Raw genomic sequence first — 140,781 nt, 5'->3', positions numbered from 1 at the left:
TGCAGGCACGAAAACGTCAAATCTAAGTTGGAAGCTCTACGTCTGAAGATGCACCAACACGTGGCCGGGGACCTGAGTGAGGGTCCGACCCTTCGTAGCGGTAACTCCTCTGTGCAGTGTAGTTAGCTGGGTGGTCACCACCCTCGGCTGTATCTGGCAAAGGGGCAGTTACCCCTTTGTGTATTTACGTGTTACAATAAATGTGTTGCCTCTCACGCATAACGTGTGCGACTCTGTTGGCCTCACTACACTTGCATCGCCTTTCTACTGTTCGCCTTTTGTCATTGTTGGTGAGACAAGGCCATGCAGGAGGCAAATGAGTTTGAAATACAATGCGTTCATCATCATTATTAGTATGAGAATGTTTGTTTGGATGTTTTTCCACAAGTTATATGTTGTGGTTAATGCGGACTTGATTCCTTGCAAAGGGTAATGAAGCCTATTCTGATTGTTTCATCAAAGTTTTCATTTTGTGAAACATAATCGACAAACTACTCACCCTCTCACTCACTCACCCACCCACGTACTCACTCACCCACCGACTCACTCATTCAGTCACTCGTCCACTCATTCATACACTCACGCTCCTGCTTACCCACCCACTTACTCACCAACTTATCCACCTACTCACGTACTGACTCACTCACCCACCCACTCATTCACTCACTTACTCACCCACTCCCTCACCCACTCAGTCCCCACTCGCTCACCCACTCACCTACTAATTCACTCACTCACCCACTCATTCACTCAATCATTCACACACCCACGCACCTATTCACCCACCCACTCACTCACCCACTCACTCACTTTCTGACTTACCCACTCACTCACCCACTCACTCACCCACTCAATCACTCACACACCCACGTACTCACCTACTCACCCATCCACTCACCACTCACTCAAAGACAAAGATCCCCGTATAGCCTTAACAGACTGTTGGGGCAAGTGCTGTTAGTGAACACCTATCAACGCCGGTACGACACACGAGGAGATGGGTGGCCAGCACCATGCCCGGCCGCCTTTGTCTCCCCAGTGGTGATGTGTTCACACCTCACCAGGTACTTATTTGAGGCTGAGTCGACCTAGGGGATGCCCAGGTACCAGCTCAGATAATCGCGCCGTGATTGGTGGCCGTGAGCGGGAATCGAACTCGGGTGTTTTTCCAGGTTCGTAGCGCTAACCGCTGCACCACCGCTCCCGTACCCCCACTCACCCCTCCCCCACTCCCCCCTCCCCCACTCTACTCCCCCCACTCACCCCTCCCCCCGCTCACCCCTCCCCCACTCACCCCTCCCCCACTCACCCCTCCCCCCACTCACCCCTCCCCCCACTCACCCCTCCCCCCACTCACCCCACTCCCCCCACTCACCCCTCCCCCACTCACCCCTCCCCCCACTCACCCCTCCCCCACTCACCCCTCCCCCCACTCACCCCACTCCCCCCACTCACCCCTCCCCCCACTCACCCCTCCCCCCCTCCCCCCACTCCCCCCACTCACCCCTCCCCCCACTCACCCCTCCCCCCACTCACCCCTCCCCCCACTCACCCCTCCCCCCACTCACCCCTCCCCCCACTCACCCCTCCCCCACTCACCCCTCCCCCCACTCACCCCTCCCCCCACTCACCCCTCCCCCCACTCCCCCCACTCACCCCACTCCCCCCACTCACCCCTCCCCCCCCTCCCCCCACTCCCCCCACTCACCCCTCCCCCACTCCCCCCACTCCCCCCACTCACCCCTCCCCCACTCCCCCCACTCACCCATCGAGGCCCTGCGCTCAAATCGCCGCGGACCCTGGAGTGAGAATTCACTTCCGCCTCAACGCCTTCACCTCGATTCACGCCGAGTCTCACGGTCTCACGGCGAGTCTCACGGGTGTCTCACGGTGAGTCTCACGCCGAGTCTCACGGTGAGTCTCACGGACTCACGGCGAGTCTCACGGTGAGTCTCACGGGTGTCACGGTGAGTCTCACGGTGAGTCTCACGGTGAGTCTCTGAGTCTCACGGTGAGTCTCATCTCACGGCGAGTCTCACAGTGAGTCTCACGGTGAGTCTCATCTCACGGCGAGTCTCACGGTGAGTCTCTGAGTCTCACGGTCTCACGCCGAGTCTCACGCCGAGTCTCACGCCGAGTCTCACGGGTGAGTCTCACGGTGAGTCTCTGAGTCTCACGGTGAGTCTCTGAGTCTCACGGTCTCACGCCGAGTCTCACGCCGAGTCTCACTGGTGTCACGGCGAGTCTCACGCTGAGTCTCTGAGTCTCACGGTGAGTCTCTGAGTCTCACGGTGAGTCTCTGAGTCTCACGGTCTCACGCCGAGTCTCACGCCGAGTCTCACGGGTGAGTCTCACGGTGAGTCTGAGTCTCACGGGTGTCACGGCGAGTCTCACGCTGAGTCTCGTCTCAGGGTGGGTCTCGCGGCGAGGCTCACGGTGAGTCTCACGGTAATTCCTTCGTTATTCACAGATTTGCTATTCGTGATTTTGGCTGTATCTGCGAATCATATCTAGAACTCAATACGACTGCTGCATCTCGAGAGAAAGAAGTGGTGAGAGACAAAGTGATTAGATGTATAATAAAAAACATTTATTACCATTAACGTAATGATAATACATCCAAAGTTCATTACACTGACACTTCGTATTCCGAATCTTCGCCTTTTGGTAGTAGTATTGCACAGAACGGCACCCGGCTGAAATCGGAAGGCACAGCTCCAAATCCAGAGCAATCGAGGGTCACCGGCACGGCCGCTGGCAACCGGGCAATGTTACTCACCGCAGAGAACCGCAGGAGACACGACCGCCGCCACGACGCGATAGCCGGCGCCACAAAATGTGGCACACTGCAACCCTCCCAGGCGCGGCCCTTTTAAATTCCGATTCCGTTCCGATGGCGCCCAGAACGCGTACTGATGATGTGCAAGTACGTCATCGAAACGGAATTATAAAATACAACCAATGGTGTATAAGTATGAAACATAATAATGGGTATTTTGTAGCTTTCGTGACTGCAGGAATTACTCTTTGGTTCTTTCGGTAAAGTCACGTATATAAAGATAAAATAATAAATTAAATAATAGCATAGTATGCTATTATTTACCGAAAGAACCAAAGAATAAGAATGGGTGTTTTACCCTTTCTGGCAATAAACAAAGAGATGTGTTAAGACGTTCAAACACCAAATGGATGATACCTTTTGCAAGGCATCACGTCTGCATTAACTCCACACGCTACTTGTGGTGAACATGCAAACAAACATGGCTCTGATACTAATCTACGCATTGTCTTTGAAACTGACTGGCCTACACCAGAGACAACGGCCTTCTTCATGCCCTAGTCTCACCAGCAGTGTCAGACCAGATAACGCCAAAAGTCTTTGTACCGACGTACGTCATCTGAATGGAATCGGAACTAAAACTGATGACGTACGCTGCACGGCATGTTTGCGTTTGATGTCTGTCATTGGAACTGAATCGGAATTAAAGCTGATGACGTAGGCTGCACGGCATGTTTGCGTTTGACGTACGTCATGGGAACGGAATCGGAACTAAAGCTGATGATGTAGGCTGCACGGCATGTTTGCGTTTGATGTCTGTCATGGGAACGGGAAAGGGTTAAGAAACGTGCCGGACTGTTTTTTTTTTCTTCGGTGTCATGGTGCGCCACTCGCCCGTCTGATTCATTGCGTTTGAATTTCGGCAGCCACTGCCACCGCCACCACCGGCTTGCGATGTCCAACGCCGGCTCCTCCGCCGTTGCCGCCGCCACCGTTTCCGCCGCCGGGCAACCTCCGGCGAAGAAGACGAAGTTCACAGGTGCCCACCGCTACCGCACCAAGTTCAACGCCGATTGGACGAGCCGCTACCCGTTCATCAGCGCCGTGAGGGGCGAGCCGTGCCTCTACCGCTGCGGCGTCTGCGCCAAGGTGCTTTCCTGCGCCCACCAGGGCGAGACGGACGTCAGGAGGCATGTGGGCAGCGACAGCCACGCCAAGATGGTGATCTCGCGGGGCGGGCAAGGCGGCGGCAGTGGTCATGGCCTTCCGGAGACCGCGTTCGTGACGCCCGTCTCGTCGGACCTCAAGGAAGAGGTGAGAGGGAAGGGAGGGCGGGAGGGATGTCGTAGGAAGTTAAAAAAAGGGTCGGAGGACCGATGTTTCGCGTGGTTTTTGCTGCAAGTTCGTGTGGTTAATGCGCACTGCTCAACCCCTGAGCTGTGAATGCTCTGATAGTTACATTTCCTTTGTGCTGTTCGCCTTTTGGCGGTCTCTGGTCTGACACCGGTGGTGAGACAAGGCCATAAAGAAGGCTGCTGTCTCTGGTGTAGGCCCATCAGTTTCAAAGACAATGCGTGCATTATTATTATAGGAGCGTGTTTTGCCACGAGTTACGTGGTGAATGCAGACTTGATGCCTCGCAATAGGTGTGTCAATTTGGTGTCTGAACATCTGAACACCCTCTCTATCATTGGATGAAAGAGTAAAAGCTATTCTTATTTTTGTCATGATGATACTGGCAAAAGGGTCCCAAAGATATAACTGCGCTAGCCGAGCGATAGGTGCTCTGATACTTGTGTAGTGTTGTATATATTGACGAATACACTTCTTATGAGGCAACACGATATTTTATTGTCTCTACTACACGGTCCCTAACACAAAGGGTGTATCGGTCCCTTTAGCCGATACCTGGGGAGGTATGGCCCCCGGACTATACGGGACCTATCACTGGGTAACCCGTTCCCTATAGTCCTCCGGCTGGGACCTAGGGGAGGCTATCTGACCCGACCTCCTGGTTCGTGGGTCCTGACCACTGGCTTCACTGAGCTCCGGCCCTTAGAAGGACAGCGGAGCTTGGGGTCCAGGGTCCTATTCTCCAGCCCGATCTTCAGTCTTCAGCGTGTAGATAACTGAGCCAGAGCTCTGAGAGCTGTGGATTCGTCTAATTACGAACGAGTCAGGTTCCAAAGGTCTGTTCGTGAGTCGATTTGTTTGTGAGTCCAACTTTACTCCTGTCGATTTCAAACATTGTACAGCATGTACACTATGTACGGGGAATGGCTTTAAAAGTTGTATAATATCCTGTAGTTGTTGATGCCACTGGTTCTTCACGTTCTGTAGATGTAAGATGCCACTGGTTCTTCATGTTCTGTAGATGTAGATGCCACTGGTTCTTCATGTTTTGTAGATGTAGATGCCACTGGTTCTTCACGTTCTGCAGATGTAGATGCCACCACCGCCATCTAATACGCGGCGGTTGAACTTACGACTCTCGGTCCGAACAGGCAACTGGACACATGACACCGGATTGTTCATTCTTCTGAAAGTTCGTAATTCGAATGTCCCTAAGTAGAGGGAGTCTCTGTATCACCAAAAAAAAAACCGGACGTAAAATATTTAGAGAATGCCATCTCCATCGCAGCCCCAAGAAGAGGAGATGCTGTCTTGTTGCGAGGAGGAGGAGGTGCCGCTGCCGCTGGAGGCGACCGGCGACGGCAGCGGCTTCCCGGCGTGGCTGGAGACGCAGGGCGTGAGCGCCGAGGTAGCCCGCGCCCTCGACTCGGAGCTGGGCATCCGCGACTACGGCCTCCTGCGCGCCTGCGTGGACGACGGGAGCGTGCGAGCGGAGCTGCTGGCCGCCGCTCGCCACCGCCTGCCCTTCGGGTTCTACGCGGCGCTGAGGCGCGCCGTGAAGGCCCTGCGACAGCCCGACGATGAAGACGGAGCAGGAGGAGGAGTGGAAGGAGGAGCGGAACGAGGGCGAGCAGGAATCGCGGGAGGAGGAGCGGGAGGAGAAAGAGTGGAAGGAGGAGTGGAAGGAGGAGCGGGAGGAGACGCCGCAGGGGCGACGCTGCTGGGAGGCCTCGTGGAGGCGCTCCTCGCGCTCTTTGGCGGCCTCAGCCGCGAGCTGCTACTCTCCGCGGAGCGCCTGGGGGCGCTGTACGGCCATCGGTGCGCCCCGGATGGCGGCGCTGTGAGCCCCGGGGGCGGCTGCGACGTGGAGTGGCACACGGAGCACGGTGAGTTAATGCTCGATTGCATACATATAGTAGTGTGTAGTAGTGACTAGTGTAGTGTATAGTAGTGACGAGTGTAGTGTATAGTAGTGTAGTGCATAGTCGTGAGTAGTATAGTGTATAGTAGTGTAGTGTATAGTATATGTATGTTGAACTTTTTTTGCACCATACGTAGCCAACCCTACCTGAGCGGAGGTGCGGGGGGAAGGACAACAAACCAAACACAAAACAGTTCTGTAAAGAAGTGAGTTTGTCAATCTAGATGATGATTTAAAAGTTGCATAAGCCTGGTCATCAATCGCTGTACATGACAAACAAAAAAATGTAGTTTTGTAAATGTGGTTTTCCCGTTTCCGGAGAATAGAAAAGTCTTGCGTATGGACTAGCGCAGGGCGAGGGGTGGTGAGTAGCGCAGACAGTCAGATGTAGGCAACTCCGGACCTCAGGAACTTTCCTCGTCATCACTCGAAGTCACGCCGCAAGCCCTTTTGGACCCAAGCGCTTAACCGTAAACAATGTGAATTCAACCCCAATGAAGCCTGCAGAGCTGAATGGAGTTCAAAAAAACTCGTAAACAAACATATCTTGTGAAATACCCAACACAGAAGATGATCTGTAGGGGCAAGTGCTGTTAGCGAGCACCTATGAAGGTTGGCACTGTGGCACACAAGGGCGGTAAGTGACCAATACCATGCCAGACCGCCTTTGTCTCCCAGTTGTCGATGTTTACACACCGCACTGGGTACTCATTTGAGGCAGAGTCGACCTAGGGGAGGCCCAGGAATGGTTCAGATAATCGCTATCGCCGGTGTTGGCCATGAGCGGGAATCGAGCTCGGGTCGCCGGGTTCATAGCGCAGTCATGCTCACAGCGACCAACACTACTGCTCACCGCAATCAGTCACTTGGATCACACGCAAGCAGAATCATCACCACAATCAGTCGCTTGGATCACACACACGCAGAATCATCGCTGCAATCAGTCGCTTGGCTCACACGCACGCAGAATCATCACCACAATCAGTCAGTTGGCTCACACTGACGCAGAATCATCACCGCAATCAGCCGCTTGGTTCACACGCACGCAGATTCATCACCACAATCAGTCACTTGGCTCACACCCACGCAGAATCATCACAATCAGTCAGTTGGCTCACACGCACGCAGAATCATCACCGCAATCAGTCACTTGGCTCACACGCACGCAGAATCATCACCGCAATCAGCCGCTTGGTTCACACGCACGCAGATTCATCACCACAATCAGTCGCTTGGATCACACGCACGCAGAATCATCCCCACAATCAGTCACTTGGCTCTCGCTCACGCAGAATCATCTCCGCAATTAGCGGCCGTCCATAAATGACGTCAAGCATCTGGGGGGGGGGGAGGGGGTCAGACATTTGTGACAATGTGTGACGAGGGAGGGGGGGGGGGTGAGAAATGTGACGTCACATCAAAATGCGCAACTTTAAATAAATATAGACAACATGTTCTATTTAATTAGATAGACTTTTTAATACATGTTTTCTCCTACAACATCAGAGTACGCACTACAATGACAATAGTTTAAAGCGATTTGAAGCATGTTTTTTTTTTGGGGGGGGGGAGCTTTGTGACGTCATATTTCAGGGGTGGTTTGACTTTTTGTGACGCCGTGTGACGAGGGGGGGGGGTAAAAAATCCTCCAAAATCGCGTGACGTCATTTATGGACGGCCCCTTAGTCAGAATCATCAGTGCGGAGAGAGAGAGACCACTCAGTTGATGCCGTGCATCCGGCTTTTGTTGCAGAGGAGGTGGGGGAGGCTCCGACGCATGAAATCTTGGAGGCCGATCCCAGGTGGGAGACGATGGCGGTGAAGATGGAGGCGAGCGGAGGTATTTTATTACGCGCTTTTATTGAACTCGCTCTGTCTGTTGTTGTCATTCTCGTATCCGCAAATCTTGTAACTAAATTTTTACCCACTTCCCAATGTGGTATCGACTGCAAACTTGGTATACTTATGTCATTCTGATGACAAAACTATATTCTATCATAAAAAAGTATATATATATTTTAAACATTCTTTTTTAAATGTTATGTTTCGCCTGGGGTCTAATTGTCCACGCTCAACTCACGTTGGCTGTAAATCATCACGGCCCCTTACGTTATGGCAAGCCTCGGGGCCACTTCCTGGAGTCGTGGAGTTCTGCCATTACTCGTACGGTACATTTCATGTAAGCGTGTTTTTAAAAAGTATTTTTTAAATATTACTTATTTTTCTATTGTTCAATCCTCCTGCTAATTTTTGTTCATACAGCGCTTGAAACACAACAGATCAGTTATCTATAACTGCATTTAGACTTTTTTCAAGCGGTTTGATGGCATCCGGGGTCAGCGGATGGATTCCATTTTGCACGTCCCTGAAGACGAACGTTGATCTGTGCGATGCGGGCGATGGATTGCACTTCACCGCAGTCACAATCAGGCGTTTCCTCAACCCCACACTTTATAGAGACGGTAGCCGCACCAGACCCCACCTCCGATGTGTAGATCTAACACGGTTGAGTGCAGTTCCTGGTGGGATATGTGAATGGATGTGCCGAGGTGCCGAGGTGCCGAGGTGACATCACCCTCGCCAGGTGTGCAGGAGGTCGTGGGTTCGATCCCGAGCCCGACGCCAGTATATTTGGGGAGCAGCGGCTCATGCACGGTTAGGGAGCAGCGGCCCAGGCAGGCCCAAGGAGCAGCAGCTCACGAGTAGCTCAGACAGGCAGCTGGGTCAAGTAGCTCAGGCAGGCAGGAAGACCACTCAGGCAGGTAGACGGCTCGGGCATACAGGCAGGCATGGTCCAGCGGTTGCAGAGATTCGTGTTGAAGTGTCCGCAGCGAGCTTCAAGCAGTGGACGAGGGTGAGCTGCTCGGAGCCGCCGCTCGACATTACGAGCGAGGAGAGCCACACGACGGGTGCGCGCGGTTCACAACAGCGGGGCAGCGGTGACGATGACGACGACGACACTCGCAACGTTGATTTCGCGGGAGCCGGTGTGCCCCGCTGCCTGACTAACGCAGTGCGCAGGCAGTCCCCGTTGAACGCGGGAGGAGATAAGTTCCTGGAAAGTGATGCGTTGAGTGAACAAGAAAGGCGTGGAGCGATCAGCCCAGTTTCCACGTAAATAATTTGACGGTAGAGTTTGGCGAGATATGGTGTTTTACGCACACCGCGCAGTGGGACAGCGGGAGAAATTACTGAGGGTACGTCGCCGCGTTACTATATCGCTGTGCCGCTCAGCCGCCGCGGTATAACGGTGTGTGTACCGCGTTGTCACGGTGTGTGTACCGCGTTGTGGCGGTGTGTGTACCGTGTTGTAGCGGTGCATGTACCGCGTTGTAGCGGTGCGTGTACCGCGTTGTGACGGTGCGTGTACTGCGTTGTAGCGGTGTGTGTACCGCGTTGTCACGGTGTGTGTACCGCGTTGTGACGGTGTGTGTACCGTGTTGTGGCGGTGTGTGTACCGCGTTGTAGCGGTGTGTGTACAGCGTTGTGACGGTGTGTGTACCGCGTTGTAGCGGTGTGTGTACCGCGTTGTGACGGTGTGTGTACCGCGTTGTGACGGTGTGTGTACAGCGTTGTCGCGGTGTGTGTACCGCGTTGTGGCGGTGTGTGTACCGCGTTGTAACGGTGTCTGTACCGCGTTGTAACGGTGTGTGTACCGCGTTGTAACGGTGTGTGTACCGCGTTGTGGCGGTGTGTGTACAGCGTTGTGACGGTGTGTGTACAGCGTTGTGACGGTGTGTGTGTACCGCGTTGTAACGGTGTGTGTACCGCGTTGTAACGGTGTGTGTACCGCGTTGTAACGGTGTGTGTACCGCGTTGTGGCGGTGTGTGTACAGCGTTGTCGCGGTGTGTGTACCGCGTTGTGACGGTGTGTGTACCGCGTTGTGGCGGTGTGTGTACCGCGTTGTGGCGGTGTGTGTACCGCGTTGTAACGGTGTACCACATTGTGACGGTGTACCGCGTTGTGACTGTGTGTGTACCACGGTATAACGGTGTGTGTGCCGTGTTATAAGTGTTCTGCGTTCCGATAAAAGTGTTCCCTAATGGAAGAATCTCTTTATAGCGAAAAACACGTTCAAGTGTGAGCACAGCCACGCGTTAAGCAAGGACTTTGTTCATCTCGTCAAACTTGTGCGGCCCAACAAACGCTCGCATTTACGCACGAATTTCATACATTGCGCAGTTAACCAATAATTTAAGTGCATTGCACCACACAAGAACGGATTTGTTAGCGTGCATAAACAAGTGAGCTTATCATCGTCGTTGTTATGTTGGATTTCTTCTCTCCTCTCCCCAGACCTGCATCCCTGGATGCTTTCTGCTTCTGCGCAGCGGCTGCCTCCCAAACGGGAAGAGAAGCCGCGAGGTAAAACGCTTAGCGAGGTGGACCCGTGGGAGACCCTGGGGATACAGTCGATTATACGCAGTCGATCGTCGATTATCCGGAGGATAATCACCAATCATTATTTATAACAGTTTAATTTAGCACATTCTTGTACAACGTTATGTTAGTAGACGTTGTGTGTGGTTTTTTTTGTGTTTTTAATTTGTTTGCGATGTCAAATTTGTCGTAAATAAACGTACAAATAGACACAAATTAACATCCTACTGTTAAAAGTTGCTTCATTTACTGCACCCTACCTACCACTCCAATCACGAAGAGTCTGCATCACGGTGTGATGTAGTAAGTAGTACTTCTCCGCTCTTGCGTGTTTGACGATCGCCGGACTGATGCGGACACCGAATTGCACGGCGCACTTTTCGCCGCATGGCGAAAAGTCACGCAAAATGTGTATATACGTGCAGTACTTTCACTGTTTAAGTTGTACGTACGGTTGTGTTTAATGTACCGTATTTACAATATTTGACACTGGAATCAAGCGCATAGCAACTTTTTTGTCACATGCACACACACGGTGGTGCCAATGGCCGGACTGGTTACAGCCCGGGACCACCGGATAATCGATACTATGTCTGCGTATATGTGTAGTATTCTTGAATGAGACCGACACTTCGTAGAGGCCACACGCTTTTATTCCGATAACACTAGTCCTCAGGACTCACTGGGGGAACAGTCCCACACACACGACCTAGGGAGGTACAGCCTCCGGCTCTATTCTCATTTCTCTCCTTCCCTAGCCTCCAGCTACTCTGTTACTCTCTTCCCTAGCCTACAGCTACTCAGCTACTCTCTTCCCTAGCCTACAGCTACTCAGCCCACTCAGTTCCAGCGGGGCGGCATCCTCGAGGCTTGGGGGTCCAGGATCTCCGGCTCTCCTCCTTCAGCTTCTCCTCCGATCGACCCCTCCGCTCTCCGGGAGCCGTCTTATATATCCCCTCTCTCTGAGGGGCGGGGGTGTCTCGGGCCCTGGCTCTCGCCAGCCCCCTCCCCTCAGAGCCGTTCCAACCACCTCTCGTCCCTGTCGATCCGGGCCGGTCCAGACCGGTACGTACCTCTCCCCTAGCTTGTGTGACCTGTGTGACCTGTGTCAACCTTGGTGTCAACCTTGACCACCACATCACCCCCCCCTATACAGCACGCAGCCGTCCCGGCTGCATCACTATCCACATCCCAACCCTAACTCGCGAACCAGGAATTCTGAACACGACAAGAACAATGCGTGAGCCTCAACACAACAATAACAACAACAGAACAACAACAACACAACTATCCCCGATAATTTACCCCAACCCCCCTGTACACAAGAACACCGCGGACACACCACACCAACGAACAAGGTGACTCGAACACCCAGGCCCCGTGAGGAGGCAGTGTATCTGCGACAGGTCTCAGGAGAACCTGAGACCCTTCGAACGAGTCCGTGTGGCGGGTCCATCGCCAGAAGCCAGCGTTCCTTGCGGAGGGTCAGGAGGGGCCAGATGACGGGCGTCCGGCACGTTTCGAGGCCCCGGGGACACAGCCCGCGAGCCGTCTTCCTGCTGGACAGGCGGCCGGCTCGCTTCCCACTCCTCTGGCGAGACCACCCTAGGTGGACTCACACCTGCAGCATCCGAAAGAGTGGCAGGGGGTTTTGGAACAACAAGGGGGTCACGAGGCCCCTCCCCCAACCTGCCGGACACGTCACGCGGCCGGCCCCTGCGAGATGAAGGTGTGTGAGTGCGTGGTGCGACATAGGGCTTCAGGCGCGAGGGGTGCACGTACCAAGAACGCCGTCCGCACGCGACCCTAACACACTGGTCCCGAACGACCCGAACAATGTCGACCGGCCCCCGCCAGGGCCGCAGCAATTTCGATGACGTCGACAGCGGCACCTGCGGGCAGTGCAGCCACGCCTTATCCCCTACCGCCCATCTATACACCGTAACCCGGCGATCATACAGACGCTCATTGGCCCGTTGCCTTGCCCTGGAATTTTCCTGCGCGGCCACCCTCGCCTCGACCAACTTCCGAATATTGAACTGAGCGTGTTCGGACAGTTTCGAGCGAGAAGCCGCAGACTGGACCCGCAATTGCACCTCCACGGGGGGGTCGACTTCCCTGCCGTACATTAAGTAGAAGGGCGAATAGCCCGTGGCCGCGTGAGGCGCTAACCTATATGCGGCCAGAACTCCGGGAATCTTCAGGTCCCAATCCAACTGTGTGTCGTCTACCTGATGACACAACATAGAGGTAATGGTCCGGTGTAGACGTTCGACCATACCATCGGTCTGCGGGTGGTAGGGGGAAGTCCGGACCTTCTGTGTGCACAAAAGGTCACAAACCTCCCGCAGAAGATTGGACGAAAAGTTCTTTCCCTGATCGGTTAGCAGCCGTTCCGGGGCACCCTTATCCAGGACGTAGCCCTGGAGAAACGCCTCCGCAATGGCTGCTGCCGACTGGTTGGGGAGGGGCCAGGCCATAGGCCAACGGGTGAAATATTCAACCCCAACCAGCAGGTACTTATTTCCCCGAGCGGTGACAGGGAAGGGACCCAGAATGTCAAGAGCCACCAACTCATTAACCCGGGACACCTGAATGGACTGAAGGGGTGGGCAAGCCGCCCTAGCCGGGTGTTTCCGCCGCGCACACTGTGTGCAACTATTCAAAAGGTCGGCGACATCGCGCGCCATTCCCGGCCAAAAAAAATCCAATTGCAGTGTAGCGAGCGTTTTGTGAATACCCAAATGCAGGATGCGTTCGTGCGCCGCCCACACGGCCCTGCCCCGCAGAGCGGTGGGGACGACGATTCTGTAACGCCCCGAGCTGGCGTCCCATGACATGAGGAGACCCTCCCGCAACCTGACAGTACCTACCCTTTCCTGACAATCTCCCCCTCTCTCCGCACGACGGCGTAACCTGAGGAGGGAATTGTCTTCCATCTGGAACCGTCCCCATTCGTCCAGAGGCAGATCGAGGAGTGAGTCGCGAGCGACCAACACCTGCGAGTCCCCCTCGGCGACAGGTTCCCTATCGACCACCCCTGCTGCCGCTGCCAAGGGAGAAGCCGGAGCGGTACTCGTGGCCGATTTGCATCTCCCCGAGCCCATAAAACACGCGCACCCATCACCCGGAGGAAGGCGTGACAAGCCATCCGCGTTCAAATGTTGTGTCCCCTTCCGGTACACCACCGTGAACGTGTAGTCCTGTAGGACCTCAAGCCAACGTGACAGCTGGCCGGACGGCTGGTCTATTTTCAACGCATACTGTAGCGCGGCGTGATCGGAACGAACCGTAAAATGCCTACCGTACAGGTACGGTCGATATTGTTGAACAAACACGACAATAGCGAGCAGTTCACGGCGGGTGACGCAATAACGTTGCTCTGCCGGAGACAGGACTCTACTGCCATAGGCAACGACCCGTTCGACCCCGTTGACAACCTGCGAAAGCACTGCGCCGATGCCGGTATTGCTGGCATCGGTGTCCAGGATGAAGGGCAACGTGAAATCGGGATAGCACAAGGGAGGAGCTCGGACAAGGGCATCGCGAAGCGCCCTGAACGCCCTGTCTTCCTCTTCCCCCCAATGGAATTTAGCCCCCTTAGCCGTCAGAGCATGAAGGGGTTTGGCGATCGTCGCAAACCCCTCAACAAACCGGCGGTAATAGGACGCAAAGCCTATAAAGCTGCGGACTTCCCCCACAGACGTGGGCGTGGGCCACGACCTTACACAGTCAGTTTTAGCAGGATCGGTGGCTATACCCGTAGAACTGACAACGTGGCCGAGGTACCGCACCGATTCACGCAACAGGAAACATTTCTGAGGCTTAAATTTAAGGTTAGCCGATCGCACTCTGAGAAATACAGCCCGCAGTCTGTCCAGATGTTCCTCAAACGTACGGCTGAAAATAATCACGTCGTCCAGATATATAAGACAAGAGTCCCACTGCAGGCCAGCGAGGACCAGTTCCATCAATCTCTGGAACGTCGCTGGAGCTGAGTGCAATCCCATGGGCAACCGGTTGAACTGATAAAGGCCCTGTGGCGTACGGAACGCGGTCTTAGGTTTGGAAGCGTCATCCAAGGGCAGTTGCCAAAACCCCGACAAAAGGTCCAAGGTTGAAAAATACCGTGCCCCCGCCAAGGCATCGAGCGACTCGTCCATGCGAGGGAGTGGATACGCGTCCGCCAGCGAAACCTTGTTAAGCTTCCGAAAATCCACACAAAACCTCAAACTGCCATCATGTTTTTTAACAAGCACAATGGGCGCACCCCATGGGCTGTTGGAGGGAGCCACAATGTCTGCGGCAAGCATGTCATTCACTGCCAACCGGACATGTTCCTTCTCTGCCGGACTTAATCGGAACGGATTTTGCCGAATGGGAGCGGAATCCCCCGTATCAATGTGGTGTTTCAATAGATTAGTGCACCCAACATCGAATTTGTGTTTGCTAAAAACATCGGGAAAATCACGAAGCAACATGCGCAGCTTGAATCTTTATGACTCTGAAAGATTTTCAGCCCCTGAACAGAGAGAATCCATCCATGCCTCATCGACACCCACCTGCGTCCCGGACGCCGGCGCCTCACCGACATGAGCTGCAACGGAGTCAGTGTGCAGCGGCAGCGACGCATGTGCAATGACAGCCCCTCGGTGCACGACCTTCGTCCGCAACCCCGCATTCAGCACCTGAATGAAGGGCTGTTCATCTCTAGGCACAAGCTGTTGTATATGTTGGGTATGAAAATTTGTTATGTTGTATGCGTGCGTGGGTGAAATTATTATGTTGTATGTGTGGGTTATGAATATTCAGTGGAAATAATAATAATTAATGAAATTTGGCCAAATGTGTAATTATCCGGAAATATGTTAATTATGTAATTACGCACATTTTAATTATGCCAATTCGAGAGGTAATCGTATTAATTATGCGAGTGGGTGTAATTATGATAACGCAAGTCGTTATGATAACCAGACCCCGGTTCACCCCGTTATCGCTTTAACATTTACTGAGTATGTATTAGTGTGTTTATTAAGGTCACCAAGTTCAAATCTCAACGCAGAAGCAGATCTTATGCATAGATTTCAGGAAAGAATCACACAACCACTTCTGTATTGATCAATTTATTACTAATTCAACCTTAACTATGATATAGTATGCGAACTCTCAATCCCGGAACGTCAATACGGCATCAATACAGTATCATCAACGATTGTCTGATTTCACTTTGACAACTGCACATGGATCCCGCATAACGCGATGGTTGTTAGTGAGAGAGAGAGTCGTTAAAACATGCAAATACTATGCTAAGAAAACCTTAACGTTAATGAATGATTATACTCAATATTGTTCACGCAGTACCGCACTCCTTATTGATCATACGCAACCCTTATCACGTTGTTAACACCTTGGGTCACGGGACAGTTGAATATTCTGTAGAGGATGCGAGTACGTGCGGCGATTATGACTGAAAGATACTTGAAAGATTATACGGCGAAAAAAAACACAATCAAAACAGTTACTATTCTTAAAGGCACCAATCTCAACAGATACATCGGCAGGTTATCTGACAGCAGAACGGCTCGGAGTAAGGGCCTGCGACGGTGCTCCTTTTCCGAAGATCGTTATCTTATACCAAGTTTACTAATTGGGGACCAGATCACCTGATAAGGATCCGGTGGGCCACCACTCCCCACGTGAGCGTGGCTCGGCGGAAGGAGGTGCCAAGAATCAGTTCGTATTGATGGATCTGTTGGGAATTTATGCGATTAAGAGTACAGCCCACTAAATATTAAAGATAAAAATTAAGAATACTCTTATACGACGGATGGCCACCACTCGGTCTCGTTGTGATGCTTTCCAGCCACGGATGGCTTATGGGTTCGAGTGTGTTTGAGTGGTAAGAGTTGTCTTGAATAGTCAGTGTTCGGAGTCGATTCTTTAGGTCAAACAGACGCCTGGTGGTCGTGTGGTGAGGGGGCGGTGCGCGTCATACGTATCCATCGCTCCCCTGTCGGATGGCTGTTGATACGCTGTCGTAGTTCGGAACCCGGTCGGTAGGTGGCGCCCACAACTCGCTCGTAGCGTGCAGCGCTGGATCGTCGCCAAGTCGCGACGCTCACCACCGGCGGCAGCGGAGATCTCCGGCGGCAGCAGAGATTGACGAGCTGAAGATGAGTCGAGCCGACCCGCTGGTCGCAGCTCGCTCCTGAGTCGACCCTCCCGGTCGAGCTCGCTCCTGGGTCGACCCGCTGGTCGCCCTCGCTCCTGAGTCGACTCTCTGGTCGCACTCCTGAGTGGACCCGCTCTGGTCGCACTCGTTCCTGAGTCGACCCTCCCGGTCGAGCTTCTGAGTGGACCCTCCCGTCGCACTCCTGCTGAGTCGACCCTCCCGGTCGAGCTTCTGAGTGGACCCTCCCGTCGCACTGGTTTCCAATGTTCAGGATCCGTTCCTTTATGCTGAAAAATCCCCCTGGATCCCGCCCACAAGGCGGGGCTTCCGATTTTTGCTGTGTCAGGATCTGTCCGTAGGCAGGTGTGTCCATGTGTGTGTCCGTATGTCCTTGTGTGCATCACTGACGGTATATTCCGTTGTCAACTCCCTCCATAAAACCCACGAGCAAACAACCAGATGTTACAAATTGTCTCGAAGTCGTCTCTCTGTCTGGGTGCAATTTATCTCTTGTCTGGCCTTCTTCATGAACCCAAAACACAGACGTTACAAATCGTCTCATAGGCGTCTTTGTTCGTGTTGCACAACCTGGAGGGGGGGCAACACTCTCTCCGACCCGGCGCACAAAGAAATGGTTAAAAGTTTTAAGTTAACATTTGTCCCTTACTATTTCACAGTTATGATTCTGTATGTAACCTACGGTCTGTCGTTTCCCATCGTGGTTCCCGACCCACGTGTAGGTGTTTCCCCGAGCGTACACACACTCCTATCCAGCGCTGCGGGGATACAAAGACGGCCGGGATCTCCCTTTCTCTCCGACCCTGGGTTTAACATCGTTTTTTTTATTATGTATTATATTCGACCTGGTTGTGATTCATCCCGTTATACTGGCTTTTCATAAGTTTTACTTTGTCTTTTCAGGCATATACTTATTACTATTAATTTATTTCCGATATCTTAGGCTAAGGGGTAAGTTCTTGATCCTAGGAATTCGTATTCCTTGGTGCCTGGATGGTTATATAAGCGGAATATAGTTTACGGTGAATAGCGTTAACATTGATGTTATGTGCGATATTATGTATTGTGATGTCTTTAACTTAACTTGTTTGTCAGGGCTTTACTGACACGAAGTTGCATTCCATAGCCTGCAGTCTTTGCCCCACCCTATCTCTGCTCGCCGTTGTTGTTGCCTGCCGTTAATTCAAGGCCTCATTAATTTCCGTCACCCCTGAGTAGGTGAGGGCGGTTGAACCTTGGAGTCAGTTCTGGTTTTTGTCTGCCTGCTTCTTCTTGTGTCCCCTGACCCCGGGAGTTATTATTCTACTTTATGGCCTGTCGAAGCCCCACTCGCTGTTGCTGGGCTGGTGTTGTTCCCGGCTTTTTGCTTACGTTTGCAGTTCGCCGTGCTCTTGATTTCCTTCCCTCTTCAACCTTATATTGACTATTCGCTCCTGTCTGGGTGCGATTCAATTTTGACTTAGGAAGGTTCTGATTGTCATATGCTTCGGGTCGAATTGTATAGAAAGTATTGAAGTATGGAAATAACATTTCATATTGACTTAATGATGGTGATGGTTCAGTAGGCGTAACTTGTGACCTGGTTTAATTGGAGTGGGTGTGAATATCAATAACTTTAGCCTACTCTGTTGTTGAATTTCGAATTTTGACGTTACTTTAAAACCATGCAGGATGATTGGGCTTTTGCCTTAACTATGTCTGGCTGACACTCCCACTGTCTCTGCCGCCTGCACGGGTGACATGTGCCCGTTCATCAGGCCTTATCTTTCCTTGAAGCAAGGTTGCAAATTCTGCCATCCTAGCCCTCCTCCAGTTCATTACTTAACAACACCTGGTGTTTTGCAGTTTGCTGCGCTTGGTGTGTTTCAATCATTAAAAAAAACAAGTAAAAAGATAATATATAAAAATCATCAAATATTATTAATCTCAATTATGGAAGAAGGGCTAGGATACAACAAAGCGTTTGTCCACCCACCAGGTCCAACCCTCGCTCGGTCGTATTTGAAGGAGACAACAAAACCCCCGACGTAGCGTCTGCCTCCAGTGGTTTGCGTAACTGAAGCGGTATCAGCATCTGCGCACCCGGCGGAATCCGCACGGTTTCAGACGCCATAGCCGGAACAGTCGTGCAAGCTGTGCACAGCCGGTTTGGTGAGGGCAGAAACGCCATCCGGCGGCCCGAAGGAAGCTCGATGTAGCCTTTGTCAATCAAAATTTTGATGGGCATCCTCTCCAAGAAATCCGTACCCAACAGACAGGGAACGGCCAAGGCATCGGAAACCAAAATGGGACCAGATAATTTAATGTCGCCAATACAAATTTGTGCAGTTATTTGGCCAATAATCCCCAGGGAACCCCCATTTGCCGCAAAGCAAGGGACGGAGAACGGGGTGAGTGCCTGACATCTCTTTGGTAACACGTTGTATATGAGGTCGGAGATTATAGTAGCCGAAGCCCCCGTATCGACCAACAATCGAAATTGAATTCCCTCAATATCCCCGAGAATAACCGACGAGCCCGTCGCCGCGGCCACGACCCTGTGGGCCAACTCGGACCACTGAACCGCGCGAAGTGGCCCCCAAACATCAGCCCCATTCCGCTCCCCACCCCTCAACACAACGCGATTTACTGGCGCGCCGATTCGCGGTGTATGAGATGCGGGCAGGGACCGTGTGCGTGAGGTGTCGCGACATGCCTGGGGGTCTTGTGGAGCGGCCGGCGGACGGGCGGACGATGGTGGATGACCCGAAGCCCGGCGCCGGGGTGCTGGGCAACCCGATGCCAGGTGACCCAGCTGGCCACAGTTATAGCACGTGACGCCAGCCCACGCCCGCGGGGATCCGTGTCTCCCCCGGGTTTCCCCTTGGCGAGGCCGGTCGGCCCCCCTCCAACTGGCGGCCCGCTGTGACGCGAAGGCCTGGGCATCCGGGACCTCGTCAACTCTTGCAGCGGCGCACGCAGCCACCTGCCCATCCCGCTGGAGGAGCAACTCTGTGTGCAGGTAATGTGCCGCCCCCAGCGAGGAAAGGTTAGCTTCATCTTTGACGTGGATGGCAATCCTCAGTTCCCGAGCCAGCAGCAGCAACTTCTCCAGCACGATGGAGTCCAGGCCCACATCGTCCATTCGAGGATAGGCTGCTTGAGCCAACACCATCAGTGCACTCTGATAGGCAAGAGGTGTCTCGTCCGCCTCCCTCCTCCGACTGGCGAAACGATGTCTAGTTTCGGATGGAGGTCCATACACTAAGGCCATCCGATCGAGGGCCTCCTGCAAAGTGGAGCGTTGCCTCCGTGGAATAAGGAGGAACGTGGCCAAGGCCACGTCGTCCAAGGCGGAAGGCAGGGCTCGGAGAGCGATGTCAGCAGACCACCCAGCCGTCTCGGCATTTGCCACGAAACGGCGTGAAAAAGCAGCCCAGTCCCCCCCCTTTGCCGTGAAAACCTGAAGCGAAGGCAAGCGCTGTTGCAGCGCCGGGATGTAGTCCCCCCTCGAAGACAGCGGCGTCCCAAGTGCAGTATATGAAGCGTCTTCCGGCGGCAGAATATCAGACCGAATCGGCGGGCACCTACCCGAAAACTCTGCTTCTCCCGATGTAAGGCCGCAGATGGCGGATGTGACGCGGGCCACCTCTGCCCCCTGACCTCCTGGGCGGTTGACGTCATGTCCCCCGGAAGCGGTGACCCCCCCGGCGGAAGTGACGTCATCCCCGGCGGCCGCATCCCCGGCGGAAGTGACGTCTCCCCCTCCGGAGGTGACGTCAAAGTTTTGCGCGGGAATGGCGCGTTTCTCGGCGGGAACCCGTCCCATCCTCCGGCCTGGTACTCCACCCGGCGCTCCCGCTCCCCCCAGCGTGAGCTCGTCGAGGATGGAGGCAGCGGCATGGAGGAGATCGAACAGCCGGGCATGGGCTGACTGGATCGCCCATCCCGACGTCGGCGGACTCCTGGAGGGCCCCGGAGAACCCGAGCCCGCCCCCGCAGACCCGTCCCCCGGAAATGGCGCTCCCGCCTCCGGCTCAGCGTCTCCCTCGACGTCCTTCTCCTGGCCCCTGGTGAGCGCTTTCTGTCTTGTCTCCATGTCGGCGAGGTTCTTTGGCCGCTTCTAACACCAGTTGTAGTATTCTTGAATGAGACCGACACTTCGTAGAGGCCACACGCTTTTATTCCGATAACACTAGTCCTCAGGACTCACTGGGGGAACAGTCCCACACACACAACCTAGGGAGGTACAGCCTCCGGCTCTATTCTCATTTCTCTCCTTCCCTAGCCTCCAGCTACTCTGTTACTCTCTTCCCTAGCCTACAGCTACTCAGCTACTCTCTTCCCTAGCCTACAGCTACTCAGCCCACTCAGTTCCAGCGGGGCGGCATCCTCGAGGCTTGGGGGTCCAGGATCTCCGGCTCTCCTCCTTCAGCTTCTCCTCCGATCGACCCCTCCGCTCTCCGGGAGCCGTCTTATATATCCCCTCTCTCTGAGGGGCGGGGGTGTCTCGGGCCCTGGCTCTCGCCAGCCCCCTCCCCTCAGAGCCGTTCCAACCACCTCTCGTCCCTGTCGATCCGGGCCGGTCCAGACCGGTACGTACCTCTCCCCTAGCTTGTGTGACCTGTGTGACCTGTGTCAACCTTGGTGTCAACCTTGACCACCACATATGTATATGACTGTGTGTAATATATGTGTGTATAAAACGCAGCAAGTTGGCACGGTGGGGAGCACAGGTGGAGCGTCTGCGAGACGTCTCAGTCAGTCAACCCATGGCATCACCTGGGTCTGTCCCGTGACCTCCTGCCGGCAGTGGGGAGCCTTTCAACACTTCACGCGATAGCCTCAAAAGTGCACCGCGACTGGCATAAACCCCTAGATTTGAAGCTTTCATGGCTGCAGGAATCCATACTCTTTGGTTGTTTCAGTAAAGTCACGTAGGTAGAAAATAAAATAAATCACGACGTTTCGATTGCACCTGATGATGATTGCTTGTGTTGCAATCGAAACATCGTGATTTTTAAAATTTTCTACCCACGTGACTTTACCGAAAGAACCAAAGAGTATGGCACAAGCACCGTGGCGACGTCGCCGCCACTTAGCGGTGAACGGTGGCCGCCGTTATATCTGTGCCGGATAATTATCGATGATCAGCTGTAATCGATGACTGTGATCGGGGAAGGTGACTACGACGGAGCACGCATCTGCCAGGGTGCCGCGCGCCGGCACTTTAACGCCACCACCCCTTCCCGGCGCGTCTCACCCTCAGACGTGGCCGAGGATTTTCGGGCGGAAGAAGGGGGCCTTCCGCGCGACGGAGAAGATGCGGATGGTCGAGAGCTGCGCACCCCCTGGGTGGACGTCGTCCACGCGGAAGGAGACAACCTCCTGGGTGACAGAGAAGACCTCCAGGCCTATGGAAGGGACCTCCAGTCTGCTGGTCTCAGCGCTAGGCCGGGGGCGGTGACTGTGGCCACGCGGAGAGACGTGGCGGTGGCTGCGACGGCCCCAGGCGTCGAGGCCAAGGTGGAGCTGCAGGATCCGAGCAGCGACGGTGAGGATCTGACCCCTGGCGCGGCCAAGCGATGGATGAACTGCGACGTCGTTTTCGGTGCGACCGCCGCCCGATCGCACTCGATCTGAATTGAGACTTAAAAACCACAATTTTGTTTTATTTTAATCTTGATTTTAAGCTTTATGGGACTGCAGGAATCCATACTCTTTGGTTCTTTCGGTAAAGTCACGTAGGTATAAAATCAAATATATCACGATGTTTCGGGCGCAACACAAGCGTCCGTTTGAAATGGGTGTAGCTCAAGGGTCATAAGATGTAAGGCCACACTGAGCTGTATTCGCTCTTTTGTCAGAAGCGACCCTGGCCATCGCAAAGATGATAGCTCAACGAAGTGGGCTTATGATCATGATCGTTTATAGCAGCAGCAAAATACTCTAAACGCGTGATGTTGATTATCTATGGGTGTCTGCGGTTCTCTATGCTGAGTCTCTTGAGTGTAGAAACCCACGTTGAGAGTGTTCGGTTGCTGCTATACATCTCCACGTGATGACGATGATAAGCCCACTTCCTTGAGCTATCATTTTGTGATGGCCAGGTCGCTTCTTTAGATCTGGTAAAATAAAACATAAAAAAAATCTTTCATAGTTTAGCTCGGACAGATACACATGCCGGAACCGCTCGCGCTGACACGGTTAAACCCTCCAACTCCTCTTCCCCCTACCCCCGGGGGAACTCGGCTGTTTGCGGCAGGGTCTGCGATCGCCGCCTTCCCGTGCCCCGTGTGTGGGCAGCAGCCGGCACCGGCCGGTGACCCGGGGAGGCCTCGGTTCGACTCTCGGAGCCACGCGCCGATCCGGCGTCGTCCCTCAGCCGCGACGCGACGCCACCATCGCCGCTGCGCCCGGTGCGGTGTCGCGGCCGCGGCCGTCGGCGGCTCCGCGGGGGAGTGGCACTGCCTGCTGTGCGGTGGGGTCTCCGTGCCGGGGCTCGGGCAGCACCACCAGCGGGGGCAGGGCGCGGGAGAGCGGCCGCACCCTCTCGAGCCCCGTCGTCACCGTGACGAGGACGATGACAACGACGACGGCAGAGACGCCGGAGGAGCGGAGGAGCGAGCCTGCCAGTGCAACCGCTCATGCTGCCGGTGTGGGAGGACGTTTGAGCTGCCCGGGCTCCTCCGGCGCAACCAGGAGTGCACGCACTGCGGCGATCTCAGCTAGCGTGGGGGCAGGGGGTGGGGAGGGAGGAGCCGGGGGAGCTGGGAGGAGCTGGGGGAGCAGGGAGGAGTAGGGGGGAGCGAGTGGGGGAAGTAGAGATGAGCGGGGGGGGGGGCAGAACGGGGGAGGGAAGAGTGCAGGCGGAGGGGGGATGGACAAAGTGGGAGTGATTTTGTTTTTTTTCATTGGCCCTAGAGAGATAGCGAGTTGGCGGCCGCCAAATCGACGTTTGGATGGGCGATCCGCTCCCTTCACTTTCGGCAGTCGTACCCGCAGTGGGCCGTTGCTGCGTTGTTCAGCCCTACTGGTCACGAAACGCTCGCTCCGGCCGCCAACGCCAGCTGGCTGAATACGGACATTTGGAGCGTGGGCTTTCACGACAAATAAACGTGCCAATTCGTGACTAGTTTACCATTGTAGATGTTGTGGGTTTCCTCTCCAACATGCAACCGGTTTAAATGCTGGACTAGTCAACTAATTGTCACGTTTTGTTGACGTGACAAACCCTTGCTGATTAGCTGTGTCGAGTGATGGTGGTTGGTTGAGCGACACATTTGCATTCACGTGATCTCACCCAAACTAACCTCCATTACGGTTTGGAGCGCGTCTGCGTTTCACCAAACGTAGAGGTGATGCGCGCATTGGGAGATGGGGAGGAGAAGCAGGCAGTTGGTTAATTTTAGAGGGGATGGTTTGCAGGTCTTGGGTTCGATGCCAACTCTTGACGTCCTGCTATATATTTGGAGTCTGCGCGTCTCAACTCTCCCTGTGGTCGCGTGGATTTTTCTCCGGGTCCTCCGATTTTTATCTCCGTATTTTTTAATCGACATCGCGCGTTCGGAATATTTGGCTGCTATTAATTTCCACATGATAACCCACTTCGTTGATATGTATGGTGACCTTTTTTGCCAGTATCAAAAATGATGAAAATTAAGGATAGGTTTTACCCTCTCTGCCAATAAAACAGGAGTTGTTAAGATGTTCAAACACCAAAGAGATGATACCTTTTGCAAGGCATCAAGTCTGCATTGACCACACGTAACTTCGGACAAAACATGCAAATTAACATGCTCTGATAATAATGTTATGCATTGTCTTTGTGAGGCCGATTGGCCGACACCAGAGCCTTATTTATGGTCTTGTCTCGCTACCAGTCAGGGGCGTCCACCCATCCATACAGGCGAACTAATGGCGGTCGCCTGGGGCGCCAAGTTAAATGCGGTTGCCATATTGGAGGGTGAAAAAATACAAATTAAAATAACGAAGATGTCATCATTTCGACTCCCCCTGCACATACGGAGGGAATCGTAATTCATTTCTTAATGGTTCTCAGAATTTATTAACGCACGATCTTTGATTCACGGCAAAAATTCTGTAAATCGCGGTGTCATCGACATGTCAACAAAGGTGCTAAATATATGACGGTATTAAAGGAATTTCAGTATATCGTGTTTATAATACACCGAATATCATGGGCGTCCACATGAATTTAAGTAGGATAGCTTTAAACATGTTATAATATTCATCTACTGTGTAATCCAGTGTCATGTCACCTGTAGTTACGTCATGTTCTGTGGTGAACAACACGTTTTAACACTGGATTTATACTTAAGATGATTATTACAACACAGGCTATACAATCGTGACAATCCTTGACATTTGTATTAAAATTCATCAGTCGGCCGAACAATTGTGTGGGTGGGCGGGCGAGTGAGCGGGTGGATGTGTGTGAGTGTGTAGGTCGGCTGGTGGGTGGGTGCGTACTTGGGCGGGCGGGCAGTTTGTAATTCCGTGTACAGTGATACCTCGGTTCACGAACTTAATTCGTGAACCGAATTGGTCGTGAACCGAGGCACATTTTCCCATAGGGTTCATTGTAAATCCGGTTAATCCGTTCTGACCTTTTTTTTTGGTTTTTGAAGCACAAAAATATGAAACATATGACAATACACATTACTGTAGTACTGGACAGTATAGTAATGTATAAAGAGAGAACACTAACCTTGTTTGAGATGACTTCTGGCATGGAGGAAGGCAGGTGGGAGGCGGGTGGGAGACAGTAAGCACTCAAACGGGTGAACTGTACAATACAGTAAGTACAGTATTGTACAGTACAGTAGTACAGTACAGTACTGTATGTGCTAAAAAGCACACCAAAAATCAAAAAGTCACTGAAAGTGTCTTCACAGTACTCACAGTACAGTACAGTACTTCTTTCTGTGTCTCTGCTTCTCTCCGCGATCTTCCTACAGGAAGTCACGACCATGTGACAGCCTGGAATTAGCATAAAAATGGGCGCGGCTCCTGTTCGTGAACCGAAGCGGAGTTCGTGAACCGAAGCATATTTTTATGAAATTTTCTGGTCGTGAACCGAGTTGTTCGTGAACCGAAGCATTCGTGAACCGAGGTATCACTGTACTTATTTTAGTCGCGTACACGACAACAGTGAGTGTGTGTGAGTGTGACACGTACTGGCCCGTAAATGTTGATAACTTGTTATGTATGAAAATGATTTTAGATCCCAGATCGGAGACAAACATAGCCTAAAGACACACAAACAGGAAGAGTCAGACAGAGACAGACAGAGTCAGACAGACAGTAAGTTAATCAGACATAAAGACAGACACAGTAACAATTATAACTTCCCGACCCCTTCTATGCCGAAGATCCTGGGCATCCTCGGAAATTTAAGTAGGAAACTGTCGCTTTAAACCTATTATAATATTCATCTACATCAAGGCCGTAGCCATGGAATCAACATTGGGGGGGACCAAATCTTCCAGGGTGTCTGGGGGTTCCAACCCAAATAAAAAAATTGCTATACTATGTAAATAAAAACAACAATTTTCTTAACCTTGGCCACTATCTGGACTTGTCTTCATATAAATCAATGCATATATTTCTGTTCTTTAAGAATCCCTAATCTCTGCCATTACATACAATGAAACAAGAAAAGGTAAAACACAAAAAAACAGAGCAATGTAATACAATACACTATTAGACATTCTCTCTCTGGCTATTTGTTCTCTCTGCATGTGTCCTCTCTTTGGAGGTTTCACACTTAAATTCTAACTTAGCAATCTTTGAGATACGTAATCAACCAGGCTATGCGTTAATTGTGTGTTGACCGACTCTCTGTGTTGTATTACATCACATTTCGATATTTTGCGAGGTTATTTAATTTTAGTGTGCCTTTCTCCTAATTTACAAGCTTGCGTGCCGTGCCACGTCGTCATCTTACTCGCGCAGCAGCAGCACTTTGCCGTCCACTCATTGATATGCTAATTTTCTCTGCCCCCTCCCTCTCTCCGTCCCTGCCCCCCTCTCTATATTTAAGGGACCGTCACAGAAACGACCCCTCTCTTTGTGCCGATATGTGTCCTCTCTCTGTGTGTCCTTGTGATGTCTGTCTGCTTGTATGTCTGTCTATAGTTTTCTAGTTAGATTTTTTGTTGCTATTTCTTTTTTTTGCCTGATGATTGCTTGTGTTGCAATCGAAACGTCGTAATATGCTTTTGTTTTAATTTATTATTTTATCTTTAGACATGACTTAACCGAAAGAACCAAAGAATAATTCCTGCAGTCACGAAAGCTCCATAATTAAGATTCAGCTCTACATAGTTTTCGACCTTGTGATTGCCCAGGAAGCCACGAACCACTGCGACAAAGTTGTTCCAAGCCGCTTTCTCCTTACTAGTGAGCTTATTGGGGAATTCATTGCATTCCAGGATCTTCTTTATCTGTGGTCCGACGAAGACACCGGCTTTGACCTTTGCCTCAGACAGCTTAGGGAAGAAGTCTTGAAGGTATTCTTTGGTTCTTTCGGTAGTCACGTATAAAGAAAAAATAATAAAGAAAATAATAACATACGACGTTTCGATTGCAACACAAGCAATCATCATCAGGTATAATGAAATAGCGACATAAAATCTAACCAGAAAAAATTATAGACAGACATATAAGCAGACAGATATCACCAAGATACACACAGCGGGCAACACAGGTACAGAGAGGGGTGATCGTCTCTGTGGGGTGGCCTTAAATAGACAGAGGGGGGCGGAGGCAGCGAGAGGGAGGGGTTAGAGACAAAATTTACATGTCAATGAGTACAACAAAAAGGAGTGAGCAGGCTTAGGGGGAGAAAGAGACACACTAAAATTAAATAACCTAGCAAAGTATCGAAATGTTATGTCTGTCTATAATTTTTTCTGGTTAGATTTTATGTCGCTATTTCATTATACCTGATGATGATTGCTTGTGTTGCAATCGAAACGTCGTATGTTATTATTTAATTTATTATTTTTTCTTTATACGTGACTTTACCGAAAGAACCAAAGAATAATTCCTGCAGTCACGAAAGCTCCAAAGTTAAGTCTTGAAGGTACTTGAAGGCTGCTAACTCCTTATCTACAGCTCTGACAAATTGTTTCATAAGGCCCAATTTGATGTGCAGTGGTGGCATCGGCACCTTCTGGGAGTCCACCAGTGGCTCCGACTTGACATTGTTCCTTCCCACAGAGAACTCGGTCCACTGTGACCAGTCCTGCCTGTGGTAGTGCGCCTTGGTGTCCCTGCTGTCCCAAAGGCAAAGATAGCAAGGGAACTTGGTAAAACCGCCTTGGAGACCCATCAGGAATGCCACCATTTTAACCTCCCAGCCGTACTCATCATACTTGAAGGCATCCAGAAAGGTCTTGATGCTGCTGTAATCATCTTTGAGTTGCACCGAGTGAGCCAGGGGAAGAGATGGGTACTTGTTTCCATTATCGAGCAGCACGGCTTTGAGGCTCCTGGATGAGCTGTCAATGAAGAGGCGCCACTCATTCTGGTTACATGCGATTCCGATTGCCTCAAACAGACTGGTCACATTGTGGCAGAAGCAGAGCCCATCTTGGCGGGTGAAGAAGCTGCAAAAAGGTTGGTGACGTTTCCTCTGATCTGCGACTTGCACACTTTTATCCAACAAGTTCCACTGCTTGAGCCTAGACGTCAAAAGCTCGGCATTGGACTTGGTGAGACCAAGATCTCTGATCAAGTCGTTGAGGTATTTTTGGTTGGGGTAGTATGGGTTTCTCTCTTCAGCTCCACCTCTGAAACTGTCATCTGGATCTACGTCTTCCTCGCTCTGACTTGCTGGCTGTCTTCTAAAGACGGATGCTTTCTCTCCGGAGGAGTGGGTACAGGGAGCTCATGGCAATGTGGTTACCGGGGTGATGGATGAAGGAAGGTCCGGATACATGATAGCCGGTGCATTCTTGCCACTTCGACGTTTGGAAGGGTCCACCATGCAAAAGTAGTAGTTGCTTGAGTGGTCAGTGGGTTCCCGCCAAATTCTTGGGATAGCGAACTTCATGGCTCTCTTTTCCCCTCTGTACCATCCTACAAAAATACATTTCACCCATGACTAATGTGTAAGAGATTCTCGCAAAGTTTTTCATATGATATTTTTTCAATAACATTGTAAAACATTTTAAAATTAAAAACTTTTTACAATTTTAATTTTTTTAACAAATTGTTTAACATTAAATTCCGAGAAACAATTGTCCATTTTACCTTCTAGAGTTTTTTTTTATTGCTCGTAGGTGAAATGAGGTGCCCAAGTTTTATCTTGATCCCCGACAGGCATGCCAAAATATGCCTTGTAGGCCTCACACATCTTAGCAGATGCTTCCACAGAGTACTTTTTCGCTCTTGTCTTGATAAATTGGCCGCAGACATAGCAAAATACGTCTGCCGGATGCTTGCAGCCTCTTAATGCCATCTCAGAAAAATGCAGATATGTATCCACTTAGGCAGCTGAAACTAAACTGAACTGGTGGGTTTAAGGCCCTTGTATTTATAGTATGTATATTACTGGAAAGTTCTAGAATGTTCTAGAAGTTACTCCAAGTTTACTCAGCACTGAATCTATCTGGAATGTTCTGGAAAATAGGTCAATTTCAAAATATCACTGTTCTGGTCACAAAAGCAAAGTTTGTGGGGAATCTTGATTTGAAGCTTTCGTGACTGCAGGAATCCATACTCTTTGGTTCTTTCGGTAAAGTCACGTAGGTAGAGAAATAATAGATCACGACGTTTCGATCGCAACACAAGCAATCGTCATCAGGTGGGACAACCACAGCAAGAAAAAACTGCTGAAGTAGGCGAGAAATCTGCCGTTACGACATCTGTCCAGTGGCTGGACGAAGTACCACGTGAAACAAGTGGAATGACAGGGGCGGTAGTGGTCACCATGGGGCGGCAGCAGCAGTACCAACTGTTGGAAAGTTATCACTAAAGGCCTACGAAACAAGTGCCTGGGGCCTACAAGAAGCTTAATCGGGCCCTGAACCTCGCTGTTGGCCTCCACAGCACTGAATTACAGCCGCCCAGCTAAATTATAACGGGTACTCCAATGTTACAATCAGACTCTTGTATTTATACTGGAGGAATCCGATGAGCTATAAAGCTCTTTGTTCAGATGTCCAGTAGGGGGCACGGGGTCAGAACATAACAACAACACAATACTCACAAGCACGATAGGAGTGCAAAGTATAGGAAAGGTAAACAAATAACTTAAAAAAACACAAACTAAAGTAATAAACTATTTTTTTTTCTTAGCAGGTTAGGACCCACTGAGCTGTGTAGCTTCTCTTTTAGAAGCGACCTGGCCTTTACAAATGATAGTTCAACAAAAGTGACTGATATCATCATGTGGAAATGTGTAGCAGCGCGATAATCAAAACTCGAAAGAGTTGACACTTTCAGAAACAGGCACCAAAACAAATGCACGACCAAACCCACGATAAAATTTACGTCTTCACTTTATTTGCAATTACGTCCGTATCCGAGGACTTAAAAAAAGTTTGTCCGCCATTCCACAGGACATCTCTGGAGCAGGATGAATAAAAAAAACTTCATCAGTCCCCAGGTAATGTTTAAGAGGTCACTTGAAAGGGCTCTTAATGAGGTCTGTGATGTCTCGTTTTCACGGGCCGTTGGCTCACGCACAGTGACGCACTTGCTGTGCGAGACTTCTGAATGGATGCTTCGTCACGTGATGAGTATGCCTAGATAAAAAAACTATAACTTTATCTGGAAAAACTAAATCAAGTCACTCGTTTATGATCAAATGAGCATTGTCTCTCCATAAACCATCATCATGCAAACTCCGGTCATAATCGTAGCAGCGGCTTTTCACTAACCATCGAACAAAGATGATCAACCGCACTTTCAGATGCGCTGCTTCTGCGGCCTTCTGGAATGCTCTTCGTTCCGATATTGGGCCGCCACTGGGAGCTATGCAACTTTTACTGGTTGGAACCTCCTGGTTTTTTCTAAGAATATGGAACCTCCTGGTTACACCAGCCCACAGGGGATTATTGTGTCCGTCCGTCGTGCAGGGAGGGGCTGGGTGGGGAGTGTTGTATGTCTTTTTAAAAAAAATTCATAATAAAAATTAAATGAAGATTGAAAAAATGCGCCATTATCGAAAATTATGCTAAATTATGTAATTATGCTAATTAGGCGGCTAATTTCATTAATTTCTGCGAATGTATGTGCTTATGCTAATGTGGGCAGTTGTGATAATTAGGCTTAGCTTCGTTGTCTAGGGTTGTATTATATCAATCGGGATAATGCAATTATTCATGCTATAGCATTTACTGATTATGCCTAAGTGTGTTTATGTCAGGTCTCCAAATTCAAATCTCAACGCAGGATATAGTTCTTATAAATAAGATTATTAAGCATGAACTCAGGAAGGAAGCACTCTTCTGTGTTAAACAATTTTAATTTTAAACAAAAACATAACACTCTAATATGCGAACTCTCATGCTTGGAATTATCCACAGTATCATCGGGGAATTTTCCCTCGGTGAGCAGTACATTTAACCATCAATGATTGCGTTGTTTCACTGGGCAACCGAACAGTTGATTCATTCCTCCGAGTAACGCGAGCATATACGGCGATAGGGAAAGTCCTTAAAACATGCATGCAACGATATTCATACGAAAGGCAATACAAGCAAATTATTATATGCCGAAGGCAAAGGTATACGTCAATAGATTCATCGGCAAGATTATATAATTAACGAAATGTCTTGGGACAATGGGGTGCGGTGGTGTGTGTCTGCTGACGCAGATACTTAATTTTTGGCTAAGCCTCAATTAATTCTTGGGCAAGATTCGGTGTTCAAAAGAAAGGTTTAACACAATATTCTCCCTTTGAGAGTGTAGATTCGTAACGAAGGTTTCAAAAGTTTAGTTTGCATCGATTAATCTATTGGTAATTTTAAGCGATTAAAAAATAAAATAAAAAGTATATATAACGACTGATGTACTTCTAAACGACCGTATTTTTTTTATCACTCAATGAGCACCAATGTCTTCACGATCAGCTAATGGTTCATGTGTGTATTGTCTCCTTGATAAATGCTTTGTATTAAGCAGACGCCGGGCGCTGCGTCGTGAGCTTGTGAGGGTTGGGGAGGGGCATACGAACAGCGGCTTCTCTCTCTCGCTGTCGCCCGGGCGGGTTTGTTGTTAAATGACGAGTCGACGCGACGCTCGCCGTTGGCGGTGCGCGATGATTCCGTCGTCAGACAGCGCGCACAGCTCGTCCGCTGCTGGATGTCCTGGTTCCCAGCTGGTGCAGGTCGGTGTGTGTGTTCGAACACACGGCGCTCTCGCTGGCGCGGACACTCTTGCTCGATAGCGCGGCTGGTGCTGTGATGCTGGCTTGGTCGATGTTTGGCGCTTTCCGCCTCTTCTCGAGGACGATGCTGGAATTCTCGTCAGCTCAACTCGAACTGCAGTGGCACGTGGGAGTTGGTACCCAGAGCAGAATGACTTTCGAGCGATACTACTTCTGTTGGTGCTGAACTCGCACTGGGTAACACATTGCTACTCAGCGAGCCTCACCATCCTGGTTGATTGCAGTCTTCTTCTTCTGCTGGATTCTCCTTCTGCTGGCAAGCTTCTGAAATGTATGGGCCGAGTCTCTGATTATATCTGAAAAAAATCTCTCCCCTTGGCACGCCTTCTTACAAAGGACCGGAACCATTCTTTGTGTTAGCTCCCCCCCCTGTGGAAACAGCTGCCGGTGTGTCCGTGTGTGTGTTCTGATTTTATTGGTAATATAAGTTCATCAATGGAAGCAGCTGTCCCAGATTGCCCCCACGTGCGTCCTTTCAGCCCCCTTCCCCCTCTCTTTTATGGGGAGATGTTTTTTGCCTGTGTGCAAATCTTGCTATCACGTGCTGTGGGAAGACAAAGGCGGTTGGGAGGCTCTTTTCCTATGGAGTATATTACATCTTGGTTAGGTCTGATGGACTTAATTCGCCTTTCATTCTCCTGGACGACCCTTGGTCTAATACTTCATAATTATTATTTGGTTTGTGTTTATTCAAGATTTGTGATTTAGCATTGTTATTACCACGTATATTCATAGGGTTTTACTAACCTTCGTTCCACAGCCTGCATTCTGGGTTGCTGTTTGTTCTCGAGTTAGTTTTGGTCAGGTCGCGTAGATAAAGATAAAAATAAATGCCATTAGTATTAAAATAATGAATGGGAAATAATAATCCACTGATGTAGATTGTAGCCTGGTTCTTAATTGGAGTGTGAGGATCGATAATGTTCACTTAATCTTTGTCGCCAAGTTTTGAACTTTTACCGTTGTTAGAAGAAACATGAAAAAAGTTAACCAAAAAAACGTCTGTTTCGTTATCCTTTGTCGGGGGGGGCGGGACTTGTGTGTTGTTCTGATTTTATGACTGGCTCCTTCCGTCGTGGGAGGGGAGGGCGTCACATTCGTCTTTGGAAGTTTTATTGCCACCACATGTTGCTGGGAGACAAAGGCGGTAGGGAGGCTCTTTGTTCCGAAAGGCAGCTGTGGTGATGGTGGTTGTTACAATTTTGTCTTTGCCTCGTGCTACCCCGCGGTTGATTAAAAAACATATATATTGGCCGAATTATTCTTAACATGAATTTTGGAAAAAGGCTCATATATACAACAGGTTGGAGGAGCTGGGTGGGGAGGGGCTGGGTGGGGAAGGTGGGGAGGGGCTGGGTGGGGAGGGGCTGGGTGGGGAGGGTGGGGCTGTGTAGGGGGTGGGAGGGGTGAGGCTGGGTGGGGAGGGGCTGGTCACCCCGTGGTGCCCTTATAAAACTCAACGTTTTACCTACTCATGCCGGCTTGTGCCCGCCCTCACAGTCGGGCATATTTGCGGAATACACCACGCCGCCGTTGACCCTGGCCATTGACCGAGCAACCCAACGTTCCTACCAGCTCCCTCCGCAGGAATGTGTTAAGTCATAATCGAGATTGACAAACTTGTTTCTTGAGAACTGCTTGTTGTTGTTGTTGTTGTGTTTGATTTGTTGTTCTTCTCCCCGCACCTACAATCAGCTATGGTCAGCTATGTACGGCGGTGCAAAAGAGACATTTAACACACATACAGTACATTATGCATTACAACGGAACGGGATGCACACGAAGGTTGAGGATAGTCGGCGCTACCGGTCCGGTCATTTCACGCCAGCTTCTCGTCTCCGTCAGTGGGGTGGGCGAGGGGAGGGAGCGGTCGCTTCCCAGGCACAGCGAGCGTCTCGGGCGCTACTCCCGTTTCCACGTCGTCGTTGCCGGCTTCTCCGCGGCCGCTCCTCCGTCTCCGCGGCCGCTCCGACGCTCCGACGGCTTCGCAGTAACCCCTCTCCCCCCTTGCTCCTCCAGCCGCCCCCTTGCGCAGGTGGCGCTCCTCGTGTCTGGCCAGCGCCGCCTCCGAGTAGAACGCAACGGGACAGAGCGCGCACGCGTGGCGTTCCCTGCCGCGCGTGTGCTTCCGTTCGTGGTGCCGCCGCAGGTGGCTCTTGCACGAGAACAGCGACCCGCACGTGTCACAGCGGTGCGATCGCTCACCTGCGTGCCGTCGCTCGCCTGCGTGCGCCCGCTCATGCCGCCGGAGGGTGGCCGCGTGGGCGAACGCCCTCCCGCAGTGAGCGCACACGAATGGCCGCTCACCCGTGTGCGTCCGCTCGTGCGCGAGGAGGTGCGAGGGCCGGCGAAAGCAGGCGCCGCAGTGGGCGCACCGGTAGGGGTGCCCGCCGGGGTCGGCCGCATGGACCCGGGTGTGCGCCGACAGGTCGTCGGCGTGGGCGAATGCCTTGCCGCACACGGGGCAGCCGTGCGGGCGCGAGGTCGCGTGGACGCGCGAGTGGCGCCGCAGGTGGGCGGCGCGCGAGAACGCCTTGCCGCACGTAGGGCAATCGTGGAGCCTCGCCCGGGGGGGCGCCTCCGCAGGGCCTCCTCCGTTATCCGTCCCTTCGTGCGCCTCCGTCGTCCTCTTCGGTGCGTGTCTCGTCTGGCGGTTATTCGAGACGGACTCACCTTCTGCTGCTGTGGCTTTCCTCTGGCGGTCAGTAGAGACAGGCCCCCTCTCCGCTGCAGCACGTGTCGCACGGCGGTTATTAGGGACGGGCCCCCTCTCCGCTGCAGCACGTGTCGCACAGCAGTTATTAGGGACGGGCCCCCTCTCCGCTGCAGCACGTGTCGCACGGCGGTTATTAGAGACGGGCCCACTCTCCGCTGCAGCACGTGTCGCACGGCGGTTACGAGGGACGGGTCCACTTGGTGCCGTGCGTCTCGAGACGGTCGATAGCGCCGACGGCTCCCAATTTGCCGAACTCTCCTCCTCATCGTCGTCATGGTGGGTCCGTAGGTGCCTCTCCAGGTCGCTCTTGAGCCTCGTGCTATACGCGCAGAGGTCGCACTGCAGGGCCTTCTTACGGTGGCGGCGGTGGCTCGAGTGTTGCCACGTGTGGACCTGGAGCCCACGCTCCCGGCTGAACTCCCTGGCGCACACGGAGCAGCGGTGCTTTCCCCGTTCGGCCGTCTCGCCCGCTCCGTTCGACTCTGGTGGCAAAGCAGAAGCCGGGCAGCGTCGTTGTGACATCAGTGACGTGCGAGCGCGCTATCTTAATGAGCCAGTGGTTCTTCTTAACCTGGGGTGCATCTTGTACCCTGGGGGTGTGTGATGCCCTTTCTGGGCAAGAGACATGGCCAGATTTTTCTTTATTCGAAGGCCAATCATCGAAAACACAAATTAAGCACGGGGCACATTAAGTTACAACTTACTTGTGTTTCAAATAACCGCTGAGATTTTGTGATCCGTAACCACTCTTGGTTAAAACTAGTAATTGTATTGTGCATATCGAATTGGATATAAAACCGATTGATTCAACCGGATAGCCAGAACCCAACTGTTTTAAGCCCCTCTTGAAACAAGCCCAAACATAATCGGTTTACAGTTGAGTTTTGGGTCAACCCAAACCAAAAGCCACTCCAGTCCCGCTGCCTGGAGGCCGCAAATGGAACGTCGATTTGAAGAGCTGTGCCCCACAGCCTCTGTGCCAGACTCGTTCCCTCCCCGGTGATTCCCCCCTCCCGCAAACCTCCCTCCCACCCTCCCATCCTCCCTCCCACCCTCCCGCAAACCTCCCTCCCACTCTCCCACCCTCCCTTCCTCCCCTCCCTCTCTCCCTGCCTACCTACCTACCTACCTTCATCCACGTGCTCCATCATCTCATCCACGTGCTCCATCATCACCTCCACCTCCACCACATCTGGGAACGCCCGCTTCGCAACTGAACCTCCGGCCCGCAGGTCCTCTCCTCCGTCGTCTCGAAGGTCCTCTTTTTTTATTTGGACGCCCTCCTCTTTAACCCGGGGGAGGTCCAGCACGCTGCCGTCGAGACGCTGCCCCCCCTCTGTACAAATTTCTTCCACCTTAATGCTCGGAGCCTGCCCCGTCGTCCGAGGGCTGCGTCCGTCGATACGGATGTCAAAGTGGAGATCCTCCTGCTTAACGCGCGGCTCGTTTCCACCGCTCACGAAGACCTCCTGTTTAATGGGCGGCTTCTCGCCGCCGACCACGGTGTTCACTGCGTCAGCCTCGAGGAGGTCCTCCTCCTCCTCCTTTTTGATGCGAAGCTGCTCCGGCGGTCGCCTCGTTTCCACCGTGAGCTCCGAAACTTTCCTACCAAGGGCATCCCCGTCGGCCCGGACGTCCTCCTGCTTGACGCCGAGGTCACCGCTCGGCCACGCGTCGCCGTCCCGGCGAGCGCAAAGGTCGTCCGCTTTCGCCCGAAGGTCACCATTGCCATTCTGCGGCTCACCTCCTCCTCCTCCGCCACCCCAGGTGTCCTCCAATTTGATGTGGGGGTCCTCCCCTTCAACAGGGAGGTCCTCTGCTTTAATGTCGACCATGAGGACCTCTCCTCCACCAGAGCTGACGTTCTCTCCGTCGGCCCGAAGCTCCTCCCTTCTTGTCCAAAGCTCCTCCCCTCTCATCTGAAGCTCCTCCCCTTTCATCCAAAGCTCCTCCACTTGCACCAAAGGGCCCCCTCGACCGAGCAAATCCTCCCCTCCCGCAGCTAAGAAGGAAAATCTGGAAAAAAGTTACGACGATGTTTATTATTTACTGTCAGAATTATGAAATATTTTACTAATGATATTGAATTTAAAAATGTAGTTACGTAAGCTACCCAGATGAAATCCACAACCGGTTATTTTTTTGGGTTAGATCGCATAAATATAAATGTGTGTCGTTAAACCCGCCACCACCCGACACAGCCAATTAGTTAAGGCGTTTGTCACACAATCAAAACGTGGCCAATAAGTTGCTAGTACAGCACTAACTGGTTGTGTGTTGGAGAGTAAATCCAGAAGTCTCCCACAGCTAAGATGACAAATCGGAATGATCATATCTCATCTTAGCATAGATTTATACAGCGCCTTGACCAAAGGCGCTTTTCAGAGAGAATTAAGAATGGTGTAAGAACGTGTGCGTGTGTGCGAATGTGATGGTGGTGGGAGATGTGATGAATAAAATGTGGTGTGCGAATCTCTAATGATGCGTGAATTTGGTGAAAGTTAAATTCATGACAGTGGATGATGATGAATGGATCGAATGGTTGAGGTTTAATAAGTGATAGCCATATAGAGAATAATTATTTTGACAGTCAATGATGACGAATAGATTGAATGAATGGGGTTAATGAGTGATAGCCATATAATGAGAACATGAAGAGGGAAGAGTAGTGGTGGTGGTGTTGGTTATGAGGGGGGAGATCTCTGGACGTCGTGGGGGTGAGCTAGGGAACTAGAAAAAGCACACCAATCACTGCCCCACAGACCTCCAGGCCATGCTTCCACCCCCATATAAAAAATGCTTCGCCACCCAAGTACAGTGACTCCTCTACTTACGAACATTCGACTTACAAACTTTCAGAGATACGAACAAACATGTCCTTATGTCGAGTTGCCTGCACGGACCGAGAGCCATGAGTTCAACTGCCGCGCAATAGACGGCGGTGGCATCTACATCTGCAGAACATGAAGAGGCAGTGGCATCTAAATCTAAGGAAGATTTTCCAACTTTTAAAGCCATTCCCCCTGTTGAGTGTACATGCCGTACAACACGTTTGTAATTGACAGGAGTCAAGTTGGACTTCCAACAAATTGACTTACGAACAGCACACCGGTGTGTTGGAGAATAAACCTGCAACACCTACAATTGTAAACTAGCAACGAATTGTCACGTTTTATTTATGTGACAAACCTTACTAATTGGCTGTCGGGTGGTGGCGGCGGGTTTAACGACACTTTGTATATTTACGCACTCTAACCCAAAAACCTCTTATGGATAATATTGGTCACAAAAGCCGTGTTAAACTGTGTTAAACTGATCATAGAACTCATCCGAAGTTGCTTCAAAATCATTGTTTACACACTGCTGCACAGGGGTGTCATGCTCGAACCCGTTCTCGCAACCACAACCCTGGCGCTAACCCATAGCCCGAACTGGGTTCATGGGTTCCAGCGTGGGTGAGAGCACGGGTTTGAGCATGGGTTCGTCTGTCCCTACCCCTGAGCGTATGTGTGTATGTATGTTGAACTTATTTCACACTGTACATAACCAACCATAGCTAATCGGAGCGTGCGGGGGAAGGACAACAAATTAAACACAAAAAGCTGTTCTTCATAAATTACTTTTCAATGTAGTATAGTGGTGTAGTGTTTAGTAGTGTAGTAGAGTAATCCCTCGCCACTTCGCGGTTCAAGTTTCGCGGCCTCAGTGCATCGCGGATTTTTCAAAAATATTTATCGAAAAAAAAAATTCTAAAATACCGCCATATCGGCAGCCGTATTGCGGAAAGCAGCGTTGTTTCATCGTGATGCGCGAGAGAAATGGTTTCCCAGGTTGCCAGACAAAAAGAGAAACTCTCTCAGAGGCTTTGTACATACCCACGGGCACTCAGACAAGGCACGTGATTGGTTCCCGGCGCGAGATCGACGAATGAGAGCACGAGTGGATGTATCCCGTGAGCTGATTGGCTGCGCATCATCGTTGTCATCGTCGTCGTCGTCATTACTGGAGTCAAGTCTCAAGATACTACTGTCATTGGTGAGTGTAGAACACCATAATACGTATCGTATGAGAGAGAGTGTATAATATTAAGGTTTTATAATTAAATAGATTTAAGTAAAATATATATATAAAGTATAAATATACATATTTTAAACATTCTGGTACCCACACACACATATACGGAAATTCCTAGGGGGCCAATCCTACTTCGCGGATTTTTACCTATTGTGAGGGGTTCCGGTCCCCATTAACCGCGATAAACGAGGGATCACTGTATATACCAAAATAAACAGAGATCCCACCAACTGACTAGCTACTAAAACCAACAATATCATCACTAAATCGACTTCTCTAATCGATCAGACCAAGAAGAGCTGCCTAAAACCTTTGGCTGCTAGACCACCCAGATTTTATGGCCTTCCAAAAATCCACAAAGAAGGTACCTCGCTCCGTCTTATCGTCTCCACGATTAACTCACTTACCTACAAACTGGCCCGATTTCTGTCTGAGACTCTGCTTCCTTTCACTGGCAAGTCCACCTCAGCTGTACTTAACTCAGTTCACTTGGTTTATCTAATCAAGGACATCTCACTCTCTCCGGATGATTTGCTTGTCAGTTTCGATGTAGTTTCTCTGTTCACCAATGTACCTGTGTAATAACCTTCCAGGAGACGGCTTCGGAATCAGTCCTTTTTATTTCCACTCCACCATACACTTTCCTTACTCACTCTCCGTTGCTGGCAGACAACGGAGAGAGAGGACAGACTCCGCACGAAGTTCCCTCCGCGCACGTGGCAACCCGAGGCCCCCTCCGCACGTGACCCTGCTTCTGTTATTTTCAGTCTGCTCGCGATCGTTCCCTCTCGCTCACTCTTAAGACCTTCGTCACGTGGTTCCCCCAGCCAATCATGTATGGACAGCTCTCACCATTCTCGATGGTTCCCTGTCAATCCCGGGACCACGCCCCTCATCCGGCTCCCCATTAGCTGGGGCCCCGAATGGCTAGGCCAATCACTTCCGATGACCTGTCGTGATGACGCATGGGCCATGGTCCCAATCTCAACCCTTATTGGCTACGAGCAGGACCGGCAAGCCAATCCCCACGTGAACCCTCTATGGCTGTTATTACACCTGTACTTGACACCATTGCAATCGTTGAACACTTGGTCCAACAGGGACTGAATGCAGATGTACCAACTTTGGTAAGGCACTGTCTTACCAACACATACTTCACCTGGAATGGTACATTCTACAGACAAGATGAGGGTACCCCAATGGGTTCTCCCTTATCGCTAGTGGTAGCGAATGTTTTCATGGAATATTTTGAGACAGATGCCATCCAGACATCCACCCTACGTCCTTCCTTGTAGAAGAGATACGTAGATGACACGTTTGTCATCTGGCCACATGGTCTGCCAGCACTGAACCAATTTCTCAACCACATCAATTCCATACACCCGTCTATCAAATTCACTATGGAAGTGGAAAAGGATGGGAAGCTACCATTCCTGGATGTAGTGATCGAGAAGAGACCTGATGGCTCGTTGGGACATTCGGTCTACAGGAAAGCCACCCACACGGATGCCTATCTAAAGCCTGATTCCCACCACCATCCAGCCCAGAAGAATTCAACGACCAGCACCACCTAGCTAGTGAGTTGGAGCACGTACACCAAGCCCTCAGGATGAACGGATACTCGGACCGTACTGGAGTGAGTGAGTGGTTGTAGTGAGTGAGTGGTTGTACTGAGTGGTTGTAGTGAGTGGTTGTAGTGAGTGGTTGGAGTGAGTGGTTGTACTGAGTGGTTGTACTGAGCGAGTGGTTGTAGTGAGTGAGTGGTTGTAGTGAGTGAGTGGTTGTAGTGAGTGGTGGTTGTACTGAGTGAGTGGTTGTAGTGAGTGAGTGGTTGTACTGAGTGGTTGTAGTGAGTGAGTGGTTGTACTGAGTGAGTGATTGTAGTGAGTGAGTGGTTGTACTGAGTGGTGGTTGTAGTGAGTGGTTGTAGTGAGTGAGTGGTTGTAGCGAGTGAGTGGTTGTACTGAGTGAGTGGTTGTAGTGAGTGAGTGGTTGTAGTGAGTGATTGTAGTGAGTGGTTGTAGCGAGTGAGTGGTTGTAGTGAATGAGTGGTTGTAGTGAGTGAGTGGTTGTACTGAGCGAGGGGTTGTAGTGAGTGAGTGGTTGTACTGAGTGGTTGTAGTGAGCGAGTGGTTGTACTGAGCGAGTGGTTGTAGTGAGTGAGTGGTTGTACTGAGTGGTTGTAGTGAGTGGTGGTTGTAGTGAGTGAGTGGTTGTACTGAGTGGTTGTACTGAGTGAGTGGTTGTACTGAGTGGTTGTACTGAGTGGTTGTAGTGAGTGGTTGTAGTGAGCGAGTGGTTGCACTGAGTGGTTGTAGTGAGCGAGTGGTTGCACTGAGTGAGTGGTTGTAGTGAGTGAGTGGTTGTAGTGAGTGGTTGTAGTAAGTGGTTGTAGCGAGTGAGTGGTTGTAGTGAGTGAGTGGTTGTAGTGAGTGAGTGGTTGTACTGAGTGAGTGGTTGTGCTGAGTGGTTGTACTGAGTGGTTGTACTGGGTGGTTGTAGTGAGTGAGTGGTTGTACTGAATGAGTGGTTGTAGTGAGTGAGTGGTTGTACTGAGTGGTTGTACTGAGTGGTTGTACTGAGTGAGTGGTTGTACTGGGTGGTTGTACTGAGTGAGTGGTTGTAGTGAGTGAGTGGTTGTACTGAGTGGTTGTAGTGAGTGAGTGGTTGTAGTGAGTGAGTGGTTGTACTGAGCGAGTGGTTGTACTGAGTGAGTGGTTGTAGTGAGTGAGTGGTTGTACTGAGCGAGTGGTTGTACTGAGTGGTTGTAGTGAGTGGTTGTAGTGAGTGAGTGGTTGTAGTGAGTGAATGGTTGTACTGAGCGAGTGGTTGTAGCGAGTGGTGGTTGTAGTGAGTGGTTGTACTGGGTGAGTGGTTGTACTGAGTGGTTGTACTGAGTGAGTGGTTGTACTGAGTGGTTGTAGTGAGTGGTTGTAGTGAGTGAGTGGTTGTAGTGAGTGGTTGTACTGAGTGAGTGGTTGTAGTGAGTGGTTGTACTGAGTGGTTGTAGTGAGTGAGTGGTTGTAGTGAGTGAGTGGTTGTAGTGAGTGGTTGTACTGAGTGGTTGTAGTGAGTGAGTGGTTGTAGTGAGTGGTTGTACTGAGTGAGTGGTTGCAGTGAGTGAGTGGTTGTAGTGAGTGAGTGGTTGTAGTGAGTGAGTGGTTGTACTGAGTGGTTGTAGTGAGTGAGTGGTTGCAGTGAGTGAGTGGTTGCAGTGAGTGAGTGGTTGCAGTGAGTGAGTGGTTGTAGTGAGTGAGTGGTTGTAGTGAGTGGTTGTAGTGAGTGAGTGGTTGTAGTGAGTGGTTGTACTGAGCGAGTGATTGTAATGAGTGGTTGTAGTGAGTGAGTGGTTGTAGTGAGTGGTTGTACTGAGTGGTTGTACTGAGTGAGTGGTTGTAGTGAGTGGTTGGAGTGAGTGGTTGTAGTGAGTGAGTGGTTGTAGTGAGTGAGTGGCTGTAGTGAGTGAGTGGCTGTAGTGAGTGAGTGGCTGTAGTGAGTGAGTGGTTGTACTGAGCGAGTGGTTGTAGCTACGAACCTGGCGACCGGAGTAATGGGGGTGGGGGTCTCGCGCTGGGGGGGGGGGGAGTCACGTGGTGAGTCGGCAACCCCGAAGCGACGCGGAGCGGCTTGGTGCAGGCTAAGCCGCCTCACTCGGATGCAGCGAGCCGCACACAAAGGCAAAGCTCCCCCGTGTAGCCTCTAGCAGGCTGCGGTGGCAAGTGCTGTGCGTAGCGAGTCGCAGCGCCTATGAAGTTGGCAAAAGGGCAATTGTTTCTTGCTGTGGTTGTCCCACCTGATGACGGACGCTTGTGTTGCGCCCGAAACGTAATTTAATTTCTACCTACGTGACTTTACCGAAAGAACCAAAGAGTATGGATCCCTGCAGGCACGAAAACGTCAAATCTAAGTTGGAAGCTCTACGTCTGAAGATGCACCAACACGTGGCCGGGGACCCGAGTGAGGGTCCGACCCTTCGTAGCGGTAACTCCTCTGTGCAGTGTAGTTAGCTGGGTGGTCACCACCCTCGGCTGTATCTGGCAAAGGGGCAGTTACCCCTTTGTGTATTTACGTGTTAAAATAAATGTGTTGCCTCTCACGCATAACGTGTGCGACTCTGTTGGCCTCACTACACTTGCATCGCCTTTCTACTGTTCGCCTTTTGTCATTGTTGGTGAGACAAGGCCATGCAGGAGGCAAATGAGTTTGAAATACAATGCGTTCATCATCATTATTAGTATGAGAATGTTTGTTTGGATGTTTTTCCACAAGTTATATGTTGTGGTTAATGCGGACTTGATTCCTTGCAAAGGGTAATGAAGCCTATTCTGATTGTTTCATCAAAGTTTTCATTTTGTGAAACATAATCGACAAACTACTCACCCTCTCACTCACTCACTCACCCACTCACTCACCCACCCACGTACTCACTCACCCACCGACTCACTCATTCAGTCACTCGTCCACTCATTCATACACTCACGCTCCTGCTTACCCACCCACTTACTCACCAACTTATCCACCTACTCACGTACTGACTCACTCACCCACCCACTCATTCACTCACTTACTCACCCACTCCCTCACCCACTCAGTCCCCACTCGCTCACCCACTCACCTACTAATTCACTCACTCACCCACTCATTCACTCAATCATTCACACACCCACGCACCTATTCACCCACTCACTCACCCACTCACTCACTTTCTGACTTACCCACTCACTCACTCACCCACTCAATCACTCACACACCCACGTACTCACCTACTCACCCATCCACTCACCACTCACTCAAAGACAAAGATCCCCGTATAGCCTTAACAGACTGTTGGGGCAAGTGCTGTTAGTGAACACCTATCAACGCCGGTACGACACACGAGGAGATGGGTGGCCAGCACCATGCCCGGCCGCCTTTGTCTCCCCAGTGGTGATGTTTTCACACCTCACCAGATACTCATTTGAGGCTCAGTCGACCTAGGGGAGGCCCAAGTACCAGCTCAGATAATCGCGCCGTGATTGGTAGCCGTGAGCGGGAATCGAACTCGGGTATTTTTCCGGGTTCGTAGCGCTAACCGCGGCACCACCGCTCCCCTCCCCCCACTCACCCCTCCCCCACTCACCCCTCCCCCACTCCACTCCCCCCACTCACCCCTCCCCCCACTCACCCCTCCCCCCACTCACTCCACTCCCCCCTCCCCCACTCACCCCTCCCCCCACTCACCCCTCCCCCCACTCACCCCTCCCCCCACTCCCCCCACTCCCCCCACTCACCCCTCCCCCACTCCCCCCACTCACCCCTCCCCCCACTCACCCCTCCTTCCACTCACCCCTCCCCCACTCACCCCTCCCCCACTCCCCCCACTCCCCCCCACTCACCCCTCCCCCACTCCCCCCACTCACCCCTCCCCCCACTCACCCCTCCCCCCACTCACCCCTCCCCCCACTCACCCCTCCCCCACTCCCCCCCACTCACCCCTCCCCCACTCACCCCTCCCCCACTCACCCCTCCCCCACTCACCCCTCCCCCCACTCCCCCCACTCACCCCTCCCCCCACTCACCCCTCCCCCCACTCCCCCCACTCACCCCTCCCCCCACTCCCCCCACTCACCCATCGAGGCCCTGCGCTCAAATCGCCGCGGACCCTGGAGTGAGAATTCACTTCCGCCTCAACGCTTTCACCTCGACTCACGCCGAGTCTCACGGTCTCACGGCGAGTCTCACGCCGAGTCTCACGGTCTCACGCCGAGTCTCACTGTGAGTCTCACGGTCTCACAGCGAGTCTCACGCCGAGTCTCACGGTCTCACGCCGAGTCTCACTGTGAGTCTCATCTCACGGTGAGTCTCTGAGTCTCACGGACTCACGGCGAGTCTCACGGCGAGTCTCACGGGTGTCACGGTGAGTCTCACGGTGGGTCTCACAGTGAGTCTCTGAGTCTCACGGTGAGTCTCATCTCACGGCGAGTCTCACGGTGAGTCTCTGAGTCTCACGGTCTCACGCCGAGTCTCACGCCGAGTCTCACGGGTGAGTCTCACGGTGAGTCTGAGTCTCACGGGTGTCACGGCGAGTCTCACGCTGAGTCTCATCTCACCGTGAGTCTCACGCCGAGGCTCACGGTGAGTCTCTGAGTCTCACGGTCTCAATGCGAGTCTCACGGTCTCACGGTGAGTCTCACGCTGAGTCTCGTCTCAGGGTGGGTCTCGCGGCGAGGCTCACGGTGTGTCTCACGGTAATTCCTTCGTTATTCACAGATTTGCTATTCGTGATTTTGGCTGTATCTGCGAATCATATCTAGAACTCAATACGACTGCTGCATCTCGATAGAAAGAAGTGGTGAGAGACAACGTGACACATTTTTACTGATTGGCCGTGTCGGGTGGTGGAGGGTTACGACACATTTATAAATAACGCGATCTAAACCCAAAAACGTTGATTATGAATAACATTGGTCGCGAAAGCCTACGTGTTAAACTGATTAGATTTATTAAAAAAAAACATTTATTACCATTAACGTAATGATAATACATCCAAAGTTCATTACACTGACACTTCGTATCCCGAATCTTCGCCTTTTGGTAGTAGTATTGCACAGAACGGCACCCGGCTGAAATCGGAAGGCACAGCTCCAAATCCAGAGCAATCGAGGGTCACCGGCACGGCCGCTGGCAACCGCGCAATGTTCCTCACCGCAGAAAACCGCAGAAGACGCGACCGCCGCCACGACGCGATAGCCGGCGCCACAAACTGTGGCACACTGCAACCCTCCCAGGCGCGGCCCTTTTAAATTCCGATTCCGTTCCGATGGCGCCCAGAACGCGTACTGATGATGTGCAAGTACGTCATTGAAACGGAATTATAAAATACAACCAATGGTGTATAAGTATGAAACATAATAATGGGTATTTTGTAGCTTTCGTGACTGCAGGAATTACTCTTTGGTTCTTTCGGTAAAGTCACGTATATAAAGATAAAATAATAAATTAAAAAATAGCATAGTATGCTATTATTTACCGAAAGAACCAAAGAATAAGAATGGGTGTTTTACCCTTTCTGGCAATAAACAAAGAGATGTGTTAAGACGTTCAAACACCAAATGGATGATACCTTTTGCAAGGCATCACGTCTGCATTAACTCCACACGCTACTTGTGGTGAACATGCAAACAAACATGGCTCTGATATTAATCTACGCATTGTCTTTGAAACTGACTGGCCTACACCAGAGACAACGGCCTTCTTCATGCCCTAGTCTCACCAGCAGTGTCAGACCAGATAACGCCAAAAGTCTTTGTACCGACGTACGTCATCTGAATGGAATCGGAACTAAAACTGATGACGTACGCTGCACGGCATGTTTGCGTTTGATGTCTGTCATTGGAACTGAATCGGAATTAAAGCTGATGACGTAGGCTGCACGGCATGTTTGCGTTTGACGTACGTCATGGGAACGGAATCGGAACTAAAGCTGATGATGTAGGCTGCACGGCATGTTTGCGTTTGATGTCTGTCATGGGAACGGGAAAGGGTTAAGAAACGTGCCGGACTGTTTTTTTTTTCTTCGGTGTCATGGTGCGCCACTCGCCCGTCTGATTCATCGCGTTTGAATTTCGGCAGCCACTGCCACCGCCACCACCGGCTTGCGATGTCCAACGCCGGCTCCTCCGCCGTTGCCGCCGCCGCCGTTTCCGCCGCCGGGCAACCTCCGGCGAAGAAGACGAAGTTCACAGGTGCCCACCGCTACCGCACCAAGTTCAACGCCGATTGGACGAGCCGCTACCCGTTCATCAGCGCCGTGAGGGGCGAGCCGTGCCTCTACCGCTGCGGCGTCTGCGCCAAGGTGCTTTCCTGCGCCCACCAGGGCGAGACGGACGTCAGGAGGCATGTGGGCAGCGACAGCCACGCCAAGATGGTGATCTCGCGGGGCGGGCAAGGCGGCGGCAGTGGTCATGGCCTTCCGGAGACCGCGTTCGTGACGCCCGTCTCGTCGGACCTCAAGGAAGAGGTGAGAGGGAAGGGAGGGCGGGAGGGATGTCGTAGGAAGTTAAAAAAAGGGTCGGAGGACCGATGTTTCGCGTGGTTTTTGCTGCAAGTTCGTGTGGTTAATGCGCACTGCTCAACCCCTGAGCTGTGAATGCTCTGATAGTTACATTTCCTTTGTGCTGTTCGCCTTTTGGCGGTCTCTGGTCTGACACCGGTGGTGAGACAAGGCCATAAAGAAGGCTGCTGTCTCTGGTGTAGGCCCATCAGTTTCAAAGACAATGCGTGCATTATTATTATAGGAGCGTGTTTTGCCACGAGTTACGTGGTGAATGCAGACTTAATGCCTCGCAATAGGTGTGTCAATTTGGTGTCTGAACATCTGAACACCCTCTCTATCATTGGATGAAAGAGTAAAAGCTATTCTTATTTTTGTCATGATGATACTGGCAAAAGGGTCCCAAAGATATAACTGCGCTAGCCGAGCGATAGGTGCTCTGATACTTGTGTAGTGTTGTATATATTGACGAATACACTTCTTATGAGGCAACACGATATTTTATTGTCTCTACTACACGGTCCCTAACACAAAGGGTGTATCGGTCCCTTTAGCCGATACCTGGGGAGGTATGGCCCCCGGACTATACGGGACCTATCACTGGGTAACCCGTTCCCTATAGTCCTCCGGCTGGGACCTAGGGGAGGCTATCTGACCCGACCTCCTGGTTCGTGGGTCCTGACCACTGGCCTCACTGAGCTCCGGCCCTTAGAAGGACAGCGGAGCTTGGGGTCCAGGGTCCTATTCTCCAGCCCGATCTTCAGTCTTCAGCGTGTAGATAACTGAGCCAGAGCTCTGAGAGCTGTGGATTCGTCTAATTACGAACGAGTCAGGTTCCAAAGGTCTGTTCGTGAGTTGATTTGTTTGTGAGTCCAACTTTACTCCTGTCGATTTCAAACATTGTACAGCATGTACACTATGTACGGGGAATGGCTTTAAAAGTTGTATAATATCCTGTAGTTGTTGATGCCACTGGTTCTTCACGTTCTGTAGATGTAAGATGCCACTGGTTCTTCATGTTCTGTAGATGTAGATGCCACTGGTTCTTCATGTTTTGTAGATGTAGATGCCACTGGTTCTTCACGTTCTGCAGATGTAGATGCCACCACCGCCATCTAATACGCGGCGGTTGAACTTACGACTCTCGGTCCGAACAGGCAACTGGACACATGACACCGGATTGTTCATTCTTCTGAAAGTTCGTAATTCGAATGTCCCTAAGTAGAGGGAGTCTCTGTATCACCAAAAAAAAAACCGGACGTAAAATATTTAGAGAATGCCATCTCCATCGCAGCCCCAAGAAGAGGAGATGCTGTCTTGTTGCGAGGAAGAGGAGGTGCCGCTGCCGCTGGAGGCGACCGGCGACGGCAGCGGCTTCCCGGCGTGGCTGGAGACGCAGGGCGTGAGCGCCGAGGTAGCCCGCGCCCTCGACTCGGAGCTGGGCATCCGCGACTACGGCCTCCTGCGTGCCTGCGTGGACGACGGGAGCGTGCGAGCGGAGCTGCTGGCCGCCGCTCGCCACCGCCTGCCCTTCGGGTTCTACGCGGCGCTGAGGCGCGCCGTGAAGGCCCTGCGACAGCCCGACGATGAAGACGGAGCAGGAGGAGGAGTGGAAGGAGGAGCGGAACGAGGGCGAGCAGGAATCGCGGGAGGAGGAGCGGGATGAGAAAGAGTGGAAGGAGGAGTGGAAGGAGGAGCGGGAGGAGACGCCGCAGGGGCGACGCTGCTGGGAGGCCTCGTGGAGGCGCTCCTCGCGCTCTTTGGCGGCCTCAGCCGCGAGCTGCTACTCTCCGCGGAGCGCCTGGGGGCGCTGTACGGCCATCGGTGCGCCCCGGATGGCGGCGCTGTGAGCCCCGGGGGCGGCTGCGACGTGGAGTGGCACACGAAGCACGGTGAGTTAATGCTCGATTGCATACATATAGTAGTGTGTAGTAGTGACTAGTGTAGTGTATAGTAGTGACGAGTGTAGTGTATAGTAGTGTAGTGCATAGTCGTGAGTAGTATAGTGTATAGTAGTGTAGTGTATAGTATATGTATGTTGAACTTTTTTTGCACCATACGTAGCCAACCCTACCTGAGCGGAGGTGCGGGGGGAAGGACAACAAACCAAACACAAAACAGTTCTGTAAAGAAGTGAGTTTGTCAATCTAGATGATGATTTAAAAGTTGCATAAGCCTGGTCATCAATCGCTGTACATGACAAACAAAAAAATGTAGTTTTGTAAATGTGGTTTTCCCGTTTCCGGAGAATAGAAAAGTCTTGCGTATGGACTAGCGCAGGGCGAGGGGTGGTGAGTAGCGCAGACAGTCAGATGTAGGCAACTCCGGACCTCAGGAACTTTCCTCGTCATCACTCGAAGTCACGCCGCAAGCCCTTTTGGACCCAAGCGCTTAACCGTAAACAATGTGAATTCAACCCCAATGAAGCCTGCAGAGCTGAATGGAGTTCAAAAAAACTCGTAAACAAACATATCTTGTGAAATACCCAACACAGAAGATGATCTGTAGGGGCAAGTGCTGTTAGCGAGCACCTATGAAGGTTGGCACTGTGGCACACAAGGGCGGTAAGTGACCAATACCATGCCAGACCGCCTTTGTCTCCCAGTTGTCGATGTTTACACACCGCACTGGGTACTCATTTGAGGCAGAGTCGACCTAGGGGAGGCCCAGGAATGGTTCAGATAATCGCTATCGCCGGTGTTGGCCATGAGCGGGAATCGAGCTCGGGTCGCCGGGTTCATAGCGCAGTCATGCTCACAGCGACCAACACTACTGCTCACCGCAATCAGTCACTTGGATCACACGCAAGCAGAATCATCACCACAATCAGTCGCTTGGATCACACACACGCAGAATCATCGCTGCAATCAGTCGCTTGGCTCACACGCACGCAGAATCATCACCACAATCAGTCAGTTGGCTCACACTGACGCAGAATCATCACCGCAATCAGCCGCTTGGTTCACACGCACGCAGATTCATCACCACAATCAGTCACTTGGCTCACACGCACGCAGAATCATCACAATCAGTCAGTTGGCTCACACGCACGCAGAATCATCACCGCAATCAGTCACTTGGCTCACACGCACGCAGAATCATCACCGCAATCAGCCGCTTGGTTCACACGCACGCAGATTCATCACCACAATCAGTCGCTTGGATCACACGCACGCAGAATCATCCCCACAATCAGTCACTTGGCTCTCGCTCACGCAGAATCATCTCCGCAATTAGCGGCCGTCCATAAATGACGTCAAGCATCTGGGGGGGGGGGAGGGGGTCAGACATTTGTGACAATGTGTGACGAGGGAGGGGGGGGGGTGAGAAATGTGACGTCACATCAAAATGCGCAACTTTAAATAAATATAGACAACATGTTCTATTTAATTAAATATACTTTTTAATACATGTTTTCTCCTACAACATCAGAGTACGCACTACAATGACAATAGTTTAAAGCGATTTGAAGCATGTTTTTTTTTTGGGGGGGGGGAGCTTTGTGACGTCATATTTCAGGGGTGGTTTGACTTTTTGTGACGCCGTGTGACGAGGGGGGGGGTAAAAAATCCTCCAAAATCGCGTGACGTCATTTATGGACGGCCCCTTAGTCAGAATCATCAGTGCGGAGAGAGAGAGACCACTCAGTTGATGCCGTGCATCCGGCTTTTGTTGCAGAGGAGGTGGGGGAGGCTCCGACGCATGAAATCTTGGAGGCCGATCCCAGGTGGGAGACGATGGCGGTGAAGATGGAGGCGAGCGGAGGTATTTTATTACGCGCTTTTATTGAACTCGCTCTGTCTGTTGTTGTCATTGTCGTATCCGCAAATCTTGTAACTAAATTTTTACCCACTTCCCAATGTGGTATCGACTGCAAACTTGGTATACTTATGTCATTCTGATGACAAAACTATATTCTATCATAAAAAAAGTATATATATATTTTAAACATTCTTTTTTAAATGTTATGTTTCGCCTGGGGTCTAATTGTCCACGCTCAACTCACGTTGGCTGTAAATCATCACGGCCCCTTACGTTATGGCAAGCCTCGGGGCCACTTCCTGGAGTCGTGGAGTTCTGCCATTACTCGTACGGTACATTTCATGTAAGCGTGTTTTTAAAAAGTATTTTTTAAATATTACTTATTTTTCTATTGTTCAATCCTCCTGCTAATTGTTGTTCATACAGCGCTTGAAACACAACAGATCAGTTATCTATAACTGCATTTAGACTTTTTTCAAGCGGTTTGATGGCATCCGGGGTCAGCGGATGGATTCCATTTTGCACGTCCCTGAAGACGAACGTTGATCTGTGCGATGCGGGCGATGGATTGCACTTCACCGCAGTCACAATCAGGCGTTTCCTCAACCCCACACTTTATAGAGACGGTAGCCGCACCAGACCCCACCTCCGATGTGTAGATCTAACACGGTTGAGTGCAGTTCCTGGTGGGATATGTGAATGGATGTGCCGAGGTGCCGAGGTGCCGAGGTGACATCACCCTCGCCAGGTGTGCAGGAGGTCGTGGGTTCGATCCCGAGCCCGACGCCAGTATATTTGGGGAGCAGCGGCTCATGCACGGTTAGGGTGCAGCGGCCCAGGCAGGCCCAAGGAGCAGCAGCTCACGAGTAGCTCAGGCAGGCAGGAAGACCACTCAGGCAGGTAGACGGCTCAGGCATACAGGCAGGCATGGTCCAGCGGTTGCAGAGATTCGTGTTGAAGTGTCCGCAGCGAGCTTCAAGCAGTGGACGAGGGCGAGCTGCTCGGAGCCGCCGCTCGACATTACGAGCGAGGAGAGCCACACGACGGGTGCGCGCGGTTCACAACAGCGGGGCAGCGGTGACGATGACGACGACGACGACACTCGCAACGTTGATTTCGCGGGAGCCGGTGTGCCCCGCTGCCTGACTAACGCAGTGCGCAGGCAGTCCCCGTTGAACGCGGGAGGAGATAAGTTCCTGGAAAGTGATGCGTTGAGCGAACAAGAAAGGCGTGGAGCGATCAGCCCAGTTTCCACGTAAATAATTTGACGGTAGAGTTTGGCGAGATATGGTGTTTTACGCACACCGCGCAGTGGGACAGCGGGAGAAATTACTGAGGGTACGTCGCCGCGTTACTATATCGCTGTGCCGCTCAGCCGCCGCGGTATAACGGTGTGTGTACCGCGTTGTCACGGTGTGTGTACCGCGTTGTCACGGTGTGTGTACCGCGTTGTGGCGGTGTGTGTACCGTGTTGTAGCGGTGCATGTACCGCGTTGTAGCGGTGCGTGTACCGCGTTGTGACGGTGCGTGTACTGCGTTGTAGCGGTGTGTGTACCGCGTTGTAACGGTGTACCACATTGTGACGGTGTACCGCGTTGTGACTGTGTGTGTACCACGGTATAACGGTGTGTGTGCCGTGTTATAAGTGTTCTGCGTTCCGATAAAAGTGTTCCCTAATGGAAGAATCTCTTTATAGCGAAAAACACGTTCAAGTGTCAGCACAGCCACGCGTTAAGCAAGGACTTTGTTCATCTCGTCAAACTTGTGCGGCCCAACAAACGCTCGCATTTACGCACGAATTTCATACATTGCGCAGTTAACCAATAATTTAAGTGCATTGCACCACACAAGAACGGATTTGTTAGCGTGCATAAACAAGTGAGCTTATCATCGTCGTTGTTATGTTGGATTTCGTCTCTCCTCTCCCCAGACCTGCATCCCTGGATGCTTTCTGCTTCTGCGCAGCGGCTGCCCCCCAAACGGGAAGAGAAGCCGCGAGGTAAAACGCTTACCGAGGTGGACCAGTGGGAGACCCTGGGGATACAGTCGATCGTCGATTATCCGGAGGATAATCACCAATCATTATTTATAACAGTTTAATTTTGCACATTCTTGTACAACGTTATGTTAGTAGACGTTGTGTGTGTTTTTTTAGTGTTTTTAATTTGTTTGCAATGTCAAATTTGTCGTAAATAAACGTACAAATAGACACAAGTAAACATCCTACTGTTAAAAGTTGCTTCATTTACTGCACCCTACCTACCACTCCAATCACGAAGAGTCTGCATCACGGGGTGATCTAGCAAGTAGTACTTCTCCGCTCTTGCGTGTTTGACGATCGCCGGACTGATGCGGACACCGAATTGCACGGCGCACTTTTCGCCGCATGGTGAAAAGTCACGCAAAATGTGTATATACGTGCAGTACTTTCACTGTTTAAGTTGTACGTACGGTTGTGTATAATGTACCGTATTTACAATATTTGAATCAAGCGCATAGCAACTTTTTTGTCACATGCACACACGCGGTGGTGCCAATGGCTGGACTGGTTACAGCCCGGGACCGCCGGATATGTTGGAAGCAGGCGGATAATTGTGCACTGGATAATCGATACTATTGAAGTACCCGTCGAGGACGCTTGACAACGGAGTTGAGGCACACGTATATTTATTTAACAAGTTGCCAGTACAGGACAGCACTAGAGGGGGTAGCGGCCCCCTCACCCGTATAACTCAGGGAATACCCCTAGCTATCCATAGCCTATCCCCTGAGTCCTCCACTAAGAGCTAGGGGAGGCTGTCTGGCCCGACACTGGTAATCGGGCTCGGTACCCGGAGTCCCAGAGCACTGGCTCTGGTTCACGGGACCACGCCACTGGCTCGAGCCTGATCCCGTGGGGCCCTGATAAGGGCGGCGATCAGGGGGAGTCCAGGGCTCTAGCTACGACGTCTTCCGACTTCTTAGCTTAACTATAACATAACTCTAAGCCCATATAACGACCCCTTTTTATACCCAACCCTCCTTGAGGGGTGGGGCCCCGGGGGATCGTAACGCCGAACCAGCCCCCCCCCAGGGTGTCTGGCTCGGACGTCGCAGAGGGCATCTCCCTGTGCACACACGTAGCCCCGCCCACTGTGTTTCTTTCCCATAGGCTGCCATGCATAACGGCCCTCTCTCCAACATCCCTACATCACTCCCCCCCGCATAGCTCGCAGCCGTCCCGGCTGCAACAATTTCAACAAATGAATCTTTACCCCTTGACTCCCCCCGTGTGTGCCCCATTTTTTCATTTAACAGAACGAGAATTGAACAACAACACTAACAATGCCCCTAAAGGGAGAACAAACCGACGCGCCCCCCCCCCCCGAATAAATACGAAATCCGTAGAGGCAAGATATGTACATTTCCCGGAACCCTCAGCGCACACACAACACGCACACAAGACGCACACACACACACAGCCATAATACAACAACGCGCCAAGAGCGCCACACGAACGCAGCGTCCAGTAACAATAGCACACGAAAGTGTACCAGAAAACGCAAAAAAAATAAAAAAAATTTTCTTCTTATTTTCGTTTCGTTTTCACTTCTTGTTCGCGTTCCAGTGTTTTTATAAGAGTCTGCGCATTTTAGCGCGCGTCCTTGCCGCAGGCCCGTCACAAGGGCCAACCTCAGATGGCGGACCATTCGGTGGCCGCTGTCCCATCCGAGGCGAGTCCGCAATTGGAGTGGCGGGACCCTCGGCATCCCCCGTGAGGGATGTGCGCGAGCCCGTCATTCCGGGAGAACCTGGGGGCGGGGCAACCGGCAAGACGTCAGGTGAGATCAACAGAGGCGGACCCTCCGGGTCGGTCGACCCCTCACATGCTTGGCCCTGCGCGTGTGGAGCAGAGTCCCGCACCGCAACGAAGGGTTTTAGTCTAGAGGGGTGAACGAACCACCGGCGCCTCCCCCACTTGATACGAACGCACTGCGGTCGCAAAACCTCGACCACCTCGACGGGGCCCCGCCATGGCCGTACCAGTTTCGAGGAGGTCGCAAGCGGTACCTGGGGACAGTGCAGCCATGCCCTGTCCCCTGGCTTCCACTGCAGCACGTGCGCGCGCGCGAGTCTGAGGCGCTCATTCGCCTTTTGGCGCATGCGGGAATTGAGCATGGCAGCATCCCGCGCCTCAGTTAGCTTTTGAAGGTTAAATTTAACGTGCTCGTCCAATTTTATTTTACCTAGAGGCGCGGGGATCTGCAGCTGTGCCCGAACAGGTGGGTCATGTTCGCGACCATACATGAGAAAGAAGGGTGAAAATCCCGTGGCAGCATGGGGGGCCAATCGATATGCTGCCAGGACCCCTTGAATTTGCAAGTCCCAATTGGTCTGTGACTCCGAAACCAGGTGCGACAACATAGACGTGATGGTACGATGCAGACGCTCGACCATCCCGTCAGTTTGTGGGTGATAGGGAGAGGTACGAATCTTCTTTGTACCTAGGAGATCGCAGACTTGTTTGAGGAGGTTCCCAGAAAAATTTTTACCCTGGTCGGTCAGCAGCCGCTCCGGAGCACCTTTGTCCATGACGTAGCCTTGGACAAAGGCGTCCACGATGGCTGCTGCCGACTGATTTGCCAGGGGCCAGGCCATAGGCCAGCGTGTGAAGTATTCGACCCCTGTTAGCAAATATCTATTGCCCCTAGGGGTGGCGGGAAACGGCCCCAGGATATCCAACGCTACGAGTTCGTTCACCCTGGAGACTGTGATGGACTGCAACGGCGGGTTCGACTCCCGAGCTGGTGGTTTGCGTTGCGCACACCGGGGGCATGCTGCCAGCAGATCCGTGACATCCCGTGTCATGCCCGGCCAAAAAAAATCCAGCTGGAGCGAGGCGAGGGTCTTTTGGGTACCCAGGTGGAGGAGGCGCTCATGAGCAGCCCACACCACCTTACCCCGTAACCCCGCAGGAACTACCAGCCGGTGACGGTGGGATTTACCGTCCCAATGCATGAGCAAGCCCGCGTGTATTTCCCAATTGTCGGCATCACCCGTCCCACACCCCCTCTCCCTGGCGCGACGACGCAGCGCGAGGAGGGAGGCGTCCTCCATCTGGAGGCGTCCCCACTCAATCACAGGCAACCCAAGCAGGGAATCCCTTCCCTGTTTCCCGATCTCATCGGGGAGCGATGTGTCAACATCGGCGGCGGCCGCCAGGACTGGAACCGTCATGTCCCCAGCTGGCTTGCAACGCCCCGACCCCAGGAGGCATGCGCATTCGGAGGTGGTTGGCATGCGCGACAGAGCGTCCGCATTTGTGTGGCGAATGCCCTTACGATAGGTGGTGTCAAAATCGAAATCCTGGAGGACCTCCAGCCATCGGGACAATTGTCCCGATGGCTGTTGAACCTTCAGGGCGTACTGCAGTGCTGCATGATCCGTACGGACAGTGAAATGCTGACCGTACAGATATGGGCGGTACTGTTGGATGAAGAAAACAATTGCCAACAGTTCTCTACGGGTGACACAATATTTTTGCTCCGCTGGAGACAACACCCGACTGCCGTACGCAACCACCCGTTCCACGCCATCAACCACCTGGGAAAGCACGCCTCCGATACCTGTGTTGCTCGCGTCGGTGTCGAGCAAAAACGGCCTCGAAAAATCGGGGTAAGTCAAAGGAGGAGCCTTCACCAATGCATCCCGAAGGGAGCAGAAAGCTACTTCCTCATCCCGACCCCAGTGGAACCGAACCCCTTTTGATGTCAAAGCATGTAGGGGTTTGGCAATTGTAGCAAAATTAGCGACGAACCGTCGGTAATATGAAGCGAAGCCAATAAAACTCCTCACCTCCCCCACCGAGGTCGGAATTGGCCAGGAGCTGACACACTGCGTTTTGGCGGGATCGGTAGCAATACCCGAGCGCCCCACGATGTGCCCCAAATAACGCACTGACTCGCGAAACAAATAGCATTTTTGGGGCTTAAATTTCAAATTAGCAGCCCGCATCCTTTGGAAAACCGCCCGCAGCCTCTGGAGATGTTCGTCAAAGGTTCTTCCAAAAACAATTACGTCATCCAAATAAATCAGGCACGATTCCCATTGCAATCCAGCCAAAACCAATTCCATCAACCGCTGGAAGGTTGCCGGCGCTGAGTGTAAGCCCATCGGCAACCGGTTGAATTGGAACAGGCCGTGCGGTGTACGGAAAGCGGTTTTAGGCTTCGAATCATCGTCCAGAGGAAGCTGCCAGAATCCCGAAAGTAAATCTAGTGTGGAGAAGAATCGCGCTCCCGCCAAGGCGTCCAGCGATTCGTCCATCCGTGGGAGCGGGTATGCGTCGGCAACCGAAACCTTATTAAGGCGACGGAAATCTACGCAAAACCGCAACGAGCCATCCTGTTTTTTAACCAGGACAATCGGTGCTCCCCAAGGGCTGGTAGAGGGAGAGATAATGTCGGCGGCTAACATGTCATCGACAGCCGATTTGACATGGTCCTTTTCGGCGGGACTCAACCGAAAAGGATTTTGGCGAATAGGCGCGCTGTCACCCGTGTCAATATGGTGACGCAGCAGGTGAGTACAACCCAAATCGTATTTATTCCGACTGAAAACGTCGGAAAATTCCTTTAGCAGTGATCTAAGCCGTTGGCGCTCTAAATTGGACAGGTTCGTCGATCCCGCACAAAGCGCGTCGAGCCACCCTTCATCGCCGTCCGAATGCGGGTGCGTCCGAGCAGCAGTGTCAATGTGGTTCACGGCAGGTTCCTCGCAGGGCACCGGCGTCGCGTGAGCGAGCACAGTCCCTTGGGGAACCACTACTGTCTGCGACCCGACATTGAGGACCGCGATGAAGGGGTCCTCGTCCCCCCTTACGATGGTCTGGGCCGGAATTAAATGAGGCCCATTAACCCCGGCCCTAGACGGCCCCAGCACAACACCCTGATCCCCAACACCCTTAGCGAAGGGCCTACGAAGTTTAAGAGGTACCAGCATTTGTGCCCCCGGCGGCACACGCACTGTTTTTACGACGAACGCCGGTACCGTCGCGAACGCCGTCCGAGTCGCTACAGGGGAAGGCAGGAACGCCATACGTCGCCCCGACGGAAGCTCAATGCATCCTTGGTCGATCAAAATACGAATTGGCATCCTGCCCAAGAAGTCCGTCCCCAGCAGGCACGGAACTGCCAGTGAGGAGGAGACAAAAATCGGCCCCGACAATTTGATGTCCCCGATAGAAATTTGCGCTCGAATCTGTCCCACGATGCCGAGAGAGCCCCCGTTAGCGGCATAGAAAGGGACATTAACCGGTAGCAAAGGACGGCTCTGCACCGGTAGAATATTGTAAATTAGTTCCGAAATAATTGTCGCCGATGCCCCTGTATCGACTATGATGCGTACCTCCACCCCATCGATGTAACCGACCACGGCCGACGATCCCGACGCCGCGGCCACCACGCGATGGGCCAACACGGACCACCGCTCGGGCTCGATTTGAGTCCCCGCAGTGATCCGCGCCGGTCCATCGCAGCGCCCCACCGGCCCCCCGTTCGTTACGGTGCGAGAGTGTGCGACAGGTGGGTGCGTTGGCCAAACATGTGAGGTGCCGCGACTCGCCGGATCATGGTGCTGGAGCTTGGGAGGAGGAAGAGGAGGGCCGGCGTCCTGTCGAGGCGTCGTCCCCCGCTGTCGAGGAGAACGGCACCCCGAGGCGACATGGCCCCGGATGCCGCAGTTGAAGCACCGCGGGAGCGCCGATGGAGACGATGGACGGTCGAAACGCCTCGACCCGTCCCGACCCGGCCGCGCCCCCGTCGTCTGTTGCCGTCGATGGTCGACGGCATAAAGTTCTTCTGACGGAAGGGTGGCTGCAGCCACCGCACGCCCAGCCGATGCCCTGTTTGCCTTTCGCCGCTGCTGCAGAAGGTTGGCGTGGAGGAGTCGCGCAGCCTGGAGGGAGGTCATTTCTGCATCCCCTTGTGCGATGACGACGATGTCGAGGTCGTCCGCCAAGAGGAGGATCTTCTCCGCGACCATTGCGTCCACGCCGTCGTCGTCCATGCGGGGAAAGGCTGTTTTTGCCAGCGCCAGAAGACTTGTCCGGAAAGCCAGAGGCGACTCTTTTTCACCCCGCCTGCGATCGTAGAACTGCTGACGGCATTCGGCTGAAGGTCCATAGACCCCGGCCAGCAGCTGTAGCGCCATTGGTAGTGTAGCCCGCTTCTCTTTTGGCGCCGACGTGAGTGCGGCGAGCGCGTCCCCATCGAGGAGCGCCGGCAGCGCGCAAAGGGCCTCCTCGTCGGACCACCGCGCCATCTCCTGATGGGCGAGGAAGCGTCGCCGGAAGCCGCCCCAGTCACCCTCCGCACCGATGAATTCTTTCAGCGGGGGCAGTCTTTGGTGAAGCGCAGCGGTCGATGTGGACTCCCGCAGGTTGCTTTCACCTCCCTTTGGCGGTGCCTCGGCGCGACTGGCCGATGGCATCGCCTGTCGCGGCAGCGATGACGCATCCTTCGGCTGCGATGACGCTGCAGCCCCGGCGACGGCGATGTCGGAGCCGATGTCTAAGCTGGCCACGCCCCGAACAGCCGCGGCGTCCATGGCGGGAAATTCAAATTGTGAAGTCGCTGAAATGGCGGGAAAGTGCTCCGGCCGCCGGTTCTCCTCGCCCTGCGGTGGACCACCAGCCCCCAACCGCGTAATGCCTTCCAGTGTGGCGGCAGCGGCATAAAGTAGCTCCGCCAGCCGTTCGTGAGCCAGTCGTAGTGCATCTGGCTGCGGCCCCTCTCCATGCTGACGTCCCGGTGAGAAGGCGCCAGGCTCCGGCTGCACCCCATCTTGTTGCTCTGTCTCGGGCTCGGCGATTTCCGCGGCGTCCTCCTCTCGTGGTACCCTGGTCCGAGCTGTATGGCGCGTTTCCATTTTTACCACTTCTGACGCCAGATGAAGTACCCGTCGAGGACGCTTGACAACGGAGTTGAGGCACACGTATATTTATTTAACAAGTTGCCAGTACAGGACAGCACTAGAGGGGGTAGCGGCCCCCTCACCCGTATAACTCAGGGAATACCCCTAGCTATCCATAGCCTATCCCCTGAGTCCTCCACTAAGAGCTAGGGGAGGCTGTCTGGCCCGACACTGGTAATCGGGCTCGGTACCCGGAGTCCCAGAGCACTGGCTCTGGTTCACGGGACCACGCCACTGGCTCGAGCCTGATCCCGTGGGGCCCTGATAAGGGCGGCGATCAGGGGGAGTCCAGGGCTCTAGCTACGACGTCTTCCGACTTCTTAGCTTAACTATAACATAACTCTAAGCCCATATAACGACCCCTTTTTATACCCAACCCTCCTTGAGGGGTGGGGCCCCGGGGGATCGTAACGCCGAACCAGCCCCCCCCCAGGGTGTCTGGCTCGGACGTCGCAGAGGGCATCTCCCTGTGCACACACGTAGCCCCGCCCACTGTGTTTCTTTCCCATAGGCTGCCATGCATAACGGCCCTCTCTCCAACATCCCTACATCATGTCTGCGTATATGTATATGACTGTGTGTAATATATGTGTGTATAAAACGCAGCAAGTTGGCACGGTGGGGAGCACAGGTGGAGCGTCTGCTAGACGTTTCAGTCAGTCAACCCATGACACCACCTGGGTCTGTCCCGTGACCTCCTGCCGGCAGTGGGGAGCCTTCCAACAATTCACGCGATAGCCTAAAAAGTGCACCGCGACTGGCACAAACCCCTAGATTTGAAGCTTTCATGGCTGCAGGAATCCATACTCTTTGGTTGTTTCAGTAAAGTCACGTAGGTAGAAAATAAAATAAATCACGACGTTTCGATTGCACCTGATGATTGCTTGTGTTGCAATCGAAACATCGTGATTTATTTTATTTTCTACCCACGTGACTTTACCGAAAGAACCAAAGAGTATGGCACAAGCACCGTGGCGACGTCGCCGCCACTTAGCGGTGAACGGTGGCCGCCGTTATATCTGTGCCGGATAATTATCGATGATCAGCTGTAATCGATGACTGTGATCGCGGAAGGTGACGACGACGGAGCACGCAGCTGCCAGGGTGCCGCGCGCCGGCACTTTAACGCCACCCCCCCCCTCCACCACCCCTTCCCGGCGCGTCTCACCCTCAGACGTGGCCGAGGATTTTCGGGCGGAAGAAGGGGGCCTTCCGCGCGACGGAGAAGAGGCGGATGGTCGAGAGCTGCGCACCCCCTGGGTGGACGTCGTCCACGCGGAAGGAGACAACCTCCTGGGTGACAGAGAAGACCTCCAGGCCTATGGAAGGGACCTCCAGTCTGCTGGACTCAGCGCTAGGCCGGGGGCGGTGACTGTGGCCACGCGGAGAGACGTGGCGGTGGCTGCGACGGCCCCAGGCGTCGAGGCCAAGGTGGAGCTGCAGGATCCGAGCAGCGACGGTGAGGATCTGACCCCGGCGCGGCCGAGCGATGGATGAACTGCGACGTCGTTTTCGTGGCGACCGCCGCCCGATCGCACTCGATCTGAATTGAGACTTAAAAAACACAATTTTGTTTTATTTTAATCTTGATTTTAAGCTTTATGGGACTGCAGGAATCCATACTCTTTGGTTCTTTCGGTAAAGTCACGTAGGTAGAGAAATAATAGATCACGACGTTTCGATCGCAACACAAGCAATCGTCATCAGGTTTGAAATGGGTGTAGCTCAAAGGTCATAAGATGTAAGGCCACACTGAGCTGTGTTCGCTCTTTTGTCAGAAGCGACCCTGGCCATCGCAAAGATGATAGCTCAACGAAGTGGGCTTATGATCATGATCGTTTATAGCAGCAGCGAAATACTCTAAACGCGTGATGTTCATTCTCTATGGGTGTCTGTGGTTCTCTATGCTGAGTCTCTTGAGTGTAGAAACCCACGTTGAGAGTGTTATACATCTCCATGTGACGACGATGATAAGCCCACTTCCTTGAGCTATCATTTTGTGATGGCCAGGTCGCTTCTTTAGATCTGGTAAAATAAAACATAAAAAAATATTTCATAGTTTAGCTCGGACAGATACACATGCTGGAACCGCTCGTGCTGACACGGTTAAACCCTCCAACTCCTCTTCCCCCTACCCCCGGGGGAACTCGGCTGTTTGCGGCAGGGTCTGCGATCGCCGCCTTCCCGTGCCCCGCGTGTGGGCAGCAGCCGGCACCGGCCGGTGACCCGGGGAGGCCTCGGTTCGACTCTCGGAGCCACGCGCCGATCCGGCGTCGTCCCTCAGCCGCGACGCGACGGCACCATCGCCGCTGCGCCCGGTGCGGTGTCGCGGCCGCGGCCGTCGGCGGCTCCGCGGGGGAGTGGCACTGCCTGCTGTGCGGTGGGGTCTCCGTGCCGGGGCTCGGGCAGCACCACCAGCGGGGGCAGGGCGCGGGAGAGCGGCCGCACCCTCTCGAGCCCCGTCGTCACCGTGACGAGGACGATGACAACGACGACGCCAGAGACGCCGGAGGAGCGGAGGAGCGAGCCTGCCAGTGCAACCGCTCATGCCGCCGGTGTGGGAGGACGTTTGAGCTGCCCGGGCTCCTCCGGCGCAACCAGGAGTGCACGCACTGCGGCGATCTCAGCTAGCGTGGGGGCAGGGGGTGGGGAGGGAGGAGCCGGGGGAGCTGGGAGGAGCTGGGGGAGCAGGGAGGAGTAGGGGGGAGCGAGTGGGGGAAGTAGAGATGAGCGGGGGGGGGGGGGCAGAACGGGGGAGGGAAGAGTGCAGGCGGAGGGGGGATGGACAAAGTGGGAGTGATTTTGTTTTTTTTCATTGGCCCTAGAGAGATAGCGAGTTGGCGGCCGCCAAATCGACGTTTGGATGGGCGATCCGCTCCCTTCACTTTCGGCAGTCGTACCCGCAGTGGGCCGTTGCTGCGTTGTTCAGCCCTACTGGTCACGAAACGCTCGCTCCGGCCGCCAACGCCAGCCGGCTGAATACGGACATTTGGAGCGTGGGCTTTCACGACAAATAAACGTGCCAATTCGTGACTAGTTTACCATTGTAGATGTTGTGGGTTTCCTCTCCAACATGCAACCGGTTTAAATGCTGGACTAGTCAACTAATTGTCACGTTTTGTTGACGTGACAAACCCTTGCTGATTAGCTGTGTCGAGTGATGGTGGTTGGTTGAGCGACACATTTGCATTCACGTGATCTCACCCAAACTAACCTCCATTACGGTTTGGAGCGCGTCTGCGTTTCACCAAACGTAGAGGTGATGCGCGCATTGGGAGATGGGGAGGAGAAGCAGGCAGTTGGTTAATTTTAGAGGGGATGGTTTGCAGGTCTTGGGTTCGATGCCAACTCTTGACGTCCTGCTATATATTTGGAGTCTGCGCGTCTCAACTCTCCCCGTGGTCGCGTGGATTTTTCTCCGGGTCCTCCGATTTTTATCTCCGTATTTTTTAATCGACATCGCGCGTTCGGAATATTTGGCTGCTATTAATTTCCACATGATAACCCACTTCGTTGATATGTATGGTGACCTTTTTTGCCAGTATCAAAAATGATGAAAATTAAGGATAGGTTTTACCCTCTCTGCCAATAAAACAGGAGTTGTTAAGATGTTCAAACACCAAAGAGATGATACCTTTTGCAAGGCATCAAGTCTGCATTGACCACACGTAACTTCGGACAAAACATGCAAATTAACATGCTCTGATAATAATGTTATGCATTGTCTTTGTGAGGCCGATTGGCCGACACCAGAGCCTTATTTATGGTCTTGTCTCGCTACCAGTCAGGGGCGTCCACCCATCCATACAGGCGAACTAATGGCGGTCGCCTGGGGCGCCAAGTTAAATGCGGTTGCCATATTGGAGGGTGAAAAAATACAAATTAAAATAACGAAGATGTCATCATTTCGACTCCCCCTGCACATACGGAGGGAATCGTAATTCATTTCTTAATGGTTCTCAGAATTTATTAACGCACGATCTTTGATTCACGGCAAAAATTCTGTAAATCGCGGTGTCATCGACATGTCAACAAAGGTGCTAAATATATGACGGTATTAAAGGAATTTCAGTATATCGTGTTTATAATACACCGAATATCATGGGCGTCCACATGAATTTAAGTAGGATAGCTTTAAACATGTTATAATATTCATCTACTGTGTAATCCAGTGTCATGTCACCTGTAGTTACGTCATGTTCTATGGTGAACAACACGTTTTAACACTGGATTTATACTTAAGATGAGTATTACAACACAGGCTATACAATCGTGACAATCCTTGACATTTGTATTAAAATTCATCAGTCGGCCGAACAATTGTGTGGGTGGGCGGGCGAGTGAGCGGGTGGATGTGTGTGAGTGTGTAGGTCGGCTGGTGGGTGGGTGCGTACTTGGGCGGGCGGGCGGTTTGTAATTCCGTGTACCAATATTAGTCGCGTACACGACAACAGTGAGTGTGTGTGTGAGTGTGACACGTACTGGCCCGTAAATGTTGATAACTTGTTATGTATGAAAATGATTTTAGATCCCAGATCGGAGACAAACATAGCCTAAAGACACACAAACAGGAAGAGTCAGACAGAGACAGAGTCAGACAGACAGTAAGTTAATCAGACATAAAGACAGACACAGTAACAATTATAACTTCCCGACCCCTTCTATGCCGAAGATCCTGGGCGTCCTCGGAAATTTAAGTAGGAAACTGTCGCTTTAAACCTATTATAATATTCATCTACATCAAGGCCGTAGCCATGGAATCAACATTGGGGGGGACCAAATCTTCCAGGGTGTCTGGGGGTTCCAACCCAAATAAAAAAATTGCTATACTATGTAAATAAAAACAACAATTTTCTTAACCTTGGCCACTATCTGGACTTGTCTTCATATAAATCAATGCATATATTTCTGTTCTTTAAGAATCCCTAATCTCTGCCATTACATACAATGAAACAAGAAAAGGTAAAACACAAAAAAACAGAGCAATGTAATACAATACACTATTAAACATGATTGTAAAAAAAAAGTCCATCCTATGTGTTAGTGAATCTTTTGATATTTTAGGTATGAAATGGCAGGAAATGAGTTTTCAAATTTAGATTTTTCTGGCGGGGGGACCCCCAGACCCCCTGGAGGATTTGGTCCCCCCCCCAATGTTGACTCCATGGCAACTGCCTTGGTTCAGTCCCAACAAAAAATAACGGGAGTAACTCATTGCCGCAGCTCATAAGTAGGTGACGATTACTGGCATAAGCAGCCCCAAACCAGCGAGCCATTGGTAGAGCAGCAAATTGGTTCGGCAAGCTGGGGTCACCACCATCGGCGTACGGAGACGAAATCCCAGCCACAGGCACACCAGTGACGTGCGGTGAGGTCAATGGCTGGGGGAGGCACTGGCTAGTGTCAGAGCCAGACTCACACACTGAGGGGGGCGTGGCCTCACTGAGGGGGCGTGGCTTCACTGAGGGGGCGTGTTCTCACGGAGGGGGCGTGGCCTCACTGAGGGGGGCGTGTTAGACACGTCCCCCTCAGTGAGACATGTGATAGCTGCCTCCCCTGGTGCTTTTTCATTGCAGTTTCATGACGAGACCAGCGAGCCTAAATATATTTATACACATACGTGAAATAAGTTACCTGGAGTATGGAAGGCGAGGACATGAAATGAAGGAGTCTACAAACATTACATTGGTGACACAGAGAGATAGTAACAGGCACATGCTTATTGCCCGCGCTCCATCCAGTTACTGAGGGGTTGCGCAATCAGAGGGGAGGCTGAGCTCGCCGCTGCCTCACCTTGGCGATTTTGACTTTAAGAATAATTGGAATCGTAAAAAAAGTGACGTTTAAAATACAGATCAGTGGAAAAATCTTAAAATTTATTTTATTTGATTATTCGTTATTTTACTTTTCAAACAGCTATTTTCATTGGAGTATGACAGGCGAGGCTCTGCCCCCCCTGACCGCACGTCCCTGAGGCACACATGCACCGTGAGGCAGCGGGCAGCAAAGTCGCAACGAACGACCACACACAACGGCCTACTTCAAAGATTTTTGATAACGGGTGCATGACCATATTTTGAGAACCAAAGAGGTGCAGATTGCAGTAAAGGTTAAGAACCACTGCCTTAAGCTATCCACCTTCTTAGCCTAAGGTAAGAATTGTTATTTTATGCGCAATTTATTCATAATTTATCCACGTTACCATTAATATGAATGCTTTCAAATTATCTTACGCCCATTCATTCAAATTGCATTTTTTAACATCAACTTTTTTACGGTGAAGGAGGTCAACTTGCGATCGTCTAGGAACAAATTAAGCCTTTACAACGTGTATTTCCCACATTCGACGAACGGATATTTCAAATCACAACCGCTTTCGTGAAACCATGGCTTTTGGTGTACGCACGCACAAATAAATAGACAAAGTGACATACCACCAACAATATCTGTCATTCGCCACGAAGCGACGTTGATGCCACTACGGTGCCCGTGGCAGGCCAGGTGCACTTAGAGGCCACGTTAAATGTCAAAGACTCGTGGCCAGGTCACAAACAGACCCAGGTGGTGCCATGGGTTAACAAGACTGAGATGACTGGCAGATGCACCAGCTGTACCCCTTACTGTGCCAACTTGCTGTATTTTGTCCGCCAGGCGCTCCTCCACTCGTCGCTCACCAACCCTGTATTGTTAGAGGGCGACTGCCTCCAACTGCCCATTTGCGCTCTTCATGAACCTCCATAAAGGCCGCACTTGACACCGTTGGTATCAGTCTTCGGCAAGTCCACTCAGCTCCTCATCCTCCCATACCGTATCAGTCCATTTCTTCTCCAGCCCATGTTGTGTCCGTTTAGCCCCCTCTATCGGGCCAAACAGAAGCTACTTGCGGTGGCTGCGAATTACGGGCTACATGAACCAGCCAACGCAGCCTTGCCTGCTGGAGCTCATTGATGGGAATGCGTCCAGATCTTTCAAGGATTTGTCAGCTCAAACAATCCAGCCTGGTTAAACCCAGGATGGTTCGTAGGCAGGCCAGCCTGAATGTTTCTCACCGGCACAGATGTTCCATTAAAAGGGGTCTCCAAATTTCGCAAGCATAGAGAAGGGAAGGCATAATCACTGTGGCCGAGAAGACCCGAAGCTTCGTGTGGAGTGACAGACCAGGTAGCCGTTCGGCTGTTTCAGAGCGAGACCTCTGCTGTCAAACCTGAGCTGTTCATGAGCACACTGCCCAGGTATGGGAAACTCTACACTCTCTACACAACTGCTCCATCATCAATGGGTAGCTGAGGGGGTAGAGTGTTTGATGGCACAATACACCCAGGCAGGTGCTTGGTTTTGCTGGGCTGATGGTAACACCCCACCTCTTAGTGGCATACTCCAGGTTCAGCAGCAGCATCTCCAACTCCAACTCTCAGTGAGCAGCAATCACCAGATCATCAGCATACATAACATATTTGACCAACAGGGAGCCATCCCTCGACCGCACCTGGGCATCGATCAGCCTCCCATTGTATCTGTACCAGATGGAAATTCCTCCAGTACAGTTAAAGATAATGTTAAATAATGTGGGAGCCTGAGGACATTCCTGTCGCACCCCAAGGTAAACAGGGAATAGCTCTAATTGCTGGCCACGTAGCTTTACCCAGGACCTGCCCACCATCATGAAGGTCCTTAATGATAATGAGCAGAGAGTCAGTAACTCTGAAAGGATGAAGAACAGCCCATAGCCCAGGCCTACTGATAGTATCATTCGCCTTGAACAGGTCAATAAAGCAGAAATGTAGGTCTTGTTGGAAATTTCTATACCACTGCTGTAGCAGACAGAATATAGCATCCGTGCAGGACCGCCCTGGCCTGAAACCACATTGGGGCTCTGCAAGCCTCTCCTCAGCGTGCCTGGCAAGGCGATGTTGAATAATCCTTGTCAGGACCTTTCCCAGCACACTGAGGAGGGATATGCCCCTGTAGTAGTTAGTCTGTGCGGTCCCCCCTCTTAAAGAGGGGGGTCTACCAGGGCATCCTTCCAATCCTGCAGAACCCATCCTGGAGTCCAGACATTAAAATATACACTGCGATCCGTCGAAAAGTGCACTGTGCAATTCGGTGTTCGCATCAGTCCGGCGATCGTCAAACACACATGGCTGCTGAAACAAGAGCGGAGTAGTACTACTTACTACAGTCTTCGTGATTGGAGTGGTAAGTTGGGTGCAGTAAATACAGAAACTTTTTACAGTAGGATATTTATTTTTGGCTATTTGTATTCTTATTAAACATATACACAACACCTACAAACATAACGTTATCCAAGCATGTGCAAAAATAAGCTATTCTAAACAATGATTAGTGATCATTCGGCCTTTTAAAATCCAGCACCCCCTTCTCCCCTTCGAAGCCTCCGGATAATTGATTATCTACTTAATATATACACTTTCACACAGTAAATAAAAAGATCCCCCCAGACTGTTGGAGGGCAAGTGTTGTTAGCGAGTAGCAACCTACGAAGGCCGGCACGGCACACGAAGGGGGTCGGGTGGCCAACACCATGCCCGACCGCCTTTGTCTCACCCAGTGGCGATGATTTTTGCACACCGCACCAGGTACCTAGGGGCCAAGGCCCAGGACTGGTTCAAATGTTCCATCGCCGGGTTCGAAACGAAGTGCGGCGCTATCTACCGGGTTCCCTGGTGCAGTGTGTGAAATCCGGGTTGGAAACTCAGTTCTTGAGAACGGCTTCTTGTGGGGGGCAGATGCACCAGCTGTGTAACCCGCCCTCCCCTCTTATCCATAATAAGTTTTTTTTGGGGTAAGATCGCGTGGATATAAATGTTCCGTTAGACCTGCCACCACCACCACCGGACACAGCCAATTAGGAAGCGTTTGTCACGTAAACAAAAAACGCCAATTAGTGTAAAAGTTCAGCACTAACCGGTTGTGCGTTGGCGAGAAAACCCACAACACACATTTCCAATTCGTGCACCGTGACGTTTTGTCGGTAATTATATATACACATGTTGATCTAAGAGAGTATGAAGAGAAATATGCAGTACCTATTATTGGATGGGCTATTCACAGTTAAACAATATGTACATTTCCTCATGTGAGAGCTATGGATTTTTTTGTTCAGACCTCGCCGGTGCCATGGGTCTGACCGACTGAGATGAATGGGCAGATGCACCAGCACCAGCTGTGTGCTTCCACCCCCTCCTTACTGCGCCAACTTGCTGCAGTTTTTTGTTGCCGCCCGGCTCCTCCGCTTGTTATCGTGAGCGTCACTTCCCTCTCTGCCGCCCTCTCCTTTGCTGTTGTTGTTGTTGTTGCTGCTGCTGGAGGGGCGAATTGCCTCCTCCCAACAGCTACCCAAGTAGTAGTGGCAGCGGCGGTCCATCACGAGCCTCCTTCACCACGGCACACTCCAACAAAGGTCCCCCGTACAGCCTCTAACAGACTGCAGGAGCAAGTGCTGTTAGCAAGTAGCACTTACGAAGGCTGGCACGGCACACTAGCGGGGTGGGGTGGCCAGCACCACGTCCTAGTGGCAATGTCTACACACCACACCAGCTACCCATTTGAGGCCGAGTTGACGGAGGGGAGGCCCAGGACTGCTTCAGATACTCCTCAATCGTGTTGGTGGCCTGGAGCGGGAATCAAATCCAGGTCGCCGGATTCGCAACACAGTGCGGCGCTATCAACCGGGTTCCCGGGTGCACTTCTTGAGAACTGTTTTTGGAAAACCATCAAACAAAGATGATCACCGCGCGGCGCTTTCAGATGCCCTGCTTTCTGCCGCCGTCTGGAACGCCTTTTCCTTCCGATGTTACATCATCGTCTAGCGCGCTGGGGGAGGCGCGGCGGAGCGTCACGCGTGCGTGCTCTGGTGCCTCTTGAGGTTGTAGAGCTGCGTGAAGCCCTTGCCACACTCGCCGCAGACGTGCGGCCGCTCGCCTGTGTGCGACCGCAGGTGCACCTTGAGATGGGAGGACTGCGAGAAGCCGCGGCCGCACTCGGTGCAAACGTAGGGCCGCTCGCCTGTGTGCGTGCGCCTGTGCACGCGCAGGTGGGAGAGTTCCGCGTAGCTGCGGCCGCACTGCTCGCACGCGTAGGGACGCTCGCCTGCCGCCGACGCCTCCTGCTGCTGCTGTTGCTGCTGTTGTTGGTGTTGTTGGTGCTGTTGGTGCTGTTGGCGCTGACGCTTCGGGGTGTTGCCGCCGCCGCCGTTGTTGTTGCTGCTGCTGCGCTTGGCGAGGTGGCGCTGTATGCCGCCTGCAGGGTGACCGCGCGGGGTTGGGGGTGAGGGTGGGGTTGGAGGGGGAGCGCAGCCACGGGCAGCGTTCGCAAAGCGGAGTCGGATCGCGAACGTACGCTTGCAGTGCTCAACCGCGTACAGCTGTCGTCACGGTGGATAGGAGATGGGCAGGGCTAGTGATGTTAATGTGAGAAATTAGCATGTAACTATACGATAGGAGAGCAGCCTCCTCGATGAGGGCACGGAAGTGGCTATGTTAATGTGAGATATTAGCATGATGTTAATGTAAGATCGAAGAGTGGTGCAATCCTAAGGCATGAGTGCAACACAACGGGTGCAATCCAAAGGACATGTGAGCATGACAGTGCAATCCAAAGGCATGAGAGTGCAATGCAAAGGACATGTGAGCATGAGAGATCTAAGAGAGAGGCAGAGAGAGAGAGAGACACAGAGAGTCGGAAATAACAGCTGACATAGGCAGGTAGGATGAAAACATCACAGTCAGTTAAGACTTTTCCTGGTTAATAACGAGACATGTCGTTTTGTTTCCCCAATGTAACTGCTGCCGCAACGACAACTCAGTTTGTAGACACCAGGGTAATGCATGTCAGGGATCACATCCTTCACAATGGGATCAGATCACGAATTGTATGTACTGTGTTAAATCGAACCCGGATCTTGTTTGCTCATGGTTTTGGAATTTTTTTTGGTGACCCCTGCTATGTATGACAAGGTGATGGTTTTGATTGGGTCCTCAGATGGTTCTTTCTGTACGTGTTCCAGTTCACTGGCTAGGTGGTGATGGTCAGAGATACATCGAGCTCTATGATGTAGAGTTTTGATGAGGGAATTCTTCTGGGATGGATGGTGGTGGGAGTCAGGTTTTAGGTAGGCATCCATATGGGTGGCTTTCCTGTAGACAGTGTCCCATTGAGCCATCTGGTCTCTTTTCGATTAGAACATCCAAAAATGGTTTAAATGCATGCCGAAACAAATCATCATACTTCAATAGGGATTACCATTGGTAGGACTATTTTAGTACACACAACCGACAGGATAGACAAGTACAATGCGTTTTGCATAATGTACATTCATAATGTACGTTGATTACCATATAAATAACCCAACTACCAATGGATACTCATAGTCATGGATATGCATTCAATAATCCCCCACCCCACTTCGCCCAAGAAGTGCTCAAGTGTTGCCATCGCATCTACTCCTCTATTTAAGGAACGAAACAGATTTTCTCCACAAATCTGGCTGTCGCCTGATGAAGCTAGTTGTAATTACTGGCGAAACGTCGTACTCTGATTGTAAATTTTGTGGCTTGGCTCTCCAACACACCGGTGTGCTGTACTCGTGACGAATTGGCACGTTCTGTTTACGTGACAAACCTTACTAGTTGGCTTTGTCGGATGGTGGCGGGTTTAACGACACATTTATATATGTAGGATCTAACCAAAAGAAACTGTATTTTGTACCTCACCTGGTCTAAAGGAGGTCGTGGATTCGATCCCAATCCTGACACCTGCTATATATTTGGAGTCTGTGTGTTTTCTCTCCCCAGGGTCTCGTTGATTTTTCCTGAGCTCCTCTGCTTTTTACCTCCACATTTAGAAACCGTGCGTTTAGAGTATTTGTCTGCTCTAAAACTCCGCGTGATGGTAAGCCACTTCGTTGAGTTAACGTTTGTGGCCAACTCGATTCCGAAAAGGAGCTATATCGCTCATTGGGCCTTATTTGGTTCAATAAAAATAGTTTTAGTTTGAGTATGGGTCTCAATGAGTATGAGTCTCTCAGGGTATCTTTTAGTTTATGTGGGTCTCTTTGGTTCTATTTCAGTAGACGGCTATATGAGTACGGGTCACTATGGTTCTACATGAGTATGGGTCGCTATGGTTCTATACCAGTCTCTACGAGTGTATAAATGTGTGTTTATAGTATGTGGCTGTTGGTATAAATCTCCACGTGATGATGATATCAGTTACTTTGTTGATCTATCAGTTGTGATCGCCAGGTCACTTCTGAAAAAGAGCGGTGGAGCTCGGTGGAGCTTTACCTGGTGGTATAAATTAATGTCATCCCTTCCCCCACCCCCGTCTCACCGTTTATGGCAGCCTCCACTCCGGCGTCGTCCCCCTCATCCCCGACGCTCTGGGAACCCACACCCCCCACAACCCCCTGCTGCTGCTGGTCCAACGGGACCCACGGGGACCCACAGGGGACCCGGCCCGTCACCTCCACGCTGGGATCCGTGCCTCCGCCGTTGGGCGTGGTGAAGTAAGAGGCCTCGACAGAGCGCAGGGCTTCCCGGTGCGATTCGTGTTCTTCAAAAAGGCAAAGATCCCCCGTATAACCTTTAACAGACTTCTCATACACTATCATACACACACACGCAGAGATCAACAGACTTCTCACACACACGCAAAAGATCAACAGCCTTCTCACAAACACACACACCCACAAAGATCAACAGACGTCTCATTCACACACGCAAAGATCAACAGACTTCTAATACACTAACATACAACAACCGCCATTCGCCACTAAGTGACGGTGACGTCACCACGACGCTTGTGCTAGGCTATGTGCACCTTGAGGCCACGTGAAGTGTCAAACGCCCGCTGGCAGAAGGTCACGGGGCAGACCCAGGTGCCACAAGTCGACTGACTGAGATGACTGACTGATGCACCACCTGTGCCCCCTACTATGCCGACTTTCTGTGCTTTAGCCACCCGGCGCTCCGCTCGTTGTTGTGAGCGCCGCTCCTCCGCCCTCCGTTGTTGTTGGAGGGCGACTGCCTCCAACGGCCCAGAGGCGTCTTTCACGAGCCTCCTCCACAGAGGCCAATCTTGACACCGCTGGTATCAGTCATTGGCAAGTCCACTCAGCTCCACATCCATATATTCTCGAGCCCGTGCCACGTTCGTTTAGCCCCCTCTATTCTGCTGAACAAAAGCTGTTTAGACATGCGGTGACTGGGCATGCGGGCTACATGACCCAGCCAACGCAGCCTTGCCTGCCGGTGGAGCTCACCGATGGGACTTTGCCCAGATCTTTCAAGGATTTGTGAGCTCCTCACACAATCCAGCCTGGTTAAACCCAGGGGGGTCCACGTTTCGCAAGCGTAAAGGGAGGGAATGACCGTGGCCAAGAAGACCTGAAGCTTTGTGCGGAGCGACAGACCAGGTAGCTTCCACACAGCGTTACGAACTACGTGGTCGAATAATATGTTAAATAATGTGGGAGCCAGAGGACATCCCTGTCGCACCCCAAGGTGAACAGGGAATGGCTCCAACTCCTGGCCACCTAGTTTTACCCGGGCCCGCTCACCATCATGAAAGTCCTTAATGATCGTGAGCAGAGGGTCAGAGACTCCAAAAGCACGAAGAACAACCCACAGCCCACAAAAATCTAGCAGCCTCCTACCGTTGTTATTGAGCTGATCTGGCCCATGCCTTCCAAATCACTCCAGACCAGGTGCCAGCATCATGACCAACTCGGGCATTGAAGTCACCCAACAGGATGACTATCCCGAGAGGCCACTTTAGCCAGCACCTGTGACAGGAGGTCATAGAAGGCATCTGACTCATCAGCGTTGCCTGCATCCCTCCACGGATGTTCGTCTTCGGTGGGGGCATAAGTAACCACGACCAACACTCCTCGCCTCCAGTTGATGGGAAGGCGAGCCCAAAGTAGCCTGGGGCTTACAGCTTCCCACACCTCACCACCACACATTTGTATTCAGGAGGTCCGGTGGACCGGCTCTGGCTCCTGCCACCATGACGGGTGGACAGTCCTCTACTCGGGGCAGGAGACTACCAAACAACAGGGAGTGGCTCTTCTTCTGAACAAAAGAATGAAGGGGGCGTGGGAGCGTGACACTAACATACACATACATACACACAAAGATCAAAAGGTGTCTCGTACACACATACACGCAAAGATCCCCCGTGTAGCCTTAACACAGACTGTTGGGGAAAATGGTGTTAGTGAGCACCTATGAAGGCCGGCACAGTACACAAGGGGGTAGGTGGCCAGCACCACGCCAGACCGCCTTTGATTCCCCAGTGGCGATGTTTACACACCGCGCCAGGTACTCATTTTAGGCCGAGTCGATCTAGGGGAGGCCCAGGACTAGCTCATACATACACACACACGGAAAAATCCCCCATATAGCCTGAAAAGACTTCTCATACAATAACAATACCCGCCATTTGCCACTAAGCGACGGTGACGTTACTACGGCGCCTGTGCCAGGCCAGTTGCACTATGGGACCACGTGCAGTGTCGAAGGCTCGCTTACAGAAGGTCACGGGAGAGACACAGCAGGTGCCATGAGTTGGCTGACTGAGATGACTGGCAGATACACCACCTGTGCCCCTTACTGTGCCAACTTGCTGCATTTTAGCGAGGCTAGGGTGCAGGAGGAGGTCACGGGACAGAACGAGGTGCCATGGGTTGACTGCTGTGCCAGGCTAGGTGCAGGAGGTCATGGAACAGGCCCAGCAGGTGGCATGGGTTGACTGCTGTGCCAGGCCCCTACTGTGCCAGCTCGCTGCGTTTTAGCCGCCCGGCTCTCCAATCGGTGTTGTGAGCGTCGCAAAAACATCAAGTCTGCATTCACCACACAGTACTTGTGGCAAAACATGCAAACAAATGCGCTCTGATGATAATATTACAAGCATTGTCTTCAGTGCCAGATTAAGCTAGTGCGGGGCCTGTAGCATATGTATAGTGTGGTGTTTATTCACGCCGACACTTTCATCTTTTCTCCTGAGTCACGTTATTCATAGCATCCCACACGGATGCTCCTCTTGTTCAACACCACGCGCTCCTGTCACGAACTCTTCCAGTGCTAGCCTGCTACTTCGAGCTTAGTCTCTCTTCCACTGCTAGCCTGTTACTTCCCGCTCTCCTAGCCTGTCACAGACTCTCTCTCTGCTGGCTTATCACACTCAGACTCCGCTAGCCTCTCCACTGCTAGCCTGTTACTACACCCGCACCTCCAACCTCGACCGTTCCCCCAGCGAGGGTTCAGCCAACACCGCTGCGGAGGGCGAGGTGTGGAGGGCGAGGTCCCGGACTTCTCTCGAATCTCTTCACTGCTTCATCTTCAACCAACTCACCCAACTGCCTCACACATTCCTCTTATACCCCCCTCCTCATTAAGTGCCCCCAGATGGCCCTCATTAAGCCGGCGTCCTCCCCACGCCTCATACACGTGTTCTCCCCCTTATCGCCACTATTTCTCGCCTCCGTGGCGCCTACTCCGCGTTTGCAATTGAGCAAGCCAATCACTGCCTCTTTCCCTAATTGCTGGCTTCTCTGTCTGCTGTCACCCAGCCTGCACTTTCTTATCTTGAACTGACCTCACTGTCTGCAACCCCATACATTAATGCAACTACTGTTTGCAAACCCTGCGTGCGTTACACCACTACATGTTATAAAGGGGCCCTAAATAAAGAAATAAATAAAATCTTAAAACACATACTTTTTAACTTGGACAGTAAAGTAATTGTATTTTTTCATTTTCTATACAGCCAGATAATACGACAAATCGCAAACCTTAAACATCCGGTCGTTCATAAAAGTTGAAAGCTGTCTAGTAATACAGTAATACAGTAAGTGCAGAATCACTGAACCGGAATTGATAGCTTGAAAGCATTTAGCGTGGGGCCCTTGTAAGTACGGGGCCTGTAGCATTTGCAGCTACTTTTGCTACTAAGATAATCCGGTACTGATTGTCTTTGAAACTGATTGGCCTACAACAGAGACAGCAGCCTTCTTTATGGCCACGTGTCTTACCAGCGGTGTTAGCAGACCAGGGAACGATGCCAAAAGGAACGCGCGTGAAGGCGACACGCGCGTGAAGGATGAATGCGCGTGAAGGAGGAACGTGGTTCTTCCTTCACCTGACGTCTCACCTCGGCACTTCTGCTCCACTTTGACGAGTGGCCATTCAGGTGAGTAAGAGGCGTCTGCCGTTCCGGAGCCGGTGTCTGGAGGAGGACGGGTGGGGGGGAGACCCAACTCATCCACTCCCCCCTGCATCGCAACTCACACCAACCACTCCCTCCTCCTCCCTCTCCTCTCCTCGGAGGAGGAGTGGTGTAGTGTAGTGTATAGTAATGTAGAGTAGAGCGGTGTAGTGTATAGCAGTGTAGTGTATAGTGGTGTGGTGTATAGTGGTGTGGTGTATAGTAGTGTCGTGCATCGTATTGTAGTGTATAGTGTAGTGTCTAGCAGTGTAGTGTATGGCAGTGTAGTTTATAGTGTAGTGTATAGCAATGTAGTGTATGGCAGTGTAATGTATAGCAGTTTTGTGTATAGCAGTGTAGTGTATAGCAGTGCAGTGTATAGTAGTGTAGTGTATAGTAGTGTAGTGCTATAGTAGTGTAGTGTATAGTAGTGTACAGTAGTGTAGTGCATAGTAGTGTAGTGTATAGTAGTGTAGTGCTATAGTAGTGGTGTATAGTGTAGTGTAAGGCAGTGTAGTGTATACTAGCGCAGTGTATAGGAGTGTAGTGTGTCGTGTTGTGTATAGTAGTGTAGTGTATAGTGTAGTACGTAAGCATGTTGAACTTATGTAGCCAACCATGCTAAATCGGAGGTTCAAACTCACTCCACCCACCCTGGTCTGATACTGCGTGTGCATCAACGTAACATTTTTCCCATCGCGTGTGCCACTTTGAACAAATTAACGTTTTGGCGATTTGCAACTCCCAGTCAGAAAATATTGCGGGTGTGGTGGTGGGTGGTGGTTTATGAGTGGTGGTTCATGGTGGTTGATGGGTGGTGGTTGATGGGTGGTGGTCGATGGGTGGTGGTTGATGGTGGTTGATGGGTGGTTGATGGGTGGTGGTTGGTGGTTGGTGGTGGTTGATGGTGGGTGGTGGTGTCTAAACCAGAATTCTCGTAATGTCGAAGCAGTCGGAAAACGAATGTCACTTGAAATTTAGATTTTAGCACCGTTTTATACGAACACGGTGTGTTATTTATCACCAGTGTACCGCCAATACTCGCAAATGTTATCCACCTAAAGCTCTGTTATCCGCGTACGTACTCGAACCTCCTTGGAACTGCTCGGTCATGTAGTCGCCGCGGACTTATCGCGTTCGGCTGCAGTTTGTTAACGACTGTGGTAAATGTGGTAACGTGGCGACGTGGGCGAGGCGGGCGACCTGAAGAAAGATAAAATACCTCCGCACGTCTCCGTCTTAACCGCCATCGTGTCCCACCGGGGGTCGTGCGTTGGGGCATCATCCCCCACCGCCTCCTCCTCTGCACACGCACGCACGCAAACACACACAACAAGCCCAGACGCACGGAATCAACTCGGCGCTCTCTCCGTGGCCAGATGCGTGACGCAAGTGCAAGGGAGAATTCGCCAAGGTTCACGTATGAGGAAGGGGTTGAGTAGCAGCCAATAATAATAATAGGTTCTACATACTTCTCCGAATACTCTGAGATCAACATAATGTAGTCATAAATTAACATAATGTACACACAGTATTTTCATTACCTGTGAATAACCCAACCAATCATAGGTACTGCATATTCTCTGCATACTTAAATCGACAATGTACACACACTTTGGAGTGGTAGTGTAGCAGATAGTGCACTGCGCTACGACCCTGGATATTATCTCAACCAGTACTGGCCTCCCGTAGGTCGACTCAGCCTCAAATAAGTACCTGGTCCAGTGTGTAGTAAACATCGCCAGTGGGGAGACAAAGGTGGCCGGGCGTGGTGCTGGCCACCCACCTTCTCGTGTGCCTTGCCGGGCTTGATAGCTGCTACTCGTTAACAGCACTTGCCTTTTCTCTTTGTGGATTGAGCTAAAGCGGGGTAGTGGTGACCCATGCCTTTAATTCAGCACTTTAAAAGGAAAGGGGTTGGCAGATCTCACGAAATATTGACCCTGCCGGGACTGTTGTGCCTCAAATATCGGGGGAAGCAGCCGAGCACTGTGAGTGGCTGGCTGCTGTGGCAGCCATGAAGAGTGGGTCCAGAGCATGAGATCAGGTGACGTGCCAAGCGAAATGCTGACGGAAGAGTGGCGATTGTGTGCAGGATGCCCCACAAGACGTGTACGTTGAATTTCTTTCGCACCGTACGTAGCCAACCGTGCTAATCGGACGTGCAGGAGGACAACAAACTAAACACAGTGGCGGAGTGGAGTGTAGTATATAGTGTAGTGAATAGTGTATTGTATAGTAATGTAGTGTATGTTGAAATTCTTTCACAGCGTACATCGCCAACCGTGCTAATGGGAGGTGTGGGGGAAGCATATGTTTGTGTGTTCGCGTGTTTGTGTGTGTGTCTGTGTTCACGTACGTGTGTTTGTGTGTTGATCGAATTATAAACTAAACTATTTTTTATCTTATCCTTTGGGTCTTTCGGTAAAGTGACGTAGATAGGTTCAAAGAAAATAACAAAAAATAACAAAAAACTACGACGTTTCGATCGCAACACAAGCGTTCGTCATCAGAAAAAGGGGGTTAGCTTCTAAAGGCAAACTGTTTATAAAGGTTTGAGATGGGCGTAGCCCAAATATCAGCAGCCAATGTTAATGTAGGTGGTGGGCAGCGACCGCGACGGTGGTGGGTTTTCCCACCAATCATAGGCAGCCCTATGATTGGTCGCTGCCCACCACTTACATTTATAAACAGTTTACCTTTAGAAGCTAACCCCCTCTTCCTGATGACGAACGCTTGTGTTGCGATCGAAACGTCGTAGTTTTTTGTTATTTTCTTTGAACCTATCTACGTGACTTTACCGAAAAACCCAAAGAATATGAATAAGTGCAGTCACGAAATCGTTAAATCAAAATAAATTTTTATCTTAACAGGTAAGGCCCCACTGAGTTGCCACACGTCATGATAGCTCACGTGGAGATTTATAACCGCCAAATACTCTAAACGCGCGATGTCGATTCTGAACGTGGAGGAGAAAAACCAGAGGATGGAAATTCACGTGACCACGGAGAGAGAAAGAGACGCAGACTCCAAATATAGAGGTGTCAGGGTCAGGGATCGAACCCACAACCTCCTGCATACCAGGAGAGGTAGTTAACATCTCCTTTGAACGTGGAGTGTTGTGTCACTCCATGAGAGAATGCCACAGCGCGATCGTCTGTCCGTTTCTTTACCGTTGGCCTCGCCCCACTCTCCGCGACCTCCGCCGTCCCCTCCCTCCTGGCCGTCTCCGGACACTATGGGGCAGAGGCGGTGAGCGGTGAGCGCCCCCAGGCGCTCCGCGGAGAGTAGCAGCTCGCGGCTGAGGCCGCCAAAGAGCGCGAGGAGCGCCTCCACGAGGCCTCCCAGCAGCGTCGCCCCTGCGGCGTCTCCTTCCACTCCTCCTTCCACTCTTTCTCCTCCCGCTCCTCCTCCCGCGATTCCTGCTCCCCCTCGTTCCGCTCCTCCTTCCACTCCTCCTCCTGCTCCGTCTTCATCGTCGGGCTGTTGCAGGGCCTTCACGGCGCGCCTCAGCGCCGCGTAGAACCCGAAGGGCAGGCGGTGGCGAGCGGCGGCCAGCAGCTCCGCTCGCACGCTCCCGTCGTCCACGCAGGCGCGCAGGAGGCCGTAGTCGCGGATGCCCAGCTCCGAGTCGAGGGCGCGGGCCACCTCGGCGCTCACGCCCTGCGTCTCCAGCCACGCCGGGAAGCTGCTGCTGTCGCCGGTCACCTCCAGCGGCATCGCCGTGGCACAACACGACATCCTATGAATAACAGTTGGAATATGTTTGTGCTGGAGGAGGAATCCGATGAGCTATGAAGATCTTTATTTTTTTACAGATGTCCAGCAAGGGCGGACACGGGGGGGGGGGGGGGGGGTCAGAACATAACAACAACACGACAGACGAGTGTAAAGAATAGGAAAGTTAGACAAATGACTTAAAAAATAATACTTCACTTTTTTAATCTCCATATCCATTATGAACATGACATGTTCACAATGGAACAGACATAGCCATTATGAACTGAAATGATCACTACAAACCAGACATCCATTACGAACATGACAAGATGACTATGAAACAAACACAGCTATTATAAACCTGACAAAATCACTATGAACCTGACACCAACAACCACCATTCGCCACTAAGTGGTGGTGAAATCACGACGGCGCTTGTGCCAGGCTATGTGCACTTTATGGCTATGTGAAATGTTGAATGGCTGCTGGCAGGAGGTCACGGCACAGATCCAGGTGCCAAGGGTTGACTGAGATTACTGGCCGACGAAGCTCCTCACACAATCCAGCCTGGTTAAACCCAGAATGGACCGGCGAAGACGTTCCATTGGGGTCCACGTTTGTGGCGGAGAAGACCCGAGCTTTGTGTGGAGCGAAAGACCAGGTAGCTTCCACACAGCGTTACGCAGGCGATGAAAGGATGCCACGCGACTGATTTGGAGTGAGATCTCTGCTGTCAAACCAAAGCTGGTCATAAGCACACTGCCCATTTATGGAAACTTCTCCACTCTCCACAACTACCCCACCAATGGGGATTTAAGGGAATAGAGTGTTTGATGACACAAAATGCCAAGGCAGGTGTTTAGCTTTGGTGGGGCTGATGGTTAGGCCCTACCTATTAATAGCATGCTCCAGGTTCAGCAGCAGCACCTCCAACTCCTATTTAGAGTGAGCAGCAATCACCAGCTCATCAACAACATAGCATGGCTGACCAATAGGGAGCCATCCCTCTACCGCACCTGAGCATCGATCAGCATCCTATTGTATCTGTACCAGATCGAACTTCCTCCAGTAGAGCCATGGAATGCTTCTCTAACTACGTGGTCGAAATTTGTTTCTATAACGTAGGTGCCAGAGAACATCCCTGTCACACTCCAAGGGAATGGCTCCGACTCCCGGCCACGTAGCTTTACCCGGGCCTGCCGACCATCATGAAGGTCCTTCATCATTGTGAGCAGAGTCAGGGAGCCCAGACCTATCGATGGTATCATGGGCCTTGACCAGGTCAATAAAGCAGAAATGTAGATCCTGTTGGAATTCCCTACGACTGTAGTTGATGAACAGAAAATATGGCATCTGTGCAGGACCACCCTGGCCTAAAACCACATTGGGGTTCCGCAAGCCTCTCCTCAGCATGCCTGGCAAGGTGATGCTGAATAATCCGTGCCAGGACCTTTTCCAGCACACTAAGGGATATGCCACTGTAGTTGTTACAGTCTGGCATTCTTCTAAACCTGCAGAACCTGTCCAGTAGTCCAGACTGTTATCATGATGTCATATAGGACAGTCTGCACACAAACATCACCCTCAGCAGTTCGCTTGGGAGATCATCTCTGCCGGCGATTTTCCGGGTCTCAGACTCTGGATTGCTTTTCATACTTCCTCAACAGATGGCACTTCAGCCAGTCACTTACAGGGGGTGACGACTATTTCTTCCAATATTTGGGGCACCACAGCCTCAGTAGGGTCATCCCCACTTTGGCCCATGATGTTTTCTGGGCTGAGGGATTTCCCTTCCCCCAAGAGCTCACAGAAATGCTCAGAAAATCTGCAAATCTGTTCCTGGGGGTCAGAGATTAAATCACCTTTCTTTCCCCTCAGGAGGGTGATAGGTGTGATGCTGCAAGTTACTTTTTAGATTTTTAAATGGAATTAAAGTGTTATGTGTGAGCACGAGCGACTGAGGCAGACTCCATCGCCTCAGCAACCACTCTCTAAACCTCCGAGGTAAAGCTGCGGCAAGCCTCCTCATTCTGCAACGTGGGATGCTGTAGATAGTGGGAATTGGCCTGTCGATTTTTCTCAGCCACCTGGAACACCTCCCCTGTTAGCCAGGGTCTCTGAGCAGGTTTGGGCCTGTACCCAATGCAGCCATTGCAGCTGCATGAGCCACATATCCCTCGGCAAACCCAGCTGCATGCGATGATAAAATTCTCGCTTGCAACTCTCATTAACTTCCTGAGACTAGGCCACTGTGGGTTTGAATGGGGTCCCAGATGGACACCCACCACCGGAATAGAAGAATGGCAGGCGCATCTTACATATGACAAGCCAATGGTCAGTGGGCAAATCAGTTCCACAGTAGGTCCTTAAGTCAGGGACATGGCCCGCATTCACTGTTTCATCACTATATAGTCCAGCAGATGTTGTTGTTGTTTGGACCAGGCATGCATCCATGATGTTGTGTGCATGCATCTATGCCAGAACAGCATGTTGATAGTTACAAGCCCATGGGTTGCATAGAAATCTAGCAGCCCCCTACCGTTGTTATTGAGCTGATCTGGCCCATTCCTTCCAACCACTCCAGCCCAGGGTGCCAGCATCATGACCAACTTGGGCATTGAAGTCACCCAACAGGATGACTATCCCAAGGGGCAACTTTAGCTAGCACCTGTGACAGGTCATCGACCTTGTATATATCCACTCCACTGACGTTCATCTTCGATGGGTATAAGCAACCACCACAACCACTCCTCGCCTCCCATTGATGGAGGTGAGCCCACAGTAGCCTGGGGATTACAGCTTCCCACACCTCACCACGCCACCCTCCCATGACCACTTCATTCTTTGTTTGGAAGAAAAGCCACTCCCTGCTTGAACCTGACACAGACACTGTGACACAGACACTGACACTGTGACACTAAGACACTGTGACACTGACACAGACAGACACTGTGACACAGACACTGTGACACAGACACAGTGACACTAAGAGACTGTGACACTAAGACACTGTGACACAGACACTGTGACACTAAGACACTGTGACACTGTGACACAGACAGACACTGTGACACAGACACTGTGACACTAAGACACTGTGACACTGACACTGACACAGACAGACACTGTGACACAGACACTATGACACTAAGACACTGTGACACAGACACTGTTACACAGACACTGTGACACTAAGACACTGTGACACTGTGACACTGACACTGTGACACAGACAGACACTGTGATACAGACACTGTGATACAGACACTGTGACACAGACACAGTGACACTAAGACACTGACACTGTGACACAGACACTCTGACACTAAGACACTGTGACACTGACAGACACTGTGACACAGACACTGTGACACAGACACTGTGACACTAAGACACTGACACTGTGACACAGACACTGTGACACAGACACTCTGACACTAAGACACTGTGACACTGACAGACACTGTGACACAGACACTGTGATACAGACACTGTGACACAAAAGATCCCCCGTATAGCCTTAACAGACTGTAGGGGCAAGTGCTGTTAGCGAGCACCTATGAAGGCCGGCACGGCACACGAGGGGGTGGGTGGCCAGCACCACGCCCGACCGCCTTTGTCTCCCTAGTGGCGATGTTTACACACCGCACCAGGTACTCATTTCAAGCTGAGTCGACCTAGGGGAGGCCCGGAACCGGTTCAGATAATCGTCACTGGTGTTTGCCGTGAGCGGGAATCGAACCCGGGTCGCCAGGTTCATAGCGCAGCGCGCTAACCGCTACACTACCGCTCTGTGACACAGACACTGTGACACAGACACAGTGACACTAAGACACAGACACTGTGACACAGACACTGTGACACAGACACTGTGACACTAAGACATTGTGACACTGTCACACAGACACTGTGACACAGACACTGTGATACAGACACTGTGACACACACTGTGACACTAAGACACCGTGACACAGACACTGTGACACAGACAGACACTGGGATACAGACACTGTGATACAGACACTGTGACACACACTGTGACACTAAGACACCGTGACACAGACACTGTGACACAGACAGACACTGTGATACAGACACTGTGATACAGACACTGTGGCACTGTCACACAGACACTGTGACACAGACACTGTGACACAGACACTGTGACACAGACAGACACTGTGACACAGACACTGTGACACAGACAGACACTGTGACACAGACACTGTGACACAGACAGACACTGTGACACAGACACTGTGACACTAAGACATTGTGACACTGTCACACAGACACTGTGACACAGACACTGTGATACAGACACTGTGACACACACTGTGACACTAAGACACCGTGACACAGACACTGTGACACAGACAGACACTGTGATACAGACACTGTGATACAGACACTGTGACACACACTGTGACACTAAGACACCGTGACACAGACACTGTGACACAGACAGACACTGTGATACAGACACTGTGATACAGACACTGTGGCACTGTCACACAGACACTGTGACACAGACACTGTGACACAGACACTGTGACACAGACAGACACTGTGACACAGACACTGTGATACAGACACTGTGATACAGACACTGTGGCACTGTCACACAGACACTGTGACACTGACACTGTGACACAGACAGACACTGTGACACAGACACTGTGACACTAAGACACTATGACACAGACACTATGAACCTGAGCTGAAGCAGGGGGCGAGAAGAGAACGGTGCAGTCGCAGCGGTGGTGAGGAGGCGGTGCTGGTGGTGAGGAAGAAGAGGCGGTGGTGAGGAGCTGGTTGTGAGTAGGCGGTGAGGAGGCCTTGATGATGATGTGGTGGTGGTGAGTTGGTGAGAAGGCGGTGGTGGGGAGGCGATGTGGAGTATGCGGCGGTGGTGAGGAAGCGGTGGTGAGTAGGTGGTGGTGGTGAGTAGGTGGTGGTGGTGAGTAGGTGGTGGTGGTGAGTAGGCGGTGGTGGTGAGTAGGCGGTGGTGGTGAGGAAGTGGTGGTGAGGAAGCAGTAGTGAGTAGGTGGTGGTGAGGAAGCGGTGGTGATTAGGCGGTGGTGGTGAGTAGGCGGTGGTGGTGAGGAAGTGGTGGTGAGGAAGTGGTGGTGAGTAGGCGGTGGTGGTGAGTAGGCGGTGGTGGTGAGTAGGCGGTGGTGGTGAGTAGGTGGTGGTGGTGAGTAGGCGGTGGTGGTGAGTAGGCGGTGGTGGTGAGGAAGCGGTAGTGAGTAGGTGGTGGTGAGGAAGCGGTGGTGATTAGGCGGTGGTGGTGAGTAGGCGGTGGTGAGTAGGCGGTGGTGAGGAAGCGATGGTCAGTAGGTGGTGAGTAGGCGGTGGTGAGTAGTTGGTGGTGGTGGTGGTGAGGAGTCGGTGGTGAGGGGCTGCTCGCGATTGAGGCCGAGGCTGCGGGGAGGAGGCGGCTGAGCGACTGGCGGGGTCAGGGGTCGTACCGACTCCTCCCCCTTATAGACCACGCCCCCTCCCCAGCCACTCCCCCCCACCTCCCCAGCCACTCCCCCCCACCTCCCCAGCCACTCCCCCCCACCTCCCCAGCCACTCCCCCCCACCTCCCCAGCCATTCTCTCTCCGACCTGGTGCATAACCTATGACACTTCCTAGTATGAGTACTATTACTACTATTAATATAACTACTAGTATGAGTACTATTACTACTATTAATATAACTACTAGTATGAGTACTATTACTACTAGGATTATCACTACTATAATTAGAGATGGGATGATTGATCGTAACATGGAACGGAACCTCGTACTAGTATGAGTACTATTACTACTAGGACTACTAGTATGAGTACTATTACGACTAGGACTACTAGTATGAGTACTATTACGACTAGGACTATGACTACTAGTATGAGAACTATTACTACTAGGACTATGACTACTAGTATGAGAACTATTACTACTAGGACTATGACTACTAGTATGAGAACTATTACTACTAGGACTATGACTACTAGTATGAGTACTATTACTACTAGGACTATGACTACTAGTATGAGAACTATTACTACTAGGACTATGACTACTAGTATGAGAACTATTACTACTAGGACTATGACTACTAGTATGAGTACTATTACTACTAGGACTATGACTACTGGTAGTGGAGATGGGATGGTGGATTGTAACATGGAACAGAACCTACTATTAGTATAAATACTATTGTAATGAGTGACTTCCGCGACTCGTCATGTAGAGGGCACTTCTTCTTTATTCACACATGGCACAGCGCAAGCCAACCTTTCTTCTCATGATATACAACCTAGATGTTAGCACTCTACTGGCTCCACACACAATCGATCACACGGCGTGGTTCCACGGTCCACTCACGAACCCCGAGTCCTCCTCCTGCAGGCACGGCTAGGCTCCGCCTCTGGCCACGTCCTATCAAGGAACCTTTGCGCGGGTTCCTGGAGCATTCCAGCCAGCCCCGCCCATTACCTTTGGCCCAGATTCCTCTCTCTTTCGGAGTGAATGTTGTTCTAGCGGTGCCTGTATCCGTGCTTCCCATGTCCAACCAGCAGGGGTCATCATGTCATTACATCACCCCCCCCCCCCCTGTAATAAAAAATGTAGCCTTCCCGGCTAATACTCAATTAACAGGTAAGTGCACCCATGTGCAGGATAAGCACGACAATTAAGAGCTATAAAAGCACGACTCGAGTTATCTTCCTTAAAGGGCGGGACAATCCGCAGGAACAATCAACACCCAACATAAGGGAACAAGGAGGGTAGGGAAAATTACGAAGGGGAACAAGAGAGGAAAAATAACAGAACTGAACAACAACCAGAACCTCTCCGCCATTCCGGAGCAACACTCAGAACAAGGAATCAACGGAATCGCAAGCATTTGGACCGAGTTCGCGATGCCAGTCCGTCGACGAGGACGGTCTTGCGCTCCTACTCGGGCGGTGTGCACACCACCGGAACAGCCGGAGACGCGGACTGCAAAACAGGAGGCGCAGGTGCTGCAGGCTTGGCGGCAGCAGGCATCTCCTCGATCCCGGCGAGTCTTCGACGGCCGTCCACGGTCACAGGCTCGGATGCTGTGGGCGGCACGACACAATCTTTCTGATGTACGTCCTCCGAACACACCATCCCCGGCTCGTCGAAGACACCAAACACCGGCAGACCAATTTTTGGAGATGGAGAGGCGATCCGCGGAGGAACAAACGGCTTCAACCAAGATGGATGGACAAACCAACGGCGACGGCCCACCCGTGTACGCTCACACTGTGGCCGTTTAACCTCGACCACTTCCACGGGTCCTTGCCAGGGCTTATGCAGCTTAGGGGACGTACCAGCTGGAAACTGCGGGCAATGTAACCATGCTCTGTCACCAACGGACCAGCACATTGATACTGGACAACCATCCGTGCCTATGTGTGTTCTCTCTTTATGTATCGCTGTGATATCTGTCTGCTTATATGTCTGTCTATAGTTTTCTGGTTAGTTTTTGTTGCTATTTCATTTATACCTGATGATGATTGCTTGTGTTGCAATCGAAACGTCGTATGCTATTATTTAATTTATTATTTTATCTTTATACGTGACTTTACCGAAAGAACCAAACAGTATATTATTACTGGAAAAACAACCCCCTACCTCCTCGTGGTGTCGGACAGGAAACACTGTCATGGGTAGTGCTTTGGGGGGAGGGCCAATTCTGATTGGCCTTTCCCCTCATGGCTTTTGTGACCACCACAACGGCCAAAAGGGGGCTCTGGATGGGTGCGAGGGACTGGTAACCCGTCCACCTTCAATTAATTACCACTAAACCATGACGGAAACATTTAATAAATAAGCTTGTGCCGGAAGCCCTGGTGGGACAGGCGTCTATGAGCCAGGAGACTGAATCCTTACCCTCAGGGCTCCTCCAGAAACAACAAAAAACCACTACGTGTGGCCAGGTGGAATGTTGAGAGGCTGCCACTCCTCTGTTAGGAGCTGGACTGGTACCACCTGGATCTCTGTGGCATTCAGGAGGTCCGGTGGACCGGCTCTGGCTCTTGCCACCATAAGGGGTGGACAGTCCTCTTCTCGGGGTAGGAGACTGCCAAACAACAGGGAGTGGCTCTTCTTCTGAACAAAAGAATGAAGGGGGTGTGGGAGCGTGGCGATGATATGTGGGAAGCTGTAAGCCCCAGGCTACTTTGGGTGTGCCTTCCCATCAACCAGAGGCGAGGAGTGCTGGTCGTGGTTACTTATGCCCCCACTGAAGACGAATATCCGTGGAAGGATGCAGGCAAGGCTGATGATTCAGATGCCTTCCATGACCTCCTGTCACAGGTGCTAGCTAAAGTCGCCCCTCGGGATAGAGTCATCTTGTTGGGTGACTTCAATGCCCGAGTTGGTCATGATGCTGGCACCTGGTCTGGAGTGATTGGAAGGCATGGTCCAGCTCAATAACAATGGCAGGAGGCTGCTAGATTTGTGTGCAGCCCATGGGCTTGTAATTACCAACACGCTGTTCCGGCATGGCGCATCCACACAACATCATGGATGCATGCCGGGTCCAAGCAAGAACATCTGCTGGAATACATAGTGATGGAACAGCGGATGCTGGCCCATGTCCTTGACACCAGGACCTACCGTGGAGCTGATCTTCCCACTGACCATCGACTTGTCATCTGTAAGATGCGCCTGCCATTCTTCCACTAGCTGATGAAAGTTGCAAGTGAGAATTTTATAATCGCTTGCGGATGGGGTTGGCATCGTCCCCCACTCCTCCTGGTGTCGAGGGGAAATGGGCGAGGTTTAGGACTGTGGCTCATGCAGCTGCAATGGCTGCTTTGGGTACACGGTCCAGACTTCCCCAGAGACCCTGGCTGACAGATGAGGTGTTCAAGCTGGCTGAGAAAAAGCGACAGGCTCACTCGCATCGGCTACAGCATCCCACATCGGAGAATGAGGAGGCTTACCGCAGCCTTCGGTCAGAGGTTTGGAGAGCCATGAGGTGCTGCAAGGATGGGTGGTGGTCGCGGGTTTCTGAGGAGATGGAGTCTGTCTCAATCGCACTTTAATTCCATCAAAAAAGTAACCTGCAGCGTCACACCGATTACCATCATTAGGGGAAAGAATGGTGATCCAATCACCGACCCCCAGGAACAGGTTTGCTGATTTGCTGAGCATTTCTGTAAGGTCCTGGGGGAGGGGACATACCTCAGCCTGGATAACAACGTGGGACAAAGTGGGCATGACCCTGCCGAGGCTGCGGTGCCTCAAATATTGGAAGAAGTCATCCCGTCAGTGGCTGGCTGAGGTGCCATCTTTTGAGGAAGTACTGAAGGCGATCCAGAGTCTGAGACCAGGAAAGGCACCGGGCAGATATGATCTCCCAAGCAAAATGCTGAGGGAGGGTGGCATTTATGCACAGACTGCCCTACATTACATGATAACAACAGTCTGGACCACTGGACGGGTTCCAGAAGACTGGAAGGATGCCCTGGTGGTCCCCCTCTTTAAGAAGGGGGACCGCACAGACTGTAATAACTACAGGGGCATCTTACTCCTCAGTATGCTGGGAAAAGTCCTGGCAAGGATTATTCAACATCGCCTTGCTAGGCATGCTGAGGAGAGGCTTGCGGAGCCCCAATGCAGTTTCAGGAAAGGGCGGTCCTGCGCAGATGCCATATTTTCTGTCCGTCTGCTGCAGCAGAGGTCTAGGGAATTCCAACAAGACCTACATCTCTGCTTTATTGACCTGGTCAACGCCTATGATACCATCAGTAGGCCTGGGCTCTGGGTAGTTCTTCATGCTTTCGGAGTCCCTGACCCTCTGCTCACGATCATTAAGGACCTTCATGATGGTGAGCGGGCTCGGGTAAAACTACGTAGCTGGGAATCGGAACCATTCCCTGTACACCTTGAGGTGCGACAAGGATGTCCTCTGGCTCCCACATTATTTAACATCTATTTCGGCCACGTAGTTCGTGAAGCCTTCAATAGCTATACAGGAGGAATTTTCATCTGGTATAGATACAATGGGAGGCTGTCTTCTTGTTTCTTTCGGTAAAGTCACGTAGAAGGGAAGTAATAAAATAATAAAAATAAAACATAATAAAACAATTCTCACGACGTTTCGGCTACAACGCAAGCAGCCGTCTTCAGGTGAAGAATGAGACACTACCAAACTAGGAGCTTATATATAAGCTGCATTGGGGGTTGAAGAGCGCCTTAACAAAAAGAATGTGCATGTGAAGAGGGATTTAGCATATTCATGGAAAATGCGTAGGCGTTGGGCGGGGGGGTGTCAAAGTCATATTATGCCCATGCATTATGCAGGATCAGCAGCAACCAAGGGGGGTGCAGGGATTAGCAGTAACAAAGGAAAGGAATGTTAATGATATGTAGCTGCAGTTACTCAACAACCACGTAGAAAACTAAAGTATAAACTACATAAAAAACTAAAGTATAAACTGCATCGCACCATCAGTATACTTACTATACTCTATAATAAGCTGAGTTACTAACAGCAAGTAATACATTACAATTTTACCTCGTAAAAATTCTATAATATGCTTCCATCTAAACCTTATTCTCTTACATCACACGAGCATATACCGTACTATATACTGCCATAGATAAACCCAACATTAAATTATATACTGTATTGCTGTAAACCAACCTATATCTTATAGGTTGGTTTACAGCAATCAACCTATATCTTATAGGTTGGTTTACAGCAATACAGTATATAATTTAATGTTGGGTTTATCTATGGCAGTATATAGTACGGTATATGCTCGTGTGATGTAAGAGAATAAGGTTTAGATGGAAGCATATTATAGAATTTTTACGAGGTAAAATTGTAATGTATTACTTGCTGTTAGTAACTCAGCTTATTATAGAGTATAGTAAGTATACTGATGGTGCGATGCAGTTTATACTTTAGTTTTTTATGTAGTTTATACTTTAGTTTTCTACGTGGTTGTTGAGTAACTGCAGCTACATATCATTAACATTCCTTTCCTTTGTTACTGCTAATCCCTGCACCCCCCTTGGTTGCTGCTGATCCTGCATAATGCATGGGCATAATATGACTTTGACACCCCCCCGCCCAACGCCTACGCATTTTCCATGAATATGCTAAATCCCTCTTCACATGCACATTCTTTTTGTTAAGGCGCTCTTCAACCCCCAATGCAGCTTATATATAAGCTCCTAGTTTGGTAGTGTCTCATTCTTCACCTGAAGACGGCTGCTTGCGTTGTAGCCGAAACGTCGTGAGAATTGTTTTATTATGTTTTATTTTTATTATTTTATTACTTCCCTTCTACGTGACTTTACCGAAAGAAACAAGAAGATGAATCCCTGCAGTCACGAAAGCTTTAAATCGAAATGGGAGGCTGATCGATGCCCGAATGCGGTGAAGGGATGGCTCCCTATTGCTCAACCATGTTATGTATGCCGATGATCTGGTAATTGCTGCTCACTCGGAGGAAGAGTTGGAGACGCTACTGCTGAACCTGGAGCTTGCCACTAAGAGGTGGTGCCTTGCCATCAGCCCCACCAAAACTAAGCACCTGCCTGGGTATTTTGTACCATCGGACACTCCACCCCCACAACTCACAATTGGTGATAGGGCAGTTGTGGAGAGAGTGGAGAGTTTCCCATACCTGGGCAGTGTGCTCATGACCGACTCCGGTTCAACAGCAGAGGTCTCACTCCGAATCAGTCGAGCGGCATTATTTTTTCATCGGTTGCGTAACGCTGTGTGGAAGCAATTTGGTTTGTCGCTCCGCACGAAGCTTCAGGTCTTCTTGGCCATGGTCATTCCCTCCCTTCTCTACACTTGTGAAACGTGGACCCCCCTATTGGAACATCTTCGTCGGTTAGAAACATTTATGCTAGCCTGCCTACGATCCATCCTGGGTTTAACCAGGCTGGATTGTATGAGGAACTCACAAATCCTTGAAAGATCTGGACAAAGTCTCATTGGTGAGTTACATCCCGTTTCACAAAAAAAATCCCCTGATTTATAATATTTAAACAATGGATATTAATACGTAAATATACTAACAACATTATAAAGGCATGATAATAAAAGAAACATGGTTAATAAATGCATTCATTAATATGTCCTGTAGCTACAACAGCTCAGGGGAATGGTCGGAAAGTGAACACATTGGGCTCTATGGAGACACTACTTTTCACAACACTACTACACACTACTACACACTATGCACTAGATTACGATACGCTACTATACACTACACTACTATACTACGATACACAACACTACTACACACTAATATGCACTACATTACTATACACTAAACTACTATACTACGATACACTACACTACTACACACTACTGTGCACTACATTACTATACACTACAGTACTATACTCTACACTACTATACACTACACTACTATCCACTACACTCCGACACGTTACTATACACTACACTGCTATACACTACACTAATATACACTACTATACTATACACTTCTATACTCTACACTACTATACACTAGACTACACATTGGGCTCTATGGGGGCTCCTTAAGCGATTAGTCGTTAACAGGGGTGGTCGTTAACAGGGGTTCTACTGTATAAAGATATATTGCCTTATCTGTTATAATGTATGTGTAGTGACGAACTCAGAGACGAAAAGACTTGGAGGCACTTCTTTATTAGTGAACACCATTGGGATTAACAAACTTAATACAGAGGTATCTCGGTATACGTCGTTAATTCCTTCCAGAAGGTAGGACTTATACCGAAAATGACGTATACTAAACGAATTTTCCCATAATAAAGAAAGGGAAAGGAAATAATCCGTTCCAGAATATAAGAAATTATATTTTATATGGCATATTATACATTAATGGGGTTGTATAACATAATTTAGCCACTACTTATTACTAAAATGCATACATAAATTAAAATAAATGCATAAGTAAATTAAAATACATTGAAATAAAAATAAAATTTAACATCACTTTACCTTGCTGAGAGGAGTTGATAGCCTACGAGGATGGTGGTGAGGAAGGGGAGGAGTCGTGAACGGTGACTCATCCCGACCAATACAAGTTCTAGCAAGCGCGTCGTATCCCAAGCAAGACGTCGTGTCCCAAAACATTTTTTTCTCGTCAAAACACGGCATATACTAAATTCGATGTATTCCAAAGTGGTCGTATACCGAGGTATGATTGTATTTAGTCCGTCTATTATCGGTGACGCTACTCAGCCAGGACAGTTGGGAGGCTGTCTGACTAGCGGCGCCCCGAGGTGGTAGAGATGGAGACGACGACGAGAAGAATGGTGAATATGGTGAGAAGAATGGTGAAGATGACGAGTAGAATGCTGAAAACTATGAGAAGAATGGTGAAGATGACGAGAAGAATGGTGAAGATGACGAGAAGAATGGTGAAGACGATGAGAAGAATGGTGAAGATGGTGAGAAGAATGGTGAAGATGGTGAGAAGAATGGTGAAGATGATGAGAATGGTGAAGATGGTGATAAGAATGGTGAAGATGATGAGAAGAATGGTGAAGATGACGAGAAGAATGGTGAAGATGGTGAGAAGAATGGTGAAGATGATGAGAAGAATGGTGAAGATGACGAGAAGAATGGTGAAGATGGTGAGAAGAATGGTGAAGATGACGAGAAGAATTGTGAAGATGGTGAGAAGAATGGTGAAGATGATGAGAAGAATGGTGAAGATGACGAGAAGAATGGTGAAGATGACGAGTAGAATGATGAAGACTATGAGAAGAATGGTGAAGATGACGAGAAGAATGGTGAAGATGACGAGAAGAATGATGAAGACGATGAGAAGAATGGTGAAGATGATGAGAAGAATGGTGAAGATGATGAGAAGAACGGTGAAGATGATGAGAAGAATGGTGAAGATGACGAGAAGAATGGTGAAGATGACGAGAAGAATGGTGAAGATGGTGAGAAGAATGGTGAAGACGATGAGAAGAATGGTGAAGATGACGAGAAGAATTGTGAAGATGACGAGAAGAATGGTGAAGACGATAAGAAGAATGGTGAAGATGGTGAGAAGAATGGTGAAGACAACGAGAAGAATGGTGAAGATGACGAGAAGAATGGTGAAGACGATGAGAAGAATGGTGAAGATAGCGAGAAGAATGGTGAAGACGACGAGAAGAATGGTGAAGACGACGAGAAGAATGGTGAAAATGATGAGAAGAATGGTGAAGACGACGAGAAGAATGGTGAAGACGACGAGAAGAATGGTGAAGACGACGAGAATGGTGAAAATGACGAGAAGAATGGTGAAGATGATGAGAAGAATGGTGAAGATGACGAGAAGAATGGTGAAGACGACGAGAATGGTGAAAATGACGAGAAGAATGACGAAGACGACGAGAAGAATGGTGAAGATGGTGAGAAGAATGGTGAAGACGACGAGAAGAATGGTGAAGATGGTGAGAAGAATGGTGAAGACGACGAGAAGAATGGTGAAGATGACGAGAAGAATGGTGAAGATGACGAGAAGAATGGTGAAGACGACGAGAAGAATGGTGAAGACGATGAGAAGAATGGTGAAGACGACGAGAAGGATGGTGAAGATGGTGAGAAGAATGGTGAAGATGGCGAGAAGAATGGTGAAGATGACGAGAAGAACGGTGAAGATGACGAGAAGAATGGTGAAGACGATGAGAAGAATGGTGAAGATGATGAGTAGAATGCTGAAGACTATGAGAAGAATGGTGAAGATGACGAGAAGAATGGTGAAGATGACGAGAAGAATGGTGAAGACGATGAGAAGAATGGTGAAGACGTCGAGAAGGATGGTGAAGATGGTGAGAAGAATGGTGAAGACGATGAGAAGAATGGTGAAGACGACGAGAAGAATGGTGAAGACGACGAGAAGAATGGTGAAGATGGTGAGAAGAATGGTGAAGATGGTGAGAAGAATGGTGAAGATGACGAGAATGGTGAAGACGACGAGAAGAATGGTGAAGATGACGAGAATGGTGAAGACGATGAGAAGAATGGTGAAGATGGTGAGAATGGTGAAGATGACGAGAAGAATGGTGAAGATGGTGAGAAGAATGGTGAAGATGACGAGAAGAATTGTGAAGATGACGAGAAGAATGGTGAAGATGATGAGAATGGTGAAGATGATGAGAAGAATGGTGAAGATGATGAGAATGGTGAAGATGATGAGAAGAATGGTGAAGACGACGAGAAGAATGGTGAAGACGATGAGAAGGATGGTGAAGATGATGAGAAGAATGGTGAAGACGACGAGAAGAATGATGAAGACGACAAGAAGGATGGTGAAGATGATGAGAAGAATGGTGAAAACGACGAGAATGGTGAAGATGACGAGAAGAATGGTGAAGATGACGAGAATGGTGAAGACGACGAGAAGAATGGTGAAGACGACGAGAAGAATGGTGAAGATGATGAGAAGAATGGTGAAGATGGTGAGAAGAATGGTGAAGATGATGAAAAGAACGGTGAAGATGACGAGAAGAATGGTGAAGACGATGAGAAGAATGGTGAAGACGATGAGAAGAATGGTGAAGACGACGAGAAGAATGGCGACGAAGGACTTGAGCAGCACGACGGGGATCCCACTGCAACAACAGCCCCGAGGTCCCTGACAGGGGCCCCTCTTGTACTGTCACGTGGCCTCGCTCCGCCCCCAGCCACCCCCCCTTTCTAGAACCTACAAGTGGGTTCCTGGTGGGCCCCTTCCGTGAACGTTCCCCTAGATCCCCCTCTCGTGTATATCCTGGCCTGCTGACGTCAGGAATGCCATACGCCGCAGATCTCCTTTTCTGCCAGCAGCCAGCGCTATGCCACTACATGTGTATTATTTGTAGCTGTTTATCATATAAAAATAGTCGCGATGAATACAATGTGGGCAAAAACAAAATGAATCGAGCACTGTATTGTAATACCTCTATAATGTTCACATGAAAGAGACGATAGCCCAGTGGTTCTTAATCTGGGGTGTATTTATTAATTTATAATACATTTTTTTACAATTGAGAACCAAAGGGGTGCAAGGCTGCAATAAAGGTTAAGAAACACTGCTCTCTAGCCAATGGTGAAGGTTAAGAACCACTGCTCTACTCAACTGTAAAGCTGAAGAACCACTGCTATATAGCCTGTCGGGGGACGCTAACTGCTCGGGTGCCATCTGGCGGCCAGAATGTTTGCCGTAGAACGTAAAACAAATATTTGGGGCTGAATGCCAAAGGTTGTAAATATCGGGTAACGCTGTGGTGACATCTGCCCAAAGTAAAAAAGAAAACCATTAAGCAAACTTCAGTGCATGTACAAAATTCTCCATCGCGTTGTCCTTCATGAGGTGCCGCGAGATCAGACCGTGTTCGTCCCAGTGCTCAGCGAGCTGCATTGGCTTCTGGTCGCCCAAACGAATACATTGTTGTGAAATCAAATCAATCTTTACTTACGTAGCACAATTCGTGCATACAATTGCAATACAAAGTGCTTTAAAAGACGAATTTAAAGCGAATGACACAATATGTTTTAATAGCAATAAGATTCATACGTAAAAAAAAACAGACGTAACATTATAATATAAAGCATTAATACGCATACAATCAGGGCACCCTAATTAAAAGCCATATAAGGTCGCTATCATTACACACACAAAGTTCTTGCCACAAACGAACCATAACGATACAATGCTCCAGGAGCATAAAACATCACCACGTGAACTCCGCTCATCCTCGCAGCAGCTGCTTTTGGCCGACCGTCGGACAAAGACGGTGGTCATCGCATTATTGTGTGGCGCTTTCAGATGTATATACGATACATTATACACTACACCACTATACACTACACTACTATACACTACACTGCTATACACTACTGTACACTACACTTCTATACACTACACTATTTTCGTATGTGCTTCTGCGGCCGTCTGCAATGCTCTTCCTCCCAACATTAGCAAGCTGCTGGAGCTACCCACTTTTGAATCATCATTTCGATTGAAAACGAATTTCTTTAGAACTGCTTGTTTAGTTTTTTGTCCTTATCCCACACCTCTGAGTTGCATGGTTGGCTCCGTACCGTGCGAACGAAGTTCAACACACATACGTACTACACTATACACTGCATACTACACTACATTATGCACTACACTATTCTCTAAAGAACTATACACTTCACAATACACTACTATACAGTGCACTCCTAAACACTACACCTCACCTCCGATTAGCACGTTTGACTAAGTACGGTGCGAAAGAAGTTCCACACACACATACGTACATAAACGCGATTGGGTATGAATAAGTTGGGTACGTTTTTGCGACAGGACAAAAAGCGGAAGGGTGTAAAAATTGCGGTGTCACCGTACGGTATTGGCAATTTTTTTGCTGCTTATTGCTGATGCATTTATTGTGATACGTGACCTGTGCTCAGAGACTGCACAATGATGATAATGACGACGATGATGATGTGAAGTGTGTTGCTACACAAACTAAACTTGTTTAATCTGTAGAACTGGACAACAGTAAGGGAGGGAAAAAGGCGAATTCGATTAACTTTGCATTTTGCAACAAATACGACTGGTGGCTATCACCATTACACTTGCTATACCAGAGGATCTAATTTTAACGGCACGAACTTAATTTGAATGCGCCCCAGGGGAAGAAAAAGAGGCCGCCTAGGTTAAAATTAAAGAACGAAAAAGAGGGATCCGAGTTCAAATAAAAAATAAAACTGAAACCTCAAAATTTGAAAGCGTCATCGCAGCGGTACAAAAACTGAAATGCTTGGACGCGGCCAACTTTGACAACCCCACGGGCAAGACGCCGCCCCGTTGGCAAAAACTAAAAATATTCTAAACTCTTTTTTATTGTATCAGGGAAGGCACCACTGAGCTATGTCTATATTTTTCAGAAGCGACCTGGCCATCACAAATGATAGCTCAACGAAGTGGCTTATGACGTGGAAATGTATAGCAGCAACCAAATACCAAGAAATGTGTGTTGTTGGTTATAAATGTGGAGGGAAAACGCCGGAGGACCCAGATAAAAATCCACATGACCATGGAGAGAACATGCAAACTCCAAATATATAACAGGCGTCAGGGTTGGGACCGAACCCATGACCTCTTGTATATCAGGCAAGGTTAGTTAACATCTCCTAGCCACTGTGTCATGTGGTTCTGTGGCTACGTGAGCTGATGTCTATTCACATCACATCGGCATACGTATGTTTTATTATTATTATTTAAATTTGTGTTTTGTATTGTGTATCTGGTGCTCTGTGAAGGTCACGCGTAAAAAGCATGACCTTCGACACTGCTAGTGACGGCAGTCGTCGTTACCAAAGCGACTTCCTCGTAGTTTGGGTAGTCGCTGAATGTCTTTTGGTAGCCGGCGGGGGCAAGAGACGCGGGTCGCACGACCTGCTGGTACAGTGGTGTGCGGATGGTCGGAGGCAGTGGCGGCTGCTGCAAAGACACAAAGAGGAAATAGTGAAATAATCAGTTGCAAAATATCACGTAAACTATAAACTATTTTTTAATATTTATTGTACCAGGTGTAAGGCCCACTTAGCTGTAGCTCTTTTTCAGAAGCGACTTTGCCATCACAAATGATTGTTATTCTATGGTTCTTTCAGTAAAGTCACGTAGAAAAAGATAATAACAATAGAATAAAAAAATGAAAATAAAATGAATAAAAAAATAATACAAATATCAAGACGTTTCGATCGCAACACATCAGGAATAGGGAGGTTAGCCTCTGAAGGAAAGCTGTTTATAAAGGTTTAGGGATGGGCGGGGCAGCTAATGTTAATGTAGGAGAGGGCTCCGACACCGGCAGTAGGTCTACACCAATCAGAGAGCTGTTTATAAAGGTTTAGAGATGAGCGGGGCAGCTAATGTTAATGTGTGAGAGGGCTCCGACACCGGCAGTTGGTCTACACCAATCAAAGCATTGCACCTCGCTCCACACACCCACACTGCTGACGGTGGAGGTGGACAAGAAAACACAAATCAAGTCATGACCCAAAGTGGTTGATGACATCTTTACAATGATTGCTGAGTTTAAAACCGTTGTCTCGGTTGAAATTGTGTCTGTGTCTTTATATATGGATGGCTTCGTGAACAAATCTTTGTTGATAGCCAGTCAGTTTACAAAGTACCATCGTCTTAGAGAAATACATTTCACGTGAGCCAGCCGCATTAAAGTAATGATTAGCCAAGGCAGAAGTATTGGTCCTGCCGTGTTTCAAATCTGCCTTATGTTCACGAACATGGTCTGAGACATGTCGTTTGGTTTCCCCAATGTAACTGCTGCCGCAGATACAGCTTATTTTGTAGACGCTGGGATATTGAATGTCAGGAATCTTGTCCTTCAAAGATGGGATCAGGTCGCGAATATTATGCAATGTGTTAAATCAGACCTGGATCTTGTGTTTGTTCAAGATTTAGGAAATCTTTTTGGTTATCCCTGCTATGTAAGCAAAGGAAATGGTTTTGATTGGATCTTCAGATGGTTCCTTCCTCACGGTTGGGGTGATGGCTTTGTGGATTGTGTAGTGAGAATATCCATTCGCCTTGATAGTCTGGTGTACGTGTTTGAGTTCACAAATGATTGCTCGACGAAGTGGCTTATCATCATCATCATCGTGTGGAAATTTATAGCAGAAGCCAAGTTCTCCAGACACGGGATGTTGATTCTACATTCATAGAGACGGATATAGAACCATAGAGACTGAGACTCAGAGAACGAGAGACCCCACAGAGACCCATAGAGACCCATTGAAAAAATAAACTAAATCTAAACTATTATTTTACCAAGGTAAGGCCCACTGAACTGTATAGCCTTTTTTCAGAAGCGACCTGGCTATCACAAATGATAGCTCAACGAAGTGGGCTTATCATAATAATAATTATATTGCAATTCATAACGTGTGCAAATTTGCGGACGTAATGGCCGCAACTCAGAGGTGCAGAGACAAGCTCAGAGTCACTCGAAAGCGTGGTTGTAGAGGTGAGTTTTTAAGTGTCTCTTGACGGAGACGATTGAGGTGATGCTGCGAATGTGCAGAGGTATGGCGTTCCCGACAAAGGATGCATGGTTTTCCGGTAGCTGTTTTGATGCGTTCTTCAATGTAGGAAGCACGTGAGGCAAGGATAAGTTCGTTGGTTTTCCTGCAGGCAGCTCTATAGGCAGCTCGATCAGCAGGAAGACCACTTCGGGATGCGATCCTTTCAAGGCACCTCCTGATTCGCTTAGCAAAAGATGGCGTCTCTTGAGAGCCACCGAGTGTCATGGGAAAGCTGCCTAGTGGTTTGTGGTTTGAATGGTGCCAGTTTGTCCAGCGCCACCCTCAGGTCAGCTTCTAGCTTGAGAGTTGGATCGGATGATGGGGATAACAATGAAGGCGAATTTGCGAGGAGGTGCTGTAGAGTGGAAAACTTGATACCCTTGAAATTACGGGAGTGGCGGGTGGTTTTAATGGCGATTGGCTTAGGGAATTTGAAGGGAAAATAGGAAGAGGTGGTTGTCGGAGTAACCAGTTTGCGACGATCCAAGTCAGGTTTCAGAACCAGGTCGAGCATACTCTCAACATTTGTTGAGGAAGCTCTGGTGGGGCCTGAGTTGGTGATGACCAGATTATGGCAGAACCAGGTTGACTCGAGGTGGTTATCAATGGAGGTTGGGGTATTGCCAGGGCAATTAAATTCTCCAGTAAGCACGAGCCTGTGAGGTGGGATAAGAATGAGGTAAAGAAATTCGGAAAGCTCGTTTAAGAAGGTAGTGATGCTGCTATCTGGAGGGCGATAGATGTAAATGAGGGAAAAGCACTCGGTGTTAGTAGTGAGGGACACGGACTGGACCTCAGATGTGGCGGGAGCCATCGGTAGATAGAGCTTTTTAACCAATACCTCTGGCGTTGCTGAGCATTGCTTTAACGCTGTGGGCTCACACGAAATTGATTTTTCCAAGACGAAGGTACTCTGCAAACCCACCGGCTATCATCAGATATGTGTTCATGAAGCCATTCAAATATATAAACACAGACACAACTTCAACCGAGAAGATGGGTACAAACTGAGCAATCATTGGAAGGACGTTATTAACCAGGTAAAGTCTTAACTGACTGTGATGTTTCCACCCTACCTGCCTATTTCAGCTGTTATTTCCGACTCTTTGTGTGTCATTCTCTCTTTGTGTCTTCCTCTCACCATGTGTACCTCTTGCTCTTAGGGGTTGTTTGTTCTTGTTGCCCAGCTCTGACATTGACATGCTAATCTTCTCATTAGCACACCTCTGGTGAATGAGCTGTCTCACAATTGACATGCTAATCTCTCACATTTACTTTTACGTACAAATTCCTTGTCTAGCTTCGCCCACTTACCCTTGGGTTGGGCCCACCAAAATCCTATATAAACTCTCGTTGCAGCAGCTCTTTCTCCTAAGTCAGCAGACCTCCTGCTGTGTTTGTTGACGGTTGCTTGTGTTGCAAGCGAAACGTCGTGATCTATTATTTTTTCTACCTACGTGACTTTACCAAAAGAACCAAATAGTGACAGACAACTGAAAATACATGATGAAAAACCACACGCGTGAACACGAATACACATGGAGTGAGACTGAGAAGCACGAAGAGAGATGCATGAGAAAGAAAGGAAAACGAAGAATAATACCAGGATAAAAAAGGCAGGCGCGGATATAAACTGACAGAATAAAGAGACGTTAACGCTTTCCCATACCGATAACGTATGATTAAGTCATCAGATGTTTCTTCTGATTTCATTCCGATGACGTGTACGTGTTCAGAACAGAATCGGAAGAAAAACTAAAATTAAATAATTTTATCGGCACCGAGGCACCCACTGGGGTTGCTTAGCAAAGTTTGTGGCATCAGTTACCGGTGGGTGTGTCACTAGGGTTCTCTGCGGCGAGATACGTCTTTGAAGCGCAATGACGCTACTGCGACTACAACTCTCTCTAAATAAAAGTAATGCTGAGAACCACTTGAGCGTTCCGAAATTCAGGGGTCAACAGGACACCACCCACCTACCCTGCAACTTGCAAACATCTCGGACATGGCAAAGGGGTTTATACGAGTCAGAGACGAACACATATAAAGAGAGAGAACAAAGATCTCCATTCAGCGTTATCACGGTTTTTTGATCAGATCGCGTAAATGTTGTCGTAAACTCACCTCCACTCCAACAAAGCAAATTATTAAGGTGCGTCACGTAAACAAAAACATGTTAAATCTCCGTTAAGCATGCAAATAACAATAGTAGAGGTTCCTGTCAATCAGCGCCACATACAGTGCCGGATTATCCTAAAAGCACAAGTAGCATATGCTATGGGCCCCGCACTTTCAAGGGCCCCGTGCTAAATGATTTTAAGCTATCAATTCTGGTTCAGTGATTCTGCACTTGCTCTATTATTATAGTACTATACTGCCTTCAACTTTTATGAACGACTGGGTGTTTAAGGTTAGCGATTTATTGCATTATCTGGCTGTATAGCAAATGAAAAAATACAATAACATTACTATGCAAGTAAAAAATTCGTGGTTTAATATTTACGTGTTTATTTATTTATTTCGGGGCCCTTTATAACACATGCTACACGCCCCGCACTAGCTTCATCCGGCACCGGCCACATGAAGTGTGTGTGATCTGGAGACTCATGCCGTCCCATTGTGACCCATCCAATCTCACCTTTGCCAAAGATTGGCTGGTCCTCCCAATGCCAGCCGTCCTGCCGCACCAAATCAGACCATGTTAGCGTCGCGCTGGCAATTATACTCTTTGTTTTTTTCAGTAAAGTCACGTAGGTTAATCAAGTGAAGAGAAGTCCCAAGAGGCACGACCTTATATATACTGGTTAAGGGGGGAGGAGCCAGGATGGGCCGCGGGAGAGGAGTTGTGAGATGGTCAGTACTGCTGCTGGAACTGAGCCTTTGTAATGTAGATGGCAGAAGTAGATAAGTAAGCTAGGATTAAGCCGCCTTTTGTTATGCTTTTGGGTAGGTAAAATTCAAAGCAGGTAACTAAAGTAAAAAAGAAGTTAAATATGATAAGCAACGTGTGGTGATGTTGATGGTGGTGCGTGGAGCTGGGGGTAACAGACTGGTAATATGGATATGTTTAAGAAGATAAATCTAAACTGGCTGTCTATCAGTAAACTGCACGGTAACTAAAGTTTAACTTGGTTAATTGCATCTTTCCAATGATTGCTCAATCTGAATCCATCATCTCGGTTGAAGTTATGTCTGTGTTTGTATATCTGGATGGCCTCATGGACAAATATTTGTTAGTATCCAGGAGGTTTGCAAAGTACCTTGGTATCTGAGAACACAATTTAATGCGAGCCAGCAGTATTTTAACAGTGGTCAGCCATGGCCGACGAATTCGTCTTAACATGTTTCAAATTCGACTTGTGCTCGCGAATGCGGTCAGCAATGTGTCGTTTCGTTTCCCCGATATAGCAGTCACCACAGGTACAACTTAATCTGTAAACAACGGGGTACTGTAATTCAGGAATGGCGTCCTTTGCGTATGGGATCAGATCACGGTTTTTGTGTACTGTATTTAATAAATTAAATCACGTCGAGATTTAATTTATTTGTTTTCTTTTTTAACCTACGTGACTTTACCGAAAAAACCAAAGAGTATGAATCCTTGCAGTCACGAAAGCTTCAAATCGAGAGTCAATTAGTCGCTGCAATCAAAGGAGTATTTCATCCGTAGACCAAATGGGAATCCGAGATCAGATTTTTCTCCAGGTTGCATTTGCTCAACCAAGATGAAGGTTTGATCGAGTGAATATTTAACGTTTAGCCAGGGAATAACTGTGGAGACTAGCATCGTCTCACGGGAAAGAATGATCCGGGAGATTAGCCTGCGAGAATTGTGACATTTGGATGCTGATGCGATCAACGTCAGGGTCCAAATGACGTCAGATAACCTTTAATGTCTACTGTGAAGCAGATGCCAGTTTACGCTGCCATCAAACACCGTCACTCCACTCTGCCATCAAACACCGTCACTCCACTCTGATATCAAACACCGTCACCCCACTCTGCCATTAAACACCATCACGCCACTCTGATATCAAACACCATCACTCCACTCTAACTTCACCTTGTCCCTGTCCTCGCACCCGAGCCTGACGTGATGGCAGTGTCAATGGCTTGCGGCTCCTGCATTCCGAGACACTGAAGGAGACATTCTTGTTCATATTCAGAATTATTCTTTGTTTTTTTCGGTAAAGTCACGTATAAAAATAAAATAATAAATTAAATAATAGCATACGACGTTTCGATTGCAACACAAGCAATCATCATCAGGTATAATGAAATAGCGACATAGAATATAACCAGAAAACTATAGACAGACATATAAGCAGACAGATATCACCAAGATACATAGAGAGAGCAACCCAGGTACAGAGAGAGGTGATCGTCTCTGTGGGGTGGCCTTAAATAGACAGAGGGGGGCGGAGGCAGAGAGAGGGAGGGGGTAGGGAAAACATTTACATGTCAATGAGTACGAAGGGAGGGGAGTAAGCAGGCTTAGAGAATATTTACTGAAGGAGATACATTCAAACGTAACACTAAGCTTGTTGTTCTGACGTTCAGACCCCGTGCCCCTACTGGACATCTGTGAAGAACAGCTTCATAGCTCATCGGATTCCTTCAGTATACATACAGATTTCTGAAACACTGCCCTTGCCATCCCAGACCATACTTCACCACGCTTGTCGGTGCAGTTTGGTGAAGTTAAACTATAAACTAAACACGAACAAAAATTGTACGGGGTATGGCCCACTGAGTTATGTAACAGTTGTTCATACGCGACCTGGCTATCACCATCATCACGTGGACATTTATAGCAAACTAGCGGAAGTACCCGGCTTTGCCCGGGTGAAAAATATATTTCTTAAAAACCTTACATATATATACACAGATACTAAGGTATTGTCAAAGCCCGGTGGGCCGTTTGTACATTTCTATACCAACAAATATATAAGAGGCTTGCACAAGTTCAAAAAGTTGTAGAAAGTGTGGGGTAAATAGTTGATGTAAAAGGTTTCCGAAAATTGTGCCCCCCCCCCTCAAAAAATATCTTTACCCCTCGTAGGTATATATACCTACACACCTTACATACAACAGAGGAAGTAGTATCTATTGACTCTGTAGTAGTATCTACTGACAGTACCGTAGTATCTACTGAGCCAGTAGTAGCTACTGACTGTGTAGTAGTATTTAGTGACTGTAGTAACTACTGATCATAGTAGTATTTACTGGGCCTAAAGTAGTATCTACCGACTATATAGTCGTAACGACTAACTGTATAGTATCTGCTGACTATAGTAGTATCCACTGACTATAGTAGTAACTACTAACTCTATAGGAGTATCTACTCACTCTATAATAGTATCTACTGACTCTAGTAGCTACTCACCGTGGTAGTATGTACTGACTGTATAGTAGTATATACTGACTGTAGCAGTATTGACTGACTGTAGTGGTATATACTGACTGTTTTAGTATCTACTAACTCTATATAGCAGTATCTACCAACTCGATAGCAGTATCTACTATCACTACAGCAGTGTATACCGACTGAGGTGGTACCTGCTATCACTACAGCAGTGCATACTGACTGGTGGTACCTGCTATGATTATAGCAGTGCATAGTGACTGGTGGTACCTGCTATGATTACAGCAGTGCATATTGTGGTGGTACCTGCTATGATTACAGTAGTGCATATTGTGGTGGTACCTGCTATGATTACAGTAGTGCATATTGTGGTGGTACCTGCTATGATTACAGCAGTGCATATTGTGGTGGTACCTGCTATGATTACAGCTGTGCATACTGACTGGTGGTACCTGCTAGGATTACAGCAGTGCATATTGTGGTGGTACCTGCTATGATTACAGCTGTGCATACTGACTGGTGGTACCTGCTAGGATTACAGCAGTGCATATTGTGGTGGTACCTGCTATGAAGACGACGAGAAGAATGGTGAAGATGACGAGAAGAATGGTGAAGATGACGAGAAGAATGGTGAAGATGACGAGAAGAATGGTGAAGGCGACGAGAAGAATGGTGAAGATGATGAGAAGAATGGTGAAGATGACGAGAAGGATGGTGAAGATGGTGAGAAGAATGGTGAAGATGACGAGAAGAATGGTGAAGATGACGAGAAGAACGGTGAAGATGACGAGAAGAATGGTGAAGACGATGAGAAGAATGGTGAAGATGACGAGTAGAATGCTGAAGACTATGAGAAGAATGGTGAAGATGACGAGAAGAATGGTGAAGATGACGAGAAGAATGGTGAAGATGACGAGAAGAATGGTGAAGACGATGAGAAGAATGGTGAAGACGACGAGAAGGATGGTGAAGATGGTGAGAAAAATGCTGAAGACTATGAGAAGAATGGTGAAGATGACGAGAAGAACGGTGAAGATGAGAAGAATGGTGAAGACGATGAGAAGAATGGTGAAGATGACGAGTAGAATGCTGAAGACTATGAGAAGAATGGTGAAGATGACGAGAAGAATGGTGAAGACGATGAGAAGAATGGTGAAGACGACGAGAAGGATGGTGAAGATGGTGAGAAGAATGGTGAAGACGACGAGAATAATGGTGAAGACGACGAGAAGAATGGTGAAGACGACGAGAAGAATGGTGAAGATGGTGAGAAGAATGGTGAAGATGGTGAGAAGAATGGTGAAGATGACGAGAATGGTGAAGACGACGAGAAGAATGGTGAAGATGACGAGAATGGTGAAGACGACGAGAAGAATGGTGAAGATGACGAGAATGGTGAAGACGACGAGAAGAATGGTGAAGATGATGAGAATGGTGAAGATGATGAGAAGAATGGTGAAGATGACGAGAAGAATGGCGACGAAGGACTTGAGCAGCACGACGGGGATCCCACTCCAACAACAGCCCCGAGGTCTCCTACAGGGGCCCCTCTTATACTGTCAGCGTGGCCTGGTGGGCCCCTTCCGTGAACGTTCCCCTAGATCCCCCTCTCGTGTATATCCTGGCCTGCTGACGCCACAGATCTCCTTTTCTGCCAGCAGCCAGCGCTATGCCACTACATGTGTATTATTTGTAACTGTTTATCATATAAAAATAGTCGCGATGAATACAATGTGGGCAAAAACAAAATGAATCGAGCACTGTATTGTAATACCTCTATAATGTTCACATGAAAGAGACGATAGCCCAGTGGTTCTTAATCTGGGGTGTATTTATTAATTTATAATACATTGTTTTACAATTGAGAACCAAAGGGGTGCAAGGCTGCAATAAAGTTAAGAAACACTGCTCTCTAGCCAATGGTGAAGGTTAAGAACCACTGCTCTACTCAACTGTAAAGCTGAAGAACCACTGCTATATAGCCTGTCGGGGGACGCTAACTGCTCGGGTGCAATCTGGCGGCCAGAATGTTTGCCGTAGAACGTAAAACAAATATTTGGGGCTGAATGCCAAAGGTTGTAAATATCGGGTAACGCTGTGGTGACATCTGCCCAAAGTAAAAAAAGAAAACCATTAAGCAAACTTCAGTGCATGTACAAAATTCTCCATCGCGTTGTCCTTCATGAGGTGCCGCGAGATCAGACCGTGTTCGTCCCAGTGCTCAGCGAGCTGCATTGGCTTCTGGTCGCCCAAACGAATACATTGTTGTGAAATCAAATCAAACTTTACTTACGTAGCACAATTCGTGCATACAATTGCAATACAAAGTGCTTTAAAAGACGAATTTAAAGCTAATGACACAATATGTTTTAATAGCAATAATATTAATACGTAAAAAAAACCAGACGTAACATTATAATATAAAGCATTAATACGCATACAATCAGGGCACCCTAATTAAAAGCCATATAAGGTCGCTATCATTACACACACAAAGTTCTTGCCACAAACGAACCATAACGATACAATGCTCCAGGAGCATAAAACATCACCACGTGAACTCCGCTCATCCTCGCAGCAGCTGCTTTTGGCCGACCGTCGGACAAAGACGGTGGTCATCGCATTATTGTGTGGCGCTTTCAGATGTATATACGATACATTATACACTACACCACTATACACTACACTACTATACACTACACTGCTATACACTACTGTACACTACACTTCTATACACTACACTACTTTCGTATGTGCTTCTGCGGCCGTCTGCAATGCTCTTCCTCCCAACATTAGCAAGCTGCTGGAGCTACCCACTTTTGAATCATCATTTCGATTGAAAACGAATTTCTTTAGAACTGCTTGTTTAGTTTTTTGTCCTTATCCCACACCTCTGAGTTGCATGGTTGGCTCCGTACCGTGCGAACGAAGTTCAACACACATACGTACTACACTATACACTGCATACTACACTACATTATGCACTACACTATTCTCTAAAGAACTATACACTTCACAATACACTACTATACAGTGCACTCCTAAACACTACACCTCACCTCTGATTAGCACGTTTGACTAAGTACGGTGCGAAAGAAGTTCCACACACACATACGTACATAAACGCGATTGGGTATGAATAAGTTGGGTACGTTTTTGCGACAGGACAAAACGCGGAAGGGTGTAAAAATTGCGGTGTCACCGTACGGTATTGGCAATTTTTTTGCTGCTTATTGCTGATGCATTTATTGTGATACGTGACCTGTGCTCAGAGACTGCACAATGATGATAATGACGACGATGATGATGTGAAGTGTGTTGCTACACAAACTAAACTTGTTTAATCTGTAGAACTGGACAACAGTAAGGGAGGGAAAAAGGCGAATTCGATTAACTTTGCATTTTGCAACAAATACGACTGGTGGCTATCACCATTACACTTGCTATACCAGAGGATCTAATTTTAACGGCACGAACTTAATTTGAATGCGCCCCAGGGGAAGAAAAAGAGGCCGCCTAGGTTAAAATTAAAGAACGAAAAAGAGGGATCCGAGTTCAAATAAAAAATAAAACTGAAACCTCAAAATTTGAAAGCGTCATCGCAGCGGTACAAAAACTGAAATGCTTGGACGCGGCCAACTTTGACAACCCCACGGGCAAGACGCCGCCCCGTTGGCAAAAACTAAAAATATTCTAAACTCTTTTTTATTGTATCAGGGAAGGCACCACTGAGCTATGTCTATATTTTTCAGAAGCGACCTGGCCATCACAAATGATAGCTCAACGAAGTGGCTTATGACGTGGAAATGTATAGCAGCAACCAAATACCAAGAAATGTGTGTTGTTGGTTATAAATGTGGAGGGAAAACGCCGGAGGACCCAGATAAAAATCCACATGACCATGGAGAGAACATGCAAACTCCAAATATATAACAGGCGTCAGGGTTGGGACCGAACCCATGACCTCTTGTATATCAGGCAAGGTTAGTTAACATCTCCTAGCCACTGTGTCATGTGGTTCTGTGGCTACGTGAGCTGATGTCTATTCACATCACATCGGCATACGTATGTTTTATTATTATTATTTAAATTTGTGTTTTGTATTGTGTATCTGGTGCTCTGTGAAGGTCACGCGTAAAAAGCATGACCTTCGACACTGCTAGTGACGGCAGTCGTCGTTACCAAAGCGACTTCCTCGTAGTTTGGGTAGTCGCTGAATGTCTTTTGGTAGCCGGCGGGGGCAAGAGACGCGGGTCGCACGACCTGCTGGTACAGTGGTGTGCGGATGGTCGGAGGCAGTGGCGGCTGCTGCAAAGACACAAAGAGGAAATAGTGAAATAATCAGTTGCAAAATATCACGTAAACTATAAACTATTTTTTAATATTTATTGTACCAGGTGTAAGGCCCACTTAGCTGTAGCTCTTTTTCAGAAGCGACTTTGCCATCACAAATGATTGTTATTCTATGGTTCTTTCAGTAAAGTCACGTAGAAAAAGATAATAACAATAGAATAAAAAAATGAAAATAAAATGAATAAAAAAATAATACAAATATCAAGACGTTTCGATCGCAACACATCAGGAATAGGGAGGTTAGCCTCTGAAGGAAAGCTGTTTATAAAGGTTTAGGGATGGGCGGGGCAGCTAATGTTAATGTAGGAGAGGGCTCCGACACCGGCAGTAGGTCTACACCAATCAGAGAGCTGTTTATAAAGGTTTAGAGACGAGCGGGGCAGCTAATGTTAATGTGTGAGAGGGCTCCGACACCGGCAGTTGGTCTACACCAATCAAAGCATTGCACCTCGCTCCACACACCCACACTGCTGACGGTGGAGGTGGACAAGAAAACACAAATCAAGTCATGACCCAAAGTGGTTGATGACATCTTTACAATGATTGCTGAGTTTAAAACCGTTGTCTCGGTTGAAATTGTGTCTGTGTCTTTATATATGGATGGCTTCGTGAACAAATCTTTGTTGATAGCCAGTCAGTTTACAAAGTACCATCGTCTTAGAGAAATACATTTCACGTGAGCCAGCCGCATTAAAGTAATGATTAGCCAAGGCAGAAGTATTGGTCCTGCCGTGTTTCAAATCTGCCTTATGTTCACGAACATGGTCTGAGACATGTCGTTTGGTTTCCCCAATGTAACTGCTGCCGCAGATACAGCTTATTTTGTAGACGCTGGGATATTGAATGTCAGGAATCTTGTCCTTCACAGATGGGATCAGGTCGCGAATATTATGCAATGTGTTAAATCAGACCTGGATCTTGTGTTTGTTCAAGATTTAGGAAATCTTTTTGGTTATCCCTGCTATGTAAGCAAAGGAAATGGTTTTGATTGGATCTTCAGATGGTTCCTTCCTCACGGTTGGGGTGATGGCTTTGTGGATTGTGTAGTGAGAATATCCATTCGCCTTGATAGTCTGGTGTACGTGTTTGAGTTCACAAATGATTGCTCGACGAAGTGGCTTATCATCATCATCATCGTGTGGAAATTTATAGCAGAAGCCAAGTTCTCCAGACACGGGATGTTGATTCTACATTCATAGAGACGGATATAGAACCATAGAGACTGAGACTCAGAGAACGAGAGACCCCACAGAGACCCATAGAGACCCATTGAAAAAATAAACTAAATCTAAACTATTATTTTACCAAGGTAAGGCCCACTGAACTGTATAGCCTTTTTTCAGAAGCGACCTGGCTATCACAAATGATAGCTCAACGAAGTGGGCTTATCATAATAATAATTATATTGCAATTCATAACGTGTGCAAATTTGCGGACGTAATGGCCGCAACTCAGAGGTGCAGAGACAAGCTCAGAGTCACTCGAAAGCGTGGTTGTAGAGGTGAGTTTTTAAGTGTCTCTTGACGGAGACGATTGAGGTGATGCTGCGAATGTGCAGAGGTATGGCGTTCCCGACAAAGGATGCATGGTTTTCCGGTAGCTGTTTTGATGCGTTCTCCAATGTAGGAAGCACGTGAGGCAAGGATAAGTTCGTTGGTTTTCCTGCAGGCAGCTCTATAGGCAGCTCGATCAGCAGGAAGACCACTTCGGGATGCGATCCTTTCAAGGCACCTCCTGATTCGCTTAGCAAAAGATGGCGTCTCTTGAGAGCCACCGAGTGTCATGGGAAAGCTGCCTAGTGGTTTGTGGTTTGAATGGTGCCAGTTTGTCCAGCGCCACCCTCAGGTCAGCTTCTAGCTTGAGAGTTGGATCGGATGATGGGGATAACAATGAAGGCGAATTTGCGAGGAGGTGCTGTAGAGTGGAAAACTTGATACCCTTGAAATTACGGGAGTGGCGGGTGGTTTTAATGGCGATTGGCTTAGGGAATTTGAAGGGAAAATAGGAAGAGGTGGTTGTCGGAGTAACCAGTTTGCGACGATCCAAGTCAGGTTTCAGAACCAGGTCGAGCATACTCTCAACATTTGTTGAGGAAGCTCTGGTGGGGCCTGAGTTGGTGATGACCAGATTATGGCAGAACCAGGTTGACTCGAGGTGGTTATCAATGGAGGTTGGGGTATTGCCAGGGCAATTAAATTCTCCAGTAAGCACGAGCCTGTGAGGTGGGATAAGAATGAGGTAAAGAAATTCGGAAAGCTCGTTTAAGAAGGTAGTGATGCTGCTATCTGGAGGGCGATAGATGTAAATGAGGGAAAAGCACTCGGTGTTAGTAGTGAGGGACACGGACTGGACCTCAGATGTGGCGGGAGCCATCGGTAGATAGAGCTTTTTAACCAATACCTCTGGCGTTGCTGAGCATTGCTTTAACGCTGTGGGCTCACACGAAATTGATTTTTCCAAGACGAAGGTACTCTGCAAACCCACCGGCTATCATCAGATATGTGTTCATGAAGCCATTCAAATATATAAACACAGACACAACTTCAACCGAGAAGATGGGTACAAACTGAGCAATCATTGGAAGGACGTTATTAACCAGGTAAAGTCTTAACTGACTGTGATGTTTCCACCCTACCTGCCTATTTCAGCTGTTATTTCCGACTCTTTGTGTGTCATTCTCTCTTTGTGTCTTCCTCTCACCATGTGTACCTCTTGCTCTTAGGGGTTGTTTGTTCTTGTTGCCCAGCTCTGACATTGACATGCTAATCTTCTCATTAGCACACCTCTGGTGAATGAGCTGTCTCACAATTGACATGCTAATCTCTCACATTTACTTTTACGTACAAATTCCTTGTCTAGCTTCGCCCACTTACCCTTGGGTTGGGCCCACCAAAATCCTATATAAACTCTCGTTGCAGCAGCTCTTTCTCCTAAGTCAGCAGTCCTCCTGCTGTGTTTGTTGACGGTTGCTTGTGTTGCAAGCGAAACGTCGTGATCTATTATTTTTTCTACCTACGTGACTTTACCAAAAGAACCAAATAGTGACAGACAACTGAAAATACATGATGAAAAACCACACGCGTGAACACGAATACACATGGAGTGAGACTGAGAAGCACGAAGAGAGATGCATGAGAAAGAAAGGAAAACGAAGAATAATACCAGGATAAAAAAAGGCAGGCGCGGATATAAACTGACAGAATAAAGAGACGTTAACGCTTTCCCATACCGATAACGTATGATTAAGTCATCAGATGTTTCTTCTGATTTCATTCCGATGACGTGTACGTGTTCAGAACAGAATCGGAAGAAAAACTAAAATTAAATAATTTTATCGGCACCGAGGCACCCACTGGGGTTGCTTAGCAAAGTTTGTGGCATCAGTTACCGGTGGGTGTGTCACTAGGGTTCTCTGCGGCGAGATAAGTCTTTGAAGCGCAATGACGCTACTGCGACTACAACTCTCTCTAAATAAAAGTAATGCTGAGAACCACTTGAGCGTTCCGAAATTCAGGGGTCAACAGGACACCACCCACCTACCCTGCAACTTGCAAACATCTCGGACATGGCAAAGGGGTTTATACGAGTCAGAGACGAACACATATAAAGAGAGAGAACAAAGATCTCCATTCAGCGTTATCACGGTTTTTTGATCAGATCGCGTAAATGTTGTCGTAAACTCACCTCCACTCCAACAAAGCAAATTATTAAGGTGCGTCACGTAAACAAAAACATGTTAAATCTCCGTTAAGCATGCAAATAACAATAGTAGAGGTTCCTGTCAATCAGCGCCACATACAGTGCCGGATTATCCTAAAAGCACAAGTAGCATATGCTATGGGCCCCGCACTTTCAAGGGCCCCGTGCTAAATGATTTTAAGCTATCAATTCTGGTTCAGTGATTCTGCACTTGCTCTATTATTATAGTACTATACTGCCTTCAACTTTTATGAACGACTGGGTGTTTAAGGTTAGCGATTTATTGCATTATCTGGCTGTATAGCAAATGAAAAAATACAATAACATTACTATGCAAGTAAAAAATTCGTGGTTTAATATTTACGTGTTTATTTATTTATTTCGGGGCCCTTTATAACACATGCTACACGCCCCGCACTAGCTTCATCCGGCACCGGCCACATGAAGTGTGTGTGATCTGGAGACTCATGCCGTCCCATTGTGACCCATCCAATCTCACCTTTGCCAAAGATTGGCTGGTCCTCCCAATGCCAGCCGTCCTGCCGCACCAAATCAGACCATGTTAGCGTCGCGCTGGCAATTATACTCTTTGTTTTTTTCAGTAAAGTCACGTAGGTTAATCAAGTGAAGAGAAGTCCCAAGAGGCACGACCTTATATATACTGGTTAAGGGGGGAGGAGCCAGGATGGGCCGCGGGAGAGGAGTTGTGAGATGGTCAGTACTGCTGCTGGAACTGAGCCTTTGTAATGTAGATGGCAGAAGTAGATAAGTAAGCTAGGATTAAGCCGCCTTTTGTTATGCTTTTGGGTAGGTAAAATTCAAAGCAGGTAACTAAAGTAAAAAAGAAGTTAAATATGATAAGCAACGTGTGGTGATGTTGATGGTGGTGCGTGGAGCTGGGGGTAACAGACTGGTAATATGGATATGTTTAAGAAGATAAATCTAAACTGGCTGTCTATCAGTAAACTGCACGGTAACTAAAGTTTAACTTGGTTAATTGCATCTTTCCAATGATTGCTCAATCTGAATCCATCATCTCGGTTGAAGTTATGTCTGTGTTTGTATATCTGGATGGCCTCATGGACAAATCTTTGTTAGTATCCAGGAGGTTTGCAAAGTACCTTGGTATCTGAGAACACAATTTAATGCGAGCCAGCAGTATTTTAACAGTGGTCAGCCATGGCCGACGAATTCGTCTTAACATGTTTCAAATTCGACTTGTGCTCGCGAATGCGGTCAGCAATGTGTCGTTTCGTTTCCCCGATATAGCAGTCACCACAGGTACAACTTAATCTGTAAACAACGGGGTACTGTAATTCAGGAATGGCGTCCTTTGCGTATGGGATCAGATCACGGTTTTTGTGTACTGTATTTAATAAATTAAATCACGTCGAGATTTAATTTATTTCTTTTCTTTTTTAACCTACGTGACTTTACCGAAAAAACCAAAGAGTATGAATCCTTGCAGTCACGAAAGCTTCAAATCGAGAGTCAATTAGTCGCTGCAATCAAAGGAGTATTTCATCCGTAGACCAAATGGGAATCCGAGATCAGATTTTTCTCCAGGTTGCATTTGCTCAACCAAGATGAAGGTTTGATCGAGTGAATATTTAACGTTTAGCCAGGGAATAACTGTGGAGACTAGCATCGTCTCACGGGAAAGAATGATCCGGGAGATTAGCCTGCGAGAATTGTGACATTTGGATGCTGATGCGATCAACGTCAGGGTCCAAATGACGTCAGATAACCTTTAATGTCTACTGTGAAGCAGATGCCAGTTTACGCTGCCATCAAACACCGTCACTCCACTCTGCCATCAAACACCGTCACTCCACTCTGATATCAAACACCGTCACCCCACTCTGCCATTAAACACCATCACGCCACTCTGATATCAAACACCATCACTCCACTGTGCCATCAAAAACCGTCACTCCACTCTAACTTCACCTTGTCCCTGTCCTCGCACCCGAGCCTGACGTGATGGCAGTGTCAATGGCTTGCGGCTCCTGCATTCCGAGACACTGAAGGAGACATTCTTGTTCATATTCAGAATTATTCTTTGGTTTTTTCGGTAAAGTCACGTATAAAAATAAAATAATAAATTAAATAATAGCATACGACGTTTCGATTGCAACACAAGCAATCATCATCAGGTATAATGAAATAGCGACATAGAATATAACCAGAAAACTATAGACAGACATATAAGCAGACAGATATCACCAAGATACATAGAGAGAGCAACCCAGGTACAGAGAGAGGTGATCGTCTCTGTGGGGTGGCCTTAAATAGACAGAGGGGGGCGGAGGCAGAGAGAGGGAGGGGGTAGGGAAAACATTTACATGTCAATGAGTACGAAGGGAGGGGAGTAAGCAGGCTTAGAGAATATTTACTGAAGGAGATACATTCAAACGTAACACTAAGCTTGTTGTTCTGACGTTCAGACCCCGTGCCCCTACTGGACATCTGTGAAGAACAGCTTCATAGCTCATCGGATTCCTTCAGTATACATACAGATTTCTGAAACACTGCCCTTGCCATCCCAGACCATACTTCACCACGCTGGTCGGTGCAGTTTTGTGAAGTTAAACTATAAACTAAACACGAACAAAAATTGTACGGGTTAAGGCCCACTGAGTTATGTAACCGTTGTTCAGACGCGACCTGGCTATCACCAGCTCGACGAAGGGTGCTCATCATCACGTGGACATTTATAGCAAATTCCACGCGACTACGGGAAGAGAGAGAGACAGGCAAACTCCAAATATACAGCAGGCACCTAGGTCGGGATCGAACCCATGACTTCTTGCATACTAGGCGAGGGTAGTTAACATATCCGAGCCACCGTGGCACCGCAATCAGCTGACTCACAAAGGGTTATTCGGTTGCCATCTGCAGGATTTGGGTTGCGAGCAGAGTGACTGATCGGCTTTGCCATCACGCCCCGAAGGCCATGACACCGCACCAGTGCAGTGTCGCAGGAAATCGGCAAGAATGGCATAGAGTGCAAAGAAAAAATGAGGCATCCTAAGGTCATGAAAAATCCCCTTAGTTCCCATTCAAGGGAGACACTGGGATGACAAAGTCCAAATAATCAGAATATTTATTTATTACTGGAGGAGCAATGCGATGAGCCATTAAGCTCCTTTTCACAGATGTCCAGCATAGTCACGGGGGGGGGGGGTCAGAACGTTACAAAAAATACTAAACACAATACGCAAGCACGATATGAGTACAAAGTAGCGAATAGGGGTCGAACCCACGACCAATCTGTACACCAGGCGAGGTAATTAACATCTCCTAGCCAGCGCGGTGCCCTCCAAGTAAAAGTTGACATGCCCAGGATAAGTATATCAGAAACAACCGCGACGCACATTGATGCAGCAGTAGCCGTGGGCCAGGGGAAGCAAGGCTCAAGGTTACCGAGGCCATCCCAATTAGTGTAGTGACTGTACTTGTCACTGTGTGGTGCCGGGACTTGTGAAGTCACGGCCGGTAATGTTGCCATTGCGGGCAGCCCGGGTTACGGGCTGCGGTACCAACCCTAGCGATGGTTGGGTGAGCGCTGGTTAGCGCAAAGGCACCACGAGCAGTGTGCGGTGCCGGTTCTCGGTGAGGGAGCGAGAGCGAGCGTCAGCCAGCCAGAGTTACTCTGGGGCATGACACTCTGGCTGACCTGTTGTCACGTGACCGGACGATACTGGAGGGGGGCCACCGGTGGACGGGGGCCGGAGAGCTCTCGGGAACATTCGAGAAGGAGCCCAAGGAGCCTGGAAGGTAGGTGGGACTAAGAGTAGAGCCAGCCCCAGCCCGGGAGCATATAACGAGAGCTCCGTGAGGAGCTCGGGGTTCTTCGTGTGTTGGTGTTCGAAGATCCACATCGGGGAGAAGAAGCCCCTAGCCATGCAGTCCGGAACCCAGCTTGTGGTCCGCACCGGGATAGTGATAAATATTGTTGCTCCCAAGTTAATGTCTGCGACTCAGTTGGACTCACTACAACTGGTGTTGGAAATAGCCAACTTGCTCGGTTATAGCTAGCGGTAGACTATACCTCGCAGAGTTCGTGTACGAGCGTCGGACGACTAAAACAACGAGGAGCTGATTCCGCCCACGGCCGCCTAGGATGGAGCGGAGATGCTGACCATGGAGCAGGGCGCAGTCGGGGCGTGGGGCTCCTTGCCTTCTGTTGAAGAGCTCGTCAGGGACGCGCATGGCCAACTCGCTGACCTCCTCCAAGTGGCATCCGCCATACTTGTCGAGATGCAGTCCTTCCTCTCGACGGCGAAGAAAGGAGTGGCGGAGCTGTCCGAACGAGGTAACTTGGCCGCCATTTTGCGAAAGGCGGGAACGCCATCGCCGCGCCCGCGCTCGTGGGCGCCATTTTGTCACCAGCAGGGAATGCGGAGCCCGCCATGCTTGAAGCGGGGACGTACTCGTCATTTGACGTCCAGTTGCCTCGCCGTCGGCTGCCCTTCATTAAAGAATTTGTTGCCTCCAGCGGAGATTGGGTGGCGTTTAAGAGAAGATTCTTCACGAATGCCGACGTAGGGGGATGGTCGGAGGCAGACACGCTGAAGGCGCTCCCCACTGCCCTCGATGACGATGCTTTGGCGGCGTTCCTCGCCATCCCACCGTCCGAGAGGTCGACCCTCACGCAGGCATTTAACCAGATGGCCGCCACTTTTGAGCCTCCAATGGACACCCACCAGAAGTTCGCAGTGCAGTGGAGAGGTGATGCTAAGTCGGCCCTCGCGTATAGGAGTGCGCTTTTGGTGCTGGCGAAGGCCGCGTATCCGCTCATGGGTCAAGATGGCCATGACACGCTGGTGCTTGAGAAGCTGTTGGAGCTTGCCAAGGAACTTCTCACTGTCCTTCCCGCCGATGGCCGGGACATGTCTTCGCTCAAGATCGCAGGTGTATCAAGGCGCAGTAAACCCTGCAACGTGAAAGGGTGTTGGTGGTGTGCTCCACGTCTTCCGCGGAGCCCGTGGGTCACGCGGTCGGTGAAGCTGTGTCCGCGTGCTCGCTGCATCAGCGGGGTGCCGATTGATGAGGTGATGGTGATCGGCGGTGGGATGATCGGCGGCGGGCGAGGGCTGCTTCATCCCGCTGAAGGGGTGGACGGGTCACTTGCTACAACTGCGGCCTGCCGGGGCATGTCCAGTCAGGCCAAACGCAGAAGCTGAGGGCACTCCTGCGGGAATTTTCAGACATTTTTAGTCAGTCAAAATCTGATATCGGTCGGACATCTCTATTGAGCCACCATATTGATACGGGAAATGCTGCCCCCATTCGCCAGAATCCTTATCGCCTGAGTCCAGCTGAGAAGGACCATATTCGTGTGGCGGTGGATGAAATGTTGGCCGCAGATATCATTTTGCCATCCACCAGTCCATGGGGGGATCCAATTGTCCTTGTTAAGAAACAAGTCGGCAGTCTGCGGTTTTGCGTCGATTTCAGAAAACTTAACAAGGTGTCAGTCACGGATGCCTACCCCCTGCCCTGCATGGACGATTTTTTGGATGCTCTGGCAGGCGCGCGGTATTTTTCGACTCTCGACCGTTTGTCTGGGTTTTGGCAATTGCCGCTTGACGAGGCCTCGAGGCCCAAGATGGCTTTTCGGATGCTCCAAGGGCTATTTGACTTCAACCGACTTCCGATGGGGTTCCATTCCGTGCCTGCCACTTTTAAGAGACTGATGGAATTGGATTTGGTGGGCCTACAGTGGAATTCGTGCCTGATATATTTAGATGACGTCATCGTTTTTGGCTGCACGTTTGATGAACATTTGGATCACCTGCGGGCTGTTTTTGCTAAAATGCGCACCGCCGACTTGAAATTCAAGCCCCAAAAATGTCATCTGCTCCAAAAATCTGTCCATTACTTGTGCCACATAGTCAGTGAATCGGGCATCGCGACGGACCCTTAGAAAACTGCTTGTGTTCGGACGTGGCCGATACCCACCTTGGCCACCGAGGTGCGCAGTTTTATAGGCTTTGCCTTTTATTATTGCCGGTTTGTTGCGGGTTCGCGTCCATTGCTAAACCTCTCCATGTCCTGACGGCCAAGTTCCAGAAATTTCATTGGGGGGAGGCGGAGGAGGCTGTGTTCAGCTCCATTCGCGATGGCCTTGTTAACGCTCCTCCCCTACGTTATCCCGACTTTTCGCTGCCATTCATCTTCGATGGCATGGTCGAGTGCTTACACTGGACTCTGACCGCCATGTTGAGTCACTTGGTCAGCGAGTCGCAGGTTGATTGGGATTTGCATATCCCTGCGGTTCTTGCCGCTTACAGGATCACCCCCACACATCCACCCACTACTCTCCCTTCTTTTTGATGTATGGTAGAGAGTATGACCCTCCCATCGATGTGCAGTTGCAGGCCGCACCCGCCCCGAAGGTATCCAAAATTTCCGATTCGATATCACATCACGATGGGCAAACTTACTAAAGCACGGGAAGCTGCCAGTGTTAACTCCCGGGCCAGGCAGCTGGCCAATGAGCGGCTCAAGGGTGGCCGCATTTCCATGCACGCTTGGTCGCCGGGCGACAAGGCCTGGTTGCATTGTCCGCAGGTGCCAGTGGGCACGTCACCTAAATTTCTGCAACCTTGGAGAGGGCCGGTTGATGTCGTTCGGGTCATGAGGCCCCAATGTGTCCAGGTTCGGTTTGGTAAGTGGAGCTGGTTTGCACACCCCTCTCACCTGAAACCATTCATCACACCGTGCGAGCTTGTTTCATCTCCATATATGTAGTGACATAAGAAGGGAGGGGCTGCTGGGGGCTCTGGGACCCTGGGCGGGCCAGGCGCTTAAGCCTCTTGGCGCCAGGCGCTGGGTTCCCAGGCGGGTCAGACGCTTAAGCCTCTTGGCGCCAGGCGTTGGGTTCCCGGGTGGCCCAGGCGCTTAAGCCGCTTGGCGCCACCAACGGGGGGGGGGGGGGGGGGGCTGTGTGTGCTCTGTGGGATATCTGGGGGCGCACACGGCCCCACCCCTCGTTGTAGACTAGGCATAAAAGGGGAGCTCCCTGGACGATCAGGGCCACTCGTAGCTCAAGACCCAAGACCCAAGACCAGCCATTTGAGGACCCTGGGACGCTGTGAGAGCCAGTGGTGGGACTCTGGAACTCCCGACTCTACGACCTTGTGAGGGCGAGTTCCAGAGCGTAGCCAGAGTACTGTATCTAGGCTGTGTACCTAGGCTGTGTACCTGGGAGTTGTTACAGAGTATCAGGACTGTTGGACTGTTGGAGTGTTGGAGTGTTGGATTGTAATAAAGAAGTTACCTCTACAAGTGTCTCCGGAACCCGTTACATTTGGTGTCAGAAGTGGGATTGGAGACAAGAAGTAAGTCAGTCCTGACGGCGATGTCGAGGAGCAAGCGGCGACGGGGCAGCCAACTCGGGCCGACAACGACGCCGCACCGCCGGCTGAGCAGCCGTCCACCACACCTGCCGATCCTCCTCCAGCGTCGGGAGCAGCAATGGAGGAAACGCTGCTTCGCCTCACTGAGCTGCTCCACGCCACCGTCTCCATCCTGGACGACATGCATCGCTCACAGGCGGAGACAGGAGGGAGAGAGGCGGCGCAGCGGCCGCGCCATTCCGCCGGCTCCAACACAAGGATGGTAGCCGTTCCCGCCGCAAATACATCCGGGTGTGTCGTCACTTCTGCCGGGGGAGCAATGACCGCTGGGAGCGACGTCACTTCCGGGCCCAGCGTGGTCCAACCAAACGACGCCGCGTCATCAGCGCTGCGTCCCTCACCGCCGGGTGACAGCTGTCTGCAACCTAGCAACGCCGCGTCATCAGCGCTGCGTCCCTCACCGCCGAGTGACAGCGCTGCGAACGCGAAGCCAGCTTCAGCCGGGTTGCCAGGCAACGAGCGCGGGGCTCACGTCCAGCAACGCCTGCTGGACCTCAAGGCATTTTCTTCAGAGGGAGGTGAGTGGGCAGCGTCTCTCTTATAGAGACGTCCGGCTGGTCGGAGTATGAAGCGCTCCAGGGCCTCCCGGCCATGCTCGACGACGACGCCCTCGCAGCACTTCTTGCGGTTCCACGAGCGAAACGTGCCACGCTCACGGATGCCCTTCATCAGATGCGGCTGATTTATGGACCCCCGTCCGAAGCACGTCACCGCTTCGATGCGAGGAGGAAGAAGGCCTCCGAGTCGGCGATGTGGTACCGCAGCGCGCTGCTGGCCATGGCGCGGGTTGCCTACCCTCGCATGGATGAAGACGCTGTGGAGTCACTCGTGCTGCAGAAGCTCATGAGCTTGGCCCGCCAGCTTCGAGTTGCCATGCCGACAGCCGCCGACGACGACGACTTCACGTCGCTACGTGCTGCCAGGTGCATCCAAGCACACCTACATTGCGATGAGGACACGACCATCGCTGCCTGCGCAGGCCCACCTGATGCACAAGCCTATGACGTGCATTCGGGCCTCATCAGGCCTTCGTGGCAACAGAAAGTCGCGGATCGTCCAACTGGCGATCCCAGCGAGATCACCACCAGCGGGACCGGCCAACCTCGTGCCAGGACGGGGCGTCCATCATCTGCCACAACTGTGGCCTTCGGGGCCATGTGGCGTCCGGCTGCCGGGTCCCCCGACGCCGGACTTCAGGACCTCCGGCGCCTCGCCCACCACCGTATCCTCGGCATACCCAGGCGAGTCACGACACCTCGCACTCTCGGCCCCCACTTACAACAAGCACGCACCCGCACACCACACAGGGGGGTCATGCTTCGGAGGAGGGGGATTCGGGCCCATCATTGAACAACCGGGCGCTCGGACCAGGTCAATGGTCCGAGTTGGCCCATAGGGTCGTTGCCGCGGCGGCAGGGTCCTCTGCCGTAGTGGGTTCCATCGAGGGCGTTGATGTTCGTATGTTGATCGATATGGGTGCGTCGGCGACCATCATTTCAGACATAATTTATAACATTCTGCCCGATACATGCCGTCCCTTGCAGCCAGTTGATGCGCCATGCTATGCCGCAAATGGGGGTTCGTTGGGCATCACCGGACGGATCAATGCTCAGATCCGCATTGCTGACGTCCAATTAGTTGGGCCCATTTTGGTCTCATCAACCCTCGCTGTTCCGTGCCTCCTCGGAACAGATTTCTTGGGGAAGATGCCCATTAAAATTCTCATTAACAAAGGGTGTATTAAGCTCCCCTCCGGCCGACGCATGGCATTCCTGCCCACACCCACTCGGTTGCACTCCGCATCTACGACGGTGTAGGCGTTGGCGGCCTGCACAATTCACATTCCTCCCGGCTCTCAGATGTTAGTTCCCCTCCGGTTTCGTAAACCCCTTGACTACGACGCGTTCATGGGGGGTGCTGTGATCGGGCCTTCGCGTTCAGCTGAGCGGGTGTCGGACCTCGTGTGTGCACAAACGTTCGTGCGAAGCGACCACAACCCCTTTATCCAGGTCCTTAACGTGGGATTGGAAACGGCCGTTATCTGTCAGGGAATGGTGCTTGCTCACACGACGCCAGCCCCGCCAGAAGATGTGATCGTGGGTCACGTAGGGGGCGAGTCCTCTTCCGTTGCCAAGCCAGGTCCTGACACAGGATGGCTCGACGCGCTTTGCTCCACTTCTGCCGATTTGTCACCATTACAGCATGCTAAATTACGCACGCTGCTGAGCGATTTCACCAAAGTTTTCAGTCAAAGCAAATTCGACATTGGCTGCACTAAATTGCTAAGCCACCACATCGACACGGGTGATGCCGCTCCAATTCGTCAAAACCCATTCTGGTTGAGCCCTGCCGAAAAGGAACATGTACGGGTGGCCGTCAACGATATGTTGGCGGCCGATGTCTTTGCGCCATCAAATAGCCCATGGGGGGCGCCGATCGTTCTTGTTAAGAAGCACGACGGGAGCCTCCGCTTTTGTGTTGACTTCAGGAAAATTAATAAGATTTCTGTGGCCGACGCCTACCCGCTTCCCAGGATGGACGAGTCGCTCGATGCCTTAGCAGGTGCGCACTACTTCTCCACCTTGGATCTCCTCTCGGGGTTTTGGCAGCTACCCCTTGATGATGCATCCAAACCAAAGACGGCCTTTCGCACGCCGCAGGGATTGTTCCAATTCAACAGACTTCCCATGGGTCTTCACTCGGCCCCGGCGACGTTCCAGCGCCTGATGGAGCTGGTCCTCGCTGGGCTCCAGTGGGATTCTTGCCTAATCTACCTCGACGATGTAATCGTGTTCAGCAAAACTTTTGATGAACACCTCACGCGATTGAAGGCAGTTTTCCTTAAAATGCGGGCGGCTAACCTCAAATTCAAACCGCAAAAGTGCCACCTCATGAGGGATTCGGTTCGTTACTTGGGCCATATTTTCAGCCGCTCGGGAATTGCCACGGACCCCGAAAAGACAAATTGCGTGCGCTCATGGCCAACTCCTACCTCTGTTGGGGAGGTGCGGAGTTTTATCGGCTTCGCCTCATATTATCGACGATTTGTTGCGGGATTCGCATCCATCGCGAAGCCCCTCCACGCATTAACGGCCAAAGGGGTAAAATTCCGTTGGGGAGAGTTCGAACAGGCATCGTTCAAAGCCGTCCGAAAAGCACTGGTCGATGCTCCTACCCTGTCTTATCCAGATTTTACCACTCCGTTCATTCTGGATACAGACGCCAGCAACACCGGAATTGGAGGGGTGCTGTCGCAAATTGTCAATGGAGTGGAGCGCGTCGTCGCCTATGGCAGCAGGGTGCTGTCGCCCGCGGAGCAACGTTACTGCGTGATGCGCCGCGAATTGCTTGCTATCGTTTTTTTCATAAAGCAGTACAGACCATACGTGTATGGCAGGCATTTCACAGTACGCTCCGACCACGCGGCGCCACAATACGCCTTGCGAGTGGACCAACCATCTGGACAGCTCTCACGTTGGCTCGAGATCATCCAGGACTTTGCGTTCACTGTTATTTACCGCAAGAGGATTCAACACGGGAACGCCGACGGGTTGTCGCGACTGCCGACCAATGGGCGCTGTGCTTGTTTTTTGGGTGCGGGGCGTTGTAAGCAGCCTGACAGGGTACCGCCCCCATCCCTTGCGGCCGCGGCCGGGGATGGGGTCGGGGACCACGGGGCTCCCTCCGCGCAAGTTCCGCAGGACGCATTGCTGGGCCTCGGGTTGGACGACTGGGGACGTCTTCAGATGGAAGACGTCTCCCTCCTCAAATTGAAACGCCGCGCTAGGGATGCTGAGGGTCACAGGGGGCAGGGGGGCCCCGTATCATATGTCATCCGGGAAGGCGTCCTCATGCATTGGGATGGGGGGTCCCAATCCCACACGTTGGTGGTGCCCACCTCCCTGCGGGGGCGACTTGTGTGGGAAACCCACAGTCGCCTCTTGAACTTGGGTGTTCAGAAAACACTAGCTAAAATCGAATTGGAATTTTTCTGGCCGGGCATGGCAAACGATGTGGCTGACCTTGTGCAAGGTTGCACAGAATGTGCACGGCGGAAACCACCTGCTAGGCCGTCCTGCCCGCCGCTCCAATCCATTAAGGTTTCCCGGGTCAATGAGATCGTCGCAATGGATATTTTGGGTCCGTTTCCCGCTACTCCTCGGGGTAGTAAGTACCTTTTGGTTGGGGTCGAATATTTTACCCGATGGGCCATGGCCTGGCCACTCTCCAACCAGTCTGCAGCAGCCATTACGGAGGCCTTTTTCCAGGGCTACGTCCTGGATAAGGGTGCTCCCGAACGCCTGCTGACCGACCAAGGGAAAAATTTCTTTTCCACCCTGTTGCGGGATGTGTGCAACCTGCTAGGGACACACAAAATTCGCACCTCGCCATATCACCCCCAGATTGACGGTATGGTCGAGCGATTACATAGGACACTTACCTCCATGCTAAGCCACCAGGTGTCTGAGTCACAGACTGATTGGGATCTCCACATACCTGGTGTCTTGGCCGCCTATAGAATGGCGCCCCATGCTGCCACGGGGTACTCGCCATTCTATCTTATGTATGGTAGGGAGGTTTGCCCCCCAATCGACGTACAATTGCGCATTAAACACCCCGCACCTAAGGCTAAGATTGCCGACCACATCCGTGCTAATGGGCGTCGTCTCGTGGATGCCTGGGAGGCTGCTCAAAATAACTCAGAAGCCTGTCAGCTTGCCAACGAGCGGTTGCGGAATCTCCGCACGTCCCGCCACGTTTGGGTAGAAGGGGACCGCGCCTGGCTCCACTGCCCGCAGGTACCATTGGCTACTTCCTCAAAACTGCTTAAGCCTTGGAGAGGCCTGGTTGTTATTATTCGCGTTCTCCACCCGCAGTGTGTCTGTCAGGATCCAGCATGGCAAGCGACGTTGGTTCGTGCACCCGTCACGTCTAAAACCTTACATTCAACCCTACACACCTCCTTCACTTCTCCGGGGCCGAGAGCGCGACATGTCTGACGAGCCACGCCGCGATGATGCTGCTTCTAACTCTCGGGCAGGTCCCGCTGTCCCACCCTCAGGTGCCTTGGGAATGAAACCCGCCACGGCCGACCCAGCGGGAACAAGCTTGCCCGCGGGATCAGCGACCCAGGACACAAGCGCAACAGCGGGTCGTCGGTCCCCTCCCGCCTCCGTCGCGACCGATGGACCTGCCACTCGGACTCGCTCCAAACTCAAACGATTTTCATGACCCCCGTCCACGAACTCTCGTCCCAACGCGACGCCACTCACCTTGCCATCATGTATAGTGGGCGATTGGGGCGTGCGTTCATCCTGCATATATGTGTTTATACAGTGTTGTTCTGCATCGGTGGCCTGGAGTTTTTTTTATACGCGTGATCACAGGAGGGGGAGAGGCGCTTTCTTCTCATTTTTTTTCTTGATTTGTCACACACTCATTCTGATGGTTAACAAATAATTTATTGTACAATTGTATTTTTTTTGACAGCCGGGTCGGCTGGAGACTACGTAGAGAGGGGTAATGTAGTGACATAAGAAGGGAGGGGCTGCTGGGGGCTCTGGGACCCTGGGCGGGCCAGACGCTTAAGCCTCTTGGCGCCAGGCGTTGGGTTCCCGGGTGGCCCAGGCGCTTAAGCCGCTTGGCGCCACCAACGGGGGGGGGGGGGGGCTGTGTGTGCTCTGTGGGATATCTGGGGGCGCACACGGCCCCACCCCTCGTTGGGGACTAGGCATAAAAGGGGAGCTCCCTGGACGATCAGGGCCAGTCGTAGCTCAAGACCCAAGACCCAAGACCAGCCATCTGAGGACCCTGGGACGCTGTGAGAGCCAGTGGTGGGACTCTGGAACTCCCGACTCTACGACCTTGTGAGGGCGAGTTCCAGAGCGTAGCCAGAGTAGTGTATCTAGGCTGTGTACCTAGGCTGTGTACCTGGGAGTTGTTACAGAGTATCAGGACTGTTGGACTTGGAGTGTTGGAGTGTTGGATTGTAATAAAGAAGTTACCTCTACAAGTGTCTCCGGAACCTGGTTACATATAGAAGGGACCAAGTGTCGGGTGTGCCCGACGAGCTGGGGCATGCGTCTGCCGACGTGGGTCCTCAGGAGAGTGTTTCTGTTCCGCCCCCAGGCGCCGCGCGACTGATGCCTCGCACGCGGCCGCTCGTGTCGGCCTCGTGTGCTCGGAAGGCCAAGGACCCAACGACCTGGCCTACTGTTCTGAGTGAGGAGCCAGCTTCATAGGGTCGATTTCTTGCTCCCCCTGGCCCCCCCAAGGTGGTCAAGCCCAACCCATCCGGAGAACCGGCGTCACGGACTCGTTCAAAGACTCCTTTTGCATGATCCTGCACATTGCACACTCCCACACCATCATGGGATGTCACGCTCGCGTGAGTCATAGCCAGTATTTGGCTAATCCTGCTCGCCATCGAGATCACGAGCATTGTTACACGTTGAGGGTGGGAGATGGTGATTGTGGGGATTTCGTGCGCCGCGGTTGTCAGTTTGACCGGTTGGTTTTTTGTTGTATTGTTGTCGTGTGTATATATTGTACAGTTGGGTTGGGTTATTTATGGTTGCCTTGTTATGTTGTTGGAGCACACTGGTTGGTTATGTTAGTTTACGTCGGTTGCTTGCTTTGGGGGAAGTTAGCAGCTGGGATGGCTGGAAGCTACGTGGGGGGGGGGGGGGGGGTGATGTAGTGATTGTACTTGTCACTGTGTGGTGGCGGAACTTGCGAAGTTACGGCCGGTAATGTTGTCATTGCAGGCAGCCCGGGTTGCGGGCTGCAGTACCAACACTAGCGGTGGTTGGGTGAGCGTTGGTTAGCGTGAAGGCACCGCGAGCAGTGTGCGGTGCCGGCTCCCAGTGAGGGAGCGAGAGCGAGCGTCAGCCAGCCAGAGTTACTCTGGGGCATGACACTCTGGCTGACCTGTTGTCACGTGACCGGACGATACTGGAGGGGGGCCACCGGTGGACGGGGGCCGAGGGGCGGTCACGTGATCCCGGAGAGCTCTCGGGAACATTTGAGAAGGAGCCCGAGGAGCCTGGAAGGTGGGTGGGGCTAAGGGCGGAGCCAGCCCCAGCCCAGGAGCATATAACTAGAACTCCGTGAGGAGCTCGGGGTTCTTCAAGTGTTGGTGTTCGAACATCCACGTCAGGGAAAAGCCTCAAGCCACGCGGTCCGGGACCCAGCTTGTGGTCCGGACCTGGATAGCGAACCCTGTTTAGTTCTGCCGTAGCGTGGCTGGATGAGCATTCAAGACCTGAGCGTAGGTTATACTATGTTGGCACTGTTGTGTTAATAAATAGTGTTGCTCCTAAGTTAACATCTGCGACTCAGTTGGACTCACTACATTAGCAGAAAGATAATTGCGTCTCAAATTGTGCCGCTATTGGAGTCACATCGGGGGGGGGGGGGGAGGGTTTGCAGAACTCCCACGAGCCGAGCCGAACTGAGTGCTTCCACGAACCAACCTCCCGCGCCAATTCTTTCCGAGCCGCGCTGTCCACGTTCCACAAGGAGAGTTCCTGCAGCTCGGTGCTGGGAGCCTGGCGCGCAGAAAACTTGTCTGTGTTCGGAATCAACGCAGTAAACAAAAAACAACGACAAAAAGCGCCACATGTTGTAGATGACAGCGCACGCATGTTGACATGATACGCAAACAGACACATATTCCCCCGTAAAGTCTTAACAGGCTGTTGGGGCAAGTACTGTTGGCGAATTAGCACCTATGAAGGCCGGCACGGCACACGAGGGGGTGGGTTGGCCAGCACCACGCGCCGGCCGCCTTTGTTTCCCCCGAGCGGCGATGTTTTTTTTACACGTCGCACCAGGTACTCTTTTGAGGCTGAGTCGACCTAGGGGAGGACCAGGACCGATTCACATAATTGTCACTGGTGGTGTTGGTGGCCGTGAGCGGGTTTCAAACTCGGGGCGCCGGGTTCGTAGTAGTGGCCGACCGAAACTGAATTTCTGGTTTCGGCCGAAATCGAAACCAGACCAAAAGTAAAAAATTTACTTTCGGCCGAAATACCGAAAGTTTAACTTCACTTTCGGCCGAAACCGAAACAGAAAGGTATATAACCGAAGTTACCGAATACAAGATTTATGAAATACTAGCTTCACCACGGCCGGCCGCCTTTGTCTCCCCAGAGGCGATGTTGACACACCACACCACTTACTCGTTTGAGGCTGAGTCGACCTAGGGGAGGCCCAGGATCGGTTCAAATAATCGTCACCGGCTGTAAGCGGGAATCGAACTCGGGCCGCCGGGTTCTAGCGCAGCGCGCGAATCGCTAAGTAGTCGCTGCCCTCCCCCCCCAGGTGCGTGATTTATTGATGGCCCCAGACCATGGTTGCGGCTGTAACCTTGCTCGCAAGCTGCTGCTGCTGCTGACGTGTGTGTGCGCATGCAGCCTATCGCATAGGATTGCCTAGCGCCGACTGACCGGCTGATAGACTTAGCACTTGCGTTATATTCTAAAAATAGATCTTCGGTTGACGACTGAAAGTCAATATCAGTTTCGGCCAAAACCGAAACCAGATCGAAAGCAAAACATTTACTTTTGGCCGAAACCGAAAGTAAACCGAAAGTTAAAAATTGACTTTCGGCCGAAACCGAAAGTATGCCAAAAGTGGCCATTTGCCAACTTTCGGCGCCGAAACCAAAACCGAATTTCGGTCGGCCTCTAGTTCGTAGTGCAGCGCGCTAACCACTGCACATACAAATATATAAGAAGGGTGTTTCTATTGGACTAGTATTAATGATGTAGTCAACATCAGTGAAACGTCAGTAAACGTTGTGTACGAGTACACACGTACATGTATAGTCGCCCCTCAGTGCAGGATTATCCTAGTAGCAAAAGTAGCTACATATGCTACAGGTCCCGCACTTTCAAGGGCCCTGCGCGAAATACTTTTAAGCTATCAATTCCAGTTCAATAATTCTGCACTTGCTCTATTACTATAGTACTATACCGCCTTCACTTTTATGAACGACTGGGTGTTTAAGGTTAGCGATTCGTCGTATTATCTGGTTGTATTGCAAATGAAAAATACAATTACTTTACTATGCAAGTTCAAAATTTGTGTTTTAATATGTACGTGTTTTTTAATATAGGGCCCCTTTATAACATATGCTACAGGCCCCGCACTAACTTAATCTGGAACTGTGGCCCCTCTGTTAACGATAATAAATGATTCCACGAAAACCATGATATATCGAAAGAAACTCATTGCCCCAGTGCGTGGCTCGACATTTCCGTCGTGTAGAATTAGATCACTCACGACTGGGGGTGTGGCTTTGGTTCTAATGATTAAACAGCATGCACACACACACTACTGTGCTCCCAAACATTACACAGAGCGACTACAGCTGCCACTAATTGTATAAAAAGGTGTGCTTCTAGGCCACGTGAATACACTCGTTTTTTTTTTTTATCAGGTTCCTCACGCCACACGTACGTGCGTATGTTGAACTTCTGTAGCACCACCGGACATAGCCAACCGTGCAAATCGGAGGAGCGGGGGTAGGACAACAAACTAAATAACAAAGAGTTCTCAAGAAATGAGTGTCGAGTCTAGATTTAAAAGTGCTTAGCTTGTATGAATCCTGTGGTCTGATGCTAGTTCGTGTGCTCCCTATCCCCAGTTGCATTCTTCCACACGTGCTGGAGTGTATAATTGGCCCAGGGTTTGGGTCGCTTGTATCACGTACCTCCTGCCCGGCGCTTTTTGGACCGTCTCGCCCACACAGACACGACGAGCACCAGGAGGAACAGGACTGAGCTCAGCACCGTCGCAATGATGGGGATAATGGTCACCTGGAGGAATGTGGGGCTGGGGGTGCGAGGCATTGAGGGGGAGGTTAGATGGATCGGTGTCTCAGTTGGATCTTGTATACTGGGAGTGTGTGAAATCCATGGGCGTTGAGTTGTCACGGTAGATTTTGTTGTCTTAGGCACTGGCATCTTGGGAGTTTTAGGTTTTTTCGAAGGTTTTGGTTTCCTAGGGCGTCCTGGAGTCTTAGAGGGTCCATATATTTTCGGAGGTTCAGGTATTTTAGGAGGTGCCGGTGTCTTGGGGTGTTGAGTTATTTGATAAGGTTCAGGCAACCTAGGGGGTTCAGGTATTTTAGGAGGTGCCGGTGTCTTGGGGTGTTGAGTTATTTGATAAGGTTCAGGCAACTTAGGAGGTTCAGGTATTTTAGGAGGTGCAGGAAACCTTGGGGGTTCGCATAATGTTGGGGGTTTAGGTATTTGAGAAAGCTCTGTTCTCTCAGATAGACTTGGATTGTGTTCTATCTTCTGACCTGCAACGATAATTAGGTGACAAAAATAAGTGGACATTATGACAATGTCTAGCTCTATACATGCAACAATATCTTAGCATGCTTCAGAGGAAGACGCGGTGACATAGAAGGCATAGGATGAGAGCAGTAAAAAAGCAGATGATACGGCACGTTCTCACTGAAGGATTAAATGTGAGATAAAAAATCAGCATTGTGATAAATAAGGACGTTTTATACAACAGACTAGCAAAGCAAAAGGAGCGACCTCCTTTTGAGTGCTGTTTGACATGAAGTAGGGTTAGGTGGAATTAGTTATTGGAAATGTGGGCATGGGAACGCGATTAAAGTGGAATGAGATGGGAGAGATATGTAGGAGCGAGATCCTGCACTATTTTAAACATTGTGAGGATCCTCTTATTATTATTTGTGAAATGATGGATTCCAAAAATTATATTAAAATGCGTTATCCTCTTTGGTTCTTTCGGTAAAGTCACGTAGAAATAAAATAAAATAAATAATAGAATACGACGTTTCGATTGCAACACAAGCAACCATCATCAGGTGTGAATGCAAGCTCGCAGAGATATATATAGAGAGACAAACACAGACACGGAGAGAGACACATAGACAGAGAGATACACACATAGAGGAGAGACACATAGAGAGACACACGCAGAGAGAGACACACGCAGATAAACAACGCCTCTGTGACGAAGTATTATATAGAGAGAGGTGGGGGGGGGGGGGGCAGAAAATTTGCATGTTTTATCCTGTTCACATTGTTTCTACATTTGTTTCTCTGTCCATTGTACCCATATCCAGGAGCAGCTTAAATCAGTAGTTTCCAAGCAGAATCTGAATATATTTATATTGGAGAAATTTGATGACTTATACATTTAGTTTTCACAGATGTCTAGCAGGAGTCACAACGTTACAAGAACAAACAATACAAAAATTACGAAAGGAGTGCAAAGTACAGGGAAGGTAATTTTATCACAAAAAATATATACAAATAAAACATTTCTATTTTTATTTCACCAGGTACAGCTCAGTGAGCTTATGCGCTTCTTTTTGATAAGTGGTCTCATCCCACCAAAATCTTATCAACTCTCAATATATATTCTTGGTTCTTTCGGTAAAGTCACGTAGAAGGGAAATAATAATATAATAAAAATATTAAACAATCAAAAGTATCACGACGTTTCGACTGCAACACAAGCAATCATCATCGAAAGAACACCTGATGATGATTGCTTGTGTTGCAGTCGAAACGTCGTGAGCATTTTTATTGTTTTATATTTTTATTATTTTATTATTTCCCTTCTACGTGACTTTACCGAAAGAACCAAGAATATGAATCCCTGCAGTCACGAAAGCTTTAAATCAAAATTTAACTCTCAATATGTTTTGCGCACCACCATGCACCAATTGTATATTTTTCAAAATGTAAACTGCTCTAAAAAACGATTACGTTGCTTTTAATTGACAATCTAATTCTTTGTACAATGGGCAAAGGAAGGTGGCACCAATTCCGTGACTTTACCGAAAGAACCAAGAGATTAGTATGACTAATATAAACCTGTGTTCCAAAATTATTAAATGAATACCCAAGCATAATAGACAATTATTTAGTACTTAATCTTTGGTGACACATCAGCTAGTTTAAATCTTTTTGTATTTTTGTTTTCTATTTACGTGACTTTACCGAAAGAATAAGAATATGAATATAGATTAACCGTGTATCGTACAACGTTCTTTTTCTGATTACATCACATTCGATGATTAACCATTTACTATTTTTTTCCATTTCATTGCGCATTATGAAAAACAACCTAAATAAAAATTATTTGTAACAAAAATCCTGAAATTAAACAATTTAAAGGCTACACCAAATCCCCTTATGCAGTATAATTTCACAAGTTTGGATGAACAGTGCTAGTCAATCTAGATTAGAAGTTTTCGTGACTGCAGGGATCCATACTATCTGTTTTTTTCGGTAAAGTCACGTAGGTATAAAATAAAACAAATTAAATCACGACGTTTCGATTGCAACACAAGCAATAATCAGCAAAAAATTTTAGTGCTGGTCACTTTGGAAAACTGATTTTTCTTAATTTACCTTTCATGTTCAGGTCAATTGCGTCAGAGACTTGAACCACTTTGTCCCGGTTCTCGTAGTACAGGACTGGCTGGCAGGTGTAGCTTTTGAAGTCATTTATGTTGACATCTCGTATCGAGATGGAGGCGTCGTTTTTGTTCAGGTCTCCCACCAGAGAAAGACGGCCCTTGAGCGACTCGTGCACAAATCTGTCGGCACTCTGGAACACAATTCTGTAACGAAACATGTCCGACTTCCAGGACACGGTGACTCTGCTGGGTGGGGAGTGTGCGGGGTACGAGAAGGAGCATGGCAGCACCACGGAGCCACCCTCCTCGGCCTCCACGAACGTTTTCACACAGACCCGGTACCCGTCAGTTGCACATCTGCAGCTCGGCATCGCATGGCTCTGGCACAACGCCCCTACGCAAAGGACATCAGAACAGGAGAAAGACAATGCTTATATTAGGGATCCATTGAACTGGTAATATTGTGTGTAGGACTTTTTTGCACCGTCCGTAGCCAACCGTGCTAATTGGAGGTGCGGGGGAAAGACAAACTAAACACAAAAAGCAATTTTTAAGAAATTCGTTTTCAAGCTAAATTATTTAAAAGTTGCATAGCTTCAGTGGCTTCCTATTATCGGAAGGGAAAGCGTTCCTGGCGGCTACAGAAGTGCATCCAAAGCGCGTGATGCAGCGACCGTCTTTGTTCGATGGCGAGATAAAAGCTGCTGCAAAGTTGACCGGAATTCGCGTGATGATAGTTTATGTGTTCCTTAACGAGGTCAGCGAGGTCGTGAACATGCAGGGTTTCCACTCCAGGGTCAGGACCCCTTATGGAGATGATCATTGCCTCGCACGAATTTGAGCAGGGAAACAGCTTAAGAGGGAAATTTTGCAAAAGTTGCCCAAACGGCCAGTTGCAGCAGGGGGCAGGGTTTGCATCTGGTAACCAGCCGGTTATAAAACTCATACTCGTCACATAGAACATATTATACACGGTAGAGAATCCCCAAGAAGTGATGTGCATTGTCATCAACAAAGCAATATTACAAGTCGGTAAGGTCTACCAAGGCAATGTTCGTGATCACGTGGGTGCCATACATGCTGTCTACAGGGAGAGACCAACTTTGACTCTTGGCTTCCAAGTAAGAGCACTCCGGTGCTAACATCGACACACACACATTTGTATTTCGCCGGACGTTATTGCGAGAAGTGTTTTGCTGTATTTGCTTGGATGGTAAGTGGATTCTTTAGGAAAACACCTACCATCTTCGGTGTCCAATCTGTCACCATACGAAAAGAAGTAATATTAATTTTTTTTTAAAAACACGTTTTCATGAAATGTACCGTACTCGTAATGGCAGAACTCCACGACTCCAGGAAGTGGCTCCGAAGCTTGCCATAACGTAAGGGACCGTCGTGATTTACAGGCAACGTGAGTTGAGCGTGAACAATTAGACCAAAGCCGAAACATAACATATAAAAAAGATTGTCTAAAAATATTTAAAAATAGATATTTTTATATATTTTTTTATGATAGAATATAGTATTGTCATTAGTATGACATAAGTATACTAAGTTTGCAGTCGATACCACATAGGGAAGTGGGTAAAATTGAGTTACAAAATTTGAGGATACAACAACAGACAGAATGAGTTAAATCAAAGCGTGTAATAAGCTACTCTGCTTTACTACAGATTATCCCAGTTTATTTAATTTACCCGTAAGTGACCAAGGACCCGCGACATGAACAGATGGTGGGAAGTTTTTAGTGCCACCAACGTCATCTACCGTCCGAGCACTGAAGGACCCAACTCCATTGAGACCAAATCATGGAGAACTGAAAAAGGGAGAGAAATGCTGTCAACGTTCGCTGGAGGGAGCATTTCGAAGACCTCAATTGGGATTCTTTGTCAACGAAAGTGTCTCAGCTCTATTCCACACAAGTATATCCACACACTGCAACCTTTAATGTGAGTTTAATGTCGTCAAACGACATTCCATATAATTTACACGTATTCAGCCCATGTGACCAAAAATGCACATAAAATGCTTCCAGTCTGCCTTGGAATATATTTTTTCTCGTCACCCAGGCAAAGTGTGAACTCTTGTATTTTAATATCCGGTCTCACATTGATAACTTTCCACCACTCCCTCTCTGAATTAGGTTAGGGCAGGTCCTCCCCTCTAGTTTTCCATCCCCTCACCCTGTGGTTACTTAAATGTCAAATTACTTATCAGGTCAAAAAATTGTACAATTTTCTGGTCACCACCAAGAAATGTCTTTTTAAATAATTTTTCTGAAAAATTTACGCACATTTTGTAACAATAGGAATAGTTACTTATTCGTAGCTATTGCATAACAGACAGACCTTTGAATAAAATAACATGTATGACTGAACACATTAATTCGAATTAAAAGTAAGATTATAAAAATGTTGCTGGCTCATTATGGGTCGCCCGTTTGCAGTGAGGCTAACAAAATCATCTTGAGGATAATTTTACAACCGAAGCAGTGACACAAACTGCCAACATTGGTAAAGAACCACCTCTAACTGTGTGCCGCAGCAGCACACACCTCAAAGATGTGCTAATACTATTTTTATTTTGATATTTTATTTACCAGGTAAAGCCGACTGAGATAGAAGCTCTTTTTCAGAAGCGACCTGGCCACCAATGATAGCTTGACGAAGATGCTTATCATCATTTGGACATTCATATCAGCCAAATATTCTAAACGCACAATTTGTAGGGAAAAACCCGAGAACCCTACTCTTTCGATAAAGTCACGAAGGTATAAAATAAAATAAATTTAATCACGACGTTTCGATTGCAACACAAGCAATCATCATCAGGTGAGAAAACCACAGCAAGAACATTTTTTGCTGAACCTGGAGAAAAATCCACACGACCACGGGGCTAACATGCAAACTCCAAATATACAGGCGTCGAATCCATTACCTGCATACCAGGAAAGGGAGATGACATTTTGCCGCAGCGGTGCCCCAATAAACATATCTCTGGGAAATTAATAGAATATCTGGTTCTGGTCGAGCTCTCAGCTTTTAATCTTGCTTTAAAGCTTTCGTGACTGCAGGAATCCATACTCTTTGGTTCTTTCGGTAAAGTCACGTAGGTAGAAAAAATAGAATAAAAATAAATCACGACGTTTCGATCGCAACACAAGCAATCGTCATCAGGTGAGACAGATACAGCAGGAAAACTACGGAAAACAGGCGAGAGAGCTGCCATGACAAGAGGTTGTATATGTCTGAGCTTGGAGCAAACCCAAGGGTAAGTGGGCGGGGCTGGAGGTGGAATAGAGAGGGGGCGGGGCAGAAAGTGGGCCTGTGGAGCCGCACGTGAGACACGGGGGGAGAGATCTGCCGCAAGAAGAGTGAGAGATCAGCGGCAGGGGGGAGAGAGGGGTGGGGGGCAGAGATAAGAAAGGGGGAGGCAAGGGGGGAGAGAGAGGGGGGTGGGGCATAGATAATCGGTGGCAGGGGGAGAGAGGCTGTGTTAGTGATGTTAATGTGAGAAATTAGCATGTTAATGTAAGATCGGAGAGGGGCCTCAAGACGAGGGCGCGGAGGTGGCTGTGTTAATGTGAGAGATTAGTATCTATATATATAAAATCGCGAATCTGTCTGTCTATCTGTCTGTCTGTGTGTCTGTGTGTCTCCGGACCATAAGCACTTTCATTGGACGCCGGTTGCCCCTGCCAACGGCTAGCGACGCCTTCGCCGCTTTCATTGGACCTGGCAACGGCTAGCGACGCCTTCGCCAAGGGCTGCACTTTCATTGGACGGCGGTTGCCCCTGCCAACGGCTAGCCACGCCTTCGCCACTTTCATAGGCTCCGTAATTAATTAAATAATAGCCATTACACAGTATTGTTGGAGCGCTGAGGGGGGGGGGGGGGAAGGAACGCCACCCATACCCTGCCTCTGCCTGGTGCCCAATTTTGGCGAGGCCGCAGGCTCTGCACGCTACTAGGCCTCGACACCCACCACGCCACTCTGAGGTAAATTCATCAAAGTTTTTCGTACTCTTCACTCCACCCCCACCACAATGTGTGCAATTAATATTACTTTTAAACCCAACGCGCTAACAATCGATTACTTAAATGTTCACTGTACAAATAGTCATTAAGCTGGGTCAGCGTACTGGCAGTCTATCCTGTAGACTGTAGCCTGCTTATTAAGCTCGGTGAGCGTACTGCCACTCTATCATGTACACTCTAGCCTGCTTATGAAGCTGAGTGCGTGTACTGGCAGTCTATAATGTGGACTGTTGCCTGCTTATTATAATCGATTCTTTATATGTTCTTTGTACAAATAGTCATTAAGCTGGTTGAGCGCCCCCAGTTCGATTCCAACTCACGCCCACCACCGCTGACGATTCTTTGAAACGGACCTGGGCCTCCCCTAGGTCGACTCAGCCTCAAACGCGTAACTCCTGTCGTGTGTGAACATCGTCACTGGGGAGACAAAGGCGGCCGGCCATCGTGGATCCAAGTTCCGGGCGAAGCCGGGTCATGTCTACGTGTGTATGTGTTTATGTGTATGTCTGTGTGTCTGTATGTATGTGTGTATGTATGTGTGTGTATGTGTTTGTGTGTATGTGTGTGTGTATGTATGTGCGTTTTTTTGTATGTCTTTATGTGTATGTCTGCGTGTCTGTATGTATGTGTGTATGTACGCGTGTGCATGTGTTTGTGTGTATGTATGTGTGTGTCTATGTATGTGTGTATGTGTTTCTGTGTATGTATGTGTGTGTATGTATGTGACTTATGTGTGTGTCTGTGTGTCTGCATGTATGTGTGTGTGTATTGTGTATGTGTTTGTATGTCTTTGTGTGTTTACGCTCGCATTACACAAATGTGTTGCAGGTCTAAGGCGTTCCTTGCGCAGCATTGCCGCTCCCTGAAAGTCGTGTGTGTCTGCAGCAAGCGCGTGTATGTGTACCTATGGACGCGCGCGCGTGTGTTGTGTAGGGGGAACGGTAGTGTAGTGCTTAGCGTGCTGTCTGTGTCTGTGTGTCTGTGTGTGTGCGTGTGTGGTGTGTGGGGAGCGGTAGTGTACTGCTTAGCGTGCTGTCTGTGTGTCTGTGTGTGTGTGTGTCTGTCTGTGTGTGTCTGCGTGTGTCTGTGTGTGTGTCTGTGTGTGTGTCTGTGCGTGTGTGGTGTGTGAGGATCGGTGGGTGTAGTGCTTAACGCTACGCTGCGCTACCAACCCGGCGAACCCAGTTCGATTCCCGCTCACGGCCACCACCGGTGACCATTATTTGAACCTCCCCTAGGTCGACTCTGCTTCAAACGAGTAACTGCTGTGGCGTATTAACATCGCCACTGGGGAGACAAAGGCGGCCGGCCGTGGTGGATACAAGTCCCGGGCAAAGCCGGGTAGTACAGCTAGTGTTAATGTAAAATAGAAGAGCCACCGTCAAGTCGAGGTCGGCGTGCGGAGGTGGCTATGTTGGTGTGAAAATATTTGTATTTTATTTTCTCAGCTTCTACTCAAACTCCAGCTCTGAGCTCGAGCACGGATTCCTTAACTGATATCCAGAGCTAAGCTCCATAAGATACACCAGTATGGTCTTCTTCTTCTACATTTGACAATCTTTTTTGTATGTGGCTGCATCTCAATGCTGTATGAATACTAATAATATTACCTAACTCCCCCTTTCCCCAACACTGTTTAGATTAACCTTGTTTCAAAGTTTGAGCACTGACTTGCATATAGCTTTTAATCACATTTTTTGTATTGATTTGTTTGTACCATTTGTTAACTTTATTCATGATTTGGTTGTAATTCTACGGCTATCTATACCACTATACACCACTGCCACTTTTTTCACTAAAGAATATTGGTTGTATTTACATTTTTATCGAAAATACTTTTGTATTTGGCTATCCTTACTCATACTGTTTGTCTACATTCAAGATAAATATTAATCCCATTTTGGTGATGAGCTAAGACCCAATTAGATTCCTCTTCAAACCTATGTTTCATTTCTTCAGGATTTGAATCTTTCGTGACTGCAAGGATTCATACTCTTAGGTTTTTTCGGTAAAGTCATGTAGGTAAATAATAATAATATAAAATAATAATAAATGAAAATAACTAAATTAGATCACGACGTTTCGGTGGCAACACAAGTCTCCTGTCTTCTGGTGGGACCGTCACAGCTAAATTTACTGTATCAAGTGAAGAGAAATCCAAGGGACAAGATCTTAAATACTGGTTAAGGGGAGGGGGGAGGAGCATATCTAAATGTGGCAGTCAGGGACTGGGAGGGTGGGGCGGGGCTAGAAGGGAAGGTACAAGTGAAGAACCTCCACAGGGTTTACGGCCGATGTTGGCTGCCAAAACAAAAATAGCAGCCCTGTTAAACGCTGGGGATGTCAACAACTCGTTAAAATAGACTGGTACCTGTCAAATAAGATGGCACAAATATGCGTAGTTAAATTATTATTATGGGGATTTTGGGACAGGTAGAGACCCAAATTTGTATAGGAGAACTGACCATATGAGGCCCTGTACTCGTCTACAGCACATTGATGGTTTTCTGATTGCTGGGGACGGATTATTTGAATCAACTCCCTATCAAGAGTGTAGCAGACAAACGTTGCATGTATTTTTTGCGACCAGACAATGATGCGAGGACGCCATCTCAAGTGTAGGCAGTTGTCAAGGAAACGTTCACAGTACCTCCTGCTATTCTGCACACCTTTGGTGACGGCTCGACCAAACACACCAATTTTGTTATCGTCGACGATGGCGATCATGGATCGCCATGCCATAGCAGGAGTGGACACCATCCTATGTTGCCACCAGAAACTGTTTATTCAGGTTTTGAACACGGCAAATATACCTTTAACAGTGCATGGGGGGACAGTTTTAGCACATGTACGGCCCATGCCAGCAGGGGGCAAAGAAGTTCTGGAAGGGGTAATGGCAGAATAAACTGATCATGCGAGCGAGGAGGCTACGCCCTGGCTGGACGCAATGACAGCAGAGGATGCTAACTTGTCCAAACCTCCACGTCAGGCCCTTCAGGAACTGTTACAGGACTTTGGATACATATGTAGTGGATTCAACTGAGTCACAGTTGTACTTCTTGGAGGCAACACATTATTGATACCAACACATTAACACAAAGGGGTAACTGCACCTTTACCAGATAACAGCCTATGGTGGTGGACCACCAGGCTAACTACATTAATTACACTGGAAGTAGCGACAATGGACAGGACCCCGGCATGGGTCCCGGTCCACGTGTTGGTGATTCTTCTCAGATGTAGAACGTAGAACGTAGATCTTCAGATGACAATAGCAACACTGAGCCTTGGTCCCTCTGGGGACCCGGTTTATATGCTCCCTGGTCGTGGCTGGCCCTGCCCTTGGCCACGGCCACCTTCTCGACTCTTCTCATAGGATCTCGCCCTGACACGTGACCACCCCTTGCCCCCACTTGTAGCCCCTGTGTAGATCTTACCCGTCACGTGCCTTCCAGGGTCAACCAGAGTGCCATGGCCTGTAGCAACCCCATTCCATGGCTGACACTCTCACACCCCATCCTGTATGGGTCGGCACTGCACGCCACGTGTGGTGCCACTCAGCACCACACGTGTGGTCGTGCCGACTTCTATATGTAAAAAGTTGGTGGCGGAGGTCTATGGCCGTCGTCTCCTACATTTGGGGGAACGGAAAACACTCTCAACGATTAAGCATCACTATTTCTAGCTGGGCATAAGTGGCGGATGTTCGTGCATGGACTGCCTCTTGTGCTGAATGCGCTCATCAAAACTCCCAGAATGCCCTAAAATAGTGCCCATACATTCGATTGAGGTTTCATGGGTCGATGAGCTGGTGGCCCTATACAGTGAGGGAAAAGTATTTGATCCCCTGCTGATTTTGTACGTTTGCCCACTGACAAAGAAATGATCAGTATA

General features: G+C 49.9%; 5 protein-coding genes across 15 annotated transcripts; 2 read left to right on the top strand and 3 right to left on the bottom strand.

Annotated features, from left to right (window-relative positions):
* The first annotated feature begins 1,810 nt into the window (after positions 1 to 1,810).
* LOC133360811 (uncharacterized) lies at positions 1,811 to 23,352 on the top strand. The gene is made up of 7 exons (XM_061579683.1): positions 1,811 to 1,890; positions 3,706 to 4,093; positions 5,421 to 6,018; positions 7,807 to 7,893; positions 10,351 to 10,419; positions 21,873 to 22,157; positions 22,869 to 23,352. The coding sequence occupies exons 2-7, from the start codon at positions 3,734 to 3,736 to the stop codon at positions 23,333 to 23,335; spliced, it is 1,866 nt and encodes a 621-aa protein (XP_061435667.1). The 5' UTR covers positions 1,811 to 1,890; positions 3,706 to 3,733; the 3' UTR covers positions 23,336 to 23,352.
* Positions 23,353 to 30,252: 6,900 nt separating this feature from the next.
* LOC133360470 (zinc finger protein 135-like) lies at positions 30,253 to 61,738 on the bottom strand. Of its 8 annotated transcripts, XM_061579208.1 has the most exons (4): positions 40,439 to 40,832; positions 38,619 to 38,708; positions 35,873 to 36,759; positions 30,253 to 35,225 (listed from the first exon to the last, which is right to left on the bottom strand). In XM_061579208.1, exons 3-4 carry the CDS (start codon positions 36,681 to 36,683, stop codon positions 33,847 to 33,849), a joined length of 2,190 nt encoding a protein of 729 aa, XP_061435192.1. In that variant the 5' UTR covers positions 36,684 to 36,759; positions 38,619 to 38,708; positions 40,439 to 40,832; the 3' UTR covers positions 30,253 to 33,846. The 8 variants fall into 8 exon arrangements, with proteins under 8 accessions (XP_061435192.1, XP_061435196.1, XP_061435197.1 ...); XM_061579212.1 differs by lacking the exons at positions 38,619 to 38,708; positions 40,439 to 40,832 and adding an exon at positions 60,732 to 61,738; XM_061579213.1 differs by lacking the exons at positions 38,619 to 38,708; positions 40,439 to 40,832 and adding an exon at positions 44,426 to 44,452.
* LOC133360708 (uncharacterized) lies at positions 46,457 to 62,194 on the top strand. The gene is made up of 7 exons (XM_061579493.1): positions 46,457 to 46,816; positions 48,144 to 48,481; positions 48,521 to 48,741; positions 50,528 to 50,614; positions 52,542 to 52,610; positions 60,738 to 61,022; positions 61,728 to 62,194. Exons 1-7 carry the CDS (start codon positions 46,457 to 46,459, stop codon positions 62,192 to 62,194), a joined length of 1,827 nt encoding a protein of 608 aa, XP_061435477.1.
* Positions 62,082 to 84,972, bottom strand: LOC133360508 (endothelial zinc finger protein induced by tumor necrosis factor alpha-like). 4 transcript variants are annotated; one of them, XM_061579280.1, is made up of 7 exons: positions 84,226 to 84,972; positions 78,964 to 79,532; positions 77,013 to 77,093; positions 75,737 to 75,811; positions 71,915 to 72,187; positions 64,046 to 69,823; positions 62,082 to 62,242 (listed from the first exon to the last, which is right to left on the bottom strand). In XM_061579280.1, exons 2-6 carry the CDS (start codon positions 79,529 to 79,531, stop codon positions 69,420 to 69,422), a joined length of 1,401 nt encoding a protein of 466 aa, XP_061435264.1. In that variant the 5' UTR covers position 79,532; positions 84,226 to 84,972; the 3' UTR covers positions 62,082 to 62,242; positions 64,046 to 69,419. The 4 variants fall into 4 exon arrangements, with proteins under 4 accessions (XP_061435264.1, XP_061435267.1, XP_061435268.1 ...); XM_061579283.1 differs by having other exon boundaries at positions 71,915 to 72,136; XM_061579284.1 differs by lacking the exon at positions 71,915 to 72,187.
* Positions 84,973 to 95,808: 10,836 nt separating this feature from the next.
* LOC133360707 (E3 ubiquitin-protein ligase RNF12-B-like) lies at positions 95,809 to 133,067 on the bottom strand. Its single transcript, XM_061579492.1, has 10 exons — positions 132,842 to 133,067; positions 130,150 to 130,743; positions 127,907 to 128,001; positions 114,955 to 115,028; positions 113,504 to 113,543; positions 109,135 to 109,260; positions 103,651 to 103,724; positions 102,226 to 102,265; positions 97,858 to 97,983; positions 95,809 to 95,916 (listed from the first exon to the last, which is right to left on the bottom strand). Exons 1-10 carry the CDS (start codon positions 133,065 to 133,067, stop codon positions 95,809 to 95,811), a joined length of 1,503 nt encoding a protein of 500 aa, XP_061435476.1.
* Positions 133,068 to 140,781: the final 7,714 nt, after the last annotated feature.

This window comes from Lethenteron reissneri, chromosome 69, assembly GCF_015708825.2.
Source record: "Lethenteron reissneri isolate LAM-NWPU_2019-01 chromosome 69, ASM1570882v1, whole genome shotgun sequence".
In the NCBI taxonomy this organism is placed as follows: Eukaryota; Metazoa; Chordata; class Hyperoartia; order Petromyzontiformes; family Petromyzontidae; genus Lethenteron; species Lethenteron reissneri.
This window is presented reverse-complemented; position numbering and strand designations above follow the sequence as displayed.

What these genes read in the sequence shown, in the direction of transcription:
- LOC133360708 (XM_061579493.1), top strand. Translation starts at nt 46,457, where the DNA reads ATGTCCAACGCCGGCTCCTCCGCCGTTGCCGCCGCCGCCGTTTCCGCC. An exon ending in CGTCGGACCTCAAGGAAGAG is followed by an intron (nt 46,817 to 48,143) that starts GTGAGAGGGAAG and finishes TCTCCATCGCAG; the next exon opens with CCCCAAGAAGAGGAGATGCT. An exon ending in ACGGGAAGAGAAGCCGCGAG is followed by an intron (nt 52,611 to 60,737) that starts GTAAAACGCTTA and finishes TCTCACCCTCAG; the next exon opens with ACGTGGCCGAGGATTTTCGG.
- LOC133360707 (XM_061579492.1), bottom strand. Translation starts at nt 133,067, where the DNA reads ATGTTTCGTTACAGAATTGTGTTCCAGAGTGCCGACAGATTTGTGCAC. An exon ending in AATTGACCTGAACATGAAAG is followed by an intron (nt 130,744 to 132,841) that starts GTAAATTAAGAA and finishes TTATCGTTGCAG; the next exon opens with GTCAGAAGATAGAACACAAT. An exon ending in GGTGCGAGGACAGGGACAAG is followed by an intron (nt 102,266 to 103,650) that starts GTGAAGTTAGAG and finishes TTGGTGCGGCAG; the next exon opens with GACGGCTGGCATTGGGAGGA.
- LOC133360470 (XM_061579206.1), bottom strand. Translation starts at nt 38,743, where the DNA reads ATGACGACGACGACGATGACAACGATGATGCGCAGCCAATCAGCTCAC. An exon ending in CCTTGTCTGAGTGCCCGTGG is followed by an intron (nt 36,760 to 38,618) that starts GTATGTACAAAG and finishes ACTTTTTTCCAG; the next exon opens with ATTTTCCTTCTTAGCTGCGG. An exon ending in GATGGAGCACGTGGATGAAG is followed by an intron (nt 35,226 to 35,872) that starts GTAGGTAGGTAG and finishes CTTTGCCACCAG; the next exon opens with AGTCGAACGGAGCGGGCGAG.
- LOC133360811 (XM_061579683.1), top strand. Translation starts at nt 3,734, where the DNA reads ATGTCCAACGCCGGCTCCTCCGCCGTTGCCGCCGCCACCGTTTCCGCC. An exon ending in CGTCGGACCTCAAGGAAGAG is followed by an intron (nt 4,094 to 5,420) that starts GTGAGAGGGAAG and finishes TCTCCATCGCAG; the next exon opens with CCCCAAGAAGAGGAGATGCT. An exon ending in ACGGGAAGAGAAGCCGCGAG is followed by an intron (nt 10,420 to 21,872) that starts GTAAAACGCTTA and finishes TCTCACCCTCAG; the next exon opens with ACGTGGCCGAGGATTTTCGG.
- LOC133360508 (XM_061579280.1), bottom strand. Translation starts at nt 79,531, where the DNA reads ATGTCGTGTTGTGCCACGGCGATGCCGCTGGAGGTGACCGGCGACAGC. An exon ending in AGAGTGGGGCGAGGCCAACG is followed by an intron (nt 77,094 to 78,963) that starts GTAAAGAAACGG and finishes GTGCGTGTGCAG; the next exon opens with AGGAGGAGGCGGTGGGGGAT. An exon ending in AGTGGAGGCTGCCATAAACG is followed by an intron (nt 69,824 to 71,914) that starts GTGAGACGGGGG and finishes GTCACCCTGCAG; the next exon opens with GCGGCATACAGCGCCACCTC.